We start from the raw sequence: 138965 nt of genomic DNA, 5'->3' as shown, positions 1-138965 counted from the left end.
GTGATGTTATATACAAAACCAAAGAGATAGGAAAAGCAGATAGGCCATGTCCGAGATGGAGTTCCATATACAATTCAATTACATCTCATCCTCTTGGCATGGACAGCATCGCCGATAGGCTTGGTCGACCCGTAGATATGCTGGATCGACCGGTACCTTCTGTTCGGTCGCATTAAATGATCAGCCTCATTCTCTCCGAACAACAACGCTACGTCTTGAAAGGCCGAGGAGGCTTCGGTTCCGTCCTCCTCCTTCTCTTTCTTCGTGCTGCCGTCGTTCTCGTCCGAGTTTCCACTGAGTTGCACGAGCTGCCGAGCAGCATCGAGCTCCGTCTCTGAGAAAGCAGCTCTCTTCTTCTTCTTCTTCTCCTCCAGGGTTCTTCCTTCTTCACCACAACACGACGGCGATTGTTTGGCCATCGAAGTCTTTACTAACCAGTATGTTCGCTCTCTCTATATATATAACATTGTTGGAGAGCACGAGAAGCAACGTGGAACTGATGGGGGGGAAGCGTGTCCGAGATATCGCCGACTCGGTATAATAATTCTTTTGATACGCCGTTGGCGACTTGGCGTGCGTTTCAAATTAGGAAACTTTTCTGCACCGCCTTTGAGTTGAGATGGAGACGGAGATAACAAAAAAAATTAGGATCCTACATTTGGGCCCATTGATGGGCCTAACCCACTTGACCATTTCTTCAATCTATCTGCACTCGCCCTTGAGAATGCTTTTTTATTTTATTTTATTTTCTATTCATGTCCTTATCATAGGACACGTGTTGCATCTTGAGTGAATCACGCATGCCATGTAGGCTGATGACCTGGTGGTTTCGGACCACTGAATATTTTCTTGTAAAACAGTGAGAAAAAAGCATCGCATTGCAAGTTGAATGATACATTTCACCATCCTGAATTGTCTATTTTGAAGCTATAGTCCTCTAGTAATCTCCCATTAGTAATGGGTCGAGTCCACAAAGAAAGAATTGCCTACACGATTTGTAATAATTAGGAAAAATTTCAAATAATAACTCAAAATGAATCTATTTTCTCAAATATGAACCCAAAGTAAACTTTGTGTTATATAAGGACCCAAAGTGGACCTACTGTTTCAAATAAGAATCCAAAGTGAATTTTGTGTCAAATAAGAACTCGAAGTGATCAAGTTAATTTCTATTGAGAACCTTAGTTCACCGACAAACATTTTTTGGCGATTAAAATAGGGGCAATTTTGCTAGAAATTTGTGATTGGAAAAAAATGAAAAATGAAACATTAATTAAGTTTAGATTATTAATTTAGATGTTTACATTTTCTTCTTTTTTTCCCCCGCCGCTCTTCAACCAAATCACTCGCCCAATGATCGTCACGACTTGATTCTCGTCACTCCTCGTCTTGCTCGATTGACGAAGAATTTGGATCTCCGCAAACAAAGAAATAAGCATTCGGTTTTCTTATTGTTTTTGAATTCGTGCCTCAGCCGGCGGAGAATTTGGGTCTTTGACTTTGCGGAGGATGGGTATAAAGAATGGGGAGAATTTCGGCTTTGACTTTGCAGAGGATGGGTACAAGGAACGGGGAGACGGTAAAAAACCTATGGTTTTTTTGTTTATGTTTTAGGATTTGTTAATTTTCCCTATATTTTTTTAAGACAAAATTGCCCAAATTCCGGTGGTCGGAAAAGTCACATGCTTGATAGCCGGCGAATATTTGGCTGACTAGCAAGCTCAGGTTTTTATTTGGAATTGATTCAACTACTTTGGGTTATTATTTGAGGTAATGAGTCAACTTTAGGTCTAAATCTAATACAAAGTTCATTTCGAGTCCTTATTTGAGAAGATTGGTCAACTTCGGTCCTTATTTGGAATTTTCCCTAATAGGTACATATGATAACGAAATCCCCAAGATTGTAGTCAAGAAGATGTACAAAGTGTTGGATGGAACACTGGACGTTGTGGTACTTACTATGTTTTCCTACTGATGAATGCCTTTGTCTTTTTCTTCCCTTCATCCTCCTCGATTATTGGGCAGCTCCTGGGTGACTCCGTCCTTTACCATGGACGATGCTCGATTCGCATTGTTGTCGGCATCAGCTGCTGCGTGATGAGTGTTGCTTTCGGTGTTGTCACTGGTGTTAATGGAACGGGAAGTGGTGATAACGATCTGAACGGAAGCGTCGGTCTCTGGATTGCTTTTGGAGGGCACAATTAGTAGTTGGTCCATCCTTTTCATCTCTGTGTGCTTTCCCCATAGCACCACATATAACCCACACACTATCAGTCCTGCTCCCAGTACGCTGCCACATGAACCAATGCTTCAACCATATTAGTCTCACTAACAATCAAGTATAGTTCATTTTCACGAATTATATGCGTGTACGTGCCTATCACCAATCTCGAATACAGATGCATATGTGACGACGGTGTCGTATATATGCAGAAATTTCGGAATAGAAAAGGTAAGGTAAGGGGACCCCACACCTTCCGAGGTGAAGCTTCTCGTCCAATAGGAATGACCCGGCTAAGGCCACGAGGACCAGCATCAGAGGGTTAAAGACCGAAGCGAACAAGGGTCCTCTTTTGTGCACACACCAACCTATCAGACTCACGCATATTCCTGAAGCAACAAGTCCCTGCAACAGTTGTAGTACCTTTCAGTGACATGTTCCAAACGAACCTGAGTTCCCCGGCTAGCAGTCCATTGTTACTGTGGATTTGAATGACTGCGTACCGTGTAAGCCACAGTTAGGAGCCTGATGTTCCAGCCCAACTTCCACTCAGACCAATCTCTCTCCGTGAACAGAGCAAAACCCACTGCTTGAATCGACCCGAAGAGGGACGTCAGTGCTGTGCTTGAGTAATGGCATGGGTACCTCTCGGCCATCTTTGTCTGTTGCATGGCAAGTCATCAATTAGACATTATCATCTAAACTAACTAGAGCCATTAACAACATGAGTGGCTTCAAGTTATTAGAGATATTATGATGAAAATAAATCACAGTCAATGTTTATGCCATGTGAGTGCATCTCATATATACTTTCTAGTCTTATAGCCCATAAAGAGTCCCAGACAATATCTGCGAAGATTTATTTTGTTGTACTAAAGCTCACCAATCTCTAATCTATTGCAGTATTCACCTTGAATTGACTCCACACTGGTCAAAAAGTCAAAAGAAAAAAGAGCCACATATTTTCATCCGAGAGCTCTTGAATTTTCATCGTTAAGCTACAACTTATAATAATCTCTGTAACTTGTAATGCAGAAAGAGCCTTCATGCAGTTCCTCTTGTGAGATATATTACAGGTGCAAGTCCATTTAGGAATTGTGATAGATATCTTGCACCAAAGTTCGAAGCAGGACCTTGTCGGTTGAAAAAGCACCTGAATTATCAACCACAAAGAGTAGGATGCACAACTGCCGACGGCCAACATAGAGCCCAACACATGAGCCCCATGTTCAGTGCGGTTTGAGAAGGCTGGATGGTGGTCGGCCGGTAGCGGTTGGTGACTGTGGTGATGCAAGAGATCAACATGGGTCGACCACATTCGGATCTCAAAGCCTTTGTAGAAAGTGAGGACCATCGCTCCACCAATTCCTATCAACGTCCCCAACACTTTGGCCTTCCCTTCAATCCTTCCTATTACCACCCTTTCCAACCTAAATTAATGCCCAGCAAAGTGGAAAATTTACACATAGCCAAGATGAGATTAGTCTAAAGTGAAGAAAATGCAGTAACATTACATACAAAGCACAATGGATTGATTTAGTGGGAAGAGAGAGTTTAGAACATAATCACCCAAAGGAAACGGCCATGATATATGTGATGGCAGGTGCAAGGTTGAGCATGGCTGCAGCATAAGTTGCTGAGGTGAGGGCTAAGCTTTCTAAGTATAAGTTGTGTGTCAACGATCCCCTGAAACCGATCGAGCCTTTCCATATCAATTTGTCACAAAAGAAGATTATCGAGTACAAGTTTTTGATAGTAGGTACATGACCCCTAGAGAATTTTGCCTTACTTTTGGACACAGTAATCTTCTTCAATCTTATTCACAACTTGCCATTCTCTAGTTGAAAGACTATGTGTGCTCGGTTCGGATTTTGGGAACGTCTTTGGGAAAAAGCAAAGGTCTTTGGGCTAAAAGAGTTTTACAAAATGCAAGTAGTGTTTGGCAAAATATCATTGCATGCTGGTTACATGCCAATGGCACACCTGCCACACATCGGCTGCTCGCCGGTGGCTGATGCAAAGACTGCACCAAACACACCCTAATTATGGACGTGCATGGACATATTTGCAAATGTCATAAAACCTAGAAGATCGAAAGCATCAAAAACAGCTCAGGCAGGAAGATGAAGTCAACCACCGAACGCCCAAGAAGGCAGGTGGTGTAGGCTTTTCTTTGTTCTGTTTCCTTTTGTTTCCATTCGAGTCTCGTTTGGCCCATAGAAAGATCTCAGTTCATAGACTATGATGCAAAATCCCCCGCTTGGTTGTCGAAGGTATTAATTTGATCTCTACGGGAGTTACTAGCAAGGTGAAGGTATTAATGTCGCGTTCGCTGAAAAGACAAGTACCACTTGTCATTCCATCGCTATTTTGAAAGCACCCTCGTCTATTGGCAACACTACTTGATTGAAATTCAAGCACCCCCTTAATAATCACTGTCTTTGAAAGGAAATGAACATGGACTTCCATTATCTTGAATGGATGATTTCAGACTAAAAGCTAATGGTTGGTGCTGTTAAGGTGCACTACAATCTATCGCGCTAACTCTGCATATAACTAATTCCATGGATTGACATAAATTTGTGACAAATGCAAGTATTTATAGCAGTCCTTTTAATACAAGCCTATTTATTCATTTTTACTAATTTTTGAACCTACTAAATTCATTTTCTAAAAGAGGGATAAGACAAGCTAATCAAGGGACCAAGAAAATGAGCCATTCGGTGATCATATTTTTACTGTTGTCTCAGAAGTAGCAAAACCCAAAAAAATAAGAAGGATGTGTTATCTGCTGAACAAGAATGGCAGCATGGATATAGCACGACTTACCCAAAAAAACCACAGCAGAATGCTTGGAACAGCACCATCCCTGTTAACTTAGGCCTCTTCTTCCTGCCACAAAAGAGAAAATAATAATTATTCATCAAGATAGGAATGATAAGCAAGCATGCTGAGTAATCAAGATCCGTCTGTGAAATCTTTGTACACCTATATCCTATGCTTAGACCGTGGAGAAATAACCAAGAAGACGTTCGCAATCGGTGACGGGTGAGGGAAAAAAAATGGTCATTAATGGGCGGTCCTATTTTGCCATACCATGCGTTAGGCATGCAGAGAAACTTTTAAATATAGAGGAAAAAATAAAGGTGTTGACAAGAGGAGCAGTTGCATTTGCTGTTGCCATCACCTTTCAAAGAAGAGGGCGATAGGAGAGATGAAGGCGGTGGCGAAGAGAAGGCGGTAGGCGACGACGAGCCTCAGGTTCATGCCGTCGTTGGCGGCCAGCTTGTACACCACGTTCACTCCGGCGAACGACGCCTGCACCGTCACCATCAGTATCGCCGGCTTTACTCCATGCATCCACTTCTTTACGGCTCTCTCGTCCATCGTCGTTTTCCCTTCGCTCTTCTTGAAATGAGAGTGGATCGATCTTGGTCTCTTTTCGAGCGTGGAGAGAGGGAAGGATGAAACGGGGGTTTATATAGAAGCGCCGGGAGAGAAAGTGGGTCGAGAGAAATAAGAGAACGTGACAAATGGGAACACTCCCTCTCTCTGACTCGTCACTGGGTGACGCAACAGGTGTTGTTGCCTTCCATCTTTTTGAGGAGAGAGAAATTAAGAAGAGGTTAATGCAGTGAATGGGGATCGGATTGCGGAGCGCTGTAAAATGTCACCGCAGATCTAGAGAATCCACAGCGTAGAAAAATTCTTATGTGCATCTGGAGCAGGTAAGCCTGTTTTCATCTCGATCATTGAATTGTACGAATTCCATATAAAGCACATATGATTTGATGATTAAGATAGAGTGAACTTACAGGTATCGAGTGTATGATGCCCACGAGCGACCTCAGGTGAGGATGGTGGTGGCTCGTTGTTCGTACGCTGGTGGCACGCCTGCACGCCCACTACTTACTTGCCGTTTCTAGGTTGGTGGCTGAGGCAAAATTAAGGTTTTCAAATACACTTATGAAATTATGGAGTTGAGTGGAGACAAAGTTGGAAGGAAAAAAAGTTTATTTGCATTCCGAAAATGCTGGGGAATATGTCTGTACTTGCTCTAGGCTAAAGGCTTTTAGAGAGTTTTGGAGAGGCAATTTGCATCTCCTCCGAACAACCCATAAAATTTGCCAAACGGCATTTGCATTTATTGAAGAAGTCTTTGCAAATACCGAACCAAACACATCCTATCTCAGTGTGTCATAGCTGTATTTCCAACCCGACGGCCTCCGCCGACTAGAGTGAACTGACGTGTATCAAGCGCCGTATCTATGCTCTCCTATTTCTCTCTCTTGCATGTCGCTTTTCATGGTATTGCCAATGCACGTGTGAGGCTCGAGAAGGTCCTCGTGGGTCTCCTAGAGGAAGCTTGCCATGCATGCAAGTGCAAATTACGAACTCCCCAAACCGCTCTTTTCATTTTGGGCTCAGATCTGGGATGTCCCTAACATTGATTGCGGCCAAGGGACGAAGTGAGTTATTATAGAGCGGTTGGTGCTCCTTTTAATTATTTTTATAACAAGGAAAACCAATACTCTTGAAATTGTGACGTGTTATCGTGAATTAGATTAGACGTGACTTAATATCTAAATAATCAAGCTCTTTCTTCTTAGAGGAAACACTTGTATGAACCTAATTCGTTAGGGATCCATCCTAACCTTGATGAATTAATTCTAGTTGAATACATAAAAATTTTCACGTTTGGCGACATGGAAAAATATCCTAATAACATATGCGATCCCTAAATCACATGGCGATATGCATCTTATCGTCAATAACTCAATCCTTGAGATTATATGAATATAAATGCCAAATAACTGAAATATTTTATTATTAAGTATTTTGTTTCTTCGATATTATATTGGCGAACAAAACCGAATGTTTGATCAATTGCTTTAGCAGTGTGGTCCACACACATTAAGGTACTTCCGACCAACCCACTCACGATGGATTTTCATATGATCTAATGACCATCTAGACAATAAATGGCAACTTTTATTACACGTATAAAGAAAAGCATCTGCAGGGGCCCTAGGGCTGCAAAAGCAAGGCCTCCTTAAAGCGAGCGACCATGCAAAAGCCAAAAAAGGGGTGATGGCTGTGGATAATTCCTCCTTTGATAACCTTTGCACGATCCATCAATTGCAACCTTTTGTATAGAATGTTACAGGTTCATTGATTTTTCCCCATGATAGAAGGGTTCTACGTGATGCACATCTTGCTTTTGTTGACAAAGATAATGGGGAAATTTCCAAAGAGGAGGGTCACGAGGAACTCTTTGCTGGAAAAAGCAGGAGGATTTTGACAATAAGGGTGGGACGTAAATAGAAACGTGTGCCGAACGATACCTCGAGTGCCATTACAACCTGGTCGGGTGCTTAAGGAAAAGCGCGAAATTACAATGTTTGGCCACAGAAGATTTGAGTAGTCTCTAAGACGATACAACACGTGTTGCGCTACATGATGCCTACGAGTGACCTCAGGTGAGGATAGCAGTGGCTCGTTGGTCGTACGCTAGCGACACACCTGTCGCCGGTGGCATGCTGGTCACTCGTTCGTGATTGAGGCAAAATTAAGGTTTTCAAAGATATTTTGGAAATTATGAAGTTGAGCGAGGCCAAAATTGAAAGAAAAAAAAATTTACTTGCACTTCGAAAATAAAGCATTCCAAAATATGCCCGGAGTTGCCTTAGGCTAAAAGTTTTTGGAGAGTTTTAGAGATGTAATTTGCATCTCCTCAAAGCAACCTATAAGTCTTGCCGAATGGCATTTGCATTTATTGAAAAGAGCTTTGCGAATGCTGAACCAAATATGCCGTATATTAGTGTGTTGTACCTGTATTTGCAACCTGTGCCAATACATATAGTAGCATTAATAACTAACAAAGACGTATGAATGTGAATTGTCAATACAAAGTCTCACAAATCAAAGTTGATTCAGCTATCAAAATCAAGTCCACTCTAAGTTGAACCCTCTACACTAGTGAAGTGTCCAAACTTGAGAGAATTTCGAATAAATGTGGACCGATATCGATGTCAAGATAATCACCGAATTTGTAATGCCGTGAAGCACGTGGATAATCGAAATAAAAGGGAACGGAGCACAAACGTTAGGTCTTGATGTGCTTGGAGCTCGCTCTAAATTTTGTGTGTTTGCCTCGTGCGGTACGTATTAGTCCGACCAAGTGTTGCCAACTTTAGTGACCCTCGTATCTCAAAAGTTTTTCTCGTAAGTAGACGTCGCATGTGATTAATATTGACGATACACTAGCAATAAACATAAATTAACTAGAGTTCGTAAACACACAAGGGATGATTTCGACCTCATGGACCACTTGTATGTTTGCTTTTTCGCTTTCCTCCTCTCTTTTCAGGTTCTTTCCGACATTTGATTTTTCTTATTCTAATCTAAGGGTAAGTTGGTTTGATGGAAAACTGTTTCCGAGAAATTATTTTCCTACATTTCAATGTTTGGAAGATAGGAAATTAATTGATCTACGGAAAATGTTTAGCATGGGTTGAAAACAATAAACTTAGATTGGAAGAAAACAACTTCATTTTCCTGGCAGGAAGGAGATCACTTTTCCTAAACCACTAAATAAATAAAAACTAATCATTTACAAAAAAAGGATTTTCATGAAAAATTTATTTATTTATCATGAAATTTCCAGCGAAACAAACGCACTTAGATGAGTCACATTTTGTTTCAATGGGCAAATTAATATGAGTCAAAGAGGTAAAATTTATGAATTGGGACTTGGGTTAATCTGGTTTGGATGAATTAAAATTGGACATACTCTTGTATTTCTCAGGCAATAATGCCTCTTGGAGTTGAAAGGTGGTAAAGCAGGTTTAGGACAATTTGATTCTGGCTTCTTCAAACGGGTCTTACTTGCCCGAGAAACTATTGCTAGCATTCATAGCAAAGGCAGCGGCTGCGCCAATCATAGCAAAAGTGAAGCGCACTCAGAGGAACTCTTTTGAAGCACATCAATCTGAAAAAAGTTTACATTACTTGACTGATAGATTCAATCGGAGGATAAACCAACCTCTTGGACTACTTGCCAAAGGCACCATCACCTTCCAAAATAGCACGATTCAAATAAAATATTTTTCACCTAATTGGGCGTCTCCATCGTATCTTTTTCTAGTAACATGATCACTATAACCGGCTTCATTGAGTTCTCCACCATAGCATTTAATGGGTTACTCCTACTTATTCAACGCTTATTCTCTGATCTGTCCTTAAAAAAAAAAGGGTTGCCTTCCGAAAATGTTACATAAAAAGAAGAAAGCATACGATACTCAAAGTTTCACGATTTTCTTAATCTAGAGAGATCATTTAGCAACATAAGCGTAGAAACTTAAATTCCCCCGATATCTTTTAAACAAGTTTTTGAAAAACTTTGAATTTTGGCTAGCGCCACACCAATTTTTTTTTTTCTTGCCGGTAGTATACTAATCTCATTGATGATGGGCGCTCATTAGATTCTTGTTTAGGCAATTCATATTATCCACACATAGTAGTTTGACATAAATATTTTAATTCTTTCCTATTTCAACGATAGCCCATTGTTGCGTCCGAAGAAAGAGGCGTTTTCCTGACTCTACCATTTTGGTCCACTTAATCCCTATTTCAAGGCCACGTGTTTTTGCTAAGTGATGCGAAACTCTTCTTCGTTACATGCATTCAATTTTCATTTCATTTCATCAGAGAAAAGTTACTCTTTTTTCCTCTAATTCTCTATTCTGGCCGTGCAAGTTAGACAATTGTGTCATCTAGCAAATAGAGTAAAGAGGTCATGGAATTTAATAGCTTAGGTTGAACAATGGGGACAAGATTGGAACAAGAACCGTGCACAGCTAAAGAATACAAAAGGGACTTTTATTTCCGGGAAAGCAATTAAAAGACACTTAGATGATTTTCGTAACAATTAACACGCCCTCTAACATGACAAAAAAAGATTCAAAAAGAAAAAGAAAGAAAAAAGACATCAGTTCGATACAACAGAAAGAATGGATATGGCTCGCACGCTTGATGATTGATTCAATCTCTTGATTAGAGAGACTCTTTAGGAAATCGCTGCATAAATTCAGGGTTCATTCAAGAATAGTCAGCATCAATAGAAAGCCCTTTCTTCTTAAACATAATTTTTGACTCAATAGTCTTGTCTTGGCCTAGGCTTCCTGTCGCTTCTTTTGTCCTTCTACTCTTTCTTGGCCGCCTCAGCCTTCACTTCCTTTGTCACCTCTTCCTTTTTGGGCTCGCCTGCCTTAGCAGCCTCTCCCTCGCTCTTCTTCTCTTTCTTTTCTTCATCCTGAACAAGGCGAAAATCATCGAAAAAAACATCAGTGCCCCCTTATTGACATAGCTAATAGCACCCCTTTTCGAAGGCGATGGACGAATTTGACGTGAATATACTTTAGAATATCGCCTTCACGGTTTTTTAGAAAGAATTCGATGTGCCTGCGAGCGTATCAAATCGAGTCGTGCGATTGTACCTTATCGAGCAAGGTTCCTAGAGAGGGAGCATCCTTCTCGTCTTCTGCCTTCTTCTCAGTCTCGGCTTTTTCTTGCTTCTCGGTCGCCTCCACCTCGGTTGCCTCCACCTCGGTTGCCTCCACCTTGGTTGCCTCAACCTCGGTCTTCACCTCCTCTGCAATCTTCTGCTCCTCAACAGGGGCAGGGGCGGCTTCGGCGGCGGCTTCCGCTGCTGGGGCGGCGGCAGGGGCTGGGGCGGGAACCGATTCCTCCACCGTGGGCTCCGGGGGGGCTCCGCCAGCCTCAGCCTTCTTGAACTTGATGGGCACGCTAGCACATCCACCCATGATCCCTCTTTTTCAGTTGATTTAGGAAGAAGGTTTCGATTTGTTATTAATGTCTCTCTCCTAAGTCAATGGGGAGAGAGAGAATGATGTGAAAAAGAAGAAGAGAGGGTTACTTGCAAGGCTATCAATATTTTTTGAGGGACGCATGAATCGAGAGATTATTTTCCTTTATATAAGACCGCGACATTCCAAATTCGGTGGTTCTCGATCCGAATTCATTGCTTGGCTCGGAAGAATTTCAGGAGGACAGCGTTGGCGCCAGGTAACGTTACCCAAAAAAAGGCAATCGGTACAGGAATCTCCCGTGTGTGTATGATCGCCAATTCACAGCTGTGCCTTAAATTTAGCATCCAATGTCAAACTTAATTTCACTGTCTCTTTAATTAGGTTGACAGAACACGTATTCTGGATGCCAATCTTGCGCAACGTTTCATTTTTCTATCACATGTGCATGATCGTTCTTCTGGAATGGTGGTTGCACAAAATCTGGAACCGACCGAATGTGATGAACTCCTGACATTGAATGAGATTTAACAATCCGCACGACCCTTTTGATCTGTTCCTCATTGAATTCATTCATTAAATTCTTCTCTATTTCTGGCATATTGTATGAACTCATCGCGATATGACATTGCGGGGTTGCTGATGAACACTGTTGCGTTTGTCTGGTGTGGCTGTTCCATCAAGTGTCAAACTAGGACGATAAAGAAGTTGCCATGTACATCGCCCAAGAAAATCACAAGGTATCGAAAATTGCCAAAATCATCGGAGTAAACATCTATGCCTTTCGGTAACGTAAGCAACAAGAAATTGGATATAATCAGATCACGAGTTGAGTGTCCGGAGGCAAAAAGGGTAGCTGAACAGCCGAAAAATTTGATCTGCAGGATCGTCACCCGCTCCTGCGGCGCGGAGAACATCTTGTAAAACCTGCTAGTCAACATATATACATGAGTTCCGGAGTTTGCCACTACGAGATGCCATAATGACCAGGTACAGGTACTGTTATCTTACTGGAAATTTGCATAGGGACATATGATAAAAATTCACCATCGTCGGCAAGAAAACCAGCTAAAAAACTCGTAAGCGAAAAAAGGTTCTAAGATGTCCATCAATGGAAATTCTTAAAACTCAGTTTGACCGAAAATGTGCCATCATACAGTATTTGAAACCATCACTTTATTTCGACTTGTACAGGGTTCAGTGCTAATAATGGACACTGATCGACTGCCGACTCTTTCGGTCTCTACTATTGTGAAGCACCTAGCCACCTAGAACATGCTTGGACAAACAAGGAAAAAGAATCAAACTGAAAGACACAATGCCACGCCCACCTATTTGAGTACTCTTAAATAGTTGCTGATATCAATATTGGCTTCTAAGACATACTAAGAACTTGACATATTGCGACTTGCATGCTGGCAATCCAAAATCTATATTCTGAAATTCCCAAAACTTGTAAAAGCAAACCAAACTGAACTCATGGGGGTATACACAAACCAAGTGAAAAGAGGTTGACCCGTCGACAGTCTCTTCAACTGACTCAAAAACATTTTCTGTGAACAATTGAGGGGCCAGATTCATCGTATTCGCCTTTTGTTATCCACATCTGCAAGCAAAATCCAAGTATAAGCAAATACAGATGATCAATCAAGAGATCTACTTTCAGACAAATCACAAACATAATGAAAAACAATCCGACAGTAAAGTGAAACAGAAAATTTGCTCTAGAATTTACCTGCTGGAAGGTGCTAAGGGAAGCTAAAATCGACCCTCCAATCCAGACGCTGTACTTTCTCTCAGGAGGTGCAACGACCTTTATTTTCATGCTGCTGGGGGCCAGGGCAGTGATTTCCTTGCTCATTCGATCAGCAATTCCAGGAAACATTGTCGACCCTCCACTAAGCACAATGTTACCATAAAGATCCTTCCTTATATCAACGTCGCATTTCATGATCGAATTGTAAGTGGTTTCGTGAATTCCAGGGGCTTCCATTCCAACCATAGATGGCTGGAACAGCACTTCTGGGCATCGGAACCTCTCGGATCCGATTGTGATGACTTGCCCATCAGGCAACTCATAACTTTTCTCGACGACTGAGCTGCTCTTGGCAGTCTCCATCTCCTGATCAAAATCGAGGGCAACATATGCAAGTTTCTCCTTCATGTCACGGACAATTTCCCGTTCTGCAGACGTGGTGAAAGAGTATCCTCTCTCTGTGAGGATCTTCATTAAAGCATCAGTCAGGTCCCGACCGGCGAGGTCCAACCGAAGAATAGCATGCGGAAGCGCGTATCCTTCATAAATTGGTACCGTGTGGGTAACGCCATCCCCGGAATCTAGGACGATGCCTATTCAAGTGCAAAGTACCATTTCAAGTCAAGAACGTAGAATTAGAAGGTTTTCACTCTGGCCACACCTCAGTGGAAGTGAGTAACAATCCAATACAATATCACGAGTAAAACATTCACCGTAGTCTTTCAGATCATAGCATTTATCTGTCTACACTTTTTTAGACTATAATCCCCGGCATCTCTGCTCATCGCACATCTTCGGGTAATACCAAGACCAGTAAATTATGACAGCTTATAACCGTTACCTGTGGTACGGCCGCTGGCGTAGAGAGATAGCACTGCCTGAATGGCTACATACATCGCGGGCACATCGAACGTCTCGAACATTATCTGGGTCATCTTCTCCCTGTTGGCCTTGGGGTTGAGCGGCGCCTCCGTAAGGAGTACCGGGTGATCTTCGGGAGAAACCCGGAGCTCGTTGTAGAAAGTGTGGTGCCAAATCTTCTCCATATCATCCCAGTTGCTGACTACCCCATGCTCAATCGGGTATTTCAAGGTGAGGATGCCTCTCTTCGACTGGGCTTCGTCTCCGACGTAAGCATCCTTCTGGCCCATCCCGACCATGACCCCGGTGTGCCGAGGTCGGCCGACGATGCTCGGAAATACTGCTCTGGGAGCATCATCACCCGCAAAACCAGCCTGCAAAACAAACAGACATTTATTCCATCATTTTCTTGATGGTCATTCGAGGCATGTTGAGTTTTGCCCTCCCAAAACAAGAAGACACCATCCCATCTGAAGAACAAGGAGACCAACCTTGACCATTCCCGTGCCATTGTCGCAGACAAGAGGTTGAATGTCCTCGGCCTCGGCCATCAGATCCAATCCCTCCAAAACAAATACTAGATATAGCCCAAGTATCAGCGAAGAGAAGAGACTATGAGGACACAGAGCGGCAGCAAAATGAATGAGGAAAAGGAATTCGATGCAGGGAAAGATGTGCACGCAATGGGAGATACCTTGGGTACGAGACGACGTCTGTGACTGCGTGTCGAAGACTGAAGACGAGCAGGTGCCACCTGTTTCTCCTTCGGCTCCTCTTATAATGAATATCAAGTGCGAAAAACGCATCGACCTGACCTGAGCTGTTTTTCCTTTTTGGCCGACTGGGAATTGGTGGACCGACCCTACTTTCCACCTCAGCATGGGGCGGCGGTGGCGGGCGGGGCGGTGGTGGTGGGGCCGTACGGCCATAGCCGCCCGTGACTTGGAAAGCATTTCGGCCCCACCACCAGCACCAGAAGAAGATTGCAGAGTTTTCAGTACAAAATGCATCACATCGAGGGGACGTCGGGGATGGAGACATCCTATTGGGCCGGGCTGGGGTCTCTCGTTAATCCACGAATGAATCTGGGCCAGCTCGGGGCACGACGAAGCCCACCACGGCTTCAGATTCACCCGCGTGCGCAGTGCGCACTCGGCGCTGTCCAGCGAGCCGTGCGCCGCCGTGGACTCTTGGAAAGACCTAGAAGCGCTCGAAGCTCCAAAAGGCCGATTCCTGTTCTCTTCCTCTTCGTGGCTTCTGCTGCATCCGAGCATTGGAGGCTTCAAGGTAATTGCTTCTCCCCGTCCCTTGCTCCGTACAGATCAGATCCGTCTGTAATTGAACATTGGGTCGCGTTTGATGTGTCGATTTCTCGATTTGGGATCGTCGGTGTTTGATTTCTTGATTTCTCGGGAGCGTGCTTACCCCTTTCGTGGGACGTTGTCCGAGTTTGAGGTTTACTGTCGGTTCTTGAGCAAACTGACTTGATTAATTGGAGATGATGAGGATGTAGAAAGCAAGACAGCATCTTGGATTGCTGATTGACTTAGTGTGGTTTTAGTTTTGTTATCCGGTCCTGGGAAGAGCTGGTTCCCAAATGCATATGCGTGGTAGGAGTTGCAGCTCGCTTAAATTTTCGTACCCTGTGATACCCGAAGCGCATTGTCATCTTTGTATGAGTGCTCCATCTCGTTTGTTCTAGTGGTGCTTATGCGATTCTTGTTAGCATTTGTTTGCCATTCACAAGATTTTCACGTGATTGTCACTTGTTTTCATGATACTTGACCTGGTGCTGAGATGGCTTGCTTTGTCATTGTGAAGTAATTGTGCAGGCGGCTGCGTGAGCTCCTCCAGGCTGAGTTGTTCGACCATTCATCTTTTACATGTGAGTCTTGGATTTCAGCCCATACTCGTGAGTGTTTATTTGAGCTTGTGCGCGTGTGCTCACAAGTGTATGTGCAAAGGATTCGTGCGACAATTCCTATTGATTTCATCTTGTTTGTCCTTGGCGAGTTCCTTGCTTGCTCTGCTTTCATGTGAAAATTGAAACTTTTGTTTGTGGTTGGACTTGGAGTCAATTGGTTGAAGACAATTCTCAGACATTTCTGTCCTGATTGTTGGCAGTTTCTATCCTCGTTACATTGTTTTTCCCGTGTTGGAACCTGCTTGTGTCCGTATTTGATGAGCTAATGTCTGTGGTAAACATCTTATTTGTGTTTCTTCAACGTATCAATTATAGTTTTACTGGGGTCCAATAAAGAAACATTATTGGTGGGATTTCATCATCATAGAACAGAGGATGGTTTCGTATCTCAGTAAGGACCAAGAGAAATGCCTAATGGAATCAGCTTTCTAATGTGAGAACTGCCGCTTAATAATGTTTATATAAAAATGCGATGAAGTGGGTTATCACTACCCAAGGTTTGTTAATACTAAGGCTGATGATCTTATAGAACTTATGGACTTTGGATTGGAAGAAGAGGCAATGGAGAGACCCAACCTGAATTTTTAAAAGGTTTCTATGGTCTACTAAATTGTCTTCCATAAGTTCAATTTTACTGGTTATAACGGTGCTAGGTTGTGGCTTGCATTCAGTCAGTGTGAATGCAGTGTTGATGGACTTAAATTGGGTCTTAATAAATGCAGTGTTGGTTGGAAGTTATATTTAATAAATTGGGTTGTCAATCTGCAGACAAATGGTGGACAATCCTAGCGGATTCTGATTTTTACCTATGGGCAATGTTCTGTGCTCTTGTTGACTCTATAACTCCATATTCAAAAAAAAGAAAAAAAAAAGATCTACACTTATAATGTGGACAAAACGTTTGACATCGCTATATGGGGACAAAACATTGTGAGATCACTTGGCTCATGATGCCATGTTTAATTGCTTCTGTGATGCCTTGTACATTTTTGGTTATTGTTAAGTTGATTTTTAATTTTCCGATATGACTTAAGTTATGATTTATCTTATGAATCTCTGAAAAGGCATTTTGAGTTCATTAAAGAGAATAGGCTTTGTAGGACTCTTGACAAATTTATCTATTTATTGTATGCAAGTTCTTTCAGAATCTTTCTAACATGTTCCATCTTCTAGCAAATAAGTATGCCGTACCATGCCTTTATATCAATTATATTCCCCTAAAAAGCTGTGTTATGTCTAGGGCAGATGAGGAACCTGTTGATTTTTAATTTTCTGATATGACTTTTATGTTATAATTTGTCTTATGAGGAACTTGTTAAGAGAATAGGCTTCGTGGAACCTGTTAAGTTGATTTTTTATTTTTTATTTTTAAAACCAATATGACATTTGTGATGATTAATCTTATGAATCTTTGAGAAGGCATTTTGAGTTCCTTTAAGAGAATAGTTTTAGTAGGACACTCAATAAATTTATCTATTTATTCTATGCAAGTTCTTTCAGAGTCTTTCATATATGTTCCATCTTCCAGCAAGTAAGTATGCTATACCACGCCTTTCTATCAATCGTAGTCCCCTAAAAAGCTGTGTTATATCTAGGGCGGACGAGGAACCTGTTGATCAGAAGAAGTATCTTGAAGAGCTGTGCAAGCCAAAATGTGTGAAACCTTTGCTTGAATATAAGGTACGCTAAAGCAGTCACCTTTACTTATATGAAGCAATTTTGAGGATGGCGATGGCGATTAAAGCTCCACCCTAGACATAACACAGCTTTTGAGAACTTTTTAGTGTCGCGGGTGTTATTGTATTATCATTTACTCAATGCTCCATGTTGATCTTTTACTGTTGTTAAAAGAGTAGGCTGTCTGTAGCGCAAACTGAAGCAAGATGTTATCATAGATGAAAGTAACGTTTTCTTGTTTGGGATATATGAATATTGTGATTCTCACCCTCAGAATCTCAAGTTTTTGGGTTTTTATAGCTTAGAGGCTCTTTTCCAATGATTCCAAGGTTTCACTGGTAGCCTCCTAGACCTCTCGGACAAATGAGATGGCTTTTGTTCTTCTATTGGTTCAGGCATGTGTCAAGAGGATAGAGGGCGACGAGAGCGGGCACAAGCACTGCACGGGACAATACTTCGATTATTGGCACTGCATTGACAAATGCGTGAGTAGTCCTTCCCTCGAGTAAATGTTGCCACTGTAGATTACAGTTGTACCTCTGCTGAAATATATTCTGGCGCATTGCAGGTGGCTCCGAAATTGTTTGAAAAGCTGAAGTAACGAAGAGAGGCAATTTATCAGTCGAACTTCTTTTGTGATTTGTTCGAGCGGGATGAATGCATCCCATCGTCAGATTTTGTACCAGTAACTGAAAAAGATGCTTGATATGGGTTGTTTCAGAAACTATAGCGATAAGGAGTGGATCAGATTATGAATAAAGATGAAAACGTTGTGGGGTTTTGCTTATTTTGGTTAACTTGATAAACCCATGTGCTTTGGGGCTAAAACATCATCTCATATACATTGAATTGGAAATTCTCCATGCGTAATACAAGTTCTAGTCGACATCTGGCGTGCTTTGGAAATGTAAGGCAAGCGATATCTTCACTTTCCAGTGTCGCGATTTGGCAGGTAAATGCTTAACGAGTTGCCCAGCGGCGAAGGCGTAAATGACATTGAGAGGAATTGTTTTAGAGTTCTGGTTATATATGTGATGTTACATATTGTTTTTGCCTCTCGAGCAAGTTATGCCCCCAAAGTTGCTATTGAATGCGATCCTTGAGGTGTGAACGCTCCAGATCCTTGAGGTGTGAACGCTCCAGATCCTGATTACCCTGCCGATCGCCTGCCGACATGCTTCTGATTACTCGTACTGCATCTGCTTTTCGACTTTTCCCACTTTTCTGTCCGAACGATGCCACCGTCATGGCGTGCGCAGTGACGGTGGCATCGTGGCGCCATATGAGTGGTCCGGGACCACGCTGACGTGGTGGTCCCGGACCACCCAATATTTTCTCGGCGTGCGCAGTGGGGGCGGGCGTGTGTCCTCCACACTCCTCCACATCCGACGCGTCATGCTTTCCCTTTCCTCTTTGTTCTCTTCCTACGAGACAAATCCATAGATGGAGACCGGTCCATCGTCTTGGGCCATGCTTTTCTTTCTTATTTATATTCCAAGTGTCTCCCCCTTGTTTTCCCCATTGCTTCGATATTCTGCGCATTTAATAAGGGTTAATGCAACAAAAAATTAGAAACTAATATATCTGTAAATTTTTTTATTAAGAATTAATTTTTTGACCACTAAAAATTTCAAAGTGATATAGTTGTGACTAATTTATCTTTCGTTAAATTTTTCAGTTAGATAAATTATATCATTTTGGGATTTTACTTTGTGTTTTTAGTGGTATCTTTACCAAATGAATTGGTACTCCTTAATGGCTTTCTTTGAACAGGTAGAAGATTCGAGTGAAACGGGAGAACATTAAGTCAAATCAAAGGGAAGGAGAGAGAAAGAGAGAGAAAAAGAGAAGCAGAAGCACCCTGTTTAAGTTTCAATCTGTGTTAGGTGCTGCACGTTCCAATTGAATCCAACAACTCATTTGGCGCTTAATTTTATTCCATTTATACCTTTCTTCCTCCATTTTTTTTTATGTTCGACCTCTCTTTGCTCGCCTTCGGTGGCAGCATCTATGCGGTTTTTCACTTTCCATCTTTTTCTTTATGTCAGAATCAGCGAAAAATTAAGTAAAGGGGATTAGTCGAGCGGCGCCCACTTCAGGTTTGATCACTTAAACTAATGCCAAATCCCTCAGGCGCATGGCCTCCACACGAAACCCCATTCTTTATTAACGATAATCCTCAAAAGCGGTCCCCTGGGGAATTCGGACCCTCTTAGATGTGCATTGCCCGAATAATTTCGATGATTCATCAAGGGATTTCATGTATTTAATTCGCTAAGTTCATTGACTTTCTCTCTTGGGGTCGAGGCCCGCAAATCCCGACTCCCCCACGCAAAACAAAGCGATACCTTTGGCTGTAATCTGATACATGTACAACTTCGCTTCAGGATGTTGTTTATTGTAATAGTATAGTTGCCTTGCTCTTCTCACCCTCTCGGCAATTTGGTTTATTTAATGCCCAGTGTGTAACGGATTTTCGGCGTTGATAATGCGCAAGCCTGTCAGGCATGAGGTCAGTCGACTTTAGGTCTTCTATTCCAAGAAGGAACCACAAATGTCACTGTTGGTCTTTTCCTTTAAAAGATTGAAAAAACCTAGCGACTAAGTAAGATGTCCATTACCATGATGCCCAAGAAACGCTCAAGGTTACATGAATAATGCATAATCCTTGTGTACCTCTACATCTTATGCTTCGGTATTATATGACAATGACGGCATTTTAGCGATATGTCCAAGCAAGTTCAGCATAGCAGACCGTCTTCACATGATAAAAATGCATAATGCGCATATTAATTGGCAACGGCAACTCTCACTGGTATTTAGCAATTTAAAGAGTCTTGGAAGATAGATCTACATGCCTTGCGAGTTGGAAGATCAAAAGATCTCCACGTAGATCGGTGGGCGCATTTGCTGGTGCTAGCTTTTATTTGAATGATGATCACAGTATTTGTAACTATACACGCTGCATACATTACCTAAATGCATATCAAAAGCAAAGTTAGAGGTGCAACTTATACAAATCCTGCTGGAAAAAGTATCTGATAGCAATGACTATTCAGTTAAGCCTCGTTTAAGAAAGCCACGCTCGGGCCTACACCAAACACGACCGTGCCTTCCCTTGCAACCCTCGTAAAGGTAACATCCCTCCTTCGGTATGACGCAATGCATCTCTGCCCTAGTTTTGAAGATCTTTAGCTTTTTATTTTCAAGAAGTTCGTGATGCTTACTTTCTGCAAGATTTCGATTCATATACTCATCAGCTAACCTCAAATCAAACGTATCACAACATAGAAAAAGTACTAAACTGAATTGGCTTGAGGATGTATCGTGAAGTTGGGCCAGAAGAAAAAGAGGAACGTATCATGAAGAATATGTGCATTATTTATTGTCCTCATGTATTATTTTCAGGTAATAACGTCGAATGATGGGCGTGTGGTATAACATTTAAACTCTTTAGTTTTTGGGGACCTTACGGAATTGGTATACTTTTCCGGATATGGAAGTTATATGATGATTTTAGTTTTTTATATAGTTCAGGCTATTCATTTCTTTATATATGCAATATAAGTTCAAAGAATAAATTCGCGGAATCTGTAGATAAAGTGGCGTTTGCTTTGCGCACGTCTTACTAGTGAGCATCTACCTTTAACACTATTTATATGGAATATAACTGTCACTCGGATTCTCACTTTTACTAGCATATTATTTTGTATGCACTCAAGATTAGTTAGTAAATTATTATTAGGGGTTGTTCAAGTAATAAGCATATATGTCTTACTTGCTCAAGGCTTGGATTCGAATCATAGTGGTTGCGCATTCTCTTAGAGCCACCTTCAGAAGTGCAGACCTATGTTAATCTCCAGTAATTTTCGAGTGTGTGTGGGGTGGGGCGACTATTGCGCTCATTGAGACTAGTTGAATGCTTTAAGAACTCTGATTATTCCAATAGAAAACAATGGTACACGTTGTCCTATCATTTCTGGAGGAAGTGTAACGAGATCTCATTTAACATTATAAGAGCAGTCAGCATGCATATGGACACACCTCTCTTGCATATTAGGGAATGTGAACTCATCCGATTCCATTATCCGGAAATGCCCTAAAAATAACTCTCATTTTACGTGGATACCTTGTCCCTCGATTAATCTATTCTCTTATTTAGCTTCTGAAAATGGTTTGCATTCCATAAAAAAAACATGAAAATGAAGTAGCTTGCATTTCATCACTAGCCAAGGTTTTTTCATTCTACTAAAAAAATAATCCTACTCAGGTGTGAACACCTTAGATTCCACCAACTATAGAAGACCGTGTCCCATATCCCACCATACCCCACTTGTACATTTTTCTATAAAATACACATTTCTCTATAAATAGCTTCCCTCAGGGAGTGTGCCCTCCACACGCCCTCTTATCTTCCTCTCTAATATTCCTTTCATTTCTGGAGCTTCCTCAAATTAACTCATCCCTCTCCATCCATCCATGGCAATGGCACTATCAACTCAACCACAAGACCAACAACAATCGCCTCCTCCTCCTTCCCCCCTCAAAGTTGACCTCGAGGGACAAACCAAACAAGCCCCTGAGCAAGAGGTTGAGGTCGTCAACTTCTCAAAGCGAGCTCAGTGGCTCCGTGCCGCCGTGCTGGGCGCAAATGACGGCCTGCTTTCAACGGCGTCACTCATGATGGGCGTCGGTGCTGTCCGCAAGGACCCCAAGACTATGGTGATTACTGGGGTGGCGGGGCTGATCGGTGGAGCCTGCAGCATGGCCATCGGGGAGCTCGTATCCGTGTACTCACAGTACGACATCGAGGTCGCCCAGATCAAGAGAGAGGACAGGAACGGAGCCCTAGGAGTTGAAGAAATAGACGCGAGGAAGGAGAAGCTTCCAAGCCCATGGCAGGCGGCGGGGGCATCGGCACTGGCCTTTGCAGTGGGAGCGCTGGTGCCGCTCCTAGCGGCAGCTTTTGTAAAGGAGTACAAGGTGAGGCTGGTGGTGGTGATAGCGGCGGTGAGCATGGCGTTGATTGGGTTCGGCTGGCTGAGCGCAGTGCTAGGGAAAGTGCCGGCGGCGAAGTCGGCTTCTAGGGTGCTGGTTGGAGGGTGGTTGGCCATGGGCATCACCTTTGGTTTGACCAAGCTGATTGGCTCTGCTGGCGTATAGGAGTTGTGAGCATCGTATGTAGTTTTTCCTCTCGTTTGCTTTGCTTGAAGAAAACTTCATTCTAGCTAGGGCACGTCATGAGGCATCCACAACCAAGTTCTCTTTTCCTTTCCTTTCCTTTTCCTTTCTTTTATTTTTCTGTAGCATCGAGATGTCTCGTATATTTCATTGCTGAGTTGTGAGAGCTCAAGTTCGTCTTTGGATCTGCCCATCTTGAAAATGCACTGCTGTAGATCTATAAGCTAAAGACCGAAGTCTAAGCAATGTTATGGTGATATTACCCTCGATTTTCTTCTTATTCTCTTCCTCACCCCCCTTCCCCTTGATTTCTCTCTCATCTTTTTGTTCACGAATGCGTTTATGATAAATGAGTCCTACTTCTTGCCTTTCACGTCTTATGTTTTGCTACGATTTAATCTAAAATTGGGCCACAAAATGGTTGAAAAGAAGAGGCCAAAGTGTAGAAAATTATTCTCATAAACAATTAATCTTTTCATAACAAACGGATCCATACATGATTGTAAAACACCACGATCAATAAATACAGTGGAATTAAAGTGTACCTGTTTGAGCCATTGCTTCACTTGAAGAAAACTAGATCACTCTGATAATTAGGGATCTATCGGAATACTAGATCTTCCTCTCTATGACCTATTTCGATATAACAGCTTTTAATGGGATTAAAGCTACTGATAGGTATAACCTACCATTTTATAGGCTAGAGGGAAGACCTAACAAACCCTAATCAACAGCGTGTCATCTGGGTCCTTCCCATTACGGGCTTCAGTCAAACACAATTGCCTACACTTTGTCGCTTCAACTAGGCCCGTTAACAATAGATGCCAATACCCAATTCAATCGTATCACTTTAGGGTTTAACAAATATTGGAATATCCATTAACCCGATTATTTAAAATAGAAAATCAATTAATTAATGTAAGCCCATATTATAGGAAATTTCCAACATTCTCCCACTTGGGCTACATTAATTAACTTATTTTATTTTGAAAAAGATTTTATATTGAAAACGACAATATTGGGTTAATAACTAAAATTTTGTTTTATGTGGCCACAACTTTTAAAAAATAATATTCCAATAATGGCATCTCAATACCAATCAAATCCTATATAACCTCGCATAGGACTATGGAGATCAATGTGTTAAGAAAATGCCAACACAAGACCTTCCATAATCACATATAATAAGTATTATATTTTCATGGATCATGGGCCTAGTAGTGTAGTAAGAAATAGTACCAACATGTGATCAAAATATGCACTATTTCTTATCAGTCTTCAATACAATTTCTCAACGACATGAAACTGCATTAGCGCAATTTCTAAACAACATGAACTGCCTTAGTGCGATTTCTAAATAACATGAAATTGCACAATTATGTCACAATCCAACATGAGATCTCATAATCAGTGACATCCAATCATCTTTAAACTAAAATTTGTTTAAAGATACTGTTTTATACTTCCATTTCTCAGTCAACAGGAGAAAATATAACAATAAAATCAATAACAACAATCATTGAAAATAAATGCTTTAATAGACATCATAAAAGCATTATCAGTTTGCATATAACTATAATATCTAGAAATACAAACTATATAACTTCCACTAACAAAAGAAATCAAAATATTCTAAGACACTCATATTCTTTACATGTTCTTTAAACAAAATGGGTCATAAGCCTTTTTATTAGAGAATCGGCCAACATGGGCTCAGTTCTAATATTGTCAATCACAATATCTCCCTTTCTGACCGAATCCTTAACAGTATAATATTTGATCCAATTAACATTTCAACCGTGGCATTATTGTTATTTATAGCAAAAGTAACTGTTTATCACACATAATACAATAAGATCAATTATGGGCAATGAGTATTTCAACAAAAATAATTAGTATATTATAAACTCCCCTTTGGGCAGAGTGTATAATGCACAATTATTTTTCACAGCATGAAGTAACAATAAGGAGATTTACAGCATGAAGTTTATAAAGCAACAATAAGGAGAATTACATATAATTATCAATGATCCATCCCCTTTGGGCAGACAAATCATTTAAATTATACATCTCCATGATATCAATATATAGAGATGATAAAAGAGAATTACATATAATCTTCAAGGGGGCAGACAAATCCTTTAAATTATATATATCTCCATTATCTCAACATAGAGGGGAATTACACATAACTCTAAAAAATTTATCTCCTTTAGGCAAATAAACCTTTTCAGTCACACATCCCCATCATTCATCTCTAATATATCAATATATATGGGAATTACATATAACTTTAAAAAATTTATCCCCTTTGGGCAGATAAATCTTTTTGAGTCATACATCCCCATCTTTTAATTTTGAAATTTATCTTCATGCAATTTTCAAATTAGTATACACAATAACTCCCTTTGGGCGAGTAATGGTATATACTAATTTTTATCAATACAAAACTCCAAAAAAATATATGCCCAAAATTCATCTAACAATATGAAGCACTTTACAACATGTGCTTCTCAAGATCATATTGCATATATCAAACAACAATTTTTGCCACAATTTCATTTATTTATTTATTTATTAATATGCAGCATCCAATCTAAGCTTACACCCAGAATTTACCACAATTCCAACTATTCCTTAATATATCACTAACCTATCACACACAAGAAAGACTCGTTCTTTTTCGAGCCATGAATTCTAGAAATAAATCTGAGTCAACCAGAGCAACTTGATGACAATCAAGAAAGAAAGGCAGCCCAAAAAAAAAAAATATCATGATGAAAAATTAGATGACAAAAGATTGTAAATCCACAAAACGCAATAGAACTAAACACATTAAGCATTTCTCGTTGTTGTACTATTATGAACCAATCCAAACACAATAACTCAAAAGGAAACACTTGGAATAAAAGATTATGCAATACATCTCATATGAACAATGAGACATGGTAATTTTATGATGAAACGAAGTAATTTATGAAAAACCATTCAAAGCACCTTTAAGTAAATGCCAAAGGAAGTCTTGTTTCATCATCTTTAGTGAAGATTTCATATCCCAACAAGCATCTGTTTAAAGATATCATTTAACCTCCAAGAGTTTGCTCCTTAATATAGATGAGGGCGCTTTGACAAACCACTCCGGAAACTTGATCACCATTATGATTTTTTCAGGATTAACCAAGATTCATGAAACTTTGATGAACAGAGGAAAACATGGTGGTATTGAGGATAAGTCAAAGACGCTACGTAAGATTGGACAAGAGTAACAGAAGCTTGGAATGTAAAAATTGCAATAGCATAGCAAGCAAAGGGCTAACATAAGAGATGCAGAACTCAAGGAGAATGTATAATGTAGGCGACGAGAATAATTGTCCCAAGTCATACTACTCTTTAAGTACATTGGACTCCTCCTTCAAGTTAAGCATGCCAACACAACAACTCATGTATAAGCAGTTTCCAGTGCAGTGGCATAAGACTAAATTATCACTCATCAAAAGCACCTTTCTTGGGCATCCATGAATGCATGATAGCACTTTGGTAAGCCTAGAAAGGCCAAGATAATGATTGAGCAATTTCTGTGGCAATACACCGCCTCATAAAATCTCAATTCTAATGGGGCGGATTGTATTATTTTTCACACCACAAGGAGTCAAGGAAACAATAATGAGCTACCCAGTAGCATACGGTCAAAAGAATGGCAATTCAAGCTCCAAAAACAGATTTTGACTAGAGGAACGAGCCGGATAGCAAAATATATTTGCGCACTTCCAAGGTATATGCAACTAACTTAAAGGTACTTTCAATAGAATTGAACACACCATGCATGCCCGCGAGCTGAGCCAACTGTCGACCATCACACCTCAAATTCGCAAGCAGGGGCAGGATCAAAATACCGCGAGCCGGGTGATTTGCACATTGAATAGATTTACATGTCTTATATGTGCTCAGCCTCGATCTTTCATGAAGAAATAATGCAAAGGAGCCCAAGTCAATTCGACAGTTGACTCCGACATAGTGGGAACCAATGGATCGTTTCCCCAAAACAAACTCAAAATTAAGTATTATCCTACTCTTGTATGTGGAAAGTACCATTCTTTATCTTTCAACAAATTTCATCAAGTTGACAATTCAAGTCAGAAGTCTAGCCTGCAGTTTTCCTGTGTATTCGATATCATAAACCTTAATAATATTGAAAAAATTAAACCAAACCACGCCCATAGGATTCGGATTTCTTCTAGGTTTCCTACTCTTTCCCTTCCCTTTGAGTTACACACTAAGACCATTAGATCATTAGAACTTTTCCTGAACTAATCTTTTGCTCTTTCCGCAGGGCAATCGGCGCATGTTCACTGTCATTAGAAAGCTCGACTGGATCACGAATTGCGAAGGCACCCAATTACTTACTACATACCAACAGCACGACTCATGTCACCAAATCCAAAACAAAGGCACCCAGACAAAAACTACAATTTTTACAAGAAAAAGGAATGGCACCCAAGCTGCGTACATTCATCAATCTCGACCTCAACTAAAATAGAATGAAGGACACTCTAAGCAAGCACTGTAACCAATTACTTTTGACAGGGAAGATAACCCACCATTCTGTCACCTTTAGTCAATAGGTCCTCATGTTTAAATTAATAAATAAAAGCCCCACCAGCAAATCTTAAGCACTCACGTCAAGTCCCAAGTACATATAGGCAAGAGGCCAAGACAAAACGGCAAATAGAAAAGTGAACGCTGATTTTGCAACAAGAATTGCAATATGTTATGAAAGAAAGCATCACTTCCACAAATTTTGGGCCCGAGATCCTAACTCTCTTCGACGATGGGCGATGGGAAGCAAGAAAAGTGCCATATATTTCCTAAATTAGTAACATATAAAAAATCAGAACAAAGGCACGAAACTCAGCACTAAGGATAGAAGAGAGAGACATCAACAACCAACCAACGATACAAAAATCACTCCCACAGATGATGATCCCGCACAACATGTACGCGATGCAAGTTCAAGATCATTCTCTAACTTCCCACAGACAACACAGATTAGCAAAGTATTTGAATGAATAGATTTCTATGTTGCAGTCAGTGGGCAATAATTTTTAGCATGAAATAGTTATTCTCCTTATTTCTAAAACTAGCTGGAAAATCACCACAAAGACCAAGAGAATCACCAACTTATGCGAATATTACCATCTAAGAACCTTCACTGGATAAGATAGTAGAACGCTTCAAACAATTGAGCACTTACAACAAAATAAGTGCCAGTAATAGTAAATGCTAAATTTCTGGACAAAAGAAAGGCACATACACTAATTTCCATGACTAGTTTACCAACAATGAACAAATGAATTGTTACGGCTTCTATTTTCTTTCAGGGTAAACAACCATCAATTAGAAAATCGATTTTACTTTTCCCTTCTTGTAGAGTTTGCAATTGGACTTTGATTCACAGTCAAATACCTGAAACCCCTTTAAACTGGACTTTGTGCGGGCACGATTATTAAGCACACTTAGCACACAGGTGTTGTGGGGTCTAGCCCACACCCAACCCTTTTCCTCTTTTTTTTTTTTGTTATTTTATTTTATTTTATTTTATTTTAAATTATTCTTGGTTTTGGGCGTAAGCCCAGAACTAACATTAAAATCAAGGTTCTGGGCATAACCCAGAACCTGAAACATAAAAAAAAAAAAAAAAAAAGAATGGATTTCATCACAAATCGAACGAGCGTGCTGCAACATCACAACCGGATGATTAACATATAAGTGGAGATCTTAAAGCTCCATATATCAGTAAGACCTGCTTGCGCAAGAACACTATGAGCTTGTAGAGAAAAGCACGTCATGTAATTTCAACGACAAATTTTTTTCTATTTGAAGCAAGTAATCAAAATTGAGACACGCAACGCAGGATGAAAAACACAAAAACAAAATACGAACCAGAATGAAAGTCAGTTCTTTACTTATGTCACACTGAAACATTGACATGGAACTTATGGCCATGGAATTATTTGACGGAGATAATTCGTCAGTAACATCCACCAGTAAATGCGTCGGAGGAACGAGAACAGAAGCCTCGAACCCTCGGATTAACAAAAAAAAAAGGATCGCGAAAAGAGGCAAACACAGCAAGATCTAATGAACTCCGCAACCAATCTGACTATTCCAGCCATCGCCGACCAAGCACGCGACATACCCTTGAGACCCTTCACGACGAATCGACAACACGTTCATTTAACCCCAAGAATCAAGAGGACACGATCGGAACTAAGCCTTCTATGGCCGAAATTCGATTTTCTTAAATTTAAACCCTAAAAATTTAATTTAATATAACAAAAGGATACTAAAACAAATATATAACAATACCCATACAACGATTTGCATCGAACATCAATCAATTGCAAGTAATTCGAAAATTCTAAAACTTTTTCATGCATAAACCCTAGAATTTCAAATTCAAAATTCTCTCTCAATTCTCAACGAAATTATGCAAATTATATATTGTTGGAAAGATCTCAACATGTAGAACAAAAGCCCTATTGGTTACGAGATTAATCAAGCAAAAAAAAAAAATATACATGAAAAAATAATGCCCATATTCGGCTCAAAGAGGAGGATTTCAAATTTGTCAAAAAAAATAAAATTTGGTTCTACAATCATATACGATCGGCTCTGATACCACATGTAGAAAATTATTCTCATAAATAATTAATCTTTTCATAACAAACGGATCCATACATGATTGTAAAACACCAAGATCAATAAATACAAATGAATTAAAGTGTACTGCTTTGAGCCATTACTTCACTCAAGAAAACTAGATCACTCGATAATTAGGGATCTATCTAATACCGAGATCTTCCTCTTTATGACTTATTTCGATATAGCAGCTTTTAATGGGATTAAAGCAATTGATAGGTATAACCTACCATTTATATAAGCTAGAGAGGGGACCTAGCAAACCCTAATCAACAGCGTGTCAACTGGGCCCTTCTCATTACGGGCTTTAGTCAAACACAATTGCCTACACTTTGCTGCTCAACTAGGCCCGTTAACAATATATACAAATATCCAATTCAATCAGATCACTTTAGGGTTTAACAAATATTGGAATATCTATTAACCTGATTATTTAAAATAGAAATTCAATTAATTAATGTAAGCCCATATAAGAAATTTCCAACACAAAGTTGATGGTGTGTGCTATTCCATCACCCCGCGAGACATTTCTAGGTATGGCCGCAGGAATAATAGGGGAAGATGGGAGAGGATGCATCGATTCTGTCACGATGGATCACGAAATCAGGTTTTAAATCTTATGGGTTTTTTGCGGTTGACTCAGAATGTCTTCGGCACGTGGTAAGTGTAATCGAAACCATAGGCATGATCGCAGTAAAGAAAATCAGGCAAATCTATTAGAGATCATCGTAAGAAAAAATAAACATATTCAAGTTTATATGAACATATAGAGAAAAATCATCACCTTGATACAAAACATTAGATTATCAACCTCCTTTAAAAATACGTTTATCCCCAAACATCTTACTCATGAAGGGTGATCGGTTTCAGGATGCGTCGGTTCTCATCTTGAAACCTAAAATTGGACATTGATCGCATCCAACTGGAGCAGGTGGTGTTCTTTCTTTTTCTTTGGTTGCTTCTATATAATACCTACATAGTGCACAGCCAAATAATTCCGATGCAGCTTAATGACTCAAAGCTTGGTATCTGTGGGCACAGACCAGGGATTTATCTAGGCAATTAGTAATACTACCGTTCATCAGGTAGGATCTGCATTTTGCTTGCACGAAAGGAAATTTTCAAACCAAAATTAATGTGTGAAGACTCCACTAACCTTACTTTTAGGTTCACAATTACGTCATGAGTGCTACCAGGTACTGACTTACCATTCAACTTTGACAGATCAAGAGTACTAATTGTTTCTAAGTGGTTCACTTATTAATAGAAGATGGGGAAAGAAAGAGGTAAACTGGGCTGGCTCCATGAATCTAGTTCCACACGACGAATCGAGAATCAGACCAGTAATTACTATTTTTAAACTTGTAGAATCGGGAACTATCCAGATTGTTTCGGTCTAGTAGGAACCAGAATTAATGCTCACTCCTAACACCCATCTCTTCATCCATCCTCTTTCGCACTCAGATGTGCGGACATGGCAGACTCTTCCTGTCTCTCCATCCCTTGCTCCTGCTGCCACCATCTCGCGATGCTGTTGAGCCCCTCACCTCGATGGCCTACCCTCTCTCTTTTCTCCAATAGAACTCGCGGCCATGGTCGCGGGGGAGAGGAGGTCAGGGGTGAGAGGCACCGTCGAAATAACATATTATTACTTAAACATTTCTAAAAAGACCCTTCCGAAAATCCCCGTGAATTAACTAATAAGCATGAGAAAATTAACATCAAAATCAGACTTTATAGTTCAGTCTTGCCAATACAATATAGTTAGTTTACTGGCACTAACAATAGCATTCCAAAAGCGAATAAGTTTGCTTCCGTGATGACAATTCTCGATTGATAATGATGGTACTATCATGATAAATGACCCCTAATCTTGATCAACGCAATGTCGATCGCATTTATCATCTTGCACTTGCTACAAATCAATTTTGTCTCGAAAACCTAATAAAAGATGAGAGTTATCCAAGTCCACCTGATTATTTAAACAATTAGAAGTACCGACCATTGCCTAAAGGATGATCTTGAAAGGAATACAAACTTTGTACTTTTGCGCCAGCAGTATCTTGGTCATGCCAGGCCCATCATACTGTACCACTTCATTTTCGCACGAAACCGACGGACAATGACACAATGAAACTCATGAAATTTAATCAAATAGACCCGGAGAAGAAGACACTCAATAGAATTGCTACTGTAACTCTCGTTACTTTATTCATCAGATCATAAGCCTATTAAATAGGCAAAACACCAAACCACTAAGCAAGAAAATAGCTCCAAAATAGCAACAACAAAGACCTGCTAACATACCCCACTAACCAGAACATCTGCAGAAACAAACTCCTAAAAATAAGCCACTTCCTATTCACTAGGACTCCACTATTTCAATATTGAAGACACGTAAAAATTGAAACTTAACTACTTCAACACCCTCCTAAACTGATGTTGTAGACAGTCAGTTTAAAGGAATAAAAACAAACCCTCCCTTAATCTAGAGCATCCAACGAACGAACACTAAGAAGCTTTCTCAGCTTTTGAAATGTAGACAATTTGAGAGGCTTGGTATATAAATCAGCAAGTTGATCTTCACTCTTGTAGAAAACAAGATCTATGACTTTATCTTTTGTGAGATCTCTCAAAAAATGACATGTCACATCTATATGTTTGCTCCTCCCATGCAAAATTGGATTCTTTGAAAGTTTAATGACTGAGTTGTTATCACAATAGATTGTTGTTGCTTGTTGTTGTTTAAATTGAAGTTCTCCAAGACTCTTCTTAACCAAATAGCTTGACAAGCACTTGAGGTGGTGGCTACAAACTTAGCTTTAGTTATCGATAGAGTAACGATTGGCTGCTTCTTTCAAGATCATGAGACAGCCCCTGAATGAAGCATAAACACATAACCATAAGTGCTTTTTCGATCATCCATATCTCTAGCAAAATCGTTGTTAGTGAAGCCAAACAAATATGATTTTTCTCATTTTTTGTAAAACAACCCAAAAGTAGCAATCTCTTGTGAGTAGCAGAAAATTCTTTTTGCAGCTTGCAAGTGTATTTTTGCTGGGCGTTCCATGTACTTTCTTATGAGGCTTACACCACACATGATATCTGGCCTCATTGCTGTCACATACAATAGACTTCCAACAATTTTGCTTATAAAATGTGCTATTCACCTTTTTTCCATTAGAATCTTTCAATAGCTTCAATCCAACCTCAATTGGTGTGGTCATGGAGTTGCAATTCTTCATTTGAAATCTATTTAAAATCTCTTGAACATATCTCTTTTGGGAAATAAAGATTCCAGTTGCAGATTGAATTACTTATATGCCCATAATATAATGCATCAATCCAAGATCAGTCATCTCAAATTCATCCATCGTAGACTTCTTAAATGGGTCAATCAAGACACTATTATTCTATGTGAAGATAAGATCATCCACATACAAACATACTAGAAGCAATTTTCCACCATCATTAGTTTAATAAATATTGTATGCTCATATGGACATTTTCTAAATCATTCCTTCAAAATATAGGCATCAATGCGACTATACCAAGCTTGGAGAGCTTGTTTCAACAATGTCTTTTTCAATCTAAAACTTTATATTCACTACCAAGCTTCATATAACCAGAAAGTTGATCAACAATACATTTTCTTGGAGGTCACCATGCAAGAATGCTAACTTTATATCCAATTGGAAGATAGGCCATGAATTCCGTGTTGCTAATGTAATCACCAAGCTGATTGTGTTAAGTTTTGCCATAGGAGCAACCACCTCTTTGTAATCCACTCCAAATTCTTGCTTATAACCCTTGGCGACCAAGCGCACCTTGTACTTGTCAACTTCGCCATATTTTTTCAACTTTGTCTTGTACACCCACTTGACCCCGATTGATTTGTGTCCTCTTAGAAGATCTGTCAATTTCCAAGTATCATTCTTCTCAATGGCTGTGATTTTTGCATTAATGGCAATTCTCCAATATTCTTTATGTATAGTTTCATCATAGGTTGTTGGATTGCAATTTGAAAACAAAGCAAAATAGGTAAGTGGATCTTCAAATTGGTCAACCCATGTGACTTCATAGTCACTCATCCAAGCGGGTCTTCTTTGAACCCAATGTGGCCGTTCTTCAATTTATGTTCATTCTCCATTCTCTTCAGTTGTGTTTTGACTTTGTGAACCTTCTATGGTGGTTCGGCTAGTTGTGGGCTCTTCATCATCTTCAAAATTTATTAGAATTTGTCTTTCAACACCTTCCTCACTCCACGGCATGATGATTTTCTTGGTTATAGGATCATAAAGCTTGTAGGCTTTTGATTGATCACTAATGCCAAGAAAAACACATTTGACTCCCTTGTCAACTAACTTTTTTCTCTTCATGTTTGGAACATGGGCATAGGCTATACACCCAAAAATTCTAAAATAATCTACTACTAGTGTTTGTTTGCTCCAACGTGCTTTGGGTGTCATATTAAGAATAGCAAGAGTGGGGCTTCTATTCAAAAGATGAATACTCCAATTAACTGCTTCGGGCTAGAAGCTCTTTGGAACTCCACTTGCCGTCAATAGACTTCGCACTATATTCAAAATAGTGCAGTTCTTCTATTCGCAGATGTCATTCTATTGTGGTGAATAAGTTGTAGTGAGTTGTCTCTTAATGCCATGCTTTGCATAGAAATATGCAAATGCACCCGAGTTATGTTCGCCACCACGATCTGTGCCAAAGACTTTTATTGGATTTCCACTATCTTTTTCAGCAAGTGTTTTGAAGCTCTGGAATGCTTCAAAAGTTTTAAATTTTTCTTGCAAAAAATAAACCCAAATCTTCCACCTGTAATCATCAATGAAGGTGATAATTTATTGTTTATCTCCATTATAACTTGAAATATTGGCCTGTAAATATCTGAATGGACCAGCGCCAACGGTTTCTTTGCTCTCCATGCTTTTCCTTGTGGAATTTGAGCACGGTGTTGTTTGCTAACAACACAGTCTTCACATATTTCGGATAGAGCGGTGATTGGGGGCAGTCCCTCCACCATCTTCCTTTGATGTAATGTCCGCAGTCCACCAAAGTTGAGATGTCCATATCTGAAATGCCATACCTAAGCTTCCTCTTTTAATCTTGCAACGAAGCATGAGTGGAGAGTGCTATGAATATGTAGCGGGAACATCTGACCGATTGGTAGTCATTGTAACTTGAGTAATTGGACCCAATTTTGCATCATGGATTCTACAAACACCTCCTTTCACTATAATTTCATAGCCCTTCTCTTGTTATTGACAAATACTTAGGAGGTTGGTCTTTAATTCTGGAACATAAAACACTTCTTTGATGGCATGCACTAAAGTCCCTTTAGGAACAATTGCAACCGTCCCTTTCCCCATGACCGACACAATAAAGTCGTCTTCAAATTTTATTGTGGTGCAGAATGACTCGTCTAGTGAAGAAAATGATTTCTTGTCCCCACACATGTGGTTGCTGCAGCCAGTGTCAAGATACCACAAGTTTGAATTTTTTTTTTCCTTTTCTTGACACAACAATAGGAGAGTTTTGATCTCTGGCCCAATACACTATCACTATGCTCCTCCTTCGGTTGCCTTGATGCCTCCACTGCTTTTGGGTTCCCCCCTTCTTTCCCTGTTGTCTCTAGACAGGGTATCCTTCCTGGCCTTTATCCCCTGCATTGCGAATTGCTGCTGGTGTTAAAATTGCCTCTTGCCCCCCCTGCTCCTCGTCTTCGCAGGCTGTGACTCCCAGGCTCTTGGCTTTAGCCTGTTCCTTTCTTTGGCCGTATGTTTTGCCTTTTGCTGCCTTTGTTTCTTTTCTGCTGTGCAGCCCCTCCGCCTCCCATCCTCTCAGTTTGACGCCTGTGTCATTTTGAGTGCATGCTTGGAGTCGTTTGGTTGTTGTGCATTTGTGTAACTCTTTGGTTCTATAGCTATAATATTTTTACCTCTTACCAAAAAAAAAAAAAAAAAACAATAGGAGAGTTTTTGCTTCTTCATTTTCTACTACAAAGTTAGTCCTTTCCATACTTTGTGTATTTAAATTGGTTTGACATTCAGATTTGTAATGCCCGTACCGATGGCATCTAAAGCACTCCACTTTGGATTTTTCTACTAACTTTGGTTTGAAATCAGTTGAGTGTCGACCTCCACATCCTTGTCCTCTACCTTGAGAACCACGAGAAAAATAGCCATTAGATTTTTGATTGAAATTGCGGTAATCATTGGTTCCCCTTCCTCTGCTTCTGCCACTATTCGTTCTTGTTGCTTATGAAAAGTGATATGTAGTTGAGACCTTCAATGCCTTCTCTTTCGGTTCTTGCTGTAGGATTTTTTTTTCATGAACCAACAACAATCCATGCAACTTATTAATTGAGAGTTCTTTAACGTCCTTAGTTTCTTGAATAGAGCATACAACAAAGTTAGATTTTGGTGTCAAGGATCGAAGAACCTTCTCGACTATTGTGACGTCTTCTATCTTATCTCCATGGATTTGCATCTTATTAATAATTGCCATTGTTTGTGAAAAGAAATTTGTGATAGTTTCTCCTGATTTTATTCTTAGCAATTTGAACTCCCCACAAAGCATTTGGAGTTGCTACCTTTTTTCCCTTGCCAAGCCTTGATATTTCTTTTTCATGGAATCCCATATATGCTTGGAGGTGTCCTTGCAGGAATTCTCTCCAAGATGGATTTTTCAATAGCTTGAAACAGATCGTTCTTGGCTTTAAGATCCTTTAATTTTTTTGCTTTCCAGAGCTATTTGTTGTGTTGCTATCAATTGAGCTCCTTCCTCTAGTTTGGCAATACTAGAAGTAACAATGTCCCACTTGTGACAGCCCAAGCGATGGTGCACGGGGAGGAGGGATGGCGGTGCATTCGTGCCTCGGTCCTCGGACGTGCGCAGGGAAGGGGAATGGGTCCTTCTCTAATCCCACATCGCTTAGGGGGGAGTCATGGGCCAGTTTATAAAGGCTTAGGTTCCTCTAATCTGTGTAACGCGTTTTAAAGTCATGAGGACTCAGTGTCCAAAGCGGACAATATTACACAGTGGGGCTCGGGTCGTAAAAAATGGTATTAGAGCCAACTCCTGATCGCGTGTGGGGCCACAGCGAGGACGCTGTGCTCCTAAGGGGTGGAGAGTGTGACAGCCCAAGCGACGGTACGTGGGGAGGAGGGATGACGCTGCGTTCACGCCTCGGTCCTCGGACGTGCGCAAGGAAGGGGAAGGGGTCCTTCTCTAGTCCCACATCGTTTAGGGGGGAATCCTGGGCTAGTTTATAAAGGCTTGGGTCCCTCAAATATGTGTAACACGTTTTAAATCCGTGAGGACTCAGTGTCCAAAGCGGACAATATTACACAATGAGGCCGGTCGTTACACCACTACTCCTTAGACTTGAGGAAATTCTCCATGAACATACTCCAATGCTCATAATGAACATCAAAGCAAGGTATAATAGGTTGTACAAAGTTCTTTGTGGCCATCATTGCTGCTGCAAAGAAGAACCACTGCTGTTCTCATGTTTGATTACTCAAGACTTTCTTTTTGAACATTTATTTTTCTCCTCTATTGTGACTCTGATGCCACTAATGAAATTTAATCAAATAGACCTAGAGAAGAAGAAACTCAAGAGAATTGCTGCTTATGGCACGTTTGGTGACGCTTCTATTTCGGGAATAATTTTTTATTAGAAATTGTTTTTTCTGATTTCGTTCTCAAGAACAATTTCTGAGCAAAAGAATGCATTTAGTAACTCCATAAAAATTTTATTCTCGAGATAGAAATGTGTTTTATAGAATTCTTATTTTTTTATTTCTTTAAAATTTTTAATACTTTTATTATTTTCTCTTTTTCTTTCTCTTTTTCTCTTTGGCCGGTCCGACGAGCTCGCTAGAGCCTCGCCAGGCCAGGGTGAGATCCAGCGAGCTTTCCTGGCCATGGCGAGTCTCGCTAGGCCATTGGTGAGCCTCGACCTCACCTAGGCGGCGCAAGGTCGGCCTTGCCTTGGCCTAGTGAGGCCAAACCTCGCGCTAATTAGGGAGGCCGAGCCTCGCCGATGGTTGGGTGAGGTCGACGGATAAACTTGTTGAGATACGGAGTTTCTTAGGGTTGGCCGGCTATTATAGGATGTTTATCGAAGGATTTTCACACTTGGTAGGCCTTTTAACAAAATTGACTCGGAAAAATGTGAGGTTCGAATGGAGTAGAGAATGTGAAAGAAGTTTCAGGAACTTAAAAGGAAGTTAACTACAGCTCCAATTTTAACTATACCATCCGGATTTGATGGATTCACGGTGTATAGTGATGCATCTCACAAAGGACTAGGATGTGTTTTGATGCAGCATGACAATGTCATAGCCTATGCATCGAAGTAGTTGAAACCTCATGAGTTAAATTACCCAACTCATGATTTAGAATTGGCAGCTATAGTATTTGCTCTGAAAATATGGAGACATTAACTGTATGGAGAGAAGTTTGAAATCTATACAAATCATAAGAGTTTGAAGTATCTGTTTTCGCAAAAAGAGTTGAACATGAGACAGAGAAGGTGGATGGAATTACTAAGAGATTATGACTGTGAAATATGATACCATCTAGGGAAGACAAATAAAGTGGCAGATGCCCTTAGTCGTAAGTCGACTATGGACATGGCTAGTCTAAGAATAACATAGTGGAATCTGTTAAAGTCAATTGTGGATTCAGACTTTAAGATGGAAATAGACCACCTTACTGGTATGCTCACTGCATTAAGGATTGAGCCCGAAATTATTCAGAAAGTAAAAATTCTACAAAAATCTGACCCAGAGATTGTGAAGATACGAAACGCTGTGTCTTTAGGGAAAAGACCAGAGTTTCAAGTCTCTAAGGATGGAGTGGTAAAATGCCAAGGATGACTCTGTGTTCCTAACAATGAAGAAGTGAGAAGGGAAGTTCTATCAGAAGCACATAGGAGTAATTATAGTATTCATCTGGGGAGTACAAAAATGTATAGAAATTTACGCCGGCAGTTTTGGTGGAACGGCATGAAGAAGGATATAGCTAAACATGTTTCCAAGTGTTTAACATGCCAACAAGTGAAAGCGGAACATCGCAAACCCGCAGGACTGTTGAGACCATTGGACGTACCAGAATGGAAATGGGAGCATGTGACGATGGACTTTGTGCAAGGATTGCCAATAACATCAAGTGGCCAAGACTCTATTTGGGTAATAGTAGATCGCTTGACTAAGTCTGCTCATTTCCTAGCGGTCCGTGTAGACTATTCGATGGATAAACTTGCTGAAATATATGTAAGTCAGATAGTACGCTTACATGGTATTCCTGTAACGATTACATCTGATTGAGACTCAAGGTTCACTTCAAATTTTTGGTGAAATCTCCAAAGCGCCTTAGGGACAAAGCTTCAATTTAGTACTACCTTTCATCCTCAAATAGATGGACAAACGGAAATAGTGACCCAAATTTTGGAAGATATGTTGAGGGCTTGTATTATTGATTTTAAGGGAAGTTGGGATGAAAAGTTACACTTGATAGAGTTCGCCTATAACAATAGTTTTAAGAAAAGTATAGGCATGGCTCCGTATGAAGCATTATATGGAAGAAGGTGCAGGATTCCTATTTGTTGAAATGAAGTAGGTGAAAGGAAATTGACAGGACCTGAATTGGTACAAATTACTACTGAGGCTGTTGAAATTATCAGGAAAAGACTTAAAACAGCCCAGAGTAGGTAGAAATACTACATAGATAAGCGTAGAAGACCTTTAGAGTTTAATGTGGGAGATCATGTGTTCCTTAAAGTATCCCCTATGAAAGAAATATCTCGATTTGGAATGAAGGGTAAGTTGAGCCCTAGATTTGTTGGACCTTTTGAGATACTCGAGAGAATAGGGGATGTAGCCTATCGATTAGCTTTACCTCCTAAGCTAGAGAACTTGCATGATGTATTCCATGTATCGATGCTAAGAAAGTATCAGCTGGATCCTGGTCACATACTCGATCATGAAGCCATCAAAGTGGATGAGAAAGTGAGGTACATTGAAGAGCTTGTGCAAGTACTGGATCAAAAGGAACAAATTCTCAGGACCAAGAAAACTTTATTGGTTAAGATATTATGACGACATCATGATGTAGAGGAAGCCACATGGGAGAGTGAAAATGAAATGAGGAAAAGGTACCCTCACTTGTTTAAAGAGACATAGATAATATCTAATTTTGAGGACGAAATTCTCTAAGGAGGGAGAAATTGTGGCATCCTAAAATTTCATGACAATCCTTAGATACACTGCGACCCATGAATAGATGATGGAAGTGCCATCGGACTATATTATAGTCATTAGACCATCGGATTTCAATTAATTAAGGCCGAGCATTTAATGGACAATTATTTTGTTGAAAATGTGTCCTATGTCCATAAGTGATTAAGGATTGTATTAAAATGATAAATTGATGAGGAAATTTTGTTCTTGGTCATGTACTTTATAAGTTGGATTTTTATTGATTTATGTTACAAATTTTTATGGCCATGTGAATATTTGTAATTAAGTAAATATAAGTGGGGATTAAGGTGGATTATTAGGAGAAGGAGTGGGCTGATTCTTTAAGGTCCAAAATTGCCCAAAACCAACCCACCGTTCCCCACTGTTCGGTCGAACCAAGCTGGCCCAAGCCCAGCCGAATGAGGCCCACCTCTTGCATGGAAATTTACAAGTGGCGTGAAGGGTTTTCCAAGTGTCCAATGCCATGCAAAGCTAATGATTATTCGCTAATCATGAAGGTGGAAGAAAAGAGGAGGGGCGGAGCGAGTGAGGGGGGAGTTGATCGCGCGAGTGAGAGAGAGAGAGGGAGCCGAGAGAAAGAGAGAAAGCCGAGAGAGAGAGAGAGAGAGAGAGAGAGAGAGTTGTTCGTGAGGGTGCTTCAGCGAGAGAAGAAGAAGACCTGTCCGCCGTCGACGCCGCCTAGTACCGCCGTCGATCAAGCTCACCAAAGCCCCAAGTCACCGTTGCTTGCTCATTTTCATTGAACTTGAGGCAAGTAAAGTCCGTTAGCCTACATTTTGCTTGCTGTGGTTGTGTGTGAAGTGTAATGGGTGTTGGAGATGCTTGATTGTGATATTGGATGTTGAAATTCGAGTAAATGGTGGTAGTCTTCCCAAATCAAGCAAGCTGTTGCATGTAAGGACAGTTCGACCCCTTGCTATTCCGTGAATTTTATTAAATTATCCAGTCAGAATTTGATTTCGTGTTCTTGATGAAAGTTGTAGATGACATCTTAAGGAGTAACATACTAAAATTTGAGAAGAAAAGGACAAGTATTGGTCAGTGAAATGATTTTTCTTTGAAAGTGTTAAATCTAGAAATCGTTACCGAGGGTTAGGGGGAGTTTTAGTGAATGTAGCTCATGATCTATAATGAATATGAATTTAAGTTCTTTATAAAAATTTTCCCTATAGGTCTTGACTATAACATATCAAAATTTCAAAATTTTCTGAGTTGATTTAGGGTTTATACCGAATTTGTGAATGAAACTGTGCAATGGTGATGTTCCAAAACTTTAAGGCTATGATGCATGGACCGTAGCGACTCGTACGAAGTTCTTTTGATTAGATCGTTTACTAATTTTTCCAGAATTTTAATTAAAGGAGTGCATTTTGTTTTATTCAAAAATTGTTTTATTTTTAAAGAACAAATGAATTGCTCTAAGAGATATGATATCTTGGGTGGTTAATTGTGCAGCATATGTGGTGACATTTAGCATATCACATGACATCAAAAGTGATTGAAACCTTTGACATTATTGTATTAAATGCTATTTTGAAAATGAGGCATGTATGTGAAAATGCATTGTGATGTTGATGATACCGTCGGACCCTTGAGTCGATGATGCCCCAGGAGTGTCGGGATGCCCAAAGATGTGTGCCGGATGCCCAGTGTGTGCCGGATGTCCTCGGGAGTTTCGAGATGCCCGGAGGTGTGTGCCAGATGTCCTCGGGAGTTTCGAGATGCCTAAAGGTGTGTGCCAGATGGCCTTATGATGCTAGTTGGGGTGCGGGACACCCGAAGGTGTGTGCCGGATGCCCGGAGGTGTGTGCTGGAGGTTCCTCGTGATGTCAGGTTGGGTGCGAGCGATATGAGGGATGCAAACACTGGTCCCTAGAAGAAAAATGAGATCCTTTTGAAAATTAAAATGGGAATTGAATCATGCGCGCGTGTGCACGCGTGTGGCATGATGCATGAATTGCCTATGAAATTGAGTTGGTGCTATTTGGCATTGGGAATGCGATCATGAAAGTATTGAGTGGATCTCATGGGGATATATATACACATAATTGTATGGATGATATGAATCATGTGCATGTATGTGCATATGGCATTGAACATAAATTGCCTTAATGAATGAATCTCATGGAAATACAAGCATGATTATATGGATGATATGTGCATTTCACACGAAATTGTGGTTATCTTGCCTATTGCACTATGTAGTTTGATGGATCTTTACTGTTGAGTGGTTGTACTCACCCCTTTTTAGGGACTAACATTTCAAATTAGGAGATACCTCTGTTACCGGTCACGCGTGGTACTTTCTATGGCTTACCGTCTGATGTTGAGGTTGAGTGCTCGAAGCATTCCCGTGTGGGTGTTCGTGGTCTGGTGTTTATCCGTGTTCGTGTTTTGGTTATGTATGATGTGGGTTTACCTAATGGCCATGTAGTCCAAGAGTTCCTGTCTGTTCATGTCCGTCGCGACGGGGTTATGATGGGGATGCTACCGCCGCTGCCAGCCAATGCATCGGGCTGGGTGTGACTGCGCATGTGACTGGTAGAGGTTGACACTTTTTGGATAGCCGACACTAGATGATGGATTGATGTACATGTCTAATGTAGAGTCGGGTTCTTTTGGGTTAAGCCGAGCTTAGTTAAAGCCTTGGCCTTTTGTTGTACCGACTCATGATGTCCATCATAGTTATGTAAATAAAAGTGGTTCGGCTCTAACTTATATATGAAAAATGTGTAGTTGGTGTGCATTGCATTGTATTATTTAGTTTGAGTACGGGTAGGGAGATGTTGAGTATGCTTCCGTTATATGAACTGCGCTGGGACCAATTGAGATGATACAAACCCCTAAGATTTATGGACCCACTATAATTCAAATGGTATCAGAGTGACATGTTATTAGGACAAAGGAAAGGTAAGCAAACTATGTGACGTCCCAATTTTCCGATTCTATTTTCAATAAATTGATACGGGCATTTCGTTGACACGCATATAGTTCTTTTCCTTGAGTCTGTCACTCATGTGAAAATTAGTTTATCAAGTGAAGCCGTTAAAAGTTTCTAATGCATCAGACTCGAGAATTTGACTAGGAAATGACCTTTCGATCAAGCTAATCTGCAATGGTCATTACGGCACAATTAAAAATCGATTAAAGACTAGAGATAGGTCGACTCGACGGAGGCATGTGATCAAGTGTGGGTGATTCCACCAGATCGCACAATTTTGGTCGATCGGTACTGGACCGACGTTTCTGTCGATTGGGTACCCTGTGTCCGTATTTGAAACCTTGAGATTACCCCAATAACCGAGAGTCGCCAATGTGTCAAAGATGTACATTGTGGCTTGATCAACCACAGGTCAAATGCACGAAAATTTATAAAAGCTACCTGGTAGATCAGGACTTGCTAATATCGTGCCAAAGTGAAATTAACCGTGAAATTGAGATTGAATTCAGAAATTGGAAGTCTGGGTGTGTCACAAATCATTTTAGGAACATTGACTCATCTTTGAAAGATTTTTCATGTAATCAGAATTTTTCAGCAATTAAATCAGAGAATGGCTAATTTGGCTCGAGAAATTAGTAGACCCGCTTTTGGTCGTGCTTTTGGGACTTAAGTTAGTTCTATAGACAAGTGAATATATGAATTGAAGTGTAGTGATATTGGATTAATTTTATGGACTTCAATTTGATTCAATTAGAAGAGAATCAAGTGGAATTGAAGAATTTGTTGTACAAGATTTTATGCCCCGGTGGAAAATGAAATTGAACCCATTGGAAGAGGTTGTGGAGAATTTGGGTGAGTGGAATGTGATGTCATCTTAGATCATTGTGGGCCATTTTTGTTGGATTAAAGAAAGAGAAAAAGAAAAGAAAAAAATGGTCCCCTCCTCCTTCTCTCTCCTCCCTCCCTCTCTCCCGTCGCCTCTTTCCTCCATCCCTGTTGTGCGAAGACCAGAAAAATGCAGAGAAGAAGCTAGAGCAGCCATGGTCGTTCGCACCCGCTCGCACGCCGTCGTTGTCGTCGCCGTCGCCGCCTCGCGTCTGCCTTGCGCCGCTTGCCCTACCCGCTCGCATCTCCATCTCTCTCCTCCATTCCCTTGCTGTTCGACGCCCCTGCAAGTTGAAGACCAACGAAGCCAACTCGCTGTTGAGGCCTCACCGCCGCGCATCGCAGCCGAAGTCACCATCGCCGCTCGCCGTCTCGCACTCCGCCGCTGCCCGTGCTTGCCCACGCTTGGCTGACACCCAGCTGCGTCTCAGCCTCGATCCGTGCGTTCCAAGAGCTGCCGGAGCTCGTCTCCACCACTATGAGCCGCCGTGCACCCCCGCCTCAGCTTGCCGGGTCTTCCTTAGCCCCTCTCGACCCTTGCTCGCCTCAACTGGCGCCGGATCCACCCCCAACCAGCAGCCATCAGTGAGCAGAAAAATGGGTATGGCAGCGGGTGTTTGGCCCGTTTTGGCCGGCTTCCCGACCCCGGATACTTGGCTCGCTTTGAAGGAAGTTGTTCTCCTCGGCGTCCCCATCATTTTAGTCCACTCGGTTTGTTAATCGGGTGAGTTTAGCTCACTAAATCTTGATTAGACGGTTAATGATGCCCTAAGTGTGCTTAGTCTAGTTAAGTAAGTTTAGATGGTTTGTTTAGTTTATTTAATTGTGATTTAGATTAAGATGTTTGTTTAATTTAAAGCATGTTTAATTAAAGGCTAAGAGAGTTTATTTAATAATAAACCTTGATATGACATAATAGGGTTTTATTTTTGATTTACTTAAATGTTTCGAAATTCTTGAATTTTTAATAATATATTCTATTACGAAATTATTAAAATAATATTAGTTATAAAAAAAACTAAAAATTATTTTTAACCCCGATTGCTCAGAATTTCTTGCCGATCGCTATTGTGTATTTAGAATTTGAATTTGATGATTGATTGTGGCAAATAAAGTGTGATTGTGATAAATAGGGATTCTTTTTATAAAATCCCAAGTGTCAAAATTTGATGGAAGAACGACCGTATTTGACCACCTATTAAAGATTGTGCTCAGTGGAGCCGTAATTGACCACCTATTAGAGGTCGTGCCCAATAGGGTCGTGATTGACCACCTATTAGAGGTCGTGCCCATCGGGTTGAGATCTACCACCTAATTAAAGGTCGTGCCAAGTGGGGTCGTGATTGTCATTGGTTGTTAAACCTTCCTATAGGGTCGTGATTGGAAGTAGCGATTGATTTGCTAGACAATCCAAGTGGATGAATTTTTATGATAATGTGATTGTGCCACAGTTGTTTGGTTATTATAATTGCATGTGGTTGAATTATATAAACTGTGCTAACCTGCAAATGAAGACTAATACAAGGTAAGTCTTCTTGATGTTGTGGCTAGGCTACTCTGGGGCATATTTACTTTCTAATAGGGGTTTAGGGGGTTGAACTTGCTGAGACAATATCTCATCTCGGTTGTGGGATTAAAATTTCAGGTCCTTGGGGGACGGAGCGGCGAGATAACTTTGGAGCGGCCATATAACTTTGGTTGGCCTTGAGGAGTATAAAAAAAATCAAAATCAAAAATCAAAAAAATCAAAATCAAAAAATTTAACTATTGATTTCCTTTTTAAAAAAAAAAGAGAGTTGCAGAGGCCTTCGGCCCGGCCCACCCCGTTGTCTTCTCCCTTAGCCGCTCTCTGCACGAGAACCCAGTGAAGTCATAAGGATTGGAGAACGTGTCCGACTTGTAGGTCGTAGGATAGTTCCTTTTAATAGCCGGTCTTTTGTAGACTTTTGGCCGTAAACCTCTGTTTGTAATTCTGTTGAATTATGAAAGTGTTATGTTATGATTTTGCTTCCTTAAAAATTAATAAAAAAAATAAAAAAATTTCAAAAATCCAAAAATTATTTAAAATTAGAATTAGTTATTTTTTTTTTTCTTTAAAAATTTAAAAAAATTTAAAAATTAATTAAATTTTTTTAAAACAATTTCGAAAATCTAAATAAAATTTTAAAAATTAGAAATTAGTTATATTTCTTTTCTATCCCGTATTTCATTGTCGGGGTTTTATAATACATTTCACTTGCGCAATAATAAATGAATGGGGTAGATTCTCTCGGTTGCGTAGGAAGTGAGGTACACTCCCATACCTCACTTGGTTTCTATGACGACACTACCTAGGAATGTCGCATTTGCATGACCATGGTGGGATGTTGGCGCGCTCGAGGTTCGGAGCGTGACAAACTGTGGCAACCCTAGCGGATCGAGGGCCGTGTCGAGGGTGCAATCACTTTTGACGAATGCAAGTTCTAAACATTTTGCAAACGTGGACATCGGCCGATGATTGAAATTGATTTTTATCAAATTTTCTCATTCTCACATTTTGGGATTATAATACAAATCATTTTTGTGTACTTGCCAAATTCATAAAAAGGATGTATCGTTCCTCATTTGAACCTAACTAAGAATGGAGATAACTTGTTTCTTCTCTCCTTCTTACGGGGTGATATATAAAAAGTTGCACCTTAACCATAGAAGCAGCGCCTTCCACCAAGGAATCAGAAGACATCAAGCACTTAAAGGCGAATGCAAGGGAATGGTATTGTCGAGTTACCAAATATCCACGAATGTGAATCCAAGAGGTGTTAGTGCCCAAAAGATGAAAGCGAATGAAGGTAATAATGTATCGTTTCCAACATTTCATTCCCTAAAGATTTTTGCACTAACATATTCTTTCATTCTTTACAGGGTTACGGGTCACCATGCCACGGGTAAGTACCCTTCTTCTCAATTTTTTTATTTTTATTTTTAAGTAAAAAAAAAAAAAAGGAAGAGAAAAAAAAGGAGAATTTCCATTACAAAAAAGAACCTGTTGCGCTTTCCTAGAGAAAAAAATGAAATGAATAATTGAAAAAAATTACAAACCTTTTGAGCATCCTTTTTATCCCAAAATTGTTTTCGTTTTGTGAATTATTCATTTTGAATCAAATTTCCCTATGGAGATTGATGCATTAGATGATCTCGATAGAGTGAGATGGAGACGTTAACCATGCCAAACAAGAAGTGCTTAAGATGAAGAAAGGCAAGCCCATTTCCAAACACGTCCTTAAACACTTTTGAGAGTTGAGTGAAAAGCGATATTCTCTTAGGACAAAAGATTCATTCGTGTTGAGCACAAAGATCGAAATGACAAAAGCGTTTCATTCATTAATCCCAAGTACCAAGCCGACATCTTGTTACCCTTTTTGAGCTGAATAAAGATGATCCTTCAAAGTACCCCTATTGAGAATGACCCTACATTAGGGCAACATAGGAGGTTATGGTCATGTTGTAAAGCGAAAGGTTGAGAAAGATTCTATTACTTTCACTTGCATCAATCTTACATGATAGCTTCAAATGAATTCTCATTAGATCTCGACTTATCCCAAAGTGAAGAAGAGCATTTCATTCTCCACCCAAACACCGATATCCATTGCTTTAACCAATTTGGGCCTAATTATTCATTTCTAAACCCCGGCGGTGATCATCTCCCTTCACTAGGGCAAGGCATGAGAATTGACCAAATACAATTGAGAGTCACGAGAAAATGTGAAAAGCATCTCGAAAGTCATAAGAGCTCCAAGAGTTCAAAGAGCAAAAAGTTCTACAAACTAGGGGCATGAAAAAGCAGTGTGCCTGGTAAAAGCAAGGCCAATGCCCGTTAAGAAAAAAAAGAAGCCAAAAATTGCATCTTATGTGAAAAAAAAAAATAATTATCAAGGTCCAAGTGTTTGTGCAAAAAAAATAAAATAAAAAACTCATCACAAGAGCAAAGGACATTAGAGAAAGGAGCAAAGCTCCCATGTATAAAAGATTAGTTAAGGGAATTTCGAGATGCATTGTATTTCAAAGCCAAATGATTTGGAAATGTCAAGTGACACGATCATGATGTCATGATGATCCCCACTCTTAAAAACCCTCTTGAAAATTTTAAGCCTTTCGAGCCTCTCCTAAGCCAACATTACAACCCTCTTCAAGTCTTTTCTCGTTGGGATAGTTTGAGTGAAAATGAGAATACCACCAAGAAGCTCTTTTGCTTGAAGGAGTGGAAGTAATTTTATCTTGTCTCATCTTCCAAGCTCTCGACTTGTAAAGCCGATGAAAGATAGTGACAAATGTTCCTTTGTTGGCCTCAAAGCAATAATTTCTTTGTGTAAGCCCTAACCGAGCCTATATTGCGGTCATTTCAAAAGACATTTTTGATCGATCAAATTGTGCTCATTGCGAATGTTTCCGGAAACCTTCGACATAGGATATGTGAGATACCTTCAGCAATCAATTATCTCCCACATGAATGGATGGGATCAAGTAGTCATTTTATTTAGAGTGCGTGAGAAACCCTTTCTGACTAAGAAGCTCTAGTTTGGCATGCTTAATGAACCTTTTTCTCGAGTCGTAGCCGTTATGATGAGAGCTTGTCTCTAGAGAATTTGATGATTAATGATATATCCACGAGCAAGATGACGGTTTTTGCGCCACATGAGGCCGATGGACATCGAATGTTTTCTAAAGCAATCGGACTTAGGTTGATTATTTTGTTCAATTATTGCTGCAATATTGCCAATACGTCTCTTTGATGACGTCTCTAATGACATTTGCTCAAGTTGAGTTTGTGAGATTCATCGGTAAGCCATGCTGTTTTCTAGGGGGGTTAGCGGGTGCTTCCCTAAAAAAGCCAAAGGTTAGAGTAGTTAGCCTTAAACCATGTCATCTCCCAAAGGTTTATGGTTAACCTTAAACCATGTTATTTCCAAGATTGGTGGGTTCATCTCGTAACCATGCTTGTTCGCCTCCTGTCGAAACTCCGTTCATACACGGTGAGACTATCATACCCGGTCAAAACTCGTTTTTACATGATGAGACCTCAATCTTCCTCCCCTTCTGACGTGGCAATTTTTAAATGTTTTTACTTTTTATTATTTTTTGAATTATTTTTTGATTTTTTTGAATTTTTTTTCTTCCTTCTTCCTCCTTGGATTGTTCCGACGGTGGCCGGCGAGGGCCTCAAAGTTCTCGCTTGCTTATGCCGAGGGTCGCGGCCCTCGCCCGGCCTCTCCTAGGGCCGTCGACGAGGTGGCTTCACAATTTTTAAAAAAATTAATTAAAACAATTTTTAAAACAATTTCGATCTAGGCGAGGCCAGCCTCGCCGGCCGCATGGCAGTTTGATTGCAGGGGCCGGCGAGGCCAGCCTCACCATGGCCTTGCCACGGGCGAAGGCGGCCTCGCCTGTGGCTGGCAAGGCCAACGAGGCCCTTGCCGGTGCCTTGCCATGGGCGAAGGCCATCGCCCGCGGCAAGGCCAGGGCGAGGCCCTCGCCAGCCACCGCCGCCGGAACAGTCCAAGGAGGAAAAATGAAGAAAGAAAAAGGAAAAGGAAAAAAAATTAATAAAAATTCAAAATAATAAAACATTAAAAAATTGCCACGTTAGCGTTCGGTCACCGGCCGATGTCCACATTAGCGCTAGCAGGCCAAAATTGGCTGGATAGACTAAATTGGTACCAATATAAAAAGGTTTATGACTGAATTGGTCCAATTGAAAAGTTTATGACTGAATTGGTACTAATACAATAGGTTTATGACTTTTTTGGTACTTTTTCCTGCGTGAAACCCTTGCTTGAATACAAGGTACACTAAAGCGGTCTCCTTTACTTATATAAAGCAATTTTGAGGACGGATGATGGTGATTAAAGCTTCGTTTGAACAATGTACCTACTTTTGAGAACTTTTTAGTGTCCCAGGTGTTACTGTATTATCATTTACTCAATACTACATGTTGATCTTTTACTGTTGTTAAAAGAATAGGCATCTGTAGCGCAAATTGAAGCATGATGTTATCATAGGTGAAAGTAAGGTTTTCTTGTTTGGGATAGAACAATATTGTGATTCTCACCCTCAGAATCTCAAGTTTTTTGGTTTTCTTAGCTTAGAGTCTCTTTTCCAATGATGCCAAGGTTTTATTGTGTAGCCTCCTATAGCTCTCAGGCAAATGAGATGGCTTTTGTTTTTCTATGGGTTCAGGCATGTGTCAAGAGAATAGAGGGCGACGAGAGCGGGCACAAGCACTGCACAGGACAATACGTTGATTATTGGCACCGCATTGACGAATGCGTGAGTAGTCATTCCCTCGAGTAACTGATGCCACTGTGGATTACAGTTGTCCCTCTGCTGAAATATATTCTGGTGCATTGCAGGGGGGCTCCAAAATTGTTTGAAAAGCTGGAATAACGAAGAGAGGCAATTTATCAGTCGAACTTTGTGATTTGTTCAAGCGGGGTGGATGCATCCCATCCTCCGATTTTGTACCAGTAACTGGAAAAGATGCTTGATATGGGTTGTTTCAGAAACTATAGCGATAAGGAGTGGATCAGATTATGAATAAAGATGAAAACGTTGTGGGGTGTTGCTTATTTTGATTAACTTGATAAGCCCATGTGCTTGGGGGCTAAAACATCATCTCATATACATTGAATTGGAAATTCTCCGTGCATAATACGAGTTCTAGTCGACATCTGGTGTGCTTTGGAAATGTAAGGCAAGCTATATCTTCACTTTCCGATGTCGCGATTTGGCAGGTAAATGCATAATGAGTTGCCCAGCAGCACAAGCATGAATGACATTGAGATAGAATTGTTTGAGTTCCGGTTATATATGTGATTGTACTATGTAATTGGTTGCCAAGTTTGGCTGCCAAGTAAAGGGAGATGATGCTGGTCCCTTGAAAGGGGAAGAAAACGAGACGAGATCCGCATATTGTTTTTGCCCCTCGAGCAAGTTATGCCCCAAGATGATGCTATTGAGTGCGATCCCTGAGGTGTGAGCGCTACAGATCCTGATTCCCATGCTTCTGATTACTCGTCACCTGACAAGACAACAGCATCTGCATCTGGTTTTCGACTTTTCCCACTTTTCATTGTCCGAACGATGCGCCCGTCATGGCGTGCGCAGTGGGGCGCGGGCTTGTGTCCTCCACACTCCACTTCCTACGCGTCATGCTTTTCCTTTCCTCTTTGTTCTCTTTCTACGCGATACAAATCCATAGATAGAGACCGGTGGATCGTCTTGGGTCATCTTTTTTCTTTCTTAATTATATTCCAAGTATCTCCCCTTGTTTCCCCCTTCGCTTTGATATTCTATATCCCGCGCAACTACAAAAAATCACGAGAAACTCCCAACTAAAATACTTATAATAAATTTATCCAAAATTAATCTTTTGATGGTCAAAAAACTTTAAATAGGTAGATCTGTGATAAATTTACCTTCTATTAATTTTTCATTAAATTTTATCGTCAAATTGTTGAGTTTAATATGACGTGGTAATTAATAGATGTACTAGTTTGGAGTTTTTATTTTTTGTTTGTCACAAATTTATTAGTTTGTGATTTTTCGTAAATTAATAATGAAATAAATATATCAATTTGGGGGGGTTTTTTATGGTCAAAAAATTAATTTAGAATAAATTTGTTACGGGCGTATCGCTTTGGAATTTTTGGTAGTAAAATAATTAGTTTAGAGTTTATTTGTTATAAATGTATTAGTTTATGATTTTTCGTGATATTAACCATTTACAAAATGTGTCGATGCTTTCTAATCGCTTTCTTTAAAGAGTTAGAAGATTTGAGCGAAACAAGAGAACAACAAGTCAAATCGAAGGGAGAGAGAGAACTTTAAAAGATTTGAGCGAAACAAGAGAACAACAAGTCAAATCGAAGGGAGAGAGAGAGAAGCAGAAGCACCCTGATTAAGTTTCAATCTGTGTTAAGTGCTGCACGTTCCGGTTGAATCCAAGTGCTTAATTTTATTCCATTTGTACCTTTCTTCCCCCATTTTATATGTTCAACGTCTCTTTGCCCGCCTTCGGCGGCAGCATCTATGCGGTTGCATGCCACTTTCCATCTTTTACTTTATGTCAGAATCATTGAAAAATCAAGTAAAGGGGATAACCGAGTGGCATCCGGGGTCAGGTTTCATCGCTTAAACTAATGCCATATCCCTCAGGCGTATGGCCTCCACACGAAACCCCATTATTTATTAACGATAATCCTCTAAAGGGGTCCCCTGGGGAATTCAGACTGTCTCAGATGTGCATTGCCCGAATAATTTCGATGATTCATGACATGATTTCATGTATTTGATTCGCTAAGTTCATTGACTTTCTCTCTTGGCGGTCGAGGCCTGCAAGTCCCAACTCTCCCAAGCGAAAAGGAAGCGACACCTTCCGCTGTAATCTGACGATCCTCCCCCCTTACAACGACAGCTTCGCTTCAGGACGCTGTCTATTGTAATAGGATAGTTGCCTTGCTCTTCACGCCCTCTCTGCAACTTGGTTTATTTTAATGTACAGTGTTCAATGGATTTCGGGTGTCGATGATGCGCAAGCATATCAGGCATGAGGTCAGTCGACTTTAGGTCTTCTTTTCCAAGAAGGAACTATAAATGCCACGGTAGATCTTTTCCTTTAAAAGAGTGAAAAAAACTAGCTACTAAGTATGATGTCCATGACCATGATGCCAGACAAAGCTCGAGGTTAAAAGAATAATGCATAATCCTCATGTACCTCTACATCTTATGCTTCAGTATTATATGAAACAACGGTATTTTAGGGAGATGCCCAAGCAAGTTTAGCATAGCAGACCATCTTCACATGATAAAAATGAATAATGCACATAGGAATTGGCAACAGCAACTTCCACTGGTAATTAGCAATTTAAAGAATCTTGGAAGATAGATCTACATTCTATGCGAGTTGCAAGATCTTTATGCAGATGGATGTGCGCATTCGCTGGTGCTAGCTTCAATATGAATGATGATCATGGTATTAGTAACTATATACGCTACATATATTACCTAAATGCATATAAAAAGCAGAGTTACAGGTGCAACTTATACAAATCCTGTGGGACAAAGTGTCTGATAGAAATGACAATTCAGTTAAGCCTCGTTAAAGAAAGCCACGTTTGGGCCTACACCAAACACGACCGTGCCTTCCCTTGCAACTCTCGTAAAGGTAACATCCTTCGGAAGGACGCAACGCATCTTTGCCCTAGTTTTAAAGATCTTTCGTTTTTTATTTTAAAGAAGTTCGTGATGCTTACTTTCTGCAAGATTTCGATTCATCTACTCATCACCTGAACTCAAATCAAACATATGGCAACATACAAAAGTACTAAACTGAACTGGTTTGATAATGTATTGTGAGGTTGCGCCAGAAGAAAAGGAGGAATGTATTATGAAGAAGAAGTGCATAAATTCTTGCCCTCATGTATTATTTTCAGGTAACAACGTCGAATGATGGGCGTGTGGTATAACATCTAAAGTCTATAGTTTTTGGGGATCTTGCGGAATTGGTAAACTTTGTCAAATATGGAAGTTGTATGATGATTTTAGCTTTCATAGTTCAGGCTATTCATTTCTCTATATATTCAATATAAGCTCAAAGAATAAATTTAGTGGAACGTGTTGATAAAATGGCGTGTGCTTTGCGCACATCTTACTAGTGAGCATCTAACTTTAACACTATCCATATCGAATAAAACTATCATTCGGGATTCTCGGTTTTGTAAGGATTTTGTTTTGTCTGCACTCAAGATGAGTAAGTATGTTATTACTCATTCCGAAAAGATTGCTCAAGTGGTAAGCATATTTGTCTTCCTCACTCAAGGCTTGGATTCAAATCATCATGATTGTCCATTGTCTTAGGGCCACCCTTAGGAGTGCAAACCTTAGTCATCTCCTGTAATTTTCGAGTGTGTGTGGGATGCAGAGATTGTCGCGCTCGACGAGGATTAGTTGAATGCTTTAAGAACTCCGGTTGTTCCATTAGAAATAAACGAAAACAATGGTACAAGTTGTCCTATTATTTCTGGAGGAAGTGTAATGAGACCTCATATTACATTATAAGAGCAGTCAACATGCATATGGAGGCACCTATCCGCAAATTATAGAATGTGAACTCATCTGATCCCATTATCCGGAAATGCCCCGAAGATAGCTCTCATTTTATGTGGATAGCTTGTCCCTCGATTAATCTGTTCTCTTATTTAGCTTCTGAAAAAGGTTTGTTTTCCATAAAAAACATGAAAATGAAGTAGCTTGCATTTCATCACTCGCAAAGGTTTTTTCATTCTACTGAAAAATATAATCCTACTCAGGTGTGAACACCTTAGATTCCACCAACTATAGAAGCCCATGTCCCATCTTCCACCATACTCCACTTGTATATTATTCTATAACGTACACATTTCTCTATAAATAGCTTCTCTCAGGGAGTGTGCCCTCCACACGCCCTCTTATCTTCCTCTCTAATATTCCTTTCATTTCTGGAGCTTCCTCATATTAACTCATCTCTCTCCATCCATCTATGGCAACGGCACTATCCACTCAACCACAAGACCACCAACAATCGCCTCCCCCTTCTCCTCCCCTCAAAGTTGACCTCGAGGGACAAACCAAACAAGCCCCCGAGCAAGAGGTGGAGGTCGTCGACTTCTCAAAGCGAGCTCAGTGGCTCCGTGCCGCCGTGCTGGGTGCGAATGATGGCCTGCTTTCCACGGCGTCACTCATGATGGGTGTCGGTGCTGTCCGCAAAGACTCCAAGACTATGGTGATAACCGGGGTGGCGGGGCTGATTGGCGGAGCCTGCAGCATGGCCATCGGGGAGCTCGTATCCGTGTACTCGCAGTACGACATCGAGGTCGCCCAGATCAAGAGAGAGGACAGAAACGGAGCACTAGGAGCTGAAGAAATAGACGCAAGGAAGGAGAAGCTTCCAAGCCCATGGCAGGCTGCGGGGGCATCAGCACTGGCTTTCGCGGTGGGGGCACTTGTTCCGCTCCTAGCGGCGGCGTTTGTAAAGGAGTACAAGGTGAGACTGGCGGTGGTGATAGCGGCGGTGAGCCTGGCCTTGATCGGGTTTGGCTGGCTGAGTGCAGTGCTGGGGAAAGCACCGGTGGCGAAGTCGGCTTCTAGGGTGTTGGTTGGAGGGTGGTTGGCCATGGGCCTCACCTTTGGGTTGACCAAGCTGGTTGGCTCTGCTGGTGTATAGGAGTTGTGAGCATCGTATGTAGTTTTTCCTTGATGGGTATTAATAACCAGCAATAACATTAACATGCTCTATCTTCTTAGGTCGTAATGGATGTAGTCCCTCGCTTGCTTTGCTTGAAGAAAGCTTGATTCTAGCTAGGGCACATTATGAGGCATCCACGACCAACTTCCCTTTTCCTTTTTTTTTTCCTTTCTTTTATTTTTCTGTAGCATCAAGATGTCTCGTATATTTCATTTCTGAGTTGTGAGAGCTCAAGTTCGTTTTTGGATCTGTCCATCTTGAAAATGCACTGCTGTAGATCTATAAGCTAAAGACAGAAGTCTAAGCAATGTTATGTGTGATAATTACCCTCGATTTTCTTCTTGTTCTCTTCCTCGCTACCGTTCCCCTTAATTTCTCTCTTATCTTTTTGTTCACGAATGCGTTTAATGAGTCCTGCTCCTTGCCTTTTCATGTCTTATGTTTTGCTACGATTTATCTGTAATCGGACCACAAGGGTTGGAAACAAGAGGCCAAAGTTGATGGTGTGTGCTATTCCATTACCGCGCGAGACATTTCTAGGTATGGCCGCAGGAATATTAGAGGAAGATGGGAGAGGATGTATCGATTCTGTCACGATGGATCACGAAATCAGGTTTCAAATCTCATGGGCTTGTTGCGGTTGACTCGGAATGTCTTTGGTACACGGTAAGTGTAATTAAAACCATAGGCATGATCGCGGTATACAAAATCAGGAAAATCTATTAGAGATCGTTGTGAGAAAAAAATAAACATATTCAAGTTTATATGAACATATAGAGAAAAATCATCAACTCAACAGAAAATATTAGATTATCAACTTTCTTAAAAGAAAAAAATAAAAACACATCCATCCTCAAAACTCGTACCTATGAGGGATGATCAATTTTAGGGTGCGTTGGTTCCCACCTTAAAACCTAAAACTGGAAATTGATCGGGTCCAATTGGAGCAGGTGGTGTTCTTTCTCTTTTTTTGTTTTTTTTGTTTTTTTCCTTTCTTTTTTGTTGCTTTCATATGCAGGCATTTAGTAATACTACCGCTCATTAGGTAGGATCTGCTATTTGGTTGCACGAAAGGAATTTTCAAACCAAAATTAATGTGTGAAGAGTCCACTAACCTTAATTTTAAGGTCCACAACTTCGTCATGAGTGCTACCAGGTAATGACTTACCATTCAACTTTGACAGATTAAGATTAATAATTGCCTCTAAGTGGTTCACTTATTAATAGAGGAGGGGAAAAGGAAAAGGCAAACCGGGTCGGCTTCTGTTAGAGGAATTAAACAGGTATTGAAAGATCAGAAGAGCATAAAAGTCAGTGACAGTAGAAAAGCCAAACTTGAAGAAGCAATCGAAACAGAGGAAGGTTGTGAGATTGGCGATCCAATTAAACTGATGAGCTGGCGATCCATGACAGCAGGAGCTGGCGATCCGTGACAACAAAACCTGAAACACAGAAGCAGGTCAAGCAAATTAAAGGAGCTGCACAGTCAGAAGAAATGCACGTGTGTTTTTCATATTATTCTGTTGTAACAATTCTATAACAGAAAACAGTTGAGCTCGTCATTTAGTATAAAAGGAAAAGAGAGAACGAGAGAAGGAGTAGCGAGAGTTCATTGTTAGTTTTCAGTCACTAGTTTTTCTTGATTCATTCGGAGCTTTCTCTCCGTCTTTTGTATCTGGGAAATGGAGAAAATCGTGTAAAGAATGAACTTGAAGTTCTGAAGAAGAAATATATCAGAAGCTGAGGTATTCTCATTGATTGTTCAAGATCTTGTTCTGTATTCGATTTCTTCTCATTCGTCAATCTCGTCCAATCAGTCCAGTTCTGCGTGAGGAATTGGGAACCAGACTGATTATTGCTGGTTCTAAATTTGTAGATCGGGAACTACCCAGAACTGATCACTTTGGTCTAGCAGGAGCCGCAAGAAATGCTCACTCCTAATACCCATTTTTTCGTCCACCCTATTTCGCACTCAACTGTGCGCACACATAGCAGACTCTTCTCCTCTCTCCACCCCTCGCCGCTGCTGCCACCATCTTGCTATGCTGTTGAGCCACTCGCCTCGATGGCCCACCCTTTCTCCTCTCTCCAGTGGAAATCGCAGCGACGGTCACCAGGGCGAGGAGGTCGGGGGCTGAGAGGCACCATCGAAATAACATAATTATTACTTAGACATTCCTATCCTATTACGTGTAACTTGATAAGTACTTCTGAAGCAATCTTTCCGAAAATCCCCATAAACTAACTAATATGCATAAGGAAATTCCCATCAAAATCAGACTTCATAGTTCAGTCTTGCGGATAAAATCTAGTTAATTTACTGGCACTTTTACATTCCAAAAGCGATTAAGTTTGTTTCTGTGATGATAATTCTCGATTGATAGGTGATGATACTATTATATAATATATGACCCTTAATCTTCATCAATGCCATGTCGATCGCATTTATCATCTTGCACTTGATACAAATCAATTTTGTCTTGAAAACCTAATAGAATATGATAGTTATCTAAGTCCACCTATGCATAGGTCCATTTCATAATTATTGAAACAAATAGAAGTACTGACAATTGCCTAGAGGATGAGCTTGAAAGAAATCTGTGTACTTTTGCGCCAATAGTATCTTGGCCTAAAGCTTTTCATTTCATGCCAGGCCCGTCATATTATACCGCTTAATTTCCACATGAAACCAACTGAACAATGACGACACAATGAAACATAGTTACAATGTCTTTAAATCCGTACCAGAAGCGCTCTGCCATTTCAACTAATTAAACCAGAAACCGGTCCGGTTGAACAGTAGACCCATTTTAATTAGTCGAAGTCCATACGACCCGGACAGACCCGAATTCCGACGGTTGAACCATGATTTTAGTAGAAGCTTGATTTTTGGGGTCCGAATGCGTTTCAAATCCACTCCAAATCTTCAGCCCATTATCCGCCACAAGTCTAGAAAAGTAAAAACCACATTTCCATGCCATGATTAAAAACGCTCCTCTGTGCAAAGAGAAACGATGGGTCGCATTAGCTCTTTCGTGAGAAGAAACAAAAGAGAGCGCCTAATCTCTTCCATAAGCCCTTTATTAGTCTTTTTTTAAGGATGTAAATTGTCCTGTTGGGCAACTTGCCACTTAAAGTAGCCCAATCGTAGAATTTCTTTGCAGTCTCAAGTCATATGACATTATATTTTTTCTATTTATCAACCCGATTTCATGTTTTTAGAATGTTTATTATTTGGATATCGATTTCTTATCTTCGTATTCAGGATCGTTTTATATGACATTGCTCAATGGGGAAGAAACACTGTGATATCGCTTGGCTCGTGAAAAGTTCTCTCAATATGATGGCAGCAAATCGTTGTTTAATTGTTGTTATGTAACATTTTTTGTTATTGTTAAGTTGATTTTCTGATATGACTTTTATGTAATGATTTATCTTATGAATCTCTGAAAAGGCATTTTGAGTTCATTAAAGAGAATAGGTTTTGTAGGACCCTCGATAAATTTATCTATTTATTGTATGCAAGTTCTTTCAAAATCTTTCCGATATGTTCCATCTTCAAGCAAGTATGCTGCACCATGCCTTTATATCAATTGTATTCCCCTAAAAAGCTGTGTTATGTCTAGGGCAGACGAGGAACTTGTTGACATGAAGAAGTATCTCGAAGGGTTGTGCAAGTTAAAATGTGTGAAACCTTTGCTTGAATATAAGGTACACTAAAGCGGTCTCCTTTACTTATATAAAGCAATTTTGAGGATGGTGATGGTGATTATAGCTTCGTTTGAACAGTGTACTACTTTTGAAGAACTTTTTAGTGTCACAGGTGTTACTGTATTATCATTTACTCAATACTACATGCTGTTCTTTTACCGTTGTTAAAAGAGTAAGCATTCTGTGGTGCAAACTGAAGCATGATGTTATCATAGGCGAAAGAAAGGTTTGCTTGTTTGGGATAGAACGATATTGTGATTCTCACCCTCAGAATCTCAAGTTTTTTGGTTTTCTTAGCGTAGGGCCTCTTTTCCGATGATGCCAAGGTTTCATTGCGTAGCCTCCTAGACCTCTCAAGCGAATGAGATGGCTTTTGTTTTTCTATTGGTTCAGGCATGTGTCAAGAGAGTAGAGGGCGACGAGAGCGGGCACAAGCACTGCACGGGACAATACTTCGATTATCGGCACTGCATTGACAACTGCGTGAGTACTCCTTCCCTCGAGTAAATGATGCCACTGTGGATTATAGATGTCCCTCTGCTGAAAAATATTCTGGTGCATTGCAGGTGGCTACGAAATTGTTTGAAAAGCTGAAGTAACGAAGAGAGGCAAAATTTATAAGTCGAACTTCTTTTGTGATTTGTTCAAGCGGGATGAATGCATCCCATCCTCCGATTTTGTACCAGTAACTGGAAAAGATGCTTGATATGGGTTGTCTTAGAAACTATATCGATAAGTAGTGGATCAGATTATGAATAAAGATGAAAACGTTATGGGGCTTTGCTTATTTGGTTAACTCCGTAAGCGCATGTGCTTGGGGACTAAGCCATCATATTATATGCATTGAATTGGAAATCCTTCGTGTGTAAAAAAAGTTCACTTTCCAATGTCGTGATTTGGCAGCTAATTCTTAACGAGTTGCCTAGTGGCAAAGGCGTAAATGACATTGAGATGGAATTGTTTGAGATCCGGTTATGTATGTGATTGTGCTATGTAATTGGTTGTCAAGTTTCGTTGCCAAGTAAAGGGAGATGATGCTGGTCCCTTGAAAAAGGGGAGAAAACGAGACGAGATCCGCATATTGTTTTTGCCCCTCGAGCAAGTTATGCCCCCATGATGATGCTATTGAATGCGATCCTTAAGGTGTGAACGCTACAGATCCTAATTCCCATGCCTATCGCCTTCCGACATGCTTCTGATTACTCCTCACCTGACGACAGCATCTGCATCTGGTTTTCGACCTTTCCCATTTTTCTTTGTCCGAACGATGCCCTCGTCATGGCGTGCGCAGTGGGGGCGGGCGTGTGTCCTCCACACTCCTTCACGCGTGTGCCCTCCACACTCCTTCACATCCCCCACGTCATGCTTTGGCTTTTCCTCGTGGTTCTCTTTCTACGCGGTACAAATCCATAGACGAAGACCGGTCGATCGTCTCGCGCCATGCTTTTCTTTCTTAATTATATTCCAAATATCTCCCTTTTGTTTTCCCCTTCACCTTGATATTCAGCACATTTATTAAAAAGCTTAATATCACGAATAACTCCAAACCGATACACACATCACAAAAAATTAGTTTGAAATAAATTTATCACGAATATATCGATTTTGAGTTTTTGATTGTTAAAAAATTAATTTGAGATTAATTTGTCAATGCTCCTTAATTGCTTTCTTTGAAGAGCTAGAAGATTCAAGCGAAACAAGAGAACAAGAAGTCAAATCATGGGGGAAAAAGAGAGAAGCAGATGCACCCTGATTAAATTCCAATCCGTGTTAAGTGCTGCGCGTTCGGACGGAATCCAACACCTCAGTTGGTGCTTAATATTATTCCATCTATACCTTTCTTCCTCCATTTTATATGTTCGACCACTCTTTGCCCGCCTTCTCTGGCAGCATCTGTGCGGTTTCACGCCACTTTCCATCTTTTTCTTCATGTCAGAATCATTGAAAACTTAAGGGGATAGCCTAGCCGCATCCCACGTCAGGTTTGATCACTTAAACTAATGCCCAATCCCAAAGGCGCATGGCCTCCACGCGTAACCCCACTCATTATTAACAATAATCCTCGAAAGCGGTCCTGGGGAATTCAGACCGTCTCAGATGTGCATTGCCCGAATAATGTCGATGATTTATTACATGATTTCGTGTGTTTCATTCGCTAAGTTCATTGACTTTATCCCTTGGGGGTCGAGACCCGCAAATCCCGACTCTCCCACGCGAAAAGAAAGCGACACCTCGGGCTGTAATCTGATCCTCCCTCCTTACATGTACAACTTCGCTTCAGGATGTTGTTTATTGTAATAGTATAGTTGCGTTGCTCTTCTCACCCTCTCTGCAATTTGGTTTATTTAATGCCCAGTGTGTGACGGATTTCCGGCGTTGATGATGCGCAAGCCTATCAGGCATGAGGTCAGTCGACTTCAGGTCTTCTTTTCCAAGAAGGTACTACGAATCTCGCTAAGGGGTCTTTTTCTTTAAAAGATTGAAAAAAACTAGCTACTAAGCATGACATCCACAATGCTAGGGATGAGCATGGTTCCAAGGTAAAATTTGGAACTAGATATTTGGACCGGTGGAATTTGGAACTGAAGATCTGGACCGGTGAAATCTGGAACTGAACATTTGGTGGCAACCTATTTGGTTGCGGGTTCCAAGGTATGCATAGTATGTTTTAGGTTCCAAAAATTAGAGAATTATTTTCAACGAGTGGGTTCTAGGTTCTAAATAGATGGAATCTGAAACCTGGAACAAGTTTTGTTTTTTTTCTTGTTTTATGTCTTCATGCGATCTTGCAGTATTTTATGGCGTCTGATGATGAACGTACAATCTAGAATCATTAGTCTAAGCTTATGTTTTATGATAAAGACTTTTACTTTGTTAATATTTCATATCATTCCCATGTCTAAATATAAGTTGTGGTTAGTGGATTACAAAAACAAGTGATGATAATTAAAGGTGATGATTCATTATGGCCGTTCAATTAATTATATAGGTGGAACTAATATAATCCTAAAACCTATGATATGATAGGTTTTAGGTTTCAAGATATATAAAGTAGGTTTTAGGTTCCAAAAAATGAGAAATCTGTTCCAATGGATAGGTTTTAAGTTGCAGGTGGAACTTGTACGAAACTTGGAACACACAGAACTTGGAACTGTTAACCCCTACATGATGCCCAAACAACACTCAAGGTTAAAAGATTGATGCATAATCCTCATGTACCTCTACATCTTACTGATATTGCTAGTATGAGTACCTAGAGGGGGGGTGAATAGGTATATAAAGAATTTTTCTCAAGCAATTGCACAATACTAGACAGTTGGATGAAACGATAATCAAAGTAAGACTGAGAGAAGAGAAAATTGAACACGCGGTTTATAGTGGTTCGGCTTATATCAAGCCTACGTCCACTCTTCTTCACTGACAGCCTATTGGCTGGATTCCACTATGAACAAGAGAGAGGTTACAGCACGGCTTTGCCTTGATTCCACAGTGTAGATGTTCTACCACACCTCCTCAAGATTTCTCACAAATATATACTCTCTCTTTCGTATACAAGTATTCGCTCAAAGAATTTGTCTAAACAAAAAGGAGCTTCAGACTTTGGAATTCTTCTATCGCGCACACCTTGAACAACTAAGACAGTCTTCCTTATATACTCCTTTATGCCATCATACACGTTGGCACTTACCAAAGGAATTCCTCCAATCTACCCGTTGGACGGAATCAATTAGGAAGATTGTCCAAGCTATAAATGGAACGTGTTGATAGCCCATCAATCGTTCGCCCATACAATCGGGATCTCGGTTTCCATAAGCGAGAACCTTCCAATAATATTTAGGCAATCACCGGATCTTCAATTATCGAATCAATCTTCGATCAATCAAAGGACTCCGTTTATGTCTTCTCCAGCCATGAGATCTTCTCCGATTGATAAGGTTAAATCCTCAACGAAACATCAAGTTCTTGATAACCTTTCTTCAACGGATTAGAGACTGTCAATGAAGATAGACTTTGAGTCTTGAGTCTCGGCTGTCCCAAGGTCTTCAGACTTTAAATAGCAGAGTCTGCAAGCCTTCAGACTAGACTGATAGAAACGATTTGTCAACTTCAAAACACTTCAAGAAGATTTCTCCAACACTTACGCTTTGGTATTATATGACAACAACAGGAATTTAACAAGATGCCTAAGCAAGTTTAGCATAGCAGACCGTCTTCATATGATAAAAAAGCATAATGCACATATTAATTGGCAATGGCAACTTCCACTGGTATTCAGTGATTTAAAGAATCTTGGAAGATAGATCTGCATTCTTTGCGAGTCGCAAGATCTCTATGTTGATCATTGTGCGCATCCATTGGTGCTAGCTTTAATATGAATGATGATCACAGCACTTGTAACTATATACGCTGCATACATTGCCTAAATGCATATAAAAAGCGAGTGACAGGTGCAACTTATACAAATCCGGCTGGACAAAGTGTTTTGAGCAATGACTATTCAATTAAGCCTCGTTAAAGAAAGCCACGTTCGGGCCTACACCAAACACGAACGTGCCTTCCCTTGCAACCCTCGTAATGATAACATCCCTCCTTCAGAAGGACGCAACGCATCTCCGCCCTAGTTTTGAAGATCTTTGGTTTTTTATTTTCAAGAAGTTCCTGATGCTTACTTTCTATAAAATTTCCATTCATGTACTCATCAACTAAAGTCAAACCAAACGTGTTGCAACATACGAAAGTACTGAATTGAACTGGCTTTAGAATGTATCGTGAAGTTGGGCCAGAAGAAAGAGAGGAATGTATCATGAAGAAGACGTGCATAATTTCTTGTCCTTGTCGCGACCTTTCCGAATTTCATTTTTTAAGGTGAATTATTCGAAAGGGCTAATGGATTACTAAGTCCTAAGACTTGGCACGGACCCTCCCAAGTCCTACCAATCGCGACTTAATGTTAAGAAATTAATATATTTAAACATATAATTGTTTTCAATTTAAAGCCGCCACTAATCAATTAGAGTTGGTTAGAAACCCAAGTAAAGTATGGGAGAATACCTAACTTTTATGAACCAGAGATTCAGTAGGTCCGGGGGACATGATTACGCTAGATTAGTCTAATGCCCTTTCGGTACCATTTTATTTTAATTTCAAAAATATTTTGCAGGCAATGTTGATTAATTTAAACTTAAACTACTAACATGCAAATGATGGTCATACGGTGCACAATCAATAAAATAACATTCAATAAAAAAAAAAGTTAATAAAAATGCATGCTCTAAACATGATTTCTAAATGGCATGATACATAGTTTTTATTATTATGCAATCTTAATCTAAATTTAATATGCATGAATTTTACTTTAATGATATATGAAATGCGATTTATATGGCATAATTTGAACTATCGCCATATGTATGGTATGCAATCTAATTTACATAATCCTAAATATGCATGCGCTATGTGATATGTGATGAATGACATGATATTTCTACATGCATGCTCTTTTATGATTTTTTTATGATGATTCATTTTTTAATGCATATGTGCAACCTATGTTAAATAATGATGATATGAAATTAGATTAATTATGAATTAACCTATTAACTAACCAAGGGAATGATCTTTAGTTTTTTTTTTTTGTTTTTTTTTTTTTTTTTTTTTGACATAATGCTTTTTATTGAAAAGAAAGTAACTTAATGGTGCAATGATCATCTTTTAGCATTTTCTTTTTTATTAAAAAAAATGATTAAACTATAACTCATATGGCATGCATAACATTTTTTGTTCCTCTTTTGTTTTACTAAATGAAAATTGACTTAATCTAAAAATATTTAGGTGTGTTGCTTTAATATGAAATGTGTATGGACCTAAGTACCTAAGTTCTAGATATGACAATATTCTAATTAAACCTATAATGCAAGTTAATTAATATGTACCTAATATTTTTTGGATTCTTTTTATTGAAATTCGGAATTTAAAAAGTATAATTAAACTATCTAAAGTGAATAATATTCTAATTTATTTTGGGGATCAATTTAACTTAAACTATAATCTTATCTTAAAAGCTATTTTAAAAATTATCAAGACGTGCCAATTTTATTCAAAATTAGTCATAATTAAACAAAAACAAAAATCACCCATCTAAAAGTATAATCTAAAAATTATAATCCTAAAAATACAATTCTAATTTACTAAACCTAAAAATGCAGTCCTAAATTACTAAACCTAAATGCTCTAATGCAATATTTAGATTTTTATGTACTTTTGATTTTTTTTTTTTAAAAAAATTTGGTGCTTTTTTTTTTTTAATCTTTCCAAAACAAGTAATTATTTTTAAAGCATAATCTTGCAGGTTTGGCGATGAAAACTTCATGACCTTCTTCTGGAAATTGAGATGCATAAACATCCTCCTGGTCCATCGGTGAGGCGGCTCCTTCACTTGCATCAGACATGAAGACTTCCTCCTTTCTCCCCGATCTCCCCCGTTTCCATGCCTACAGTGTGGAGAAGAGTGTTCTTCGGGTTCTCCTTCTTCTCTTCTTTCTTCTTCGAGTCTTTCCTCCTGTTTCTTTTTTCAGCTTCTGTTTCTTCTTCTTCCTTCTCCTCTTGCTTCTTTCGTCATTTGCTCCGATTCTTTCTATGGAACAGATCGACTTAAATTCTTCAAAGCCAATGCGAGAGATGGTGATGTCTTCCTCATCATCTTCATCCTCAACAAGGAGAGAGCTCTTCTTCTTGGATGGAGCAACCATGGGCTCCTTCCTTTTCTTTTAGCCGAGAAGATATTTGATGAGATTTGCAGAGTCTTCTCCTTTGAATTTCTCCAACTCCTTGCTCGGTTCCTTCGTACGCATTTTGGTCACCATTTTCAGACCTACCATCATATGATCGCATGGTCGAACACAAAAGATTTGTGGAGGTTGAATATTCAGATGTCCGAATAACTTCGTAACAAGGCTTGGATAAGGGAGTTGACCTCCCGTCCTTCATCATTGCTCTATACATGTGAAACATCACGGTGTGAGGGAGAGAAAACCTTTTTCCAAAGAGAATGGCATACATCAACTTGGCCTCCCAACTTGAAACATCGATCTTGAAGTCGATTTTGGTCGAGGCAATTAATCACAATCTTGTGAAGCAAGATGTTGAATGCACACCATCCTTAAGTAGGTGATCTTTTCATCTCGTTCTTCCGTCCTTCACCGCTTCAAAGTGGCCCGAGCAATAGAAACTTTGATTGGGCGATATCTTCCTTTTGACTTCTTTGAACACATCCGCTAGCATATTCATATCCACGACATAATCTTGGTCTTTAACGCTGAACGAGAATCTATTCGCATCCAAAAACTTAGATTTGAATATAAATATGCAAGCAATTCGGCATAGGCCTGCCCAGAGTCGGAGCGGGGAACTTTTCAAGTTGAAGATAACCGAACTTTTCCCTCAAGTTCATATTCACAGCATCCAGAAAAATCAAAATCTACGCTCCTAGGGTTTATCACCCCACGCTTCGGCAATTTAGAGTACGAATCCTTTTGCTCCTTTGATCTGAACAAATCTCTCATTTTTCCTTGGTTATCAACCTTGCAACACCCATTTTCGGTTGGAATTGACTGTACAATTTATCATCATCATTCCCATATACAGATTCGGCCTGATCACGAGGATCACTTGGGATATTTGCAAGGGTTTCCTCAGCCACCCCTTTTCGAGCAATTCCCAAACTTTCCATTTTTTTCAGAAAGATATATTCGTTCCCATGTCCTTTATCTTTAAGAAAATCATCAATGTAGTTCAAAGGGGTACGAATTCATTTTAGGGCATATAACCGATAAATGAAGAATAAAGATGAGAATTAAAATAACTGAAAAAATAATCCGTTGACGATGCAATATTTTCACAATTAAATATAGCAACAATTTAAACACAGTCTGACAATCGTACATTTCCAAGTTGAGATTCAAGAGAGAAAGACTTACAGTCTGACGGACGTACCAAGACTGTCTTTCAGATAAAGTCTTGTAAGTCCGAGTCCTAAAGTCTTTGAGACTTTGATATCCTCATACCTCAAAATGTTGAGTCTCGGCGTATAGACTCAAATTGATTTTTCTCTAAAGGCTTTGTGAATATATCCGCCGCTGATTCTTTGAGTCAACAAATTGAATTGAAACATCTCCATTTTGAACACGGTCTCTTATAAAATGATGTCGAATCTCTATGTGCACAAGACAAGATAATTATTTTTAAAACCTGGATTAACAAGCAAAATTTCTAACCTTGCTAAATTCTCATCATAGTCTATTCCTTCTTCTTGCGTATATCCCTGGCCAGAATAAAGAGTCTTGAAATTTGACAATTGCTCCTCAATTCATTTGTATGTAGAATATCCAAGGAAGATACCTTCATCCCGATCTTTCTTCAAACTTACCAACTCGATCTTTTGCATTTTTCAATATAAAACATTTGCAGATATGAAACAAAATCTTTGAACAATTCGTTTTCTCTAAGGTCTTAAGATGAAATTAAAATAACTGAAAAAATAATAGTTGTTTCTGATACAAGATTCTAGCCATTTCTGAAGAGATCCTTTCCACAACTCCATTTTGCTAAGGCTTTAAAACCAGATTCATCACAAAATTTTGTCTTGAAAATGGGGAACCTTTTTAGCAAACTTTTCAAAATACGCGGACTTACTTGCAAGGAAATATACCGGTAAACGGGAGTAATCGTCCACAATTACTAGGCAACCTCTTAAGATCCATATGCAGCAACCGTAGTACATGATTAGTAGAGACATGATTTATTGGCTTGAATGAATTTCTTACCCGCTTTCTCGGAATACATGGAGTGCATGGATCTGTAAGGTAATTTGGGTAGTCATCGAACAAGCTACTTTGATGAGATTTTGGCTAATTGCTTCATGTTGACATGCCCAAGCTTTGCTGCCATAAGCTTGCTTTCGTCTTGAATTGAGATAAAACATTGCGATTCATTTGGTTTCACATCCGGAAGATAAATGTTTCCATGTCTACGACCCATGAAAGATAGTAGAGTTTTTGATATCCTAACATATTCCTTCTTGAAAAAGATCTTGAAACCAAAGATTACACACAATTGGTAAAGTCCTTCCACTATGAAACATTACTTATTGTTAAATCCACAATACTTCCTTTGTTGTTTCTCCAAATGAAACTTTTCCACCATTTACTTGAATAACTTTCTTGGGTCCTTTGGTGTTAAAATATAAGTAGTATTAGCCCATATTTTCTTAAGGTTTCCAAACCATATGACACTCTTTTTCAAAATGATCAACTTACATTTTGAACATTTTAAGCATTTCTACTCTTGATTTAACAAAGAAATTTCACAGATTAAATTAACCATTATTTTAACTCTATAATGATTTAACAATTAAAATATTATCAAAATTCCTAAAAATTAAAGGTAATTAAAAAAATGATCCGACATCTTACGGGTCAAATTAATAATTATCATAATTTGAGATAAAACCCCTTAATGTCTACAAGGTCTACGAATACTGACATGCAATGCTACAATTCATGTAATAAACTTAAAAATAAGATAAGATAACAAAATAAAGTAAAAGATGAAAAAAAATAAAAACTAACAACTACCTAAGGCTTGTAAAATGGGGGCAGCGACGGTGGTAGATGGCACCAGACGGAGAACTCGGCACGGACGGCCGCAGCAGGAGGGAGAGCAGCGGCGTCGGTTGCTGCCGATTCCTGGTCGAAGTAACGCCGATGGAAAGCTGCAAACAAAGACGAGACAAAGACAACAGCAACGTCTTCGGAATGGGTGGACTGCGATTCGTCTCGGGAAAACGGCGGCGGGAATGTCACGGGTCAGTGGGTCGCCAATCAAGTGAAGGCGAGATCAGCAGAAATGCAGTGGCTCCGCGGGTCGGTGCGGTGGTGTCGCGCGGTGCGGAGAGCGACGAAGCGGTGGTGGACGCGCACGGGGGGCTGGCTGCAGATCTCGGAGCAGAGGAGGATCGCGACGGAAAAAGGGGCAACGTTGCTGTTACTGACGTCAAGCGAGCAGGGGCTCGATGAGGCACGGCAGAGGCTTGATGAGTGTGGCGGACGGGCAGTGATGGTGCGGCTGGGTTGCTGATGCAGAGGCGGGTGCAGGCGGTGCGGATCCGGTTCAAGCTGCTGCGGTGTTGCGCGGTGCGGAGAGCGGATGGAACACCGCGGGCGCGATCGTCAGGGGGGCGCGGAGGCGCGGATATGGTGCAGCGGAGACGAGCTGCTGGGGTGGAGGTCCTGCAAACGGCTGTGGCGCGGTGAGCAAAAAGGGGTCGAGCGCCGGAGGGCAGCGGCGTCGGTGTTGCTGAGCGAAGGCGATCCGCTCGTGGCTGTAGAGGCACAGGCTGTAGAAGCTGAGGCGCAGCAGCAACGTGTTGCTCTGGCGTCGGCCGAGTTGCAGACGCCGGGCGTTGGTGATGGCGCGGTGGTCGGCGCGGAAGAGGCGTACAGCAGCAGACACTGGTGGGGACTTTCACGAAGAAGATGAACAGTTCATCTTCATCATTTCTTCTTCTTTTTTTACCTCACGTCCTCTCACTGGTCTTCTCTCTTTCCCTCCTGCTGACATGACTTTTCCCTCTTTCTTTTTTTGTTTTTCTCCCTGCTCTCACATCTCACGTCACTTGCTGCAACTTTCCTTTCACTTTTTCCTTTTCACCTTTTGTTTTTTTTATCTCTTTCGAAGACTCCACGGACGGCTCCCCTCTCTCTCTTTCTGCCACTGTACCTTTTTCTCTTTTCTTGCTCTCGTCAACTTCTTTTCTCTTTCTCTTCAATTTGCTTTTTATCTTAGACGAACCATGAAGAGAAACCGAAGCGCTCAAAGTTGTAGAAGATTTCCCAATATTCACTCAACTTCTTCAACAAAAACGTGGCTCCAAAATCACATGGTTATTGCATTTTTGAATTCAAAGTTTGTTTTCAAAATTTCCCTCTATAATCAAATATTATCTTTTATTTCTAAAATGAATTTAAATTAAGTGTCATTTGTATTATTTTCAAGTGAATGATGGGCGTGTAGTATAACATCTAAATTCTATAGTTTTCGGGGACCTTGCCGAATTGGTAAACTTTTCCAGATATGGAAGTTGTATGATAACTTTAGGTTTTCATATTGTTCAGGCTATTCATTTCACTATATATGCAATATAAAGCTCAAAGAATAAATTCCGTAGAATGTGTTAATAAAGTGACGTGTGCTTCGCACGTCTTGCTAGTGAGCATCTACCTTTTCTCAAATAAGGGTACGAGTATTCCAATTTTTTCAAATAAGGACTTATAATATCCATATCAGTCTCAAAGAAGGCATTGAACTCACCAATTGTGAAGGGCAATTTCAACTTTTAAATTTTTAATTTTTTTCGTTCATCTTTATGTTTTTTCTTTTCATTAAAAACTTTACAAAAGGAAAACACAAATTTGCCCAAAGCCCTTAGACCTAGGGCGAGGTCAATAGGCGCTGGGCGATGAGCGAGGTCGGGCGACGCTTGCTACCTCACCCAAATCCACTTCTGGCGAGGGCTTGCTGGCCCTCAACTTTGGTCAACGAGGGTCACCAACCCTTGTCCAAGCGCCGGCGACCCTGCTGGCCTTTGTTGTTGCCCCTCTTACCTATGTTTTTTCCTCTTTTTAAGTTTCATTTAAAAAAATTAATCTACTTTAATTTAAATTGAATTTGTATTTGGACCCTAATCAACCAGAATATTTTATCGGCCAACAAGCCAAGAAAGTTAGGCCCTATTTAAAATAGGAATAATCACTTCATACCCTTCTTTAGGAGTGATGGTCACTTCATGCTTTTATTTGATAAAATGAGAGCATTTTTAGCCTTTATTTGAAATTTTCCCCAAATATAATTATCATTCAGGATTCTCAGTTTTGTAAGGATTTTGTATTGTATGCACTCAAGATGAGTAAGTATGTTATTACTCAAACCGAAAATATTGTTCAAATGGTAAGCATATTTGTCATCCTCACTCAAGACTTGGATTTGTATCATCATGATTGTGCAGTGTGTGGGCCACCCTTAGGAGCGCAAACCTAAGTCATCTCCAGTAATCTAGTAATCTTTGAGTGTGTGTGGGAAGGAGAGACAATGGCGATCGACGAGAACTAGTTGAATGCTTTAAGAACTCCTAGAAATAAACGAAAACAATGGTAGACGTTGTCCTGCCATTTCTGGAGGACTTGCAATGAGATCTCATTAACATTATAAGAGCAGTCAGCATGCTTATGGAGGCGCCTACCTTGCAATTTAGGGAATGTGAACTCATCAGATCCCATTATCCGAAAATGCCAGAAAGATAACTCATTTTACGTGGATAGATCGTCCTTCGATTAATTTGTTCACTTATTTAGCTTCTAAATGGCTTGCATTCCGTAAAAAAACATGAACATAAAGTAGCTCGCATTTCGTCACTAGCTGAGGATTTTTCGTTCTACTCATAAATATAATCCTACTCAGGCGTGAACACCTTAGATTCCATTCCACCATAACCCACCTGTCTATCCTATAACGCACACATTTTTCTATAAATAGCTTCTCTCAGGGGAGACAGGGAGTGTGCCCTCCACTTGTCTTCCTCTCTAGTATTCCGTTCATTTCTGAAGCTTCCTCAAATCAACTCATCTCAGTCCATCCATCCATGGCAACGGCACCATCAACTCAACCACAAGACCACCAACAACTGCCTCCTCCTCCTCCCCTTGACCTCGAGGGACAAACCAAACGAGCCCCTGAGCAAGAGGTTGAGGTCGTCGACTTCTCAAAGCGAGCTCAGTGGCTCCGTGCCGCTGTGTTGGGCGCAAATGACGGCTTGCTTTCAACGGCATCGCTCATGATGGGTGTCGGTGCCGTCCGCAAGGACACCAAGTCTATGGTGCTTAGCGGGGTGGCGGGGCTGATCGGCGGGGCCTGTAGCATGGCCATAGGGGAGCTCGTATCTGTGTACTCGCAGTACGACATCGAGGTGGCCCAAATCAAGAGAGAGGACAGGAATGGAACCCTAGGAGCCGAAGAAATGGATGCGAGGAAGGAGATGCTTCCGAGCCCATGGCAGGCGGCGGGGGCATCGGCACTGGCCTTTGCAGTGGGAGCGCTGGTACCGCTCCTGGCAGCGGCGTTCGTAACGGTATACAAGGTGAGACTGGCAGTGGTGATAGCAGCGGTAAGCATGGCATTGATAGGGTTCGGCTGGTTGAGCGCGGTGCTAGGGAAAGCGCCGGTGGCGAAGTCGGTTTCTAGGGTGCTGGTTGGAGGGTGGTTGGCCATGGGGATCACCTTTGGTTTGACCACGCTGATTAACGTGGCTGGTTTGAAGCTGTCGGCTTGCCCTGCTGTATCTTCTTTGGTCGTAATTGATGTAGTCCTCTCGCTGGCTTTGTTCGAAGAAACTTCATTCTAGCTAGGGCATATGATAAGGCATCCACGACCAACTTCCCTTTTCCTTTTCTTTTCCTTTGTTTCATTTTTCTGTAGCATTGAGATGTCTCGTATATTTCATCTCTGAGTCGTAAGAGCTCAAGTTCGTTTTGGATCCGCCCATCTCTATCATGCACTGCTGCAGATTTATATGCTAAAGACCAAAGAAACAGCAATGTTATGTGTAATATTACCTTCGATTTTCTTCTTATTCTCTTCCTCGCTACCCCTACTAATTCCTTTGATTGTCGAGACCTTTTTATTTTTTATTTTTTGGGTTCACGGATGCGTTTATGATAAACGAGTCCTGCTTCTTGCCTTTTCACGTCTTATATTATGCTACGTTAATCTATCGGACCACAAAGGGGTTGAAAACAAGAGGCCAAAGTTGATGGTGTACGCTATTCCATTACCGTGCGAGACATTTCCAGGCATGCCGCAGGAATATTAGGGGAATATGAGAGAAGCTGCATCGCCCTTGCACCTGTTGGTGAGGGCTCGAGCCTCGTCAGCCCTCCCCTTAGGCTGGTCGCCCAGTTGGCGAACTGTTGGAGGAAGGAGGAGGAGGGGAAAAAAATGAAAATAAATAAATAAATAAATCATTTGAAAAAATATTAAAATATTATTATAAGTTGTCCACATTAATATCGGCCATGCTACATTAGCCGACCGGCATCTACATTAGCAATATTTGATCAAAATTAGCTGAATTGACACTAAATAAAAAAAATTAGGATTGAATTAGCACTAAGTAAAAGGCATTAGGACTAAAATGGCACAAATGAAAGATTTAGGTCCAAGTCAAAAGGTTTAGGACAAAAAAAAAAAAAAAAAGGTTGAAGACTAAATTGACACTAATAAAAAGTTATTATTAAATTAGTACAAATACAAAAGATTTAGAACTTTTCTAATTATTTTTTCCAAATAATTCCAGCCCACCTTAATGACTCAAACCTCGGTATTTGTGGGCAAAGATCAGGGACTAATGAAGGCAATTAAATACTACCTTTCATCAGGCAGGATTTGCTATTTGCTTACAGGAAAGGAAATTTTCAAACCAAAGTTTTTTTTTTTTTCGATGACCGAGGATCCGCCAGAGCCTCCAATTGGGGTCTCACAGGCCTCCGCAGTGGAGGACCTACAGCAATTATACCTCTAGGGAAGTTGGGCTTGGAGTCTCACAAGCTTCCGCAGTGGAGGACCTATAGCAATTATACCTCTAGGGAAGTTGGGCCTCCAATTGGGGTCTCACAAGCTTCCGCAGTGGAGGACTTACAGCAATTATACCTCTAGGGAAGTTGGCCCAGCAACCCACCACCAGGGCCCCTCACTTAAGGCCTCCGCAGTGGAGGACCTATAGCAATTATACCTCTAGGGAAGTTGGGCCTCCAATTGGGGTCTCACAAGCTTCCGTAGTGGAGGACCTACAGCAATTATACCTCTAGGGAAGTTGGGCCTCCAATTGGGGTCTCACAAGCTTCCGCAGTGGAGGACCTACAGCAATTATACCTCTAGGGAAGTTGACCCAGCAACCCACCACCAGGGCCCTTCACTTAAATCACTAGCAACGCAGGGTTTCGAACTCTTGACCTCCATATGCTGGAAGGAGTTGATCTTAACCAACTACGATGTTCACAGGTGGGTATTTTCAAACCAAAGTTAATGGGTAAAAAGTCCACTAACCTTATTTCAAGGTCCACAACTTCTTCATGAGTCCCACCAAGTACTAGCTACCATTCAACTTTGACAAATCAAGAGTACCGTTTGCCTCTAAGTCGTTCACTTATTAATAGAAGAGGAAACAATTAAAAAAGAAAAAGAAACAGGGCAAACCGAGCTAGCACAGTCAATCCAGTCCGATTCCACACAAGGAATCGGAAACCAAACCCATTATTGTCAATTCTAAATTTGCAGAATCGTGAACTACCTAAAATTGATTGTTTCGATTTGGTCCAATCTAGTAGGAACTTGGGACCAAAACTTACTCCTAATACCCATCTCTTGCTCCACCCTCTTTCGCACTCAGTCGCACGCACAAACAGTAGACTCTTCCTGTCTCTTCTCCCCTCGCCACTGTTGCCATTGTCTCGCGATGCTATTGTGCCCCTCATCTCAATGGCCCACCCTCTTTTCTCTCCGATAGAGCTCGCGGCCACAGTCATCAAGGAGAGGAGGTTGGGGTGAGACGCACCATTGAAATAACATAATAACTACTTAAACACTCTTATCTTATTACATGTAACTCAATAAATACTTCCAAAGCAAACTTTCCAAAAATCACCTTAAACTAACTAATATGCATAAGGAGATTACCATCAAAATCAGACTTCATAGTTCAGTCTTGCTAATACAATATAGTCAATTTACTTGCACTAACAATTACATCCCAAAAGTGAATAAATTTGCGTCAATGATGATAATTCTTGATTAATAGGTGATGATGCTATTATATTAGATATGACCCTTAATCTTAATCAACGCCATGTTGATCGCATTTATCATCTTGCACTTGATACAAATCAATTTTGTCTCGAAAACCTAATAGAAAATTATAGTTATCTAAGTCCACCTGTACATAGGCCCATTTCATAATTATTCAAACAAATAGAAGCACGGACCGTCGCCTAAAGGATGAACTCGAAAGAAAACCAAACGGTGTACCTTTGCGCCAACAGTATCTTGGCCCAAACCTTTTCATTTCATGCCAGGCCTGTCATGTTGTACCCTTTCATTTCCAGATGAAACCAACTAACAGGGACACAATAAAGCATAGTTATATCTTATGTAGCACCGACACGGACACGCGACACACGATACGACACGACACGCCGATACGTCATTTCTTAAAAATAGAGAATTTCGACACGTTCCGACACGTTATATTAGTATATAAATAATAATAAAATAGCATAGAATTAATTTACATGAAAAATATTAAATAATATCATTCATTATTTTAATTTGTTACAATAATACACAAAACTTACAGGAAAAAAACATTGTTTAAAGAAAAATGTTGAAATGATATTTTTAAATTTATTTATCATATATAGCATTTTTTTATTACTTCTTTCATAGTAAAAGACTTTAAAAAATAAATAAAACAATTCTAGAAAAACAAAATTGAAAAAAAAAATATTGACCCCATGCATGTATATTTATAGCAATTTTATTACTTCTTTTATTACTTCTTTTGGGTATATTTATATTTTGACCCCTCAAGTATTATAAATTTTTAAAATTGACCCCGTGCGTGTCGGAATCGCGTGTCGAAATTCTGGACTCGCGTGTCGGAGCGTGTCGGAGAGAGTTGACCACGTGTTGGATTTTTCGACACTTGTTGACCGCGTGTCGGGACATGTCGGAGTGTCGGACACGACACGAAGGCTTCCGGAGAGTGTCCGTGCTACATAGGTTACATCGTCTTTGAATTGGGACTGGACCGAGCCGGCTGCTTCAACTAATTAAACCAGGAACTGATCCGGTTGAACCCTAGACCCAATTTAATTAGTTGAAGTCCGGACGACCCAGACAGACCCGAATTTTTGGAACCACGATTTTAGTAGAAGCTTGATTTTTGGGTCCGAATGGGTTTCAACTCCCCGCCAAATCTTCAGCCCATTATTTACTACAAGTCTAGAAGAGTAAAAACCACATCTCAGTACCATGATTCAAGACCCTCTTATCTGTGCAAAGAGAAACGAAGGGTTGCGTTAGCTCTTTTCGTGAGAAAGAAACAAAAGAGAGTGCCTCCTCTCTTCCATGAGGCCTTTGTTAGATTTAGAGGTTAGCAAGGAACGGACTGGACCGATTTAGCACCTGATTTAAGGATCGACCCACACAGTATTGGTTTTCAATTTTTGGAATTAAAAACCCAAGCTTGGGACTGAAGACTAAATCGACCTTATGAATTTGGTCTGATTCTAGAGTCAACCCGAGATCAAATGATTATATTTTGTTTCATTTTTTATATTCCTTAAAAGAACAAACATATTATTTGAAATTATATATCCATGAACAATGCAACATCGTGTACATATTAAACATAAATATTATAAGGTAACAATAAAAATTTGCACTTGCTAAAAGTAACAAATCATAAAAAAGAACATGCAAAGCGAGTGAACAGAGCAAGCAACAAGGCGTGTGAACAGAGGTGAGCAACATGACAAGCAAGCGAGCGAGGCTAAGGCAAGTGAAGAGGATTTCTTGTTTTTTTTGTTGGGTTGAATTAGGACCTGATTTCGTTTTATTTTCTAATTTACATGATAAACTAAATTACGAAGAGAATAGATGAGGAAGCGCTAAAATTTAGAGTAGACAAAAATATAAAATGTATAATGTATTAGATATATATATATATATATATATAATATATAAAGTATATAGTTGGTTTAGATTGAACTAATCCTAAACTCCTAAAATCAAGAACCAACTGGCACAATGCAAGATCTAGAGATCCCAGGGCCAAAAACCGACTTAATCTCATTGAAAATCGAACCAGGATCAACTGGGTTGGCTAAGTCGATTCAAGGTCGACTCTACACTAATGCTCACCTCTAATTAGACTTTTCATTTGATGTAAATTGTCTAATTAGGCATTTTACCATTCAAAGTAGCCCCCATTGAAGAATTTCTTATCACATTCTCAAGTGATGACATTATATTTAATCTATTTATAAAACCTGTTTTTGTGTTTAGGGTTTTTTTAAATATTTTTCCATATTTTTGTTTTTTTCTATGATAACGACATCATTGACCGGGTTAAACCGGGTGTACCTGAAATGGTAGTCAAAGAGATAAAAGAGAGTGCCTCCTTTCTTCCATGAGGCCTTTGTTAGAGTTTTCTTATGATGTAAATTGCCTTATTAGGCGTTCTGCTACTCAAAGGAGCCCATTTGAAGAATTTCTTCGCACACTCTCAAGTTATAACATTATTATTATTATTTTCTATTTGGGAACCTGATTTCACGTTTTTTAGAATTTTTTTTTTATCATCATTTAGATATCAATTTCTCATTTTTCTTTGTGTTCGGTATTTTATATATATATATATATATATATATATATATATATATATATATTTGCATATTTTTCTTTTATTATGACGTCATGGAGTTGATTGACCAGGTTGAACCTGAGTTTCTCACCTCATTTCGAAAAAGAGGTAAAAAAAGAAAGAATATAGTTTCTCTCTCTTCAATTCACCCGCCCCCAAATCGAGCCTCTGAAAACCCTAATTTCTTTTTCATCAGCTGCAATACCTCTGCGATGGATCATCAACCGGACCTTCTCCAACCTCGATCAGCGCAAAAACCTGCGGTGGTCCTTCAATACGCGCGCAGGCCTCGCCAATTCGGTTGCCCCGACCGCAGATCGTCCGGAAACGTGAGGATTCCGGGTCCTTCCGTGCCGAAGAAGACGAGGGATCTCCCGAATCTGTCGCAATGCCACGCCTGTGGATCCCGCATCGACTTGGTCGACGGTAAGAACAGGCTGCAACCCCTGCACAGCGAATGGCGTATCGTGCTGCTGTGCAAGAAATGCCTCATCCGGGTCGAGTCCTCAGTTGTTTGCTCCTACTGTTTCTCGGAGACTTCGGATGAGTGTTTCCGCTGTTGCGCGTGTAAGCGCCGGGTGCATAAAAATTGCTTCTTGGAGTATAAGAATGCGGCCCCGTGGTCGTACTCGTGTTCGGGCTTGGGTTCGGAGTTTTCTGTTTGTGTCGATTGTTGGCTCCCGAGGTCGATGGCGAAATTGAATGGGGCTTCGAAGAGGAGGAGAAGCGGTGGCAAGACTGACGGGAGGGCTGTGTGTGGATTAGGACATTCTAGACTTTTGGAGGATGGGGATTGCTGTGTGATGAAGTGTTTGGAAGATGTTGTGAAGGATGCGAATTGCGTGGTGGAGTTGAAGAATGCGGCTGCGTGCAAGGCTAAGGAGAAGGCTCATAAGAAGGCGGTTGTGGCAAAAAGGGCGGTGGAATTGGCGAGCGAGGCTCTCGATATGGTTGCCAACACAGACGAGAGTAGTCTCTTGGCGTGTGAAGAAGGAGGTGGTGATTGTGATGATAAAGTTGTTGACGATGAGGAATTGGCTTTTCAGTTGCACCGCTCAATGAATAGCTCGCCGAGGATATCAAAGAACTTTTGCTCTGTGAATAAGAGCTGTGCTGATGTTCCGAGGATGTGGACCTACGTTAGGAGGGCAAAGGCTGGGGCATCGGGACCTGGTAATGCAACCATTATTGGGAAGCACGAAAAATTGGCTTTTCAGTTGCGCCGCTCAATGAATAGCTCTTCGAGGATATCAGGTAACTGGCACTCTACGAATAAGAGCTGTGCAGATGTTCGACTGATGTGGACGTACGTTAGGAGGGCATCTGCTAAGGAATTGAGATCAGGGAATGCAAACACTAATGGGAAGCTTCAGTTTGGCATGAATGAGAAGTTTTGTGAGGTCGTCGCTCCAGATTCTCCTTCCCCAGCACGGATGCATGATGATAGTATGATAAATTTGACTACCACAGAGGCGGTTGATGTGAGGTCTAGTGAAAAGCTTGAAGAGTGTGTGGTTAAGTCCGATGGAGATGGTGAAAACACAGGACTGCCGTTGGAGGAGGAAGAGGGTAGCTTTTCTAACTTTATGGGATCTGAAGGTCAGTTTTGTTGTGAGCACAATAAGTTCACCAAACCAGAAAACGAAGGAAGTGATGTAAACTTTGACCGTTATATGATAAAGTATAGGAAGAGGAGCTTAACCTTAGACAGAGCTCCAGAAAAGAAATTTCGGTTTGTTTATGTTAGAAATCACCTGCGTGCATTATGTGCTCTGCAACCTGCCTCACTGTCAGAATGATGTCGAGAACGTGCTCTGGTGCTTCAGTCCTACCTTCTGAGGTTTCTATAGAAGCCTCTACCTGTACAATTGACTCATCTGAAGATCGTTATTAGTTTCGAGGTACTTTGTTTGCCATATTGTTATCACATTTCATCTCTTGTTTCTTAATGATCATTAATGTGAGCTCATGATGAGTTCCAAGGCAGTGGATTAATTGATCAGTTTCTTTTAGTACGTTGGCATATTTGGAATTGGCCAGTTGGATGTTTGTTCTGTCATGCTTGCATTGAGATGATATTATGTTGGTACTGCAGAAGATGCAAAATGCAAAAGAGGCCTTGGGTTGGTCAGTGCTATGATTGTTGTAGTGTTTTCAGCATAAGAAACCTAAAAGAAGTGATGCATCTCTTAAGGTTGTATGTGCCTACATGGTTACATAATTAGGTTGTACACAGTAATGGTTGCTCAGCAGTCTGTTTAGTGAGATCAGTATAATTATGACTTCCGATCCACCACATCAAAACGAATACAATGAAAAATAATATCATGATGATAAGTTGCCAGAAAAGTTGTCTTTCTTCTTTGCTTCAAATCTTGTCGATGGGTCATGTCGAAAAACTATAGCATGGTATAAACTATCTGTTAATTCCCGGGATGGAACCATTTACTATGCCGAAGGCATTGGTTAAAGGCTGTTTATGATATGGTTTTTACAGGATTAATTTCCTACATTCTGTTTGATTATAGTTTAATTGTCATTTGAACGAACTTAGGACTGAGAAGTTTCTTACTTGGCCACGCTTCATTTCTATCTCGCAGGTCCATGCATTTATCCTGACGATGATAACAATATGAAATTCGGCATGCCAATAAACGTAGTTGGTAAGATTTTGTATTTCAGCAAGCTTTTTGTACATTAGCTGTTGATGAGGGGATTGTGATGGCTTAGCTTGATGAATCACTGTCGTATTCGTAGAGGTTTTGTGATACACACTAACTGCTGGATCTGAGGTAATCCTTAGTGCGTTCATGCTGTCATAATTGTGGAGAATGATAGATTTGGCTGATCTATCAAGCGGCTTTTTGGTTTTTGGGATAGAGCAAATGTGTACATTAACCGTACTATCAATGAGAAAGTAAGAGTATTATTAATTGCTTATTGAGTATATTCTCTTTGTTCTTTGGATGAACTTGTATTATATGGATAGAATGGTTGCTCATCACGTGTCTGTGGGTGCATGTGGTCTTCAGAGACAGGAACTCAGTTCATGTCTAGTTCTGGCCATAACTGGTCTCTGTTGATGCCTTTTTCATGTTTTACCTTAATGTGGAGCGAAAGATAAAAGTGACGTTGTGTCAATTAATTATACTGAGAACCTTCTCAGATATTGGTCGAGGATTTTGTTCCTTGGCAGCCAGCATACCAGGGGTTAATTTGACGTATACCTCCTGGAAATTTTGTCAAGAGTCTGTACTTTCCTCTGGGTGGGCATTGCTTGCAGTTCGTTTTCTGTCGGCTGTTAGGCTTTCTTTGGTAGTTTGATAATGATATTCGCATTTAGCATGTGGGGCAGTAAAAATTCTACTGCTTCATATAGGGTATGGAGAGCATAAGGAAATGTGGATTGTCAGGTTAAATCATTACATTAAGTCCTCCTTTCAATACCTTTTCTGTAAAAAAATTCACCCACTTGGCAAAAGGCCAACCTTTTTTCATCATTCTGCAACTTCTGAAATGTTGTGAAAGATCCTTCCCGACTTGGAATATGAATGAAAAACCGTCCTTTCAGCTTAATTTTGGGAGGAAAAAGAAAAATTACATGTCTTAGATGTAGGTGGAACAACATACTTGTATGTTGAGGATGCATGATATGCACGTAGCAAAATTTTTTTAGCTAAACATATGAGTATTTACAAAATTCAAAAATGCCGCGGCTTGTTTGATACGCTTTAAAGTGAAGGGTTCAGAAATAAGATAACATATAGTTTACTCATACCTTTTTATTTGACATCCTTTAACATTTTTTTTCATTTTGTTACCTCTAGATATTTGATTTTGACATCATTTGGCAATTTAATGTCTTTCCTTGAGCTCTCCTATACGTTTTTCATTTATGTACGAGTAACACGGCAGGCGCTCTTTTGTGGAAAAGAGAACACCATTTTTTTAAATTCCAAAGTGCAGAAACGATGGCATTTGTCATTACCCTCGAATTCTTTTAACATCAACGAGGATCGTTTATGAGCATAAAATGCTCTCTTAATTGTTTTATGAAAGGGTCATAAGACGCTCGAAGGGTCTTTCTTTAAGGCCAGAGATTTCAGATGCTTTTGGCCAAAAATGGGTAAACGATTTGGCAGTTGAAAAGGTCAAATGGGTCCGACAGTTATGGTTGGTTTGCCTCCCCGGCTGCTATTTGATCTCTCATGTCGCACGGACCTCTCAGCGATTTTTCAGGCTACGGTTTTGGAGGGAAGCACAAGATGTCTGGTTGAGACAAACCAAAAAAAACAGACGCAGAGAAAGGAAAAGAAAACAAAAAAAAAAAAAAAACAAAAGAAAAGGCAAAATAATTTCTACCGCTAAAATTACTATTTCTCAATTCTAATCTTATTCTCTCTTTCTTTTCCTTCAGACAGGCAAAAATACCGTCTTTTCCGAACCAAATCGTCACTGCATCAACTAGTTCTTCATCAATCTGCTTTCTTTCTTGATTGCCAAGCCCTGAGCCTCCTCTAAATACCGCGGCCTCCACAACGCTGTGGAAAGTCCATTGCGTTGAATCCCCAGATTCTGTTTAACAATGGCAATGTAGATCAATTGTTATATCATATGGTAGGTGCTTGTGAAATTTGAATTGACCGCTCATTCATTTGATCTGGTTAAGCTCCATGGCTCCAAGCAAAATCAGAAAAGCCCTTGGGGCGGTCAAGGACCAGACGAGCATCGGCCTTGCGAAAGTTGGAAGCAGCAGCTCTCTCTCCGACCTTGACGTTGCCATCGTCAAGGCGACCCGGCACGAAGAATTCCCCGCGGAGGAGAAGCACATCCGGGAAATCTTGAGCTTGACGTGCTACTCACGTGCCCACATCAGCTCATGTGTTAGCACCCTCGCGAGGCGCCTCAACAAGACTCGGAACTGGACAGTGGCTCTAAAGACATTGATGCTGATCCAACGGCTGCTTGCGGAGGGCGATCCGGCATATGAGCAGGAGATTTTTTTCGCCACTAGGAGGGGCACTCGGCTCCTTAACTTGTCAGATTTCCGTGACACCTCGAGGTCGAATTCATGGGACCATTCCGCGTTCGTGCGGACGTATGCGCTCTACCTTGATGAAAGGCTCGAGTACAGAATGCAAGGCAGGCGAGGGAAGCGGAGCGCATATGGAGTGGATGATGAAGAAGGTGAAGACAATGCAGGCATTGTTCCGGCTGCTGTTAAGGCCACGCCCGTGAGGGAGATGAAAATCGAGCAGATCTTCTCCAAGATGCACCATCTGCAACAGCTTCTTGAACGCTTCTTGGCATGCAAGCCAACGGGTTGGTACTTATGTCGTGAATGTGATGATTCGCTTATTTCTTTAGCAATATATGAGATCACAATAATAATTGCCCTAAAATTGTTGGGTTTGAGCAGGTGGAGCTAAAGATAACAGAGTTGTGTTCGTTGCGCTCTATCCAATAGTTAAGGAAAGCTTTCAAATCTACTATGAGATGACAGAGATAATGGGAATCCTGATCGATCGTTTCATGGAGCTAGAGATTCCTGACTGCGTGAAGGTGTACGAGATCTTCTCTCGGACTGGGAAGCAGTTCGAAGAGCTTGATATCTTCTATGGCTGGTCCAAGAATGTTGGAGTGGCCCGCTCTGCCGATTATCCAGAAGTTGAGAAAGTAACCCAAAAGAAACTCGATCTCATGGATGAATTTATCAAGGATAAATCTGCACTGGCACGTGGTAAGAGAGAAGGATCTGTGGAACAGAAGAATGAAACTCCTGTTCAAGAAACATCCAAAGAAGCAAATGAAGAAGAGGAAGATCCAAATGCTGTCAAGGCTCTACCTGCACCTGAAAACCTCATGGAAGCTTCAACTGGAGATCAGGATGCGGAAAGCTTGGAGCCGAAGCAAGAGGAGAAAAAAGCGAATGTGCAACTAGAGGGTGATTTGTTGAATTTGGGGGATGATGCGGTCACGCGTGAAGAGCACGGGGACAAGCTGGCCTTGGCCTTGTTTGACGGCGGCACCCCTACATCGGTGGCTACCACGACGGCTTCCCCGTGGGAAGCTTTCTCTGACAACACTCCGGATTGGGAGGCAGCGCTAGTTGAATCAGCAAGCAACTTGACTAATCAGAAGAAGGCACTAGGCGGCGGCTTTGACATGCTGTTACTCGAGGGCATGTATCACCGAGGAACGATGGTGGCTGCGATGGGTGGGACTGCTGGTAACGGAAGCAGCGGAAGTGCTAGTAGTGTTGCGCTCGGGTCAGCAGGGAGGCCTGCAATGCTAGCTTTGCCAGCGCCGCCGACATCAGAGGGGAGTAATATGCCCACCGGGTCGGATCCTTTCATGGCATCCCTTGCGGTGGCGCCGCCGCCATACGTGCAGATGTCAGAGATGGAGAAAAAACAGAAGCTTCTGATGGAGGAGCAGATGATGTGGCAGCAATACGCAAACAATGGGAGGCAAGGGCAGGTTGGAGTCACAAATGTACAGGCTAACTATCCATACAACACGGGAGGTTACACAAGAAACTACTGAAACATCAGCTCCCAACGACTACACAATTTGGTGCTTTTGAAGGGGTGAAGCTGATTTCAATTTTCATTTTGCAGAAACTAGTTAGTCGAGTTTGTTCAATCGATGCTCAGGTTGGTTTATACTTTTCAATGGCTTCGGCTTGGAAATTTACCCTGTTTATGCAGCATTGTTTCAATCTCTTGCCAGAGATTTGGGAGTTCCTATCATAATGCATGACTACTTGACAGAAAATCCTGACTGTATTCCCTTTTTAATCTTACATTAACTCGTAACTGCATTTAGCGATTTAACACTTTGTTTTGACTGTAGACATACTAATTGCATCATGCATTTACTGAGTTGTTATAGTGTATAGTATGAAAGGAATTCAGTCATGTTCATGCGAAAGTCTTTTGCACATTCTACTTGGCACGCCCATCTAGCATGCTTTGCCCAATAGACTCGGATGTAAAAACCGTTTGTCTTAGGCTTAGGATGGGCCTCCGTAGGGACTACTATTTGCCTGACCCTTAAAGGAGTCCAGCTCAATCATATTTTAAATCTTTTCCCTTCTTCCCCTCTTTTGGCACTCTTGTGTGGGGACTGAAACTGACATAAATTGTGGGTGGGGTTGGGTTGCCAAATGTACTGAGCTATAGGGCGCTGTGGGTGAGTGAAAGATGGCATCATACATGACTCAATGCTTCCCTAAGCAGTCACCCACACAACCCACTGTGTATCCCTAAAGTTACATTGATTACATCTCAAGTATCGACCTAGAAACAAGAAGCTCCTACTCTCTCCTCAATTGTATACTATAGAAGAAAAGTAGGGACAAAAGCCAAAAAGGCATGCTCATGCCTCTCGGCAAAAGCCTTCCCATTCTTCTTTGGGCTCCACCTGTTCCTCAGTGTTGGTTCCCCCCATACATACTTACTCCAGCTATTATTCAAGCACGTGACCATCCCTCGATTTGAATAGAGAAAAAAGTTGCACTCCAAATCCCTCAAAACCAATAAAAGGTCAAGAGGTTTCACACAACACAAGCAAGAAAAGTGAGCTTCCCAATGACTTTATGGGCATTCTTTCAATTAGTTATAAAAGGATGCCGACATTTTGCTTGCACCATAAGTAAACCCTAGAGAGCATTTTCCAATCAAAAGAAAAAGGGAAAGTTACAAGTGCTATTTGGTTTTCGCCACAATGATTAACCCGCCCACCCAACAGCGATAGAGCTCTACAATTTGATTTGAACCTCTTTAGTGAGTCCCCTAATCTGACCACGTGCTTATGGTTCTCTATCTTCTCTATTTAGTTTGGCGTGCTTATTTCGTCAAGATCGTCCAATGACAAGAACACCTCGTCCAAGCACGAAAGCTCCGCTCCGTTGTCATCGTTGTCGTCGTCACCGTGCTCATAAACTCGGCACACCACCCATTTGCTATAGTCCTGAAAAACAAAAGGATTGGTAATTTGATTCTCTGGCAAGGTGTCTAAGCCAACTGTATAATAATATATGGGAGAAGATAAACATACAATCTTAGGATATCCTTTTCTTTTGGACGACCTGCTACTGCTGCTACCAGAATTAGTACCATTGGAGAGACGATACTCATGCATTATCCAATTAGTTCGCGTCCCACCTGGAGCTTCTCCTAAGTAATACACCAACGACTGTTTCATTCCGACTCTCTTGCTCGAGCTCGTGAAAACGGGTTCGTCACCCATAGGCTTCCAGTACCCGTTGCCCGTGATCCTGTCCGGCGTCTTCCTGCTGAAGAAGTACCATTTGTTGCCCTCGGACAGGGCCTTCCCTGAAGAACAAATAAGGAACAAGTGTGATATTACCGCCACCACTGTGAAACCAAATATATTAAGGAGAGAGTAGTCCTAAATATTTCCATTCTTCTACTTAATGTATAGACTTTCATCGGTACTGAAAATTTTAGTGAGGCTGACAATAAGACATGCATGTGTTCATCTCTACTCAAAAAAACTTGCTGTATGTAGTCTACAAGTATGCGTCGCTTAGAATGTGCATAAATCTTTCGGAGGCTTTTCAGATAACCATCATGAGTTAAGTACTTGTTTATGCTAGTACCTTCAAGCTCCCACGGATCATATGGATAAAGTTCGAGATCGGGGATGACGTCGGGATGACACGGCAAGAGGGCGGCTTTCCGTTGAAGGAAATGGACGACGAGTTCTTCATCGGTCGGGTAAAATCGAAAACCGGGTGGCAAGTTCACATTGTTATCTCCCATCGCTTCCAATCTCGGCGTTGTCGATCTCGTCTATAGATAGCCAGGCATATATGTATCAAACTAGAGAGAAAACAAGAGGCACAGGTCACCAAAACAAGAACTGGGGACGAAGAGGGGATGAACAATATAGGTTTTATGGCGAAATATGAAGTATAAAGATGAGGGAATGGAGGTGGGAGTGGTGGTGGAGAAGAAGGTCGTATATATTTATAAGAGGGAGAGGGAGAGGGAGAGAGAGACTGACGTGAGGTTGAAGGTGGGTGTTGATCACATCATATGCAATTGGGAAGGACACAAGTGATCTCTATCTCTCTATCTATCCGTCTATATATCTATCTTCGTGATGAGTGTCTACATTTCTATACTCTTTTTTTTTTTTTTTTAATTTCTTTTTAATCTTTACTTAGTTTTTTGGAGAGTTGGCGATCATCAGTTGGTTATGAATGAATGGGGAGGCGGCTGGTAACGCTTCTTAGATGCTTCCAATTAACGGGATCTGCTTGCATCTGAGGGAGCTTGCAGATTCAGATTTTACTTCTCTCTCTCTCTCTCTCTCTCTCTCTCTCTCTCTCTCTCTCAAATATCTTGCTTATTTCATAATTATGCATTCACATGCTTTATTTTTGTTATGTGATTAAGACTCCCTCTATTTTACCTAATCGTCTCAATCCGAAAAGCCGCCTCTCCTCTATTTCCAAAATCGACTTAACCCCACATCTCAATCCCGCATCGACCCGATAACCCCCACGAAAGTGCAAAAAAGAACGTCCAGCATACAGGATGGCATCGATCTCGGTTTTTAGGTTAGCCCGAAAGCAGCCCCGCCTCGCTAACGGCGAGGGTGTTTGCGACTAATCGATCATATCTTTGACATGAAAGAGGAAGTATATAGGGTGTCATCTTTGGAACCATGAAAGGTGTGCCTTGGAGGGTGTTTGCGACTAATCAATCATATCTTTGACATGAAAGAGGAAATATATAGGGTGTCATCTTTGGAACCATGAAAGGTGTGCCTTGCATCCAAGGCAAAAAGAAGTGAACAAGATCTTTAGCAAAATCCTAAGTTGTCAACAAAAGAGATGGTGGGATTGGGGAGAATAATGAACACACTTAAGAACGCCATACTTTCATACTTCATGCTTATATCATACACATGCTGTCATCCACGTGGCAAGCATGAAAATTTGGGTTTGAGGGGAGGGTGAGTTTGGTCGTGGACCAACATGATTTCCCAACTTGGTGGTGGCCCGCCCCTCTTGGGAGTGTGCCTAAACACCAATAGCAATACCCATCATTGTATTCACTTATTACATCTTCCTTTCTTTCTTTTACATGATGTACTTGAATCTTTGTCCATCTGCCCCCGCCATTATACTACATCGACACGCTAGGAAGGACACCATGAACCCATTCATAGTACAACATCCCCCCCCGGGGAATTCCGTGGCTTTCTTCGAAACGATGATCCGGGCGGATCCACCGGGATTTGATGCACCGCACCGAATGCCCTTCGACGGTGGCACCGCTAGAGCCCAATCTCGATATCAGCAGAAAAAAAAGAAGGGGGGGTGTTCAATTTAGTTAACCAAGATGAACTTGGGATTCTGGGACTAGCCAAGAGAAAACCTTCTCTTTAAGTAGGAGCTTTAGCATATGATCGTACTACTTATATAGGTCGTTTGCGTGTCTATATCCCCGGTCACTATGAAGAAGCAATTCCTCAGCTATGTCGCTCCAACAAGAAGACGAAAAGGTAAAGAGGCAGCTTGAAGGTAGCGGGGACATACACACCATCCATCGTTCCAAATTGCAATTTGATTTGGAAATCCTTTCTGCTGTTAAAACCTTTATCGATTGTCGCCTGTGGTTTTATTGCGGTGTCGTCGTCAAATGTCCGTATTAAGTATTATTCCCTCAAATAGTAAATGGGACTGAGACAAGCACTGCGGTTGTCTACGAGCGGATGAGCGGGACTCTCGGCATACTTATTAGAATGTTAGAAGATGATAAAAATTTTGGAGGGGCCTGCAGGGGGGTTGTAACATAAGTGGGATGAGATATTTTTACTAAGCGTCTCCTCCTCTTCATTGGGTGTTCCCAGATTGCTCATCTTCTCAAAACCACACATTGCCACTTTCAAGCTATTTCAAGGTCAATGTCTGATCCAAGACAACGATCAGAATTTCAGCCAAACTTCGCGGTGCTGAAAGCGAGTCTAGTTCGTCTCGTGCTACCATTCGCTAGAGGGCGAACCCACGCTCGTGTGCAAAGGTGGGAGCAAGTAGTGGATGAAGACAAAAACCATGGGCAATTGAAAGACACAATCCTTAAAATCTCACACTACGTCGTATCATCCTTGCACACGGATCTTGGAAGTTGAACTGAATTGCGGCACTAACGGCGCTTCGAGAGCTTTTCACGATTATGTCTAAAGCCTATTAGAGAGTTTTAGAAGGGAAGGTAACTCTTCCAATAGGTGCCAATAGTGGAGATGCAATGAAAAAGCCGGGGATGCAGGAGTACTGACAGAGACTGAATAGCACGATATAAGGAGCCATTTGAAAGTGATTTCCTATTACACTTAGAGTGCAGCAGGCCTCCAAGAAAATTTTTATTAAAAAAAAAAGAAGGAAGAAAAGGAAAGAAAAGTATCCTTAGATGATGCTGCTCTTTATGTCATTGTTACTCCACATTCCACAATCATATCGGTCATTTCAAACGGGTGAGAAACTACTGAAACTCCCACCAATTGCATACACAGCAGGAATAGACCCAGTTCTGCCCTTTCCTGGTGTCCAAGGAAAGTGGAGGCAAATAGGAAGATGGGAGGTTGCAAGAGATTATTTTAAACATTTTCCATGTATAGAATAAGTTTTTTTTTTATTAAAAAAAGTGCTTGTTAGTGTGAACAAACGGAACAAGTTGAACTATGTAATAATTGCCACTTCTTAAATATGTGAAGCAAGCAATAATTGTAATTATCTGAATAGCGGGTCAAGCTCAAGGAGATGTGACGTACGTTGATCAAACACCACAACATCAGATTACATACATGAACTAGAGCATCTTGAAACATATCCAAACGTGATAGAAAGAAGATATATCAGAGTCGAGGTGGGTTAAGACAGGGACCCAGAAAAGTGAGTGTTGGCTGCTCTCTCTCACCCGATGTGGATCGTGGAGGCCTACTTTTCATGCCATTTGACTCGAGAAACTCCATATTTATCTGCTCTAACTATATCCCATCCACTTTTTACCTAACCACATGTAAACACTAATTTTCTGGTTGTTGTTCATCTTCTTCTAGTTTAAGAAAAGCAACCCATAATCACCTTTGAAGTCCAATGATAGAAAACAAATTCCAGGTCCTCATGTGATAAAGAACTGAACAGGAACTGATAAGACGGAGAAAGCATGCTGCTTTCGACCGCCCAAGGGGAAGATGGCAGCATGACCTATGGAGGCTGCTTGGCGTGTTTGGACTTATTTATAATGCTGTGTTCCCATTTAGTCCGTCGGCATGACATATTTAACAAAATGCACAAAAGATAAATCCCACAAGTAACAATAAAAATCGAAACGTCAATCAACGAAAACATTATATCCGATTAGACCTTCCGAAGGAAGGCCTAGGGTTTCTCCGAATTTTGTCGTTTTTGTTGAAAGAAAGAAGGAACAAAGTTAGGCTCTCCCACTTCTAAAATAAGATTGACAAGATAATGACTCAAAAGACTTTTCCAAAGTGGCAGCAAAAGATTAATTGATTTTTTGTTTTTGTTTTTTTTTGCGGCGTGATGGAAGTGATACCGCCAACCTATCAGCTCAAGAGAATGACAACCGCAGCAATTACGATAAGGAAGGGAAAAGCGTGGCTACAACTTTTTACACCAATAGGTAGCAAATCAATGCCCATTTTTTACATTTTCTCAAGTTTGCTCCCGCTTGGTTTTCGTCTTGGCCTGATAGAAAGTTCTTGGAATATCTATAGACAGATAGTCCCTGATCTTCTTAAGCAAAAAGTCAACTAGAGCACAAATGAATAACAATAGGATATGAAATAATAGATAATAAGATCTCTCTACTGGAAGCTTCATTTAAGATGACCAAGTATGCGGTAGGAGATGTACCCTGAGAGTATACCTCATCTTGAGCTCTTTAAGGATTAGCTCCTGAACATGTCCAGCAGGATGCTCAGGCCGGGTTTGCAATCATCTGACGTGTACTAAGCTGCTCATGTATCCGCCTAAATTTCTCTTTCAGCCTCTTGATCTGCAAAATCACTAGCAATTTGAACAAGAGGAAATACAAAATATGATGCTTTGCTAGGCCAAAACAAAAGGGAATATTAGCAAACCCTTTTCAACTCTATCTCCACATCACGCTTCCTTTGCCCCAATGAGTGCCGTAGGTTCGTAATATCAAAGACATTATCTAGGTCATCTTCAAATGCAGATTCTAGGTCCTCACGAAGCAGTGCAGGAAGCTTGTCTATGACGGGCATCAGCAGAAAGCAGTTAAACTGCAACATGCAGATGCAAATAATTGAATAACAGAGAGAGAGACATAAGTTATTGTTGCCTAAAACAACTAACTAAAATTTCAAGTGGGACTTGAGCTCATTAGATTTCAATCACACTGCTAATAGTGGCAATAAATAAGTGACAATGAAGTAAACTTAAAGTTAAAAGACATTGCAGCTAAGAATTCCTTGAAAACCAGCTTTTTTTTTTATTTTTTTAAGATAATCTTGGTCGTGAAGAATCTTCATAGATGCTCAGTGTAGAAAAGTGAAGTTGTCATACCTTCAGCTCTGCAGAAGCCAAAAAGTATTCTCTTATGCCATGGAATATCTGCTGCACAAGAGCATATACAAGTCTTTCAGAAGATGGAGCAAGCCTCCGGTTCCAAAGAGTACTATCTAGAAGGTCAGCTAGCCTTGTTTCTGTTGTCTGAACACAGGTGCCTAAGTCATTTCCTGAAGCCAAATGACTCAATTTGACATCTGATCTATGCTTTGTTTCTGGCTTCTCATCCGAAACTAGCCCTACTGTTGTTTCCTGGGAAAAATTGCCTGCAGCAGGCTGCTCTGTTCCACCAAATGAGTCTAGGAATTGGCGTAATCCAGCACGATTCTGCAATCATTTACAGAATTCAATGAGCAGAGCAGATTTCATTGATTATCTGTTAACTATTCCAACTATGGGATCAATAACCTAGAATCCATATGTCACAGAAGTCAATACAGATCACTTGTCATTAATCCAGTATCTTTAAGAGGCACTTGTTTTCACGGTACACGAGGACAAGAAAAGAATTATCTAAGCATACCTATTTGCGCATTCTCCCACCAGTAGGACATGTTTCTTTGATAGAAAGTAAGATCACTTTTGGCAATAGAAAAGGAACTAACGTAGTGCATTTGAATTCCCATGTTCAAGTTGCTAGGGAAAAGGAGAATAGGAAATACTATAATTGGACTTTTTATAACTATAATGCGCCTGCAAATTTTCTCATTGTAACACTGCAAACTAATCAAATGAACAACAATGCAGCAGGATTTCTTTACCTTGTTATGAAGGGACCAGGTAACATAGCGTGTGGTGCTGACTAAATCCTCCATACATCTACAATATCACACATTCAATAAAATTAGTACATAATAGTGTAAAACACCAGCAAAATTGAAAGAACAATGACAACTCAAAAGGTGAAGGTTGTCATAAGAAGCATGAAACACAAACAAGGATCCAGCATGTCATTTCATGTGATATCATTCAAGCTTTTGCTGGCAACTGAAATGCTGCTTTTTTAACTAATAATATGTGCTTGATAAACATTTCCATCACATTTCTTATCAGTTTAAAGTTTTAGGAAAATGGTCTCTTGACATGATATCAGAGCACAAGTCCAGAGTCGTAATCCTCGTATTCATTTTCATTGTCCTTTGTTAACATAGCATATAGGACAGAACTACATCCAAATAAATTTTAGCAAAACCTAGTCAAAGAAGGAGAAGATCTGGCCTTCAAGTGCAATATCAGATGTTTATTTACAATCTTGTGCAAAAATCACAATCTAAAACCTAGTCGCTACTTTTGGACAATTAAACCAATGTACCTAAGTGAAAATATTGTCTAATCCGCTAATCCTATGTTCACACACTAACACAGAATTTGTCTTGTGTTGTAAGTAACTCAGATGTAACTAAGCATAAGCTAAAAATGTAGTTTACTTCTCATGACAAGCTCTTTCAGTGGACTCTGCAAAGTTGTTGTAGGCAGCAGCAACACGCCTCAGAAAAACCTCATGTCCACTAAGGTACTCGCCATCTTTCTGTCCAAATGCAGAGTTGATGAATTGACATAAACATTAAGTAGAATAAATGGCTTCATCAACCAGAGAAAAGATGTAAGAGTGCTTTAGATATAGAGTACTAAAAATGGAAATCGAACTTTGTAAGTTGTACCTGAAGAAGATAAACAGAGATGGGAAGCAATCTCTTAAGAATGTGCAATAGTCGGGCACCTAACTGCAACATTAACAGAGAACACTTAGCATGGCATACATTCTGAATTGAAACTATGCCATCTTATTTTGTCCTTCAGCAGGTTCATTCAAATTTGGTGTTACCCATGACCAAAAGAACAAGGTAAGGGACCTGTAGAAGGAGTCATAGGTTGGAAATGGACAGACAAATGGACAAATAAGCAAATTCAAACCAAGAAGCCTCTACATTACTTGCCATGAGAACATAGCCAAGAGTGCATCCCAAGACCACTGAGTACCATATTAAGATAGATGAGAAGGCGAGGAGAAAGTTACAACTCAAGCTTTGCCATGGGATAATGAAGGTGACAAACAAGAAGCCTCAAGTATCCACTAGTTAAGCATCTCCATTGGGAGGTATTAGTAAACATATCAAGGCAGCAACCAGTGTGAACCCATGCATAAAAATAACTATGTAACACAATAAGAAATTGGGGGCAGCCATCAGTTTTTTGGGCAATGAGAAAATTTGGAACCATTGGCTGATAACAAAAACTCTACTTTTGGTGAACAAGTTGAAAACATAATCACATATCCTATATGCAGTCATTTTGCAAATTTACCTGATGAAGAAAAGGTTCAAATGTATCACGAGCCTTCGCAACAGCTATCACACAAGCAGTCCTAAATTAGTCCAAAAAAAAAAAAAATGTGACAACGGAAACTGGAAAACATGGTCTAGAAACATAAAGGATACTTATCGGGCCAGACAGACAACTATTACCTAGAATAGTTAGTTCCATCATGGATATCTTCTACTCCACATGCATTGACAATTTCCTCGCGAGTAATTGGCGGGCATTTTGTTCCTCCAACAACAAAGCGGAATTCAGCCATTGCGCGATGATATTGAGCGCCACCATAAAGACGCATTCCAGCATTCTAAGCAAAGACAGAACATTTTGTCCATTTAAAGTGCTATATTCTCAAGCCTTGGTTGTTCTTCAAAAGAAGTCCAGCACATAACTCATGCAACAACATTCATTGCGCTAATATCTTCAGTCAAAGCATATTTTAAGACCAGACCAGGCTTTCTTCCTTCTAACTTTCCCAAAATTAGTTCAGAGGAAATTTAAGAACAAAAGGCAGACAAGAAATTCTGTTACAAGAGGTCTCCCAAACATTCTTCATACCATTATAAAGAAATTGGTTATCCAGAAGCATTCTTCAGAAGTTTCTGCAAATCAATTACTTAAGAACCAAAACAGGAACAAGTTGCAATCTTTTGTTTTATATTAAGAAAAAAAACCATTGGAAAGATTAAAGTATTTTCAAAAGCAAAATAATCTAACATCTTGGCATCAGTTGCCTCCATATAGATGTACTTCTTTACCTTCAACAAAGGGGAAACAAAACGAAACACATAGGATTGGCCCATTAATTTTTTGGGGGGAGGGGAAGCAGGATTGGGTTGGTGGAAACCCCATAACACGAATTTCACAAAGCAAAAAAATATGGGAAAAAGCACCATCAGTTCTAGAATCTAGATTACTCAGTTTTGTGCTTTTAGCAGCTATTTTTAGATACTCAAAAACCAGGTAGGATAAGTACATCATGCAACTCAACTTTAGAAGCTTACGGGTATAAACTTGTGTGGAAACTGCAGACCATCAGTACCAATAAAAGCCCCACCATTAGTCCTTTCATCCTGTAGAGTTTCACCTGCAATAGAACAAAAGGCCACCATAAATGGATTTTAGACTAGTTTTCATTATAGTCACATAATTCTGCTTAGCACACTGATTACTGTCGTAAAGAAAAATGAGTTCATGTGACTTCAGGATGAAAAACATTAGTGTCTAGAATCCTTACGTTTACCTTTTTCCTCCTTCAAGGTACAGGTATCTGTGCACCATGATGGAGGAAAAAGGTAAGGAGGAGTTCCCTTGGAAACTGATTTGGAATTCTGGAAATCTGTGTGTACCAACAAATGTTTCTTTTTTTGGGTGTAGTGTTGGTGAAATTGATGTTGCCTTTGTAAACAGGCAGTGGAATCTGTTGATTATACCTACAATATCGTTGTTGGTCTAGAAATCTTGGGAATCTGGTCATGTTAGTTTTGGGTTTTCAGTGGATGAGCACAGTCAGTGGAGAAAGAGCTAAGAGCTTGATTGGGGATCCATTCTAGCAAAGAGAGGAGAAAGATGATTTGCTCAATCCCTCTAGCAACTTTTCGGCTGATTTATAGGGAGAAAAGTAGGAGTTTTTATGAATTATGTCAAGAGCCATTTTGTTAAAAATTTGGATTCTTGGCTCTGTACTTAAGTTCCAGATCATGCACACAAGTCACGATGTGCTATCATTGACTGTTTACCTCTCCTGCACATGATTTTATACATGGGTCGGCGTCCCCTTGTAGCCTTTTGTTGATTCACTTTTACCATTTGACAAAAAGAAGAGTCTATAATCATTCTTTATGGAACTTGATGGGCTCATAATGCATCAGGAACTGGTGACTCATGCACAAATATACCAATTCATAGTGGAAATCAAGAAAGCATATAGAGGGGAGGAATGAATTAGAATCATCACATATCAAAATGCAGAGCCATCCAAGTAATAGTGAGTTATTATTACCAAATTTGTCGGGAGGTGCAACCACAGTTCCTTTGAGTAGCAATGACAGCTGAACATTAATTTTATTAAGAACACTTTAGATAGAGAAGATAAAAGTGTCACAAGAGCACAGAAAATGAATCACTAAGAGTCGCAGTATGCTACCCTTGCACATCCACAAATAAATGGTTTTCAAAAATCAACATAAAGAGTTTTAAATTTCATCCTCAATTCCAGCCTTTCCATGAGATGATGACACACTAAAGATTGATGAAAGTGTAAAATGGACTCAAACCTTGGTCAAAAAGAGATCATGAAAAGTTCTTCCCTTCTCTTTCAGTTTTGCTTCATCCAAAGTGCTGCAAATGAAGACAAGACTAGTATTTCACCGAATCCAAACTGGCATAAAAATCAATTTCCAAACAACCCCTTCCTGCCAACCTCAATGGCAGTGAATCACGAGTGTCTGTTAAAAAAATTTGTGACAATTTAAAACCGATCAAAACACTGCGATCACTATCACAGTAGTATAGTACTCTCGAAGCAATAACAGGATCTTGACGTCTAACCTCAGTTCCTGATTGATTTCATTTAGCTTTCTCGTTGCAGAGCGATGCTCCTTTTCAAGAAGTGGAATTATCAGTGGGACATTGTCCATGTACCTGAAATAGCATATATTTTCCAAATTATAAGCTCAAGAAACATAGTTTGACCACCAAAAAGGGTAATTTGAATCAAAACATACCTTTTCTGAAGCAACTCTTCTAAGAATAGCCTCAGTTTGCTCACACCTATGTGACTTCGTTCATGGTTGGACAGAGATCGCCCCAACTTCTCCTCCAAAGACACGACATCTTCAGTCTCTCTCAAAGATATGGCCTGTATCAAGATGCAAAACCAAGTAACTCTTTTGAGATTTACCAAACCACATATTTTACACAAAAAGGACTCAAAGTTCAATATTATTCATGCACATCACAAAACCAATAGTTCTAGTGCAATACTAATGGAACTACTAACTGGCACACAAAACATTTTCCTTCATCTAAGATCAAGCAGATGAAGGTGCATAATGCGAGAACCAATGGAGTCTAACTGTTCGAGAAATTAAATGGCAGAAACACTAGAATTCTATACTTTGGGTTAACCACACAGATTCACACTAAAAATTCAAGGAAGAGCCACATCAATATTCTAGTAAACATCCACCAGGTCAGTGCCCTAAAAGATCCAGTCCAAGAAGGAAACTTCACTAGACAAATAAACACCTTTTTGAACTCATCATTTGATCTGTAAACTGATTCATGTCCAGGGCCAACTCTTCCAGAAGGGACAGAGGTGAAAAATGGGGAGTCACCCAAGAGGAAGCCATCAAGTGTACAGGCTGGCGGTGAAAGAAAAACTTCAACATCTGAAGATCGTGCAAACTGTGGTATCTTTGTGTCCAGCTTGGTTGAGACAATTATTGTTCTTGAAAGCTCAGGATCAACCTGTAATGACCAAATGTATATATGTAAAGAACAAAATGTTGAAGTTTCTGTAATTTATATCAAGTAATGTTTGCCCAGTTTCTAACCTGTTGCTAAACCAATTAGGCAAAATGTACACTTAATTGTCACCAGAAATAGAGATGACAATCAAATTCTGCTTATACACCAAAACTCTATGATGTCTGCGCACTTTAAATTATTTGGAACAACAACAAGATTGAAATCCGAATATGTCAAGTAAAGCTAAAAGTGTTATTTTGATTTTGTAAATAACCTTCATTGACTAATAAATAAAATCAATCTTTGTTTTTCTTTTGCCTGGATCATTTCCCATCCTCAGGGAGAAGGTTGAGCCTTCAACTTAGGACAACTCTAGCTAAGGATCTCGACATTAAGGATATTGAGGTAAAAATGAATTTTGAATGTGAAGTATAATGTCAGTATTATACTTGTATAACCACTCTCCTTGTGGTAGCATTGCTCCAGTCACTGCAGTCTTCAAGGCACAGTATAATGAACTCCTTATGCTGCATTTTGGCTCGCACTAGTGACTCAACTGCGCGAGCTTGCCCCTTCAGAAGGAAGACACAAATCACAGTTATCTTCAGGAGCAAAAATTTACCAAGGCAAGGAATTTTAGAAAGAGTCTGGAGTATCTATTATCATAAGGCAAGAGTCTCTTTAACTAATCAATTGTCCCCTTTCCCGTACATTACCTGTAATGCTCGATTCTTCCGACCTGGAGCAGGAGCAATGAGCCCTGGAGTATCTATTATCGTCAGATTTGGGCAATACTTATACTCTACTTTGATGATGATTTCCTTGGAGGAAAACTGACAAGGTTCACGCTCCAACCTCATGTTCTCAGCTTCGATGTAAGCCTACGAGTAACAATAAACGATGACAATGAAAAATGGCAACTTTTATAAACGAAGTGCAGTACGTCTGCAAGTTTACGCAGTTCAGCACGACAAGCTAATCTAATCAAACAGAACCCCTGATTTTGGAGACAGGAGTCAAGATCACACTGCAACTACCAAAAATCGTCTATTGGTATGATAGTATATTCCATTTTGCAGATTGAAGATTTAACATGGAGTAAAAAACAGGAGACATACTATCAAAGTGAAGCTGAAAAGCAGATAGAGCGCAAAAAATCGGCAGGTGGAACAAGTAATGCCTGCATTGATCAAAGACACCTCTTTCGCAATGTGGAAATGACACTGAAAGGCGAACCGATAGCGTAATTACCAACCAAAATGCCACCAGAATCGAAAATCAAAGCGCTAACTCACAAATTTCCAAAGATCCAACCAAAAGGATCAGCCATCATTTACGAACTCTTCACGAACAGGTGATAACTGACACACATTGCGAGGAGTTCAGCCTGCAGAACAATTCGCAGAAACAAGAATCCCCGGCCAACGAAAGCGCGGCAACGCCGCAACCAACACGGACGAAGGCGCACCTGAATCTCGTGGAGGGAGAGCTGCCGGGAGAGGGCGGGGTCGGCGTCGGAGACGAGGTGGCAGAGGGGGTCGTCGCAGGAGGGGTCGAACCTCATGTGGAGGGTGATGGGGCGGCGGGTCTTGGTCCCGCCGCCGACGTGGTTGAACTGGAAGCCCATGAGGGCCTCCACGAGGGCGCTCTTCCCGTCCGTCTGGTGGCCCACCACCAGCACCGCCGGCGCGTCGAAGGGCGTGTCGAACTCCTGCGCCAGCCCGTGGAGCTCGTTGTACGCCTCGTACAGGCTCGACTGGCCGCCGTACTCGTCCGGAGCTTCCTCGCCGGCGCCGCCGCAGCTCGCCATTCCGCCGCCGCCGCTTCTTCCTCCTCCGCTTTCGGTCGTCGCTAGTGTGAACTGCGCGACGGACGATGGAGTGACTGACTGACTGATTGAGTGGCGGGTGCTGGAGACCGCGGCCGGATATCTCGCTTGATTTTATTTATTTATTATTTTCTTTTGTGATCTTTCTGGAGAAATGGACCGTATGTTGGCTCGACTTTAGGCTAAAGAAAGAACCTCGGCTGAATTTACATTTTCTTTATATTATCTGTGTTCGATATAATTTTCTTTTTTCTTTGGCCAAAAAATTACCTCCTAAGTGAAAATTGCAATTTTCCCTTCGTGAAAATGCCCTTCTTTGTTTTATCTATAACCAAAGCTGAACTTTATCACGATATTTCATGTAAATCACCTTCTTTGACATGATGACTATCATTAACCTCATATCTGAGATTGGCCATGGCTTAGGAAGGAGTAATGACAACCCATGTTATGGATTTTTTTGTTGAGGTGAGGTACTTTAGAAAGTAATACGGCAATTCAATAAATTAAATGTATTTGGGAAATGAAATGTGAAATGTCCTTTGAAAAGTAAGAACTAAGAATGATAATTGAAAGTTTTGAAACGTACGGATGTTACTTGATTTAGAAAATAAAGTTGAAGTTGGTTATTTTGTAAATTTTTCCAATGCGGTAAGATGGCACTAAGGTCATTCTTCCACAATTCTAAGCTAATTTTTCCTTTGTCGTTTGCTCGTAATCTTTCAGTCCAATGATTTGTCTTCCAAAAAGATAAAAACTTTTGTCCAATGACTAAAATTGATCATGGCTATCGATCCCTCTCTCTTTCGCATTACTCACCCATCGTATTTAGAATTTACATTCATTCTCACATAAATTAATCCAAATTGATTGGACAGGATTATTTTAAGAAAAAACCAACAAAAACATCAGGACACGACTGAAAATTGAAAAATTGAATGTGTTGCCCCAATCGGAACTCTCATATAAGAGCAGACATCACTCTACTGGCATGATAGATCTCAAACCCTCCTCACTAACAAAAAGCTCGTCTTCCGCTTTTAAATTCGGATCGATGCCCTATCTTTGAGCAAAGCTTCAGCTGCCACTCTCCCCGAAACCAAAGCACCGTCGAAGGTGGCCGATGTCACGTAATCCCCGCACACGTACACGCCCGGCCCGACCCTCGGATCCTTCGTCAGATCGGTGGGCGGGCACTGGTTCGGCTGCGCGAACCCGATCCTGTAAGTCCTCAGGTGCCTCCATGAGCCCACCACGGACTCCCCGAACCACTCGGCGAGCTCCTGAACCACCTCGGCCGTCAAGTTGTCGTCGCTCACGCCCTCGAACAGCCCGATCAAGGACACCGACACCAGGGCCTTGTCGGGCGGGCCGTAGGATGGAGCCACATTGGTGGCGAAGAACATGTTGTTGACGATCCCCTTACCCGATCCATTGAGGAAGAGAACCGGGTCTTTGACAGGGATCCGGTCCCGGTCTGCCGCGAAATACAAGCAAACCGTGCTCCGCGGAGGCTTTCTGTCGGCCTTCCTTCCTTCGTATTTTCCCGCCAAAAGCTTGGCAGCTTCGGGTTCCTCGACTGCAACGATCACTCCGAGCTCGCTTCGAAGGATTTCTCCGCTCTCCAGTCTCAAAATCGGCGAGTCGGAGTCGTCGAACTCGATAGACGCTGCTCTGGTGTTCAGCAAAATCGATTCTTGCGGCAATTTGAGCGCCAATTGCTCGGGAATGGCGGCGATCCCCTTCGTTGGAAGGGCGTTGTCTCCGAGAGCGAGGCACTTGAACACGAAATCGAACAGCCTAGAGGTGGTCTCGAGCTCCTTGTCGAAGAAGATCCCTCCGAAAAAGGGCCTGAAGAACCGATCAAGAATCGAGTCCGAGAATCCTAATTTCGTCAGCAGGTCAATCGTCCGTACCTCGTCGGCGGTCAGGATTTCCCGGTCCGACCTGCTCAGGACCCGAATCCTCGTCAATCCGATGAGCAGCTTATCCAGGACCGACCCGATCGGGTTGGCGAGGGTCTTGACGGAGTCGGAGAAGTGCCTGACGGGGTCGGCCACGGTGTGGAACCGGCCGTCGTGGTAAACGAGGGCGCCCGAGTAGAACCTCCGGAGGTCCAGGGCCCGGTAGTCGAGCAGCTTCCGGGCTTCGGGGTAGCCCGTGATGAAGATCTGGAACCCGCGGTCGAGGAGGAAGCCGTCGACGACGTCGGTCCGCACGCGGCCGCCGACCGCGTCGGAGGCCTCGAGGAGGAGGAAGGGGACGCCGTCGGAGCGGAGGCGGGTGGCGGCGGCGAGGCCGGCGAGGCCGGCGCCGACGACGATGACCTTGGGCGGAGGAGGGGATTGGGGCGGGGGTCAGCGGAGGTGGGGTGGAGGCGGGTGGCGGGAGCTGCGCGGGGTCTGAAGGAGGAGGAGGAGAAGGGAAGGTGGGGAGGGGAGAAGAGGGAGAGTGTCATTTGGAATCATGCAGAGTCCCGATTCCAGCAAATCCATGGCGAAGAAGAGCGATTGCAGGCTTTGAAGATGATGAGGTGTGGCTGTGGTTTCTGCCCGTAGAGATGGATTGAAAGCTTCTCGAATTGGGCTTATCCCCATTGCTTACCAGATCAGATCGGAAGGAGACGTCGTTGCCACGTCGGAAAGAAAACGAGGAATTTGTCCATTTTCTTTTCTCTTCTTTTTCATTTCGAAGTTTAGGGCGCGTTTGATAACATTAATGTTCAAAAATTATTTCATAAAACAGAAATAAATAAAAAAATGTTTCTGACCACCCGTGGTGGTGGCGTAGGTGGTTGAGCAAGGGAACTTTTCACGAAAGATCCCGAGTTCGATCCACGGCGTCGTCGTTGCATCGATCTTAGCCGCACCTTACCCGGCACGTGGGTGGTGGTTTCCCACGTGTCTCCCGGGGTTTACTCTCCACCGCGGCGGCGATCGGAGATTCCCCTGGTCACCAAAAAAATAAAAATAAAAATGTTTATGTTTGGGGAACAATTCTTTTTTGTTTCTTTTAATTTTTTAATTTTTTTTTTTTTTTTTCTTTTTTGGCCGGGTCGTCGGCCGACGGGGGTCGACAACCTCGCCTTGGTCAGGCGAGCTCGGGCTCGCCCGGATCCGCGACGCTCGGCCTTGCCCGGCCACCGGCAAGCCCGAGCCTCGTCGGCGCGAGCAAGGCCGAGCGTCGTCGGCCCCTGGCGAGACCGAGCTCGCCGGGGGCTAGCAACGCTCCGGCGAGGTCGCCGGCCCTCGACGACATCGTCGACCCTCGACGGCCGGTCGCCGGCCCATGGCCGAGGCCGGCGACAAGCCAAAGAAAAAAAGAAGAAGAAAAGAAAAAGAAAAAATGTTAAAAATTTTGTTTGAAATAAGAAACAATTTTTTTGTTTCTTGTTTCTGTTAGATGTGTTTAACAAAACGTACACAAACGCGTTTACATTTTTTTTTGTTCTTAAGAACAAAAAAACATAAAAAGTGTTTAAAAACAGAAAAAAGAAACAATAACAAACGCAACCTTAGTCTTCTTTTTCTTTTTTTAATTTCCTAATGTGGCGGCTATTTGGTTGGTGCCACATAGGCGCTACTTGTACAAGAAAATAAAGAAAAAATTAATAAATAATGCCACAGAGATTTTCTGTTTAAGAAAAAAAAAAAATCAAATCAAGGGCTATCTTAAAGAACGGTAACAAGTTGTAAATGAACGGATCCCACACAAACGTCAACTTTCCACCTGTCATTATGCCAAACTTTCTCTTATAATTGCTCGGTTGAACCCTTTTTAAGTTAGGTCACCAAATACAATTGACAGGTCAGTCAGCCATGGAGTGGAGAGAATACGATGGAGCATCCTTGAGAGCACTGTAGCTACCCGATACATTACTTCCTACCCAGAAAAAATGGCTTCATAAATATGCCAAACAGTTTTTGTAGCCCTTCTTGATGACCCATTATTTTTCCTACCAACACAAGTTGCTTTCCCCCTTTTCTATCATTTTCTATATTTTATTATTATTTTCATCATCATTTTTTATGGTCAATTTCCAGATGGTCATACCCCAACAAAACTTAAGAGTTTCCGGGTTAGTCGTGTCACCATGCAGTCCCTCAATTATCAATCCCAAAGTTTCATAGCACAAAATGGAATTGTTATACGTAAGTGTGAGGTGGTGTAGCAGCATGAGCAGATTAAAGTTCCCCCTCAAATGGCTTAACCATGCCTTTCTACCTTGTATTTGGATGCAACGGTTCTACTATGGACTGGACATAGAGGTGCTTGGTTGGGTTCTTCTACTGCAACTACTCTAACACAACTTGAATCAGATGTTCCCAAGTTTGGTTCAATTGGTATACTAATTAAAACGAAAGAAAAAGGAGGTATTTTGTGCTAATCCAGACAAAATGAGACATACATCATGGTATATTGCCACCTTGGCATGTTGAGGCCAACTTTTTGCATAGACAATTCTTGGTGCCAATGAGTATCTACAAGAAGTGTAACAGAAAAACTATTTTCGCCCATATGAGGTGTTCAATCTCATTAGCGGGCACTGTATATGCACCGATAACGCTTATTCGCTTATGAGGAGGCGCTTTGCTTTCTTTGTTCGCTCCCACCCACACATGACTCGCATCCTCTTATTCAGCTAGGGATAATGTACTTCTATGTAGGGAAGAAGACCGGAAAAAAAAATGTGGAGCTCTGAAATCCTGCAGACTGCTGCGGTAGAGGAAGTGTTATCTAAAGAGTGGCTATAGCCACCAGTGTGATCAAGGGGGTTTGTATACAGTAAGAATATGGAGTCCATGGCAATGTGTTATGTATATGCATCAACATGAATCAGATATGGGTATGTATCCAGGTCAGAGGTATGAGCTTTGTAAGAGGGGCGCTGAGTGAAGCTGCAAGGCATTTGCCCGAATGTCGAAAGGCTCAGAAACAGATGCTGAAGGATGGCACAAGTTGGAGCTTTATGGGCTGCATATTTCAGTGAAGACCGGCAACCTCTTTCTAGTATGAGACTGGCCATACAGAAAATGTTGAATGTATGTATCTACATCTTCCCTTGACGTCAATACACCAGGGTGAGAAGGCAAAATGATCTGAATGCCATCATCGTGGGGTGACCAGTCAAGAAGAGACATTGTTCTGCTGGATGAGTTGTGGATTTGTCCAGGTCTAGGGGTTGCATTGGTTGCCATTTCTACTCTTGTGAGTACTGTTCTGCTCGCCTGATCAACAGAGAACCCCTTAAAAAGCTACGTGATGTTATGCAAACCATTGTCCATGAGAAGGTCGCCTAAACTATCTTGAAAACAATATAATCACCGTACATGTAACTTTATTGTCTGCTGTTTGTTAGAAAGAACATTCCATACCTCAGGGCTGGCCTTCATGGCAAAAGGGGAGAACCGCAGCGCCTGCTCTTCTTTTCCATGAACATGCTGCAAATGGGGTGAAGACATAACCGTTAAATTTCCAAAACATATAAACATAGGACAATTGTAGCTGTGATTGTGAATTGACTGCTGGTGGCAAGCGTAATTTATCACGGGCAACATTATCAGAATATATGTGACTGCAGCACAGTTTCACATTGTGAAAGGACTTGAAAGGAAGAAAAAAGAACTCTTTCACCGTATGAAAATGTGAGGAGAAGACTCACATGCCGTTTTGAGCCATAAGAGAAGAGACAATTCTCCTCTCCTGCTCGATAAGTTGACCTCTTGTGGCGACTATTCCCTGAAGAGGGTCCCCCAGAAACCGATTTCAGTAAGACACCATCCACCACCAGTGTATCTTCCTCCATATTAACCATGACCGGCGAGATGGAATCGTTATTCTCCACAGCTGATGATGGAGATTTGGATAACAGAAACTTGACGATAGGTGAATATGTATCGATGTTTTGATTCATCTGGAAATGCCTTTGGCGGCCTCTCCCCTGCAGCAGATTACTGTCCATTCTGCGTGTGTTGATCTCAGGAAAATTTCCAAGTAATGCCCTCATCCTAGCAAGTCTCGAGTTGGGGCCATAGAGGTTTTCCATGAGGCCTTCTTCTCCTGCTTTCCACAGAACAAAGATGTAAGTTTAACTATGTTTCATTCAGAGGTCATTTCACCTGGAGAACCTCTAAATGATTACATATCTAGCACATCTTCTTGGAGAGATGATCCCTGACTAAATCGAATAGACTTTCGATTTCAAAAGACCCAGAGGTTTCTGATTTTTTTCTTCCAGATTGGGGTTTCTCTAAGGCTCTCCACATTCATGACTCTAAAACGATTAAAAGCCTGATCGACCTACTTCCCATCATTAATTCAAGACGGGCAAATTTATGATCAATATCCTCGCGTTTCCATGAAACTGAAAGCTTGAATTTTGGGGAAATTTAAAGTAGCATTTATTTCCTGAATTACCCGGAAAGTACAGGCCAAAGAAATTCAATACGAAGAAAACGATTGATGCGGATCTCGACAAAACAATAACCGTCACTTTGCTATCAATTTAGCCATAAAGGCGATAGGTGAGAGTTCGAGCAACTCAAGCGGCTTCTTCATGAACACATCAAAAAACCCAAAGGCGTTACTCAAAAGATTTACTATCAGTCATGATGCACTTAAATAAGCCAATAAAACTGATCCATCTACTCGCTCTTGTTTTCATTATTGCTTGTGACTCCCAAGTCTGTGTTACTCCAATTTACCGCTCAAAGTTCGAATTTTGACGAGAGACTCCAGAAAGAGAAAATCAGAAATCAAACCAGAAGCGATCCATGAAACATGAAACACGACCGACGAGCGAGCTCAAATCCTAATCCAAGCGGCGAATTTCGGTGAACATCAACTGCGGAGCTCGACAAGAAAAACTCATAAAGCTAGGGGATTCGCATAACAGCTCCTAGCTTCATGCCTCCGGAAGACAGAAGCAAAGTTCAGAGGCATCGTGATCGACGCCAAAGGGAAGGATAGCGAAATGAACGAACTTGAATCCATGAAAATGAACAGGCGATGGGGAAACGAAGCTCGGCATAACTGAACCCTTCAACAGTCAACGTCCAAAAAACTCCCGAGCCTCGTGTTCCATCACCCACTGCTAGAGCGATCAAAACCTCCGAAGCAACTACTTCCATTCTCGTTCCTAGTTTTACCTGGAAAGCTCTCGGCCGCGAACGTCGGTATTACCTCCCGCTCGCGCATGTACTCGATTATCTCCGCAACAACTGGGAAACAGAGGAGGACGAAGGGATTCAGTGATCGCTCGACAATCTCAAAGCGTTTAAAAACATCGAACGACGAAGCTACGTAGCTGTAGACGAATCACCTGCACCGAGAAGGACAGAGCAAAACCTGATCCCGCGAGCATGGCGATTCGAGTCAAACCAGAGAGGAGGAAGGAGGGAGGAGGGAGGAGGGAGGAAGCAGGAGGAGCAGGAGGAGAAGGGGAGGGCGAGCGCGGCGTTCCCCGCACGCGTATATATACGTAAGCCAGGCGGCGGGCCCCGCGCTGCATCTTTCTAATTTGGTTTCGGATGGTATTTTTGTGCTTTGAGAAATGTCTGGACCTTTTTTTGATCCCGCATGTTTGGAGAAGGACCGCCGAAAGACAAAATTTCAGTACCGTCAGGGCATATGATATTGTCATTTAAAATTCATGAAGAGGAGAAATCGTTGCATTGCCAAAAAATGTGGGAGGTTTTGTGGTGAAATCCCCGATTCGTCTAAGTCCGTCTGCGATTCGATGGGGGTTCAATGTTTAACGAGTTCGAGTTCGAGTTCGAGGTTGAGTTTGGTGCGAGATCCAATTGGTGTACCCTGCATGAGAGGGTAGAAGTTCTCTATACAATCCTGCCATATTCGCCAGGTACTCTGGAAACTCGGAGAAGACGTGCCAAATTAAGCTCAAAAGAAGAATTCAGAGGGAGAAAGGCAATGCAAAGGAGCATCAAAGATAAAGCTTTCTCATGCAACTTGACAACCCAATAAATGCAGCCAATTGTCCTTATTGGTGTTCCCAACTCGGCTTCCGTTGGGAACTTAAATTTGACCCGAAAAACATCACGTCGAAAGAGGTTCCAACGACAAACCCGCAATACAGAAACCCATTTCGTCACAAACTATCTGAGAATTCACCAGACCGTGGGACAACACTATACACAAATTCAATGATTGGAGACACCTAATCAAACCCCATAGAAATCCTACAATGATGAACGGCCAACTTGATCCTCAGATTCCATCGATTGCGTTCTTCAGATTACCCCCGAGCAGGGACATGAGTCCGCCGCCATGAACCCTACCTTCTGGGATCATGGCATCCAGGCTCCTTCTGGCCCCACTGCTACTGCCGCCGACGTCGAAACGGGCACCGTAACCACTGGTTCCTGCTTCTGGCTTCTCAGCACTCACGAAAGGTGAACAGGATGATGAGGACTTCATTGACAGAGGAACCAGAACCTGCGGTGGTATGAGATGTTGCCTTTTCGCTGGCCTCTCCAGCGAATCCACGGAATCTCCGATTCCTGAGGATGAGTGAGTATTATCCAAGCTGCTCCTGGCAGTCGAAGCAACAGACACGAGACCATGGAAGAGCCCGGGCCCGATAAGGCAACCTCGGTTGTTCTCCCGCAACTGGACCATGCTGCTGTGCGCAGCACACAGACCACTCTTACCCCTTGCGAATTTCTCGCATTTTCCTTCGGGCCACGTGCACCGCTTCCCCCCACCATGCGCCTTACAAAAATCAGTACTGCCCTGGGCACTCTTCCCGCAATTTTCGAATTTGCACCGCTTCCCTCCACCATGCTTCACACAGCAGTCGGTGCGGCCACGCGCGCTCTTTGTGCAGCCCGGGACAGAACACCTCTTCCCACCGCCATGGGCGACGCAAAAGTTTGTGCCTCCGTGTACACTTTTTGGGCATATCCCGCCACCATCGTAAAGGCAACGCTTCCCTCCACCATGACCCTTGCACAGTGGCGTGCTCCCTTCGGCACCTTTCGTGCACCCAGCAAAGATGCACCTCTTCCCGCCACCATGAGCTTTACAATACATGGTGCTACCTTGGGCCCCCTTTGAGCATGCCGGGTGCTGGCACCTCCGACCACCACCATGAGATATGCACAGGCCAGCCTGGCCTTCAGCACTGCGGGTGCAACCCTCCATCTTACATCTCTTTCCACCACCATGTCTTATGCAGAGCCCCGACTTGCCTCGTGCGGCTTTGGTGCACCCTCCGGGGTGACCACACCGTCTGCCCCCGCCATGGGCTATGCAATGATCAGTCTTTCCCTCGGCACTTTTAGTGCACCCCAGATGCTGACACCTCCTACCTCCACCATGAGCCTTACAATATGCCGTTCGGCTCTCAGCACCTTTGTTGCACCCAGGTTTTTGGCATCTCTGACCACCCCCATGACCAATACAAAGGCCCGATGCTCCCCGTGCTCCTTTCGAGCAGCCATGGGCCTTGCATTTCTTGGGATTGCTCGTCCTGTGGTCTGAAGATGCTGTTGCAGTAGTTTGCTCGGAAATGGTGCCCATAGACATTTCTGTCGTAGCTGACAGCTCACCGCTTAGTTGTGACTGTTGACAATGCGATTTTGTCCCGAGCTCCAACAGTTCCTGCGTCTGAAAGGATTTCACAGGATGGATCCTAGGAGCCAAAAGAAGAGATGGCATGTAACCACCAGACTTCTTTGCTGATGTAGACCCCTCGTCAACAACAGGAATCAGTACTCTACAGCCCTCGGCAGACACTTGGCCAGCAACTGTAGCACTGACATTATTTTCTCCACAAACTGAACCCTCCAGCATGCTTTGGCCTTCAGAAAGTCCAAGCTTTAAGGTGGAATCGCAATCCGAAGCTAAAGTTTGTGATTGCAAAGCGGCTAATCCTTTGCCCTTGCTAGCTTTACAGTAGCCATCACCATAGGCACTGGACGTGGGGCCCAATCCGAGCACCAATTGACATCCATCTTCAAAAGAGTTGGTAAAGTTGATCTCCAGATTGCCTGCACTTTTTCCGCATCTTGACACGTTGCTTCCTCCGTAACCAAGGCAATTCAGCCGTAGAGTGGTGTCCCCAAAATGATCGGGTTTAGCAAGTTCGAGTGAAAATAGACCACCCTTCTTATTAAGATCCATGGCAGTCATCTTATGCTATAACACTAACAAAGAGAAGGCCCAAGAAGACAAATCATTACTGAACTTCAGCAGAGGCAGTACTCTATCCTAACAAAATGCACAAGAAACGCTGATGAAGGTAGCCCCACCGCTTACAAAGCCTGACGTGTCTGACCTATCCATTTTATAATGTATGTCAGGGAGCTGATCTTCCAAAAGAAGTGGTTATTTTCTAGAATATCTTATCACGTTTCGAGGATAGAAGCCTTTGATAAGGCCGGTCAGAATCGAGTCTAAAAAATCGGGGGAGCGTCTCCTGCTCCTTGCTAGGTAATTGTCCAGCTTCATTAACCCTGCAAATCAGAGAGTAGTCAGCAGTAGCGACATAATAATAGGTGGAGACATCTAATCTGATTCGGTAAAATGGGAACTAGAAAACCAGAACTACCTAATCTCTGGCACAATTATACTTCAAACCTTAGGCAACGACTCTATTTTGATACAGGAAAACACTGAAGGCAATAATAGATGATGAATCTGGGCAAAACTGGAATAACTATTTCCTAAGTACATATCTCGGCACTTCTCCAAAAGAAAATAAGAGAAAAGGCTAGGATGTTATTTTTGTGTAACGTTAGGTGAGCTGAATTTTAATTTGTGACAGACGTGCCCACTGAAGTGCCAAAAATATATGGAGCCAAGCTTTACCTCATGAAGTAAGGAAAGGACAGGAAGGGGAAAAAACTGTACGGATGTAAACAGACAGGAGGAAATTGATAAATATTCTGGTATTGGCGACTACACAAGACTCTTCAATTATACGGTTCCTGCCTCTATTGAATCTTGTGAATCACATATGGAAAAAGGATAAGAGAGGTATAGTAACCACAATCTTGAACCCCTGTCCATTCTCAAAGATCTAAATATGCATGTTTGGCCATTATACTACGAGTTAGGGCAAAGACACTCAAGAAATGAAGAAAGAGCTTTGATGTACACAGATCAATGTGCTGTCTATAAGGAACAAAAATCAGCAGTCTATTTTCTGAACGGTATTAGTTATTAATTGCAGTATTCATCAATAGAAAATGGACATATCAGTCTTTAGCTAGCAGGTGCCGCGTATGTAGATCCATGTCAACATCCATTTGGTCATGGATTTCTCATCACCGGGAGTTGATTTCCCAGCCAAGTCAAATCAATGTCTGAAATTAAGCCGGGTAAGGCTCCGTTTGTTAAGTAGAAATTGAATGATTTAGAAAAAAATTTCTTAAAAACAACCGCTCGAATCGTTTGAAGTATTTGGTCAATTGAAAATATTTTCATTGTCGACAATAATTTTCATCTAAACATTTCCATATACAACCAACATATTTTTCAATCGTTCATCTTTCCAAACAACACAAGCAATCGTTTTTAAGGAAAAAAAAATTCAAAATCATTCATTTTCCGCAGTACAATCCAAGCCTAAGAAAATTATCTTTTAGATTTCGAGGCCCCTCTATACTAAGGAGCACAGGATTGGAATCCGAATTGCAGAGTAGATCCCAAGCCAGATGCCTATGAGTCAAGATTCGAAATTCATAGGAAAAGTCCGTTTTTCTGTAAATCCCAGATTAGAAACAAGTAATCTCATAATCAGATTTAAGATAACACACCGTTGCAGCATGTCGGTAGAGCTGATAAAGTGAAAACTGACACTCAATGAAGAACCCATGCAAGTTAAACAGCTCAAGGTCGCCACAAGAAAACGAAAAATTCAAATAAATAAATAAATAAATAAAAACAGAAAATCGCATGGAAGCCGCTTTCCGCATCTAAGACTCGAGCAGATTTACGACACCTCGCGTATTTAATATCCGGCAGAAGCGGCAAAAAAGGGAGGGAAAAAAGAAAAGGAAGAAGCAGCAAACTCAATTCTTCAACAATCGAAATCGAAACCCATCACCATACACTTGATGGCATCAGCAAACAAGAAAGCCGCATGCGCAGAAACACAGGCCTTAAGTCCCTCGACACATGGAGACCACGGAATCGGCTTGAAATCCGAGGAGCCGGACCCGTGTCGTCACCAGACACGAACGGCCTGTCGGCCACGGACCATCCATGAACGGGCGGAAAAACAGCCCAAAAAAAAAAAAAAAAAGAAACAAACAAACACATCATCCGCCCGGCGCGCGAGGCGAATCGATTAGAAGAACCGGAGGCCAAAAAGAGAAGAAGACGGAGAAAAAAAGCGCGCACCTTGAAGGGGAGCTCAGGGGATCTGAGAAGCAGCGACTGGGAACATCCCAGGAATCCACCGGACCCAGACATACAGACGAAAAACTGCGAGAAGAAATGTGTACCCGAGTGGAAAACTCGAGGAGAGAGAGAGAGAGCGAGATTAGGAAAATCGCTTGCGTTAATAATAAATGCACAAATAAATAGATATAATGGATCTGGACGGCTCTAACTTTCCCCGACGGACCGAAGCAGTGGACCCCCCAGGCGAAATGCCGGAAACGCCCTCCCCCGCCAGCCAATGCAGCCATCATCCCGAGGGCAGCGGAGGAAAGCCGAATCGGGTCATCGCCTACGCCTACGCCTACTTCACGTCGACAGCGACGGGCCTCCGAAAAGTCGGGAGTGCCCCCATGCCGCGCCCGCCCGGGGCCGGGGGCACCTGGGGGCAGTCGGGTCATTTCGCGTGCCGGGGTGGGGCCCCCCCGGAAGCCTAGGGCGCGAAGCGGGAGGCGCATCTCGAGCCGCCCGTGCAACTTCCCTGCGCAGCATCCAACGGAACCTCCTCTACGGCGAATCGGTCTGGGGAATCTCCGCGCCGCACGTGGCGACCGTATATTGGCGGGCGGGCGGCTAATTATTGAGATTCCGGAATCGAACGGACGTTTTATTTTTATGTGCACCGTGGATATAATCTGGCACTTTAGATCCGCAGTGGTGCCGCGTTTCGAGTGCGCGCGCCACAACTGCAACCCGCCCCAGCCTCCTCCTCCCCCACCAGCTCTATCATTATTGCTCACCTCAGCTTCCCATTATTTTACATATTTTTTTTATTAAAAAAAAAATTAAGCGTGCCTATGTTGGGATTTAATCATTCGTTAAACCTCTGACAAGACCAATTATTGCTTATGAATAACATCAAAATTATCAGAAAATATTTACTGACCAATTAGAGGTCTCGCTAAATTCATGGAAAAAAATCACTCGAGGAAATAAAATATTAAAAAATAATAGTAATTGATGTGGCGGGTGGGGGAGAGTGATTTGTATTTGGAGAGCGCCAACAAAATTCTCCAGTGGGAAAACCCCAAAAAAAAAAAAAAAAAAATCATTACGGGAGGGGGCGTGGGGGCCCACCAGCTCATACTTTCGTCGAGTGCTGACAAGAGGGCGAGAGGTAGGGACCGGGTTCGGGTGGGCCCCAGCGGGCTGGCGGAGGCAAAATCAATGGGTCTCGCCACGTCGAGGGGAAAGCGACGTGCTTACGTAACCGGCTCCGATTGGTCGCCACCTCCCCAATGGATCGGACTTGTGACGCCTCAACAACGCCGGCGGAGCCCACGATGGCCGAGGAATCTTTCATTCGCCCCTTGTCCTTTTCCTCCATTCCATTTCCTACTCATTTCTCTTTTTCTTTATTCCTTCAAATTTTTCTCCTTTTTTTTTTCTCGGTCGCCTTAGAAGAAGAAAAGTCAATGGGACTTTGATGTCGCCCCTGTGGGAGTTATCGCAAATGGCTCACGGACGTTCTTGGGGTCTGCGGGTTGAAGATGATTGAAGATGATAACGAGTCAGAATCTTTGATCTTGGCTAAATCCGAAGCCTCGAGGAAATGGTACGAAATTGGCTTTAATGAGTCGAAATGCGATCTGCCATGTTAAAACTCGGTGGGAAAAATGAAATACCTCCTTAATGCTACCAGCATGAGGATTTTTGTATCTTTGATTATGCATTTGTTCGGTCTCTCTCGCTTTGAAGTGGATAATCATTGCATCGTCAATCCTAAAGAGTTTACAATTACTATTTGCAACGATAGATTTATCGTTCCAAGATTTCACTTCTAATGGAACAAACCTTATCAAGTGCTCATCTATCTCAAATGATCACTCGTTATATTGTTATTTGGAGGTAACATAGAACTAATTGAGTAGTTACACATGATGTCAGAACAGAACCCTCCTAAGCAAATGATGCGATTCATGGATAAAGTTAACCCCATACTTGATATGAGAAAAGTGGAGAGTGATAGTCTAGACATGATGCAACTCCTAATATGCTTTTAAGTATGGAATGAGTAACGAATTGTTTGACCACACACCTAACATAAGGAAATGTCTATGTTTTCAAGCAGGAAAGCTTGTAACATTTCAACGTCCTAAACTGAATATAAGAGACCATATCGAGTGATTCACAAGTAAACCCATGTTCCTAAATGATCATCACCTTGTGTAGTTGTTAAGAATATCAATTTAGAGGCATGCCCGGCATAAAATGTATTGAGCCACTACAATGCAGATACTGAAACTCATTATTCCACAACCGTTTTGGTAAGGTTGAAAGAAAGACATTGCTCGTAGGACAAAATCATATGTTTAATTTTCTCTTTGTATCTCGATTTATGTTTCATTGTCGGATGGAAAGTCACAAAATTCATTCAACAGGAAGCATAAAGAGTAATATCATCATATTGCTAAAGGTGTATCATTGCACTAGAGAAATAAAAAAAGGGTTAGTAGTTTTAATTGGTCGAAGTTAGGAGAGACCCTACCGTTGGTGGGGGACAGCAGCCGTCATCATCTCTCCTCCAACTAATCACCCTTGCTTAACCCATAATTAAAGATTAATTAATCACCCCACGCAGATGATTACGGATTTAAAATTTGGATTATGGACTGGATTTATTCAACTTAAGTAGATCCAGAGCGGCCAATGAGGGAAAGGGCCCGTGATATAACGTATCCGAAAACAAAATGCAGTGAATCTCTAGCGTGAAAGCTCAAGCTTTATCCTATGTTTCACACCAAACAATTTTTTTTTGGTAATTTTTAAAATGCATATCGAAACGGGACGGCATGAGAATTTTTCTTCTTTCATTTATTTATTTATTTTCTCTCGGACCAATGGAAAGGAGTTGGTTGAGATCGAGATTACCCGCGTGATGCTTGAGATAGAAATACCGCGATCACAAGGTGGCATCGTAGTTGACCTGGAGCATCGATCATAATCACATTAAACCAAATTTGGGGCGACATCTTATTGGGAGAGAACGATTTGGATTTATACGTAGGATTGAGATAAGGAAAATGATGGTGCGGTAATCCTATTAAAGCACGGGAATCGGTGAATCTCGAGAAGCGAATACTTAATTCCCACGCCAGAGGTCAGAAGATGTGAACGATTATTGTTCTGCAGAGAGTTGACCAAAGTTTATGGGAATTAAAATATGGCGAGAGTCGGGGTGTAGCCGAGGGTGGAGGCAACCGTGGCGTGTGTTCTCGTTCTGTCCGACACAAGGTGTCCGATCGAAGTACAAGACATGCCCGATTATTTCTCCACTTTCCATCTTTCCGTTCATGTCCTAGGTTTGCTTCTCTATCTTTCTTGCCTTTCGTGAGCTGTACCACCGTGCATAGATGATCAAAGCAAAAACATGGTGGGATCTTCTAGACTGGAGGGCCCCCAATTACCTTCTTGGTTGAGGGCGTGTTTATTTACGCGTTTGATTTGCTAAAATTGATAAGTCAACGGAAATTGTTTATGGTTGAAAGAAATTATGCATGTCTAAGATTAGAAAAATGAATTGCCTAACTCAAAAATGGAGAATCTCGAAAAGTATAGTTTTCTCCGAAATAGACAAACTCCGATATTTGTATTAATTTCGCTGACTATAGGAATGTAATTAACAATTTCCATCGTTCAGAGGTTCACCTACAATCTTGGTCCAGTTAACCCACTCTAAATTATTGCCTCGTGGGAAGCAAACGATATCTTAATCCGATATACTAATGTGATATTGGCTCTTGCTTGAGCCGGTTTCTTTGCCTACTTGAAGCGAACTGCGGCCTTTTATAACCCACTATAAATCTCAAGCAACTAAAATCATTCCTTGTTTTTTGCTTTACTAACTCGAAAAGAGATAAAGGTATCGTGAATATTACGCAAAAGTCTCATCAGAATCATTTACTACTTCAATCACTACTTCACATAACCTCATTGTCGCCATCAATCGGAAGAAAATTCATCTTTCCAAGCCCGCTTTACAGTCCTGTATTAGCTGGAAGATGGGATGGATTACCGTGCGACGGAGGAAATATTCGGGATGTGCATAATTAATTAAACCACTGGCGGGATTTGGAGTAAGTAATCTCCGAAAAGACAATCGTTTCGAGTCCAGATGAAGTTCCGTCCGCAATGCATCGGCCCAAAAGTCCAGGACATACGGGCCGAGCTGATCCGTCCATGGTTCAACGCCAAGAAATAGCCCAAGCTCGATGACGATGGGACTAAACTGGTCGTCCAATCTTTAGCGTAGTTATGGAGCCCAAGACCATCTTTTTAGGGCCCATGGAAAAGTGTAGGGGTGATTCGCAGCAACGGCTCCCTTCAAGCCAGTTCAGAAATTTATTAGTAGCTTGCAGACCCCCAATTCAAATCGGTAAGCAAAACATTCCGGCGATCCCCGTGGGTTTAAAACCTTAGCGGTACCCAGATCGTGCGACTCCGGCCTGCATGGACTGTCGGATGAGGTGAGATCGGCGTGCCGAACGAGTCTCTCAGTAAATATCACTCTCCTTCCACACCCTCGAATCCATGCTTAATTTAGAACTTTCATGTCATGTAACGCTAACACGGTACAAAGTAGAGCTTGTTTCTGCATCTTACTACAACATAGGGCTGGTCTTGTAGGTTTTCACTTCCCATAGGACTACGACCAATTAAAACTTAAACAAAGAAACGACCCTTTTTTTTTCTGGGGAGAGTGGCATTGGATTTGTAAGAAAAAGCTTAGTAGGATTCAAATTTAGTACCTCTGCCCATATATAAACTTAATTGGCAAACGATATGAAATATTTCAGCATAAACCTTTTGGATTTGCCAGAACTTAAAAAGAAGAGAGGAGAGAGGTCCACGGCTGATGATGCGCCATGGTGGATTAGATGGTTCTCATGAGATAGTGGAGTTGATCATAATTCCTTGTCTTCTGAACAGGTGTACATCCTGAAGGAGGAGGGGGGGAAGGATAGAGAGAAAGTAGGTAAGTAAGTGGGCTTGTGTGGTTTAGCTTAAAAGAGGTGCTCTTTCTTTAGTTGTCGTCTTTACTTTTTAGAAATGTCGTCTAAAGGAATATGATACGACTCCACGAGTGCCAACATCTCTCAAATGTATATTAAGAAAACATGCAATTGTAGTGAAATCATAGGTCAAAAGAAACTAGAACATCTAGACAAATATAAAAAATACTCAATCGACTCAGTATCCAACTTACCACCGAATAAATTGCCTTTTCTTCCATCTTTTTCACTACCAATATATTATGTATTCAATGTAGACGATAATTACGAGATCAGTCACATCACGCGAATCTAATCATTCACATCGCAAAAAATGCAAAGAATCTCGTCCATTTTGGCATTTAACCCGGTCATCAGACTTAGTAAAATTTGGGTTTTATTTAGGCTAAAAAAATATTGTCCTGATCGCTTAAATCGCTCACAAAACTGAACGAATGAAATTTTTATTCAATTGACCAATTATTTCAATCGATATAAATAGTCAATTTTAGAAAAAATATTTTTTAAATCCGCTTAAGTCGAGACAATTTAGTCGACGTGAATTTCCTGGCGGGGAGAGAGAGAGCGCAAAAGTATGCAGTTTGCACACTGTCGTCAACCACGCGAGTTTAATGGGTGCTTTGAATTCTTGTCCCTTTTTCGCGTGGCCGGGGAGAGGACGCTAGGACGGGACGGGACGGGAGCGAGCGAATCGAGTTGACTTCAAAGCCCGTGGTGGAGAATACTGCCGAGATCGATTTTTTTAATACCCGTTATTCCGGAATCGCGTGTTGTGGTGGAGACTGGAATGATGGAATCCTCACCGAATACACTCCCCCACGCCGCCTCCCTCTCCGTTAAGACGGACAGCCACGGAACGCGCACGCCAGCCGTTCGACCGAATGCCGGGGGTTGTCGGGAGAAGGCTCGAGCGATCCAACACGACACGAGGCGACACGACACGAGGCGGTCTCTCCTCAGCATCGCCGGTGCATCGGAGGAGCTGCTGGTCGCCTTCTTCTGCGCATTTCGCTTTCGGATGCGCAAGAAGAGTCAACACGGGCAGTTTCCTCCGGGGTTCCTCTGAACGCATGAATCACACACGCCGAAAAGAAGAAGAAAAAGAAAAGGGAAAAAGAAAAGGGAGGAGAGGTTTTCTGGTGGGGACAGTTGGGGCGTGCGCCTTTGACCCGATTACTGCTCTCCCTCTCCCTCTCCCTCTCTCTCTCTCTCTCTTTCTCTCTCTTCGATTTCCCCACCGAAAAAAAGGAATTTGCGGCATGTGGAAAGTTTGAAAAACGAACAAGCCCCCCAACAAAAAGATGGCCAAAAAAATATAAAGAAAATACAGAGAATTTAGAGAGAGAGAGAGAGAGAGAGAGAGAGAGAATGACTGAGGAGAGTTTGTTTGACTGAGCCTTCCCCTACCTCACCTGCAACGACCAAGAAAAAAGAAAGGTTTGGGGGGGGCGAAAAATAAAAAAAGAAAAGAGAGGAAAGAAACGCGACTGGGTGATCGAATTCATGGTCCGTTTGGTATCAGTCTCTTGTATTTTGCTCCCTCCCCTCTCCTGCCCCTTCGAGAAACGGACAAAAAGTTCCGTCCTCGCATCGGTTCCGAGGCCAGCCAGCGGTCTTCGGCTTCGTATCAAGATTGATGGTCTCGTGGAGTAACGGCTAAAAAAGGTGTCTGGTTCGTCTCGCCGCTCTCGCCCCCATCGAGTCAACGCGTGGGATGCTTCGGATTTCTTGGCGGTCGTGGGGGTTCTTCTTCGATTGAGGCGATTCGGCGGAATCCGAGCAGGGGGGTTGTTTTATTTTTATTTTTAATATTCCGCTAGTAAATCTGGGTTGGCAAGATTGGGGCTTATGAATCTGTGAAGCTCGGGGAGCGTCCGTTGTTGACTCGAAATGGCAATAATGGGGCGAGCGATCTTGGGTTTTCTTTGGTTGGTCTTGGCGTCTCGTTTTTTGCCCAGAGCCCGCGGGAATGCTGAAGGTCGGTGACCCTCTTCATCTTTCTTTTCTTGGATGATTCCTTTATTGGGTTTCTATACTAGCAGGCATCAGGTTGTGTTTTTTCCTGAATTGAATGGTGGGCTTCAAAATAAGTTCCGATTTGGGAACCTGGGTAGTCCCTATCTCGCTGTTCCAAGAAATCGTTCTCGTTTGATAAATAGTGATTGCTGCTGGACAATATCCTGACTGAAGATTGGGCTCAAACGACTGGTCTAACTTACAATCATCACTCACAAAGTCTCACCATTTTTGCTCTAGCGTGGACTATGAGGAATGGGCGCCTTTAGTCTAAGTTAAACAGTATCTCCCTCTTGTTCCACTACTTATGCTTTGACAAGTCGATAGCAACTTTACAGCTAGACCTAGACTTACCCGGAAGATGATGCCGGGTTTGATTCGCTGTCTGGGTAGACAGTGCCTTACTAGGACAGTTGCCTGTCTCACGTTATCCATGGAAGTTGTATATCTGAGGTTTTTGTGCTGTTTGGCGGATGTACCCTTTTAGTTTTTTCAATGGCTTTGATATAATTGGCGGCATTTCGTATCTTCTCGAGCTATGGTTCTTTGCATGATCATTTAGACGACTCTGTTCGTGTTCTTTATTACCAATGATGTTGCTTTGAATTAGAGACTGTGAACGAGTTAAACAAACTGGCAGTTCTGTTTGGGGTAGAAAGATCTGACTCTTATGTTGTATAGAAATTGGTTGAGTGAGCACTCCCTGGAGCTGGATAGCTTACTTGTGAACGGTATTGATTGGAAGCTTACTTCTAATGAGCTTCATATATAGTGAGGTTTCTGCTGCAGCTTTAGAGTAGAGAGGGTTAAGAGTCACATGTCTCTTCTCCTTTAATATTTTGATTGCCAAAGGCAATTAAATAGGTTAACCCATAATGGGAGGGAATTCTTTGTAGATGGTCTCTGTGTAAGCCCTAACATAGGTCAAGGTATTTTTAATGCACAAAGTTATTGGTGTTTCTATGTTTTCTAATTCACTTTCCCTTTCATTGACACTTGTGACCAGCAATTAATGATTGCCCATTCTTGCAAACCAGGTGATGCTTTGAATGCCCTAAAGACGAACTTAGCTGATCCAGGCAATGTTTTGCAGAGTTGGGACCCTACCCTGGTCAATCCATGCACATGGTTCCATGTGACATGCAATAGTGACAATAGTGTGACCCGAGTGTAAGCACATTTACTTGTTCAGTCGCCACTTTGTTGCAACGAGATTTTACATTTTGCCTAACTGTGAGTGTACATGCTGCCTTAGTGATCTTGGGAATGCAAATCTTTCTGGTCAGTTGGTTCCACAGCTCGGCCAGCTTCCAAATTTGCAGTACTTGTAAGTCCCATATTTTGAAGAGAAGTATCCTTGTTTATTCATCATGAGTGAACCGTGATTTTTGGCTTGTTGTGATTAGCTTGGAGACACTGATTGCTCGATACAACTCTTTCATTTGATGATGTATCTAATTTGCTTCTTCTTTGATGCTTTCATGCAACTCCGTCGGTCTCAGTGGAGATATAGGAGTAGCTGCTATTGATGGTTGTGCTGCTTCTATAAAGCTTCCATATACTTTTGTTGTTCTCGATAGTGTAGCATCAACACCTGTGCCTCTACCATCGCTATCGGTGATTTATTGAACATAGCATATGTCTTCAGTTCCTTGAGGAAGGCTAGAATTCAAGAAATGACTCCTACTTTCTTACTGGTTTTGCTCCTGAATTATTGGTAGGTTTACAGAACCTGTTTAAGGGCTTGCTGCATATCCCAAGTGGAAACCTTTAGGAGTTTGTGAGATTGTGATATTATTTCTGGAGTCTGTTTTCATTGTTGTTTATGAAAATAGTGAACACTAGTCAGATGACATTTTGACTCAGCCTTACTGGATGAGGGCCTTATCCATATATGTTCTCTCTGTTGCACTGAAATTTGATACTTCTAGGAATGCAGATGCTATGATGTAGAAGTTCGAAACTTGGTCGATAGCCTATCATTAGAAAATTTGCTGCTGCATCTATTGGTTTGTTGCATTTATTAATTATGTAACTTATCAGACGATTCAAGGAACTTGCTAAACTCACTTGATTTTGTTCGGTGGATAATTGTTTCGCTTACTCATCAGGGTGGTTATTTTGATCTTCATGAGAAGCTAGGATAGTCTTTCAAAGGTTTTAAATAGAATTTCTCTCCTTAGCCATTCTTTGCTTGCAGAGTTCAAATGTTATTACTTTTAAATGTAAGATATGCTTCCAGCATTTTGCTTTGCCAAAGCAATGGACTAAATGTGATTCTTTAATGTCAGGGAACTGTATAGCAACAACATAACTGGGAAAGTTCCAGAAGAGCTTGGGAATCTGACAAACTTAGTGAGCTTGGATCTTTACCTGAACAAGTTAGATGGTCCCATTCCGGTGACATTGGGAAAGCTTGCAAAGCTCCGTTTCCTGTATGAGAAAATCCTTCAGCTCAGTTCTTAGTGTGTTACTAATGGAAATTCTGGTGCATCTTGCTTCTTTACTTATGGGTTTTAAATCCTCTAAAGGGTTCATTCATGATGAATGATGTGTCTGTGATGATTTAGGATCCTGTGCTGGAATAAATTAGTAAAGACTCATTGCGTCAAATTGCATTTTAAATCTGTGATCAAGCATTATCCATGCCACATTTTTATGGAAGTGTTAAAACAAAGTTTTGTAAGCACCATCTTGCAACCTAGACATATAGACCTCCAGCCTGTAAATTGCAAACAGTCCATTCCAAGAGCGAGCTCTTATGAGACTTTTCCTTCTGAAGTTTCACCTAAGTTTTAATTTATATCAAGGTCTTAAGTGGCCACAAATGGTTCCAGTTTTGCCATGATTTCTAGAAGCTATATAATCATGTGTAGGAACAAGGGCTTGACCTAGTGGTTGTCCACCCTCCTAGTTCAAGGAGGTCTTGGGTTAGATTCTTATCTTTCCCATTGCCCGTCTTACTTGTAACAAAAGAAGAATTCATGCCTTGTGCACTATTTCTAAAATTCTGAAGTTGCCTGCGTGTTTGACCAAAGTTAGCCATAAATGGCCAGTAGGAAAATGTTTAGTCAGGAGGGGGAAAGTACTGGCATGTAAATGTGGTGAGTATAAAATATCTCATGCATTTTATAATTCTAAATTATTGTGTCTAAAGGACATGCAACTTTTCCACAGTTAAAATTCAACAATGGTATTTTTAGATAAGCCTTTATTCCTGATGTCCTGAATAAGAGTAAAAATGTTTCGCATTTGGAGTTGTACAACTTTTAGGTTTAAGTTCAAATGGCAAATTGTGAGAGCTCATGCTTCTTGAATATACCCCTTTTTAGTTAAATAAGTCTAAGTCTTGTCGGACTTTTTTTTTTTTTTTCCTTTTTCAGTTGATGTCTCTATAATGGTTTGATGAACTCTATAAGAAAAACAGGGATGAACTCACACAGTAAGAATGTCTTGTAGGGTTTTTTCAAGCATCTTCCTCAAGCATAATGACATTGATTATTTTAACTAAACAATAGGATGTGCAGCTGCTTGATTTACAATTCGAGATGATGAGAAGATTATAGTAAATAAGATGTCTAAATCTAGATTATCTCGATCTTGATGTAGACTAGAGAACTTTCTGTTTTAGATACCATAATTTTAGAGAGTAAGCAGATTAAATCAGAGGGTAGATGGAAGGTCCATATAAATTAGATTGGGACATATACAGCTAAAAGTATTATAGAGTGTAATTGCATTTCACCTTTCATTAGATGGGGACTTACAAAAGTATATTTACTGGGATTGCAACAAGAGAGCTCAATGCATTGCGAAGGCTATGTTTCTGACTCCTGCGCTGATCCTAAACCCTGGTTTGCTGCCTGCAGTGCTCATATAGGATGTATAGTTACATTGCATGGTTGATTGAATGGTGTTGACAAAGTTAATGAGTCATTGGGGAACTCCTGTGGGACAGCATGGTGTAATCTGCATCCCATGTTTCTCATTCCTGCACCAATCCTAAACCCTGGTTTTGTCACCTGCAGTGCTCATATAAGATGTATAGTTACCTTCCATGGTTGACTGAATGCTGTTGACAAAGTTAATGGGTCATGGGGGAAGTCATGTGGGACAGCGTGGTGTAATCTGCATCCCATATATAGAAGTGCTGAAAGATGCATTAAAAAAGGCAAAATAAAGAAACCTTCCTAGAGTTCGTTTTTAGTTAAATCCTCATAGGAAAAAAACTTTTTCATAATTCCAAACTAAGGAGATTTGGAGATAATTGAGTAGAGAGGTAAGGGAATGAAAATGGAGAGAAATCCAACAACTCTGAAGCTTACTCAAGTTTCATGCATTTGGAAAAGTTCAATAGAACAAATGGTCGCTCTCTAAACGACATTAGCTGCAGGGCTAATCAGTGCAACCACAAAAGTGGTTTTAGATTATGCTACATTGAGATCTTTCACATCAGTAGGTGGTGCGTGGCTACATAATGAACCTCAAAGGGTAAAACGACATTTAAAAGACAGGCTGCTTGTGACCTGACTGGATGTTATACGACATCAAAAGAGCACTGACAAAAGTCTTTTTTTTTTGTCCTCCTTTTTCAGAGATTTTTAGTATTGCAGCTGATGCTAATGATGCTGCTAGAACAAGCTGTAGCATGAAAACTTGCATTCATCTCTTCTCACACAATATGTAATTGGTGAATGTTATAGGATTTTTGTAGTCATGTTTGGGACATGATGTTATATTTTCTAACTGTTTTAGTTTGTTGCGAATATAATAATATTTATATTCACTGTTGCCTCTGATTAGACCTGAAAACTGGTTCTCTACCTCTTTTAGTTTCCAAAATGATGGGTAATCATGCCATAGATATATAGATTCATCTGATCTTCTTGGTTTTTTATGGTTAGAAGGTAGGCTGGAGAGCAATAGTCTCTAAAAGTATAATATTCCTCTTCTTCATCAGTTGCTTTTTCTTGTTTTGCCCTTTCAATTATTTGCTTGTACAATTTGTTGCTCTGGCCAACTACTGATCTGTCTGCGGGGACCCTGTTAGAAGAAATAAGAGACTGAAAACTAATTTAAGCCTTTTTATGTGAAACTAGTTGTCTATCTTGAAAGCTGCTAACCTTTTAGAACAAATTGCTAAAACACTGTTGGGGCGCTGCATGTAATACTTTGACAGTTTTTGCTTGCCTTTTGAGTTACATGAAGCATTTCTTTGGGAAGTTCTTGTGCTATAGTTACTAGATGATTTGTGTCTAACTTTTACTCTTCTTTACTGCTGGACTTCCATTGCAATTGAACTAAGAAAAGTTCTGTTTTGTAGGCGTCTAAACAATAACAGCCTCTCAGGAACGATTCCCATGTCTCTAACTACTATTAACACACTGCAAGTCCTGTGAGTACTTTGTTTATTCTTTTGAAGATTCTTGTCGGTACTGTGTTTTATGTGGAAGGTGTTGATAGTAATGACCTCCCTATTTTTCCCTGTAAAATGCAGTGATCTTTCTAATAACCAGCTAGAAGGAGATATTCCGATCAATGGCTCTTTTTCTCTATTTACTCCCATCAGGTTTGATAATGTATTTACACTTTCCATTTATTTCGTGATGGTCGTTATCATCAAGGTGCTGACTGTCGCATCTTTCTTCAGTTTTAATGGTAACCCCAAACTCAAACCTGTAGTAACACCTCCACCGCCTCCTGTTACTCCGTCACCTTCAACTTCTTCTTCTGGTATGCTGTTAGTATCGTTTTTCCTTATACTGCCCTCTTTGTTTGAGATCCTTATGTTGTTGCTTTCACCTTCCTGTTGCCAGTTTTATGCATGTCTTGAGCTTAGAGTGTGTTAATTCTTGGCTTGAACTGCATTTTCACCTGTTTTCTCCACTTTTAGCTCAGGCTTCCCCCATAACTATTGTCCATTTTTGTGGGATTATAGCCTTTTAGTAATCTTTAAAGTGAAGGGAACATTCACATTTATCTAGAAGTCATCTAGGCTTGCTGCGGAAGTGACTTGTAATTATCATATTAATCATTGTCTAATGCCATTCAAGCAGGTAGCACAACCGGAGCTATTGCCGGGGGAGTTGCTGCTGGTGCTGCTCTGTTATTTGCAGCGCCAGCAATCGCACTAGCGTGGTGGCGGAAGAGAAAGCCTCAGGATCATTTCTTTGATGTGCCTGGTCAGTGGCTCGTCCTATATATTTTAGCTGTTTTTATTCCGTTTTGTCTGTTTTAGCTGGTTAGCTTCTCTGACACATGCTTACACTCTTCAACAGGGGCTGTCATGGGGGCCCTTTTCCCCAACTTTTGTTTTTTGTGTTTTTGCTTTTGACATAACAACCTGTTTGGCATCAATGGCTTCAGTTAAAAGGCAATTTGTAAAAGCTTGAAACAGAACCTTCTTCTGATATTTGGTTGCACTTTTGGTTTTTGTGCAAACCCAAAAATGAAAATAGTGAAATGCCCTTTGAAGTGTTTGAATGAAAAATGACAACACTTCTTTTGTCTATACTTGTTTCAATTTTTAGGAGAATTAATTTCAGTATTTTCAACTTCCAACATAAAAAATACAGTAACTCCTTAGCCACCAAAAAAAGAAAAAAAAAGAAAAAAAATACAACAAAACCATAAAGCTAAATGGTAAAAATCATGTTCAATATTAGAAATTGACTATGAAGCACCCCGAACGGGTGAATTTATGAATTTGTCCAGCATGAGTTATTCTTTGGATTCATTTTAACTTCTAAATATCTTGCAGCTGAGGAGGATCCTGAAGTTCATTTGGGACAGCTCAAAAGATTTTCCCTCCGTGAACTGCAAGTTGCAACAGATAATTTTAGCAATAGAAATATTTTGGGCAGAGGGGGTTTTGGTAAAGTTTATAAAGGACGTTTAGCTGATGGGTCGCTAGTGGCTGTGAAGAGACTTAAAGAGGAGCGTACTCAAGGTGGAGAACTGCAGTTTCAAACAGAAGTGGAATTAATCAGTATGGCTGTGCATCGGAATTTGCTCCGTCTACGTGGTTTTTGCATGACACCCACTGAGCGTTTGCTGGTCTATCCATACATGTCAAATGGAAGTGTTGCTTCCCGTTTGAGAGGTACAGCTTGCTAACCAGATTTTTTACTCTTTCCACTACTTGCTGTAAAAGGCCTTTCTCTTGATTGTTTTTGGCAAACTATTCTTATCATAATCATATGCTGGGTCATGTCATCTTACTGGATATGAGTTGAAGGAGAAACCGAGTCGAAGATCATCAATTTATTCCTGATTGTTAAATAATATCCCTACAGAACGCCAGGACAATCAACCTGCACTTGACTGGTCAAAACGGAAGGGAATTTCATTGGGAGCTGCAAGGGGTTTGGCTTACTTGCATGACCATTGTGACCCCAAGATTATACACCGTGATGTCAAAGCTGCAAATATACTATTGGATGAGGAATTCGAAGCTGTTGTTGGAGATTTTGGTTTGGCTAAACTCATGGACTACAAAGATACTCATGTTACCACGGCTGTACGTGGCACAATCGGGCATATAGCTCCAGAGTACCTCTCAACGGGAAAGTCTTCAGAGAAGACGGATGTCTTTGGCTATGGGGTCATGCTTCTAGAACTGATAACTGGACAGAGGGCATTTGACCTTGCTCGGCTAGCAAATGATGATGATGTCATGCTGCTTGATTGGGTATGCATGCCACTGAAATTTCTTGTTCTGCACTTGACAGTCAATTGTGTGCATTCTGTCTTTATTGTGGTTCTATGTTGTTATGTTAATGGGTTGGCCTAGCCAATCTGCGAGGATGTGTGCATTCTCTTCATCCTTCTGGTACCCCTTTCTAGTTATTCCTTAACTGCTTTTCACGTTTCTAGGTCACCGAAGCATCTCTCCAGCCTATAATCACCTCTCTTCTGCTTGACTAATTTTTGAACCTTGAACTTTCAGGTCAAAGGGCTTCTAGATGATGACAAATTGCCGATGCTAGTTGATGCCGATCTCGAAGGTAATTACACTGATGACGAGGTCAGACAATTGATCCAGGTTGCTCTCTTATGTACGCAAAGCAACCCTATGGAAAGACCTAAAATGTCTGAAGTGGTCAGAATGCTTGAAGGCGAAGGTTTGGCAGAGAGATGGGAGGAATGGCAAAAGGATGAAATGTTCCGCCAAGACTTCAGCCACACTCACAACCCACACACCGATTGGATCATCGCCGACTCTACTTCCCACCTCCGCCCAGACGAATTATCTGGTCCCAGATGATCCTATTGAAGTCCATCAATCACATGAAGAGTCTCTGGAAGGCCCTTTTTGTAGTTTTAACTGAACTATAAAATTTGTGCATATGGTCTTTCTTTTCTTTTCCTTTCATGAGTTTTGTTTCACTTGTTTTTCCTTTTCCTTGTCCAGCTTATCGTTCATATTAAACTTGCTCTATGCTTCTAGTTCTATAGGATTACCAATTGCCATTGTGGAAACAACAGGTGCTAGTAAACGAAAGGATTGTGGTAGCACAACTGGTCTATAATTTTCATGTATCATTGTGAGAGAAATAAATACGTCTGTCTTCTGCTATCTTTAGACATGGATGTCAGCATTTTGCTCTTTTGAGTTTGACAAGATCTTAATTGCATTTTTAGACATGGATGTCAGCATTTTGCTCTTTTTGAGGTCAGAAAGAATCAAAAAGTCATCGTTGTTTCTGTTCATATCTTTAAGATTGAAAAAGAACAGCTAGAATAATTTCTCTATTAGACAGTAGTAACTAAAACGAGACCTCATCAACTGGGCATTTGATTTCTAATACTTCCGAAAGGAGGACTTGAGACATCTTCAGGATGGGCAACGCGTGGAAGAAAAGGGAAAGGAAAGCTTAACCACGACTACCATTGCAACTGAGCCACAAATTTCACATTATACGAACATGTATCAACATGACATTCTGCATGAACCATGACTTCGCCTTTTCACTGCCATTTTCGTCAAGCTGGGATCATCCAACTAGCCGACCATGCATTTTACCATGCCCAATAGACTCTCGGCTCAGGGATTCTTGACATAGGGAGAAGGATTAACTAGCATGTAATTTCTGTAGTCTTGTGGATACAACGAAAAGACAACCGATCACCAAAATATATTTCACAAAATCCACCCAGGGGACTCCCATCTATAGTAACTGGACAGACGCCACATGATTTACATACATACAAGTAGTAACTCCCAGTACTACACAACGAAATCCTTGACTTCGGCCAAAAACAGGTCAACTGCTAAATTTTTTGGGAGAAGCAGCTGGAAAGTCTATACATGTACAAATCCCTCGTCCTTCCGACAGGGAATACGACTCTTCCAACTGGAAATATGATGATGGGGCTTTGCGACTAGAAATTAGGAGTCATTTTCTTCCAGTAGTCCCCAGTCGTGGTTTGCCTTTAACCTCAGATTCCTGAAAAATAAAATTCCTGTGACGCGTCCTTGACATCGGTGCAAAATTCATCCACATTTTGAGACAATTTATTTTGAAAAAGTGAAAAATTAAAAAAGGAAAAAAAAACCTGTGGTAAATGCAGGAAAATGTAAGTTTTGGCTGTTGCAGGATTATGGTTCTCTGCACCCTTACTCCAATCATAGCACGCCTATAGCATTCAAAATGTAAAACTTAGGAGTCAGACAACAGGCACTGCAGTATTGACTTCATTACAAAAGAAGCAGAAGCAGTTTGGGATCCTGAATATATAGAAACCAATTCAATCAAACAAACACATGAAATTGTTCTTCTTTTTGGATCCCCATAGTTTGACCATGCAAAATCATGTAGACATGGATACATACCTCTGTGGACACAAAAGGAACTGCTGCAGCTTAATATTGCAAACTCCATCAGATAGAATGAAGTCACACTGAACTAAACCACATGCTTTTGACTAACCCAGCTATATGATACATGGTAGCATGGCGTTAATGAGGTCAAGAAGCATGAGCTAATTATCACACAAGTCGATTGTCTCTTTTATTTCTATACTCTTTCCTAATAATTCTTTTTTCCCTCATCTCGCAAAGAAAAACTCAACTATAAATGTGTTTGTTTGTTCACCTTATTTTTGTAAATATGCAGTATTGAAGCACTAGGATATGAAGTGAATAATGCACAATTAGATTCTAACTAATCGTGTACATTAAGTTGTTTTAGCCTTTTCCATCACTACTTTTTACGATTTTCTTTTCAGTTTTCTTTTTATGAGTGTAGTCTGGGAACCTAAGACAATGGATTTATTTTTTTGATTCTTTTGAACCCAAACATGTACACGTGCTGGAAAACAGGAAAGGTAGAGCATACCGAGTATGCGAAAATAGACCCGTCATTATTGAAGGTACTGCAGGGAATGGGCTGACTGCACCTTGACATTGCCTGAAATTAAGAAACAATTAAAAATGAAAATTATAACATGACAGCATGTTTAACAATGTGAATGCCCTAATAACTAGCTTTGCTATCAGACCATATATGTAAAAAGAGCACACACAACATATAGTTCAATGTTAAAGGTGACACTAAATTAAGTAGATAATCTTTATCCAATACTTCAGAACTTGATCAGAGAAAATACAAAAGGAGATCAGGGTACATTTCAAAGTCTCCAAGACAATTAAATAGTATACTATAACCTGCTACCTCCATTCTCCACTACAGGAGGAACCTAGAAGTTATGACAGATGGAGAGAACCTCCATTCCAGCAAACACAGAAGTTCTAACATGAATCTCCCATTTGTGAACCACTCTCAATGAACTTTTATTAATTTTTTACTGCACACTACAAACTATCCCAAACAGTTAAATTTTGGTCAACCAGGAGTTAAAGTTGAGACATTTATTCAGATGAACCCCAGGAAAACAACCAGATTATTGCCTACAAGGTTTGACTGAAATAACATTTAAGGCAATTTTTTTAAGATTTTTATCCAATATAGACAGTTACAAAACCATACAAGACAATAATCAACACTAAGGAAAGCCTCCACCCAAAAAAATAAAAATAAAAGAAGAAGCTATATCTATATGTCACAGCAGCTCTAACTGCTTTCACAACTGCATGAACCATATACGTCACTTTCATTTCATAGATAAATGCATGATTATCTGTCCCAGGAGTCCAATTGCAATGTAACACCCAGCTAGTGGGCATAATTTATTTGAAGGTTCAACCACAAAGCTAAATTCTCGTTGAAGCACTACCAAGTGACCTCAAAGCCATGATCTCGTAAGCAGCTAACCGATTAAGCTATTTGAGCTCTGGTGGTTCATTAAGTAATTATTGATCCATATACTATGATGCTCACACAGCTACTGTCTAAACAACACTTTTGAGTCTACTGGAAATCTTCATGAAATGAACAGAAACCCCGAATATGAATATGTATAACAGTGTAAAACCTTCAGTCTCTGTTTGCTATCCTTGTCCCAAAAATTGAAGGCGCCGTCAGAACCAGCAGTTGCGAAGGTGTGATGTACCTGAAATTGGAACTCATATATCCATTCTTTAGAAATTCATAAACAAACTTATCTGGACAAAAACTTCAGCATCTGAAGGTTCTGCCAGATCTCAACTTTTCAAGAAAAGGATCAGCAATAAATCAGACAAAATTGAACCCTCTGAGAGAGGTCTTTCAGAGAAGAGGGGATTTGTAAGTGGCATTTCAGATACTTCACAGAGAATTCTCAAGAGGATAAAGGATAAGAAAGTCTTTCAACCCAACCCCACATCCGTTAGTTCACTTTTCTAATCATGGCCTCGACAGATAATCTGTTGTTCTCTCCAACAGAGGGCTTAACATCAACAGCAAAAGACATTTCCTTCGTTTTTCATCTTCTATCTTTTGACTAAACATATCCATTTAGTCTAGTGGCATCCTTATCAACTCATTTTTTAGGGTTGTTAGTAGAATCCTTTATTTCTTGTTAAAAAGTATACTTTCAACTACAAATCACTCCCATTTGAATAAGACAATTTTGATGCCCGCACAGTGAATAGAAGATGAAACAAACAGAAACATAAAAAAAAATTGCGGGCGCTAATAATCTTCCAAGGAAAATCTTACAGGATGGAAGTTCAATGAATTGACTGAGTATATCTCACTGCCCTCTCTGTGGCATTTGAAGGTGAAATTCTTGCTTTGTTGTGAATCATCTAGATGATGTACCCCAACTCTTCCTTCAATAGAGCCAACCTGTGTAAACAGGAAAATTAGTCTCCAATATATTTAATAGGGAACTATTGCAGAAAAACTAATCACAAGACCAGGAGAAATTAAGAACTTAAAAGTGGAAAAGGTTATTAAGACTTGAGATGTTAAAGAAGCAAAAGCTTAACAGAACATGTAGAATGAACCAAAGAGAACGGTACACTGCAACACATTGTATGACTAGCCATCACTTACCAGAAAGCCTTGTTGATCAGGGAAGGCAGCGAGACATCTGGTCTGATACTTGAGGGGCGAACTGATTCTCTTGAATTCAGTCTATTTAAGTCCACAGAATACGTAAGAATCTAGAAAGGTAACTAGCAAAACCAATTCACGAAATGGAAAGCAAGAATCCAAATATTTACGCAAAACCACATGAGAAGCTTGATGATGAAAAGGCATGAGAAAGATGCGAAGCAGTACAAGAGACCAATTAAGAACAGAAATGACCCAGTAAAACTTGCAAATCCATACAAAAGGGGGAAAAAACTGATAGTACATTTTACCATAAGAATGGAGCTATCTCCAACTTTATTTGCAGAATGTGGCCCTTCAGGCTATCCAGTGCGTTTTTCATAAAGAATGTACTAATAAGTATCCTTGATAGATGATTAAGAACACATTGCATAACAGCTAAAGTACCACCACCATCAATTGTCTAGACAGGCAAACATCCCAAGTCTTCCATGTCATGCATATTATTACTTAACTGCAAAGTCAAAATATCTAAGAGATGGCATGAATGAAATAGGACACTATTCCATGTCATTTATGGTAGTATAAACTGGAAAAATAATGAGAAAAAGACCTGAGGACTTTGCAAATTGTAGATTATCAGATTCCTATCTGCAGTACCAACAACCATGAGGGGATGTCTCACAGTAAGGGCATAGCAACGCTCAGGCAATTGTTGAATATGAACTGGATTGGCTTGTCTCGTGTCCCAGTATCTGAAGATACAAAGGGCAAAAAAAATAACAATACATCAAGAAATTCTTTTCTGTGGCAACCTATAAACTTTTGATCATGAGAGCAACTAATTAACTGTGGCATGTTATAGAACTTATTGAAAGATAAATAAATGTGATCTTAAAGCATTCATCTCTATGTAAATGCCCAGTAAAACTGTTTGGATCTGGGCGATTTAAAAGCAAGACAGTGCAAAAGTCAGGAACTAGGAAAGAGGCAAAGTCTACAATCTCACAATCAAAATATGTGGGTTATCTGGCGTTTTGGAATGTTACTAGAACCTCAGCAGCCTTAGGTCGCCGACTTCTAGCTTCTGTTACCCACAAGTGTTGCCTATGTGACATTTAATGTGAAAGAAACATGTCGACATGCCACAATTGTAAGGGAGACGTCGTTTGTGCAACTAGTTCAGCAGGCACTCATAAACCATCATTCCTGGAAATTCAGATGAGCAACAAAGTCGTGTATAATTTCAGCATCAATTAGTCATGCTAATAGTTGAGAGCAAGAAAATTTTCCCTATTCTAACATTTGCTGCTTTAGGGCTACCAAATGCCGCATTCACGCATAAAATATTATATAGATGAAAAAGACGGGATAATTGCCTCAATGTCTTGTCCCAACTTCCAGTAACTAAAAGGTTCATTTCAGGTATCCACGAAATCTCTTTTATTGGCGCGTCATGCATGGCCACAGTCATTGGTTGGCCACCTGACAATGGCCACATTTTGACTTGCTTGTCACAGCCGCCAGAAAAGACAGTTGTTCCATCATCCTTCCAAGTTGAGCACAATACCTTCATAAGAGGTTTGCAATGGCTAAATAAATGGAAGGGCTAACAACAGTTGCTATGTAAATAAATTGAAAAAAGATACATGAGAGAGGCATGGAGGAATGAGCTATAGCCATAACAGCCATAGATAGGAAGCCCTATTTTATGTAACCTTGGACACAGTATACACCAACTCTTGCTTTGCACAGTATTAGAGAGATTGAGAATAGAGGTTGACTCCTTCAGTCAAATTTCTGGGGCAGCAACAAATTAGATTCTATAGATGTCTACTCTAAGCATGTCCCAATTAAATTTACGCAAAAGAGCAACTACCTAATGGGATATATAATTTAACTGCTAATCGAGTGGCCGTGATTCTATGGTTACCACATTACATGTTCTATGTTCTATGTTCACTTCCAACGAATCACGTCACACAACACACCTGAAACATTGTTCCAGAAATTCTCTCTTTCTCAGTACAACTTGGCAAAGATACCAACTTGCACAAATTTAAGGTCAATAGAATGAATTACAGTCGAAGGTTCTCTAGCCATTCATAAAAAGCTTATTATGAAGATAACATAAGCCAATCTCTTACTGGCTGGTCATGAGATATGGATGCCTTTGGCGTAGTGCCGAGGCTTGTTCCACTCCGCACAATCTCCCAGCACCTGACCTACAAAACATCCAAAAAAGGAAAAAAAAAAAAAAAAAAAAAAAAATTCCAAAGGGCCAAAAGAAGGCATTGATACCGTCATTCTCATAACATACTCTTAACGACAGGTAACACACAAACTCAATCGATTATGTCGAATCTAGAATAAGACAACTCCATAGAAATCGAAAAACAGCTTAACCCCACTCCAAAAAATCCAATTTGGGCAACGCAACCATGATCACGCAACGGTCAAATCCCGATTTTAGAATGGCACGTAGCTTCTTAATCAGAATCATACGCCTCTCAAGAATAGCAAGGACTGAAAAACTCGGGATAAAATGCAGCCGCACCTCATCCGATAGTCAAATTCAGGGCGCCAAAAAAAAGAAAAAAGAAAAGAATAAACAAAAAGAAAAGGAAAACAAAAGGGATAAATACCTGGTTGTCCCAGGAAGTGGCCACCAAGAAGTTGGCCTTGGGGTTGAAGCTCAGGCTCGAGACGGAGTCATTCGGAGGTTGAACGACCTGCAAATCCAACAAAACCGAGAATCCCCCCTCAGAACCCCAAATCGCGCGGCACCGACCGTGCTAAGATGCGCCGAGCGAGCGCGGAGGGAGAGATCGGGATGGGTGGGGGCGGCATACCTCGTACGACTTGTTCGGGTTGGGATTGGAAAGAGCGGTGCCGGTCAGGAAGGTGGACATCGTTCGCCAATGCGCATGGAGGTTCCTCCGATTCTCTCTCTCTCTCTCTCTCTCTCTCTCTGCGTCTTCTCTCGCTCGCCGATGGAAGGAGGAGGAGAAGAAGAAGAGGGAGAAGAAGACGGGTTCGTGCTTTCTACTGAGGTCCAGAGAGTGCGGACGTGGAAGAGAGAGAGAGAGAGACGCGTCAGGCGGTTAGTTTAGGAACATTGCGTTTTTTTTTTTTTTTTTTTTCATACCTTCAGATCGAATCAAGGTGAATTTATTTTGCAAATATTAAATATTTCTTTTAAATAAATAATAGAAAATATTTTTCATTATTTACGAAAATGCTTGAATATAAATTATTCGAATTAAGAAAAATATTCTATTAAATAATTATTTCAAGAAATGCAAGCAATTATTTTTAAAGAAAATGTTTTTAAATTATTCGTTTTTTGCAATATAAATGAAGTCTGAATTGTGACTCATATGGTGAAATGTTTGGGATATATCCTCCCTTTCTATTGCGCTTTATTCAGATAAAAAAAGTTTTTGCAAACTTTAACTTAAAAAAGGGTGATGATTACTTAATGAAGAAGGTGATTTTGACTAATTAATCGTCCTTTAACTTGACAAATAAATTTTGACGAGACATCACTTTAACTTGTTAATCAATTTAAGCATTATAACAGTGTCATCACCATTTGAAAGGTTAGACATGCATTAAACTTTAAAATAATATGAACGTCATTTGTTACGCCTTTTCACTACTTATTATTTATAAACTATCACTGGTCGAACACAATCCAACGATTTATCAAGGTAACATATATGTAGAAATATAGGATTTATCCATGGGGGCTCTCTCCCGTTCTCTTTGTCATAAAACTCATAACTTCTCTTTTGCTTTTAATTGCTCTAGTTTCTAGTGTCAATACAAGTATCGGAGGGCCAATTCGAGCATAAAACTCAGATATCTTAACCTATTTGTTGTAGTGCAAATTGATTTCCTAATGGAGTTTTGGATCGAATTTGCGGTTCCCATTTCGAGCTTCACCATTCTAGGCAAAGGTCTAGATGATTAGAATATACAAATCGTTTTTTTTTTCTGTCCCTTCTCACTCTGCCTTCAATTTTCCATATGATGTGAAGAAATTGATGAAAAGAAAGAGAGAGAAACATAGAAAGAATAAGCTCAGGTGTCCATGTGCAAGGGGAGGCCGAACCATCGTGAAAGGCCCATTGAATGGGTCCACACGGTACAAGTGGGCTCACACTTTGAAAGTGGAAACTCATAAATTATCAATAATTTTTAATAATATTCTAATCATTCAAGACTTTTTGCTTTTGTGCTTGGTTCCAAAATCATTACATAGAGCCGAAAAACAAAAAAAGAAGGAAAGTTACAAGGGAAATGTGTCATTTTTGAAAAATATATGGAAAAAAAAACAATATCTTAGATGTTAGATAAATTATAAATTATTTTTTTCATTTGGTATAGAAAATTTGATTTACTTTTCCTAAATAGTTATATATATTATTCAGACGTTAGTAACTTGCGCATGGATAATCAGGAAGTTGGACACAAGTATTAGGATCTATGGTCTAATCATGATGGACCTCAACCTAGACGTTGAGGATTAGAGCACAATAATCTAGGTCCTAGGCCTAATCTTGATACACTCGAATGTGAGCATCGAGGCTTTGGGGCTAGTTTGGATGGACTCAGTCATGCCCTTTATGGACTTGGGCATGACCCTTGTGAAACTAGGCTTGGGGATTAGAGCTCAAGATCCATATCCCACACTTGCCTTTTGTGGACTTGGGTGTTGGGTCATTAGGCATGAGCACTAAGTTCTCGAGTTATGCCTCAATAGACCTGAGCAAGTGGGCTGAGGATCCAAGCATGAGCATCGGAGTCATAGGCTCAGCCTCAATGGACTTGGGCCTAAGCGCTTGGTGGTCCTAAACGCTAGAGTTGGGCTTTTCGTGTCCAAGCAAAGAGTTATGGGTTCAAGTGTTAATATTTAATCATATTTGGAAAATGATTTTTGATTTTTTAAAAAGGAAATCACTTTCCTATAATTAAACATTGTTTTCCGTTGATTAATTTTTCTAAGCATGCTATAAAATGAGATAATATTTTCCCCAAAAGTATTTTTTGCGAAACAAATAGAGCCTAAGGGTATGTTTGTTTCATTGTTGAATGATTTGGAAAATGTTTTTTTAAATGATTTCTTATATTGCTTACAAAAATCAATAAATGAAAAATATTTTCATCATTTACAAAAATGTTTAGATATAAATTATTATCGACAACAATATATTTTTCATTAATTTATTGTTTCATGAGATACAAGCGATTATTTTTAGAAAAATAATTTCTAAATTGTTTATTTTAGGCAATCCATTTGTTTGAGAGAAAGTGTTTTCCAGGAATTGATTTTTGGACTTTCACCCATTTGGTTCGCTAAAAATGACTAGTCAACCAAAACACGTTTTGGTTAATGAAAACATTTATGCATAAATTTAAGAAAGTGAATTTCAAAATCTAAAGAGGTGACAATATTTTTTAGAAATTGCTCATCTCGAATAATTTAATATTTATTTATTTATTTTTTATTTCCCGTCTTCTTATTCTGCCAATTGCTAGCCACAATGAAGGCCGATGACCAGCCACTGGTGAACTCAAGCCTCGCCATTTCCAGCAATTTTGACCTCGTCGCTTGTGCCTTTGGCCAGATGGTGGCCATTGCTAGGGCCCGATGATCGGCAAAGGGAAGAAAAAGAAAAAGAAAAAGAAAAATATATCTAATAATTTAAATTTTTTTTTTTGCGACGAGATAAATTAATAAGATTGAAATTACTCTCCAAATGAGATTTAAATATTATAAAACGTTTGTGGTTACATACCACCATATAAAGAAAAACTATCTACTTTCCTGAAAAATGTTTTTCCATAAGTTTTCTTGAAACAAATGGACCTAGCTACATTTCTTTTGTGGAAAACATATGATTTGGAAAACATTTTTTTTTTTTGTAAATGATCGTTTGTATCATTTGAAATAATTAGTTAAAGAAAAACGAAAATTGGACAATAAAAATGTTTTTTGTTCATTTATTTATATAAGTAATATAAATGATATTTTTTGAAAAAATATTTTCCGAATTATCTATTTTCCTCCTTTTAAAGCAAATCAGTGTCGGGGCACATGCGTGCGCGTAATTGAGTGAATGTGTGAAAAGAGAAGAAAAAACAGTGAGTTCAATACAAGGAAGTGAAGAAAAAGGGGAAGGTACTCGAGAATATGTCAACTATGTCATTTTTTTCTCCTTTTTTTTTCATTATTAAATGCAAGATAGTACCACTTCCTTGAGACATGGTTGTTTCTAATTTGTGACTTATTTACGTGTATGCCCTTTGATCCTTGTGCCTCATAACCCTTTTCAGTTTTTTCGCAGGGGCAAAACCGGTAAAGGAAAGACAAACGTATGCTTTGGTTAAATATGATAAGTAACCATGTTCATATGTATAACTGATTCGGATCTTGGCGTCTCTCTCACTCTGTCATCTGCATATACTAAGGATAGAAAAAGCTTGTTCTTTTAAGACAAAGTTCGAGATGCAGAAGCTACTCCAAAAAGAAAATTGCTCGTCTCTTGCGGAGTTATTAGCTTGGAAAAAGACCCACATCAACGCAAGAGTATCTACCTGATTCGTTATCTCTCGACAAGTGCTGCAAATACGTTCCATTTCTTGTTCATAAGTACGTTACTCAAGTATTATGCTAAAGATATTTCCGGTTTTCCTTTGGAAATCATGGAAAATTAATCAAGATTGACTGGATGGATTTGGGCTACCATCTTTTGTTGTGTGATTTTCTTGTTGTCGATTGAACTGCCAAATACGATGCATGCTGTCGTGAGAGACTATCGTTTCTGGACTGACGTGAATCTGAAGTTTCTTTGCTAGCTACCGATTCATGAATGAAGTATCGTCCTGAATGTGGCCAAGTCAGAGATGGAGAATTTGTCCCATGTCTGAAAATGTGAACCTTTAGCACATGGTTCTTAAAGTCATGTCATGAGGGCTTTGATCAAAGGATTTCCAGAACAAGAAGTGGACAGACAAGTATTCTCAGTTGCTGTTCGCTGGCTGTCAGAGCTATCGAACAAGAACCCTTTATAATCTTAAACTCATTTATTGTTCTGCAAAGTCTCTGAAAAAAGCACTGATACTTAACTGAACTTGGGGCCTGCCTCGTCTCTGTACCGTTTTTGCTTGACCATCTCTTTCGCTTCTGAGCAACCACTTCCAACAGTAACAGGCTGATCAGCTATCGCTATATGGTATTACTGTTGCAGGCAAGGAAGGCTAAAAGGGCTACTATTAAAGGGCATGTGGTCCTTCACAATATGTGGTCCTTTGAAAGGGAATTAGGAGAGGGTACCCACGTTTAAAGGAGCAACCAGTCCTGAAAAAGTAGTTACTACACTACGCTCGGGCTGGCCCCATTTCATATATACAATGTCTTTTTCAAATTTGGTGTTGCCATTAACTACCATATCTAACATCTTTGCAGGATGATTAATGACTAGGTTGAGTTTAATGCATTTCCTCTTTCCTCTTCATTCTGTCCTTTTCATTTTATTGGTCACTCCGGTGACATTTGTTCTGATATCCCCCTCAAAATCTTGCTCTAATTGTAACAAGACAGGTTCAATAGCATTGCTGTGAGAGAGAGGTGATGAAGATCATTACACGTGTACAAATTATCACTTAATAATTAGTGTCTATGTGACAGCAGTTCTTTTGAATTTGCCTCCTTATTCTCTTTGATTGCACTGCCTTTGTTGCTTGTCTGTATTTTTGCCTGTTCTTGTTTCTATAAGTGACATTCTACTCTTTTCGCCATGTAGTGTCAGCTACCGGGCTAGGAATAGTGGGTGTGAGGGATAAATTAAAGCAAACACAGATCTTTGATTGTAAGTTTAGGTCAATTGAAGTCAGTAACACCATTTATTTGTATAGGAAACATGACAAACAAAAGTCTCATATTGTAGAATTGGTGTGATTTAGAATAGTTAGTATAACCTACTTGGTCCATAACTGATTAGCTTAAAATTTTAAGTGTAGGTGAGCTCAACTGGATCTATTGACAGGTTGGGGCTCCCTCTTGGCAAAGGTTCTGCTACGCGCTTACAATTCAAGTAGTAGTTTCTCTCCAAGTGAAGCAGAGTCAAGTACGAAGGAAGTGAGTTTGTTCCTGGACATTAACACATGATGGGGACAGGATGGTTGTATACATACAAACTTAGGCATTGCAGTACTGATAATCTCTGACAATTGCCAGCCAATTCCTGTTAGCTAAGGCATTTAAGATGACACGTTCCTGTGAACTCATCAGTAATAAAAGAAACCAAAGGTTTGGAATATCTGCAAGTTCTCATTTATACTAACTCACAACACACCTCAAACATCTCCTCTCAGCCCTACCTAGAAAAATGAGGGGTTTCATGTGCCAGTCTGTGGAAGTAACTTCAGGATGCACAATTCCTGATCCCCGGTCGGTCATTGTTCCTAGGAGAGTTCCAGATCGAGCTCTGGCGGATTCTACTGGTCTTTTAAACAAAGGCAGGTACTCAAGACTCGTTGAGGCTCAGGGTATTGGTGCAGCCACAAGCAAGAGTAGGTCAGTTCTGGTGCATACTGATAACAGAGGACAAAACCAGACTGCTTCAAAAGCCATACAGCAACTGTCTTCCCTGGATTCCTCAGATAACGTATTCCAGGTCAGAGTTGCTGCTCTTTCTTCTCTTTACATTTTTGCTATAGCTTACATGAAGAGTTCGTGCAATCCTGGAAGGGGTAAGTATCATTGCGTTGGGGAATGAAGAATTCTAACATTTAACTGCTGATCAAATTGTGAACGTGAAAAATTGAGAAACACTCTGACTTGCATGGATGATCAGGAATGGAAGGATTTCGGTTGTGTATCAAAATGAGTATCTCAAATGATCTAGTTTCAGGACTTGTGGTTGCAGGTTGTTGTTATGAGGGTGTCGCTTCATTGTCAAGGCTGTGCTGGCAAAGTAAAGAAGCACCTGTCCAAGATGGAAGGTACTCACTCTGGCTTGCTCCTGAGTTCACACACGCACACACGCATGCATGCACGCACGCAGTCATGCTCATTCATGGTCTTAATTGTGTAAAGTTGTTGCACAAATAGTACTTTTGA

General features: G+C 40.9%; 18 protein-coding genes across 22 annotated transcripts in view; 9 read left to right on the top strand and 9 right to left on the bottom strand.

Annotated features, from left to right (window-relative positions):
- Nucleotides 1-2001: 2001 nt before the first annotated feature.
- On the bottom strand, nucleotides 2002-5581 carry LOC104419943 (WAT1-related protein At1g68170). Its single transcript, XM_010031781.3, has 7 exons — nucleotides 5409-5581; nucleotides 5051-5113; nucleotides 3791-3907; nucleotides 3375-3651; nucleotides 2725-2883; nucleotides 2475-2626; nucleotides 2002-2290 (listed from the first exon to the last, which is right to left on the bottom strand). The coding sequence occupies exons 1-7, from the start codon at nucleotides 5579-5581 to the stop codon at nucleotides 2002-2004; spliced, it is 1230 nt and encodes a 409-aa protein (XP_010030083.2).
- Nucleotides 5582-10085: 4504 nt separating this feature from the next.
- Nucleotides 10086-11562, bottom strand: LOC104419942 (brain acid soluble protein 1). The gene is made up of 2 exons (XM_010031780.3): nucleotides 10720-11562; nucleotides 10086-10535 (listed from the first exon to the last, which is right to left on the bottom strand). The coding sequence occupies exons 1-2, from the start codon at nucleotides 11044-11046 to the stop codon at nucleotides 10425-10427; spliced, it is 438 nt and encodes a 145-aa protein (XP_010030082.2). The 5' UTR covers nucleotides 11047-11562; the 3' UTR covers nucleotides 10086-10424.
- A 179-nt stretch (nucleotides 11563-11741) lies between these two features.
- Nucleotides 11742-14471, bottom strand: LOC104419941 (actin-101). Of its 2 annotated transcripts, XM_010031777.3 has the most exons (6): nucleotides 14361-14471; nucleotides 14158-14243; nucleotides 13647-14040; nucleotides 12785-13398; nucleotides 12547-12655; nucleotides 11742-11976 (listed from the first exon to the last, which is right to left on the bottom strand). In XM_010031777.3, the coding sequence occupies exons 2-5, from the start codon at nucleotides 14215-14217 to the stop codon at nucleotides 12590-12592; spliced, it is 1134 nt and encodes a 377-aa protein (XP_010030079.3). In that variant the 5' UTR covers nucleotides 14218-14243; nucleotides 14361-14471; the 3' UTR covers nucleotides 11742-11976; nucleotides 12547-12589. The 2 variants fall into 2 exon arrangements, with proteins under 2 accessions (XP_010030079.3, XP_010030081.3); XM_010031779.3 differs by lacking the exon at nucleotides 11742-11976 and having other exon boundaries at nucleotides 12152-12655.
- A 330-nt stretch (nucleotides 14472-14801) lies between these two features.
- Nucleotides 14802-18157, top strand: LOC104419940 (cytochrome b-c1 complex subunit 6). 2 transcript variants are annotated; one of them, XR_001981410.2, is made up of 6 exons: nucleotides 14802-14953; nucleotides 15488-15551; nucleotides 17186-17270; nucleotides 17663-17752; nucleotides 17836-17962; nucleotides 18025-18157. XR_001981410.2 is itself a non-coding variant. In XM_010031776.3 (5 exons), coding segments are annotated over exons 2-5 (210 nt in total). In that variant the 5' UTR covers nucleotides 14802-14953; nucleotides 15488-15549; the 3' UTR covers nucleotides 17869-18155. The 2 variants fall into 2 exon arrangements, 1 of the variants encoding a protein (XP_010030078.1); XM_010031776.3 differs by having other exon boundaries at nucleotides 17836-18155.
- Nucleotides 18158-21678: 3521 nt separating this feature from the next.
- Nucleotides 21679-22715, top strand: LOC104419939 (vacuolar iron transporter homolog 2). The gene has a single exon (XM_010031775.3). The coding sequence runs from the start codon at nucleotides 21747-21749 to the stop codon at nucleotides 22428-22430; it is 684 nt and encodes a 227-aa protein (XP_010030077.1). The 5' UTR covers nucleotides 21679-21746; the 3' UTR covers nucleotides 22431-22715.
- A 31022-nt stretch (nucleotides 22716-53737) lies between these two features.
- LOC104419937 (vacuolar iron transporter homolog 4) lies at nucleotides 53738-54846 on the top strand. Its single transcript, XM_010031774.3, has one exon. The coding sequence runs from the start codon at nucleotides 53809-53811 to the stop codon at nucleotides 54490-54492; it is 684 nt and encodes a 227-aa protein (XP_010030076.1). The 5' UTR covers nucleotides 53738-53808; the 3' UTR covers nucleotides 54493-54846.
- A 3285-nt stretch (nucleotides 54847-58131) lies between these two features.
- LOC120288577 (cytochrome b-c1 complex subunit 6-like) lies at nucleotides 58132-58831 on the top strand. Its single transcript, XM_039302646.1, has 3 exons — nucleotides 58132-58224; nucleotides 58618-58707; nucleotides 58791-58831. The coding sequence occupies exons 1-3, from the start codon at nucleotides 58132-58134 to the stop codon at nucleotides 58821-58823; spliced, it is 216 nt and encodes a 71-aa protein (XP_039158580.1). The 3' UTR covers nucleotides 58824-58831.
- Nucleotides 58832-62476: 3645 nt separating this feature from the next.
- Nucleotides 62477-71677, top strand: LOC104419936 (vacuolar iron transporter homolog 4). The gene is made up of 3 exons (XM_039302645.1): nucleotides 62477-62492; nucleotides 65574-65593; nucleotides 71015-71677. The coding sequence occupies exons 1-3, from the start codon at nucleotides 62477-62479 to the stop codon at nucleotides 71675-71677; spliced, it is 699 nt and encodes a 232-aa protein (XP_039158579.1).
- Nucleotides 71678-76868: 5191 nt separating this feature from the next.
- LOC120288291 lies at nucleotides 76869-79700 on the top strand. 2 transcript variants are annotated; one of them, XR_005546618.1, is made up of 2 exons: nucleotides 76869-78654; nucleotides 79354-79700. XR_005546618.1 is itself a non-coding variant. In XM_039302101.1 (2 exons), exons 1-2 carry the CDS (start codon nucleotides 76966-76968, stop codon nucleotides 79452-79454), a joined length of 1488 nt encoding a protein of 495 aa, XP_039158035.1. In that variant the 5' UTR covers nucleotides 76869-76965; the 3' UTR covers nucleotides 79455-79700. The 2 variants fall into 2 exon arrangements, 1 of the variants encoding a protein (XP_039158035.1); XM_039302101.1 differs by having other exon boundaries at nucleotides 76869-78352.
- A 1378-nt stretch (nucleotides 79701-81078) lies between these two features.
- On the top strand, nucleotides 81079-83541 carry LOC104419934 (putative clathrin assembly protein At1g03050). The gene is made up of 2 exons (XM_010031771.3): nucleotides 81079-82075; nucleotides 82173-83541. The coding sequence occupies exons 1-2, from the start codon at nucleotides 81427-81429 to the stop codon at nucleotides 83297-83299; spliced, it is 1776 nt and encodes a 591-aa protein (XP_010030073.2). The 5' UTR covers nucleotides 81079-81426; the 3' UTR covers nucleotides 83300-83541.
- Nucleotides 83542-84334: 793 nt separating this feature from the next.
- On the bottom strand, nucleotides 84335-85841 carry LOC104419933 (NAC domain-containing protein 104). The gene is made up of 3 exons (XM_010031770.3): nucleotides 85380-85841; nucleotides 84815-85092; nucleotides 84335-84727 (listed from the first exon to the last, which is right to left on the bottom strand). The coding sequence occupies exons 1-3, from the start codon at nucleotides 85540-85542 to the stop codon at nucleotides 84590-84592; spliced, it is 579 nt and encodes a 192-aa protein (XP_010030072.1). The 5' UTR covers nucleotides 85543-85841; the 3' UTR covers nucleotides 84335-84589.
- Nucleotides 85842-89367: 3526 nt separating this feature from the next.
- Nucleotides 89368-98065, bottom strand: LOC104419932 (dynamin-like protein ARC5). 2 transcript variants are annotated; one of them, XM_010031769.3, is made up of 17 exons: nucleotides 97603-98062; nucleotides 96851-97015; nucleotides 96584-96706; nucleotides 95913-96134; nucleotides 95390-95523; nucleotides 95214-95306; nucleotides 94940-95003; nucleotides 94666-94714; nucleotides 93668-93750; nucleotides 92813-92970; nucleotides 92652-92712; nucleotides 92009-92071; nucleotides 91775-91875; nucleotides 91109-91166; nucleotides 90345-90674; nucleotides 89897-90061; nucleotides 89368-89811 (listed from the first exon to the last, which is right to left on the bottom strand). In XM_010031769.3, the coding sequence occupies exons 1-17, from the start codon at nucleotides 97942-97944 to the stop codon at nucleotides 89734-89736; spliced, it is 2289 nt and encodes a 762-aa protein (XP_010030071.2). In that variant the 5' UTR covers nucleotides 97945-98062; the 3' UTR covers nucleotides 89368-89733. The 2 variants fall into 2 exon arrangements, with proteins under 2 accessions (XP_010030071.2, XP_039157948.1); XM_039302014.1 differs by lacking the exon at nucleotides 89368-89811 and having other exon boundaries at nucleotides 90345-90392; nucleotides 90478-90674; nucleotides 97603-98065.
- A 722-nt stretch (nucleotides 98066-98787) lies between these two features.
- LOC104419931 (15-cis-phytoene desaturase, chloroplastic/chromoplastic) lies at nucleotides 98788-100319 on the bottom strand (the record flags this gene model as incomplete). Its single annotated transcript, XM_010031768.3, has 1 exon — nucleotides 98788-100319. A coding segment is annotated over one exon (1317 nt), but the record flags the coding sequence as incomplete, so codon positions are not given.
- Nucleotides 100320-102362: 2043 nt separating this feature from the next.
- On the bottom strand, nucleotides 102363-105501 carry LOC104419930. Its single transcript, XM_010031765.3, has 5 exons — nucleotides 105284-105501; nucleotides 105111-105182; nucleotides 103625-104022; nucleotides 103338-103403; nucleotides 102363-103190 (listed from the first exon to the last, which is right to left on the bottom strand). The coding sequence occupies exons 2-5, from the start codon at nucleotides 105157-105159 to the stop codon at nucleotides 102930-102932; spliced, it is 774 nt and encodes a 257-aa protein (XP_010030067.1). The 5' UTR covers nucleotides 105160-105182; nucleotides 105284-105501; the 3' UTR covers nucleotides 102363-102929.
- Nucleotides 105502-105898: 397 nt separating this feature from the next.
- On the bottom strand, nucleotides 105899-110495 carry LOC104419929. The gene is made up of 2 exons (XM_010031764.3): nucleotides 110329-110495; nucleotides 105899-108437 (listed from the first exon to the last, which is right to left on the bottom strand). Exon 2 carries the CDS (start codon nucleotides 108112-108114, stop codon nucleotides 106189-106191), a length of 1926 nt encoding a protein of 641 aa, XP_010030066.1. The 5' UTR covers nucleotides 108115-108437; nucleotides 110329-110495; the 3' UTR covers nucleotides 105899-106188.
- A 6245-nt stretch (nucleotides 110496-116740) lies between these two features.
- On the top strand, nucleotides 116741-125983 carry LOC104419928 (BRASSINOSTEROID INSENSITIVE 1-associated receptor kinase 1). Its single transcript, XM_010031763.3, has 11 exons — nucleotides 116741-117357; nucleotides 118433-118565; nucleotides 118651-118722; nucleotides 119687-119830; nucleotides 122719-122790; nucleotides 122893-122964; nucleotides 123046-123128; nucleotides 123452-123577; nucleotides 124156-124497; nucleotides 124691-125085; nucleotides 125344-125983. The coding sequence occupies exons 1-11, from the start codon at nucleotides 117270-117272 to the stop codon at nucleotides 125659-125661; spliced, it is 1845 nt and encodes a 614-aa protein (XP_010030065.1). The 5' UTR covers nucleotides 116741-117269; the 3' UTR covers nucleotides 125662-125983.
- Nucleotides 125984-126451: 468 nt separating this feature from the next.
- On the bottom strand, nucleotides 126452-132910 carry LOC104419926 (protein RAE1). Its single transcript, XM_039301940.1, has 11 exons — nucleotides 132688-132910; nucleotides 132481-132567; nucleotides 131983-132060; nucleotides 131215-131405; nucleotides 130449-130590; nucleotides 129836-129916; nucleotides 129497-129625; nucleotides 128832-128909; nucleotides 127736-127807; nucleotides 126954-127034; nucleotides 126452-126844 (listed from the first exon to the last, which is right to left on the bottom strand). Exons 1-11 carry the CDS (start codon nucleotides 132745-132747, stop codon nucleotides 126794-126796), a joined length of 1050 nt encoding a protein of 349 aa, XP_039157874.1. The 5' UTR covers nucleotides 132748-132910; the 3' UTR covers nucleotides 126452-126793.
- A 5236-nt stretch (nucleotides 132911-138146) lies between these two features.
- The window catches only part of LOC104420857 (heavy metal-associated isoprenylated plant protein 35), a 1366-nt gene continuing 547 nt past the window's right edge, over nucleotides 138147-138965 (top strand). Inside the window, exons 1-2 of the mRNA XM_010032630.3 lie at nucleotides 138147-138519; nucleotides 138772-138847. Of these exons, the coding sequence (XP_010030932.1) occupies nucleotides 138232-138519; nucleotides 138772-138847 (364 nt within the window). The 5' untranslated portion in view covers nucleotides 138147-138231. The remainder of the gene's footprint in view (nucleotides 138520-138771; nucleotides 138848-138965) is intronic.

The sequence above is a fragment of the Eucalyptus grandis genome, chromosome 9 (assembly GCF_016545825.1).
Source record: "Eucalyptus grandis isolate ANBG69807.140 chromosome 9, ASM1654582v1, whole genome shotgun sequence".
In the NCBI taxonomy this organism is placed as follows: Eukaryota; Viridiplantae; Streptophyta; class Magnoliopsida; order Myrtales; family Myrtaceae; genus Eucalyptus; species Eucalyptus grandis.
This window is presented reverse-complemented; position numbering and strand designations above follow the sequence as displayed.

Bases quoted from the DNA above. Each gene is read 5' to 3' on its own strand.
- LOC104419943 (XM_010031781.3), bottom strand. From the start codon at position 5,581: ATGCATGGAGTAAAGCCGGCGATACTGATGGTGACGGTGCAGGCGTCG. The intron at 2,884-3,374 runs GTGCTTTTTCAA...GCCATGCAACAG, and splicing joins CTTTGTGGTTGATAATTCAG to ACAAAGATGGCCGAGAGGTA. The intron at 2,627-2,724 runs GTACGCAGTCAT...CAACTGTTGCAG, and splicing joins TCCTAACTGTGGCTTACACG to GGACTTGTTGCTTCAGGAAT.
- LOC104419934 (XM_010031771.3), top strand. From the start codon at position 81,427: ATGGCTCCAAGCAAAATCAGAAAAGCCCTTGGGGCGGTCAAGGACCAG. The intron at 82,076-82,172 runs GTTGGTACTTAT...GGGTTTGAGCAG, and splicing joins CTTGGCATGCAAGCCAACGG to GTGGAGCTAAAGATAACAGA.
- LOC104419933 (XM_010031770.3), bottom strand. From the start codon at position 85,542: ATGGGAGATAACAATGTGAACTTGCCACCCGGTTTTCGATTTTACCCG. The intron at 85,093-85,379 runs GTACTAGCATAA...TTTGTTCTTCAG, and splicing joins TGATCCGTGGGAGCTTGAAG to GGAAGGCCCTGTCCGAGGGC. The intron at 84,728-84,814 runs GTATGTTTATCT...TTTGTTTTTCAG, and splicing joins GAAAAGGATATCCTAAGATT to GACTATAGCAAATGGGTGGT.
- LOC104419942 (XM_010031780.3), bottom strand. From the start codon at position 11,046: ATGGGTGGATGTGCTAGCGTGCCCATCAAGTTCAAGAAGGCTGAGGCT. The intron at 10,536-10,719 runs GTACAATCGCAC...CGCCTTGTTCAG, and splicing joins TAGGAACCTTGCTCGATAAG to GATGAAGAAAAGAAAGAGAA.
- LOC104419937 (XM_010031774.3), top strand. From the start codon at position 53,809: ATGGCAACGGCACTATCCACTCAACCACAAGACCACCAACAATCGCCT.
- LOC104419940 (XM_010031776.3), top strand. The intron at 17,271-17,662 runs GTACGCTAAAGC...CTATTGGTTCAG, and splicing joins AACCTTTGCTTGAATATAAG to GCATGTGTCAAGAGGATAGA. The intron at 17,753-17,835 runs GTGAGTAGTCCT...GGCGCATTGCAG, and splicing joins GGCACTGCATTGACAAATGC to GTGGCTCCGAAATTGTTTGA.
- LOC120288291 (XM_039302101.1), top strand. From the start codon at position 76,966: ATGGATCATCAACCGGACCTTCTCCAACCTCGATCAGCGCAAAAACCT. The intron at 78,353-79,353 runs GTCAGTTTTGTT...TCTATCTCGCAG, and splicing joins TAACTTTATGGGATCTGAAG to GTCCATGCATTTATCCTGAC.
- LOC104419932 (XM_010031769.3), bottom strand. From the start codon at position 97,944: ATGGCGAGCTGCGGCGGCGCCGGCGAGGAAGCTCCGGACGAGTACGGC. The intron at 94,715-94,939 runs GTTTGAGTCCAT...ATTAATGTTCAG, and splicing joins ATGATCTCTTTTTGACCAAG to CTGTCATTGCTACTCAAAGG. The intron at 92,072-92,651 runs GTAAATTTGCAA...TTAATGTTGCAG, and splicing joins TTGAACCTTTTCTTCATCAG to TTAGGTGCCCGACTATTGCA.
- LOC104419926 (XM_039301940.1), bottom strand. From the start codon at position 132,747: ATGTCCACCTTCCTGACCGGCACCGCTCTTTCCAATCCCAACCCGAAC. The intron at 129,917-130,448 runs GTCTTTTTCTCA...GGACTTAAATAG, and splicing joins ACAATTTGCAAAGTCCTCAG to ACTGAATTCAAGAGAATCAG. The intron at 127,035-127,735 runs GTATGCTCTACC...TGAATGCTATAG, and splicing joins GGTCTATTTTCGCATACTCG to GCGTGCTATGATTGGAGTAA.
- LOC104419930 (XM_010031765.3), bottom strand. From the start codon at position 105,159: ATGCGCGAGCGGGAGGTAATACCGACGTTCGCGGCCGAGAGCTTTCCA. The intron at 104,023-105,110 runs GTAAAACTAGGA...TGTGGAAAGCAG, and splicing joins CGCGGCCGAGAGCTTTCCAG to GAGAAGAAGGCCTCATGGAA. The intron at 103,191-103,337 runs GTATGGAATGTT...TCTGTTGATCAG, and splicing joins CCATGAAGGCCAGCCCTGAG to GCGAGCAGAACAGTACTCAC.
- LOC104419928 (XM_010031763.3), top strand. From the start codon at position 117,270: ATGGCAATAATGGGGCGAGCGATCTTGGGTTTTCTTTGGTTGGTCTTG. The intron at 123,578-124,155 runs GTCAGTGGCTCG...AATATCTTGCAG, and splicing joins TCATTTCTTTGATGTGCCTG to CTGAGGAGGATCCTGAAGTT. The intron at 124,498-124,690 runs GTACAGCTTGCT...ATATCCCTACAG, and splicing joins TGTTGCTTCCCGTTTGAGAG to AACGCCAGGACAATCAACCT.
- LOC104419929 (XM_010031764.3), bottom strand. From the start codon at position 108,114: ATGACTGCCATGGATCTTAATAAGAAGGGTGGTCTATTTTCACTCGAA.
- LOC104419936 (XM_039302645.1), top strand. The intron at 65,594-71,014 runs GCAATTCGGCAT...CGAGCCCCTGAG, and splicing joins ATTTGAATATAAATATGCAA to CAAGAGGTTGAGGTCGTCGA.
- LOC104419939 (XM_010031775.3), top strand. From the start codon at position 21,747: ATGGCAATGGCACTATCAACTCAACCACAAGACCAACAACAATCGCCT.
- LOC120288577 (XM_039302646.1), top strand. From the start codon at position 58,132: ATGTCTAGGGCAGACGAGGAACTTGTTGACATGAAGAAGTATCTCGAA. The intron at 58,225-58,617 runs GTACACTAAAGC...CTATTGGTTCAG, and splicing joins AACCTTTGCTTGAATATAAG to GCATGTGTCAAGAGAGTAGA. The intron at 58,708-58,790 runs GTGAGTACTCCT...GGTGCATTGCAG, and splicing joins GGCACTGCATTGACAACTGC to GTGGCTACGAAATTGTTTGA.
- LOC104419941 (XM_010031777.3), bottom strand. From the start codon at position 14,217: ATGGCCGAGGCCGAGGACATTCAACCTCTTGTCTGCGACAATGGCACG. The intron at 13,399-13,646 runs GTAACGGTTATA...GCACTTGAATAG, and splicing joins CGCCAGCGGCCGTACCACAG to GCATCGTCCTAGATTCCGGG. The intron at 12,656-12,784 runs GTAAATTCTAGA...TTTTGCTTGCAG, and splicing joins CCCTTAGCACCTTCCAGCAG to ATGTGGATAACAAAAGGCGA.